The 138,563-nt window shown below is 57.4% G+C and overlaps 5 protein-coding genes and 1 non-coding gene across 6 annotated transcripts in view; 4 read left to right on the forward strand and 2 right to left on the reverse strand.

Annotated features, from left to right (window-relative positions):
- Positions 1-2,584: 2,584 nt before the first annotated feature.
- Positions 2,585-27,511, reverse strand: LOC101556515 (cytochrome b5). Its single transcript, XM_004604237.2, has 5 exons — positions 27,250-27,511; positions 8,814-8,942; positions 7,168-7,197; positions 4,010-4,044; positions 2,585-2,907 (listed from the first exon to the last, which is right to left on the reverse strand). Exons 1-5 carry the CDS (start codon positions 27,376-27,378, stop codon positions 2,826-2,828), a joined length of 405 nt encoding a protein of 134 aa, XP_004604294.1. The 5' UTR covers positions 27,379-27,511; the 3' UTR covers positions 2,585-2,825.
- Positions 27,512-35,731: 8,220 nt separating this feature from the next.
- LOC129403105 (U1 spliceosomal RNA) lies at positions 35,732-35,894 on the forward strand. Its single transcript, XR_008629078.1, has one exon. It is a non-coding gene; the product is annotated as a U1 spliceosomal RNA (small nuclear RNA).
- Positions 35,895-37,662: 1,768 nt separating this feature from the next.
- C2H18orf63 (chromosome 2 C18orf63 homolog) lies at positions 37,663-72,654 on the forward strand. Its single transcript, XM_055124879.1, has 13 exons — positions 37,663-37,796; positions 40,180-40,258; positions 42,638-42,694; positions 43,654-43,765; positions 45,940-45,981; positions 47,718-47,794; positions 52,873-52,982; positions 55,074-55,170; positions 55,280-55,371; positions 56,895-57,078; positions 69,143-70,087; positions 70,270-70,361; positions 72,562-72,654. The coding sequence occupies exons 1-12, from the start codon at positions 37,663-37,665 to the stop codon at positions 70,321-70,323; spliced, it is 1,983 nt and encodes a 660-aa protein (XP_054980854.1). The 3' UTR covers positions 70,324-70,361; positions 72,562-72,654.
- A 14,267-nt stretch (positions 72,655-86,921) lies between these two features.
- DIPK1C (divergent protein kinase domain 1C) lies at positions 86,922-100,942 on the reverse strand. The gene is made up of 4 exons (XM_055128542.1): positions 100,757-100,942; positions 94,267-94,890; positions 90,309-90,473; positions 86,922-88,208 (listed from the first exon to the last, which is right to left on the reverse strand). Exons 1-4 carry the CDS (start codon positions 100,940-100,942, stop codon positions 87,990-87,992), a joined length of 1,194 nt encoding a protein of 397 aa, XP_054984517.1. The 3' UTR covers positions 86,922-87,989.
- Positions 100,943-111,234: 10,292 nt separating this feature from the next.
- On the forward strand, positions 111,235-122,856 carry CNDP2 (carnosine dipeptidase 2). Its single transcript, XM_055126605.1, has 12 exons — positions 111,235-111,307; positions 113,152-113,235; positions 114,292-114,435; positions 115,880-116,042; positions 117,083-117,171; positions 117,969-118,169; positions 119,752-119,836; positions 120,308-120,468; positions 120,699-120,863; positions 121,795-121,936; positions 122,310-122,457; positions 122,586-122,856. The coding sequence occupies exons 2-12, from the start codon at positions 113,176-113,178 to the stop codon at positions 122,653-122,655; spliced, it is 1,428 nt and encodes a 475-aa protein (XP_054982580.1). The 5' UTR covers positions 111,235-111,307; positions 113,152-113,175; the 3' UTR covers positions 122,656-122,856.
- Positions 122,857-130,092: 7,236 nt separating this feature from the next.
- CNDP1 (carnosine dipeptidase 1) overlaps positions 130,093-138,563 on the forward strand; it is a 9,734-nt gene continuing 1,263 nt past the window's right edge. The window contains exons 1-9 of the mRNA XM_004604473.2: positions 130,093-130,197; positions 130,384-130,533; positions 130,733-130,895; positions 131,300-131,388; positions 133,915-134,115; positions 134,876-134,960; positions 135,797-135,957; positions 136,265-136,429; positions 137,284-137,425. Of these exons, the coding sequence (XP_004604530.2) occupies positions 130,111-130,197; positions 130,384-130,533; positions 130,733-130,895; positions 131,300-131,388; positions 133,915-134,115; positions 134,876-134,960; positions 135,797-135,957; positions 136,265-136,429; positions 137,284-137,425 (1,243 nt within the window). The 5' untranslated portion in view covers positions 130,093-130,110. The remainder of the gene's footprint in view (positions 130,198-130,383; positions 130,534-130,732; positions 130,896-131,299; positions 131,389-133,914; positions 134,116-134,875; positions 134,961-135,796; positions 135,958-136,264; positions 136,430-137,283; positions 137,426-138,563) is intronic.

Genomic DNA, 138,563 nt, shown 5'->3' on the forward strand with positions numbered 1-138,563 from the left:
CGGGGTGGGGGCGTGGCTGTCCCTCTCCCCGTCCTCCCAGGGTGCTGATAGGCACCGGCCGACAGGTGCGAGCAGATAAGGCGGGGGGGGGGGCGGGCACGGGGCCGCTCTCCGCACCTCACATTCCCCAGGCCCAGGTCTCCCCACTCAATGCCGCACCCCCGGGGAGCACGGGCCCTCCTGGACGGGCTCCTCCAACGTGACTCAGGCAGGTGCAGAGAGGCGGCAGCTGGAAGGGGGCCCTGTGGGGGCCGGGGCGGGCGGGGGGGGGGGCGGCAGCTGGAAGGGGGCCCTGCGGGGGCCGGGGGCGGGCCCGGAGGGGCAGGCCGGGCAGCTGCGCCGGACAGACCTCGTGTCCCACCAGCCCCACGAGGCGGCCGTCGAGCACACTGTCCTGCGCGGGGACGGTCCCCGAGTCCCCGGGGGGTGAGCCCTGAGTGTGTCCCCGGGGTGCCCTGAGCCCGCCTGGGCCGGGAGTCTCTGCGGGAGTCGGGAGTCGGCCCTCGACCCGGCCCGGACCCCCCAGGCCTGTTGCTGCGGTCGCCCGCGGGGGAGAGCCGGGGGGGGGGGGGTGAGGTGGGGGGTGACTGGGAAGGGCGGGGCTGCAGGGGCTCTCGCTGCCCTGGGGGAGCCGAGTGTGCGGAGAGGGCGGAGATGCGTGTCCAAGCCACGAGTGTTCACGTCCCCACCAGGGCCGCGGCCACCGTCCAAGGGGGCGGGGTGCGCCCTGCCCGAGCCAGCGAGTGTGGCCGCGGCTCCACGCTGCCCGCCAGGCCGTGGCGGGGGCTGCGAGGACGGAGCTGGGCTGCCCGTGGTCAGTGTGGCCCTGCAGCCAGGGGCCCGGCCTGGGACTCTGCCTCGCGCAGGCGCCGGTGCGGGCCCAGGCCCGTCTCTGCCTGCAGAGCTGGGGGTCACTGGTGGGGCTGGGCAGGCCTGCTGGCCCCCCGAGGGCTCTCCTGTCCTCCTTCCCCTCTTGTTTCGGGGGCCACACCCGGTGCTGCCCGGGGCCACTCCTGGTGGGGCTCGGAGACCACAGGGGCTGCGCAGCTGCAGGCAGGCAAGGGCCTTCCGGACCCCCGGTCCTGTCTCGCCGACGCCCCGTTTCAGAATCAGGCCCCTCCCCCACCTGGAGAGCCAAGTCCGTCTGGAGCCGCCCCTGGCCCAGCCGCTGGCCGCCTTCCCGGCTCTCTCCCCAGGGGCGGGGCCAGGACAGGCCTGCTCCTAGGCAGAAGGGGCTGGGGAGTGGACACGGTGGGCCGCAGTGGCCCCGGGCCTGTTGTAGAGGGTATCCTGGCGTGAGCGTGCCACAGAAGGTTCTGGAAAGAGATGCCGGCTGTGACTGGAGCATGTATGACTGGCCCCCGGTCAGGGCCAGGGCGGCTTCTTTGACAGACAGATCAGAGACTGGACTCCTGGACCTGAGCACTCGGGCGCTGCCCTCCGGGGCAACGCCACGGCCCGTCTCGTCCCAGACTTCTCTCGGGGGAGCCGTCACGCTCACACGTCTCTCCCCGGGGCCCGCACAGAGGGGGGACACGCGAGCAGGAGCACCTGCCCAGAGCCGGGAAGACAGGGCGCGGCTGGGGGCCCTGCCCGGCCCTCGGGAAGCTGCTGGACGGGCCCCGTCACAGGGCAGCGTGGTGGGACGCGGGGACGGTGCCCGGGCTCCCGAGAATGTGCTTGTGGCTCTGAAGAAGGGGACATCTGGTCACGGACGGTGGGGGAGCCGGGCGGGGCCCCTGGATGGTCCGAGTCCTGCCCACTGGCCTCCAGCAGACCGTCACCCCAGCTTGCACAAAGCAACGCTCACCACTGCCCTTCCAGAACCTTCCTCCAGAGGCCCTCCTCCGCCCGCTTCACTTTCCTTTCCCCTGACGGCGTTTCTGAGTCCGGCCATGCGGCCTCAGCCCTTGCTGTCCCTCTTGACCGCTCTGAGGGCCAGTAGCGGAGTGACCACCCCCTACAACCCTTCCTGCTGACGGAAAGTGGGGTCTCTCTCCAGCTGAGACCCTGTGGGGTTTCCCAGCACCCCGAGGGGCAGAGTGCTCCTCGAACAGCTCCCGGGAGCACTCACCCACCCCACTCCTCACCAAACAATTCCAGGCCTCTCACCTAGATCCCCAACACCCCTCCCTCTCAGACTGAGTTCTGAGCACCCAGGGATGCGATTCCCAGGAGCGGGGAGAGGGGGCAGTAGTGAGCCTGTCACAGTATTGGACAGGTTGCTGCTGCTGTACTCTGCAAACTGGACAGACCGTCCAGGGGCAGGGCGCTCGCCTCGCACCTGGCCGACCCTGGTTCAATCCCCGGCCTGGCCGCATCCCCCAGGGAACCAACAGAGAAGAGGCGGGGTCCCCCGGGTGCTCTGGCTCTTATCTGCTCAGTGCCCTCTCCGGGGCACTGCTCTAGAGTCCACCTCGATTTCCTGAACTGGCAGATGCACGGGAGGGGTTCTCCGCCCCAGCGGAGCCAGCACAATGGGGGCCACGGACCCCCGGACCCAGGGCCGGGCACCCGGGGAGGAAGGATCAGAGCAGGCGACACAGAGCGGCAGGCGCGGAACAGAGACCACCCGAGACCGGCGCGGCACAGGGGGCTACTGGACAGCCAGGTGTATTCTTTCCACAGGCCACCCTACGGAAGTGGGGCGTGACAAGGCACTCGGCAACGCTCAGGGGACGGGCGGGGGCAGCTCTTCGGGCCGGCTGGCTGCAGCGCGGGGCGGGGGGCGCGGCGTCGTCACTCGGGGAGGCTCCGTGCGTGCGCGGGCGGCTCACACGGGCGCCCCGCCCGGGGCAGTCTTGGCGCTCGGGCCCGGGAGGCTGCTACTCCTCAGACAGGTACACGCGATACAGCAGGGCGACGGCCAGCGCCGACACGGCCGGGATGACCCAGTTGGACCACCAGCTGCGGGAGACACCAGGGCCGGTGAGGGGCGGCCACCCCGCAGCCTGTGTGCGCCCGCTCGGAGCTGCAGAGGGGCCGGGGTGGGCAGGGGCCGAGGGCAGGCTGGTGCCTGTCTCCGGAGCCTTCGAGAAAACGCAGGAGCACGCGGGGCCCTGGGTGCCGCCTTCCCCACCCCCAGCCAGCGTCTCCAGGCCAGGGGCACCGGCCACAGCCCAGGCCGCTTGGACCCACGCCAGTCATTCCGTGCAGCACAGAATCACAAGGTCTCAGGGATGGGACGCGGCTCTGCAGGGCCAGCGAGTGCAGGGACACACACGAGGGTCTGGGCCACGCAGGGGTGCAGCTGGCGAGGGCGTCCTGCAGAGCCCGCCCCTCACTTCTAAGGTCACGGAAATGGACGTTCCAGGGCTTGGAGCGTGAACGAGGCCAGGCCTGCTCACGGCACTCACATACTTTATCAGGAACCTCTGATCCTTTAAGACCTGCCTGGACACACCTGCCCCATTCAAAGATCAAGTTCAACGGGAGGGTTTAAGCCGCAAAAGGATCACGGGTGTCATTTTCATCTTAGGGTTCTCAGTTTCCGCACAGGAGCACAGATAAAACACTGTGGGGGCGGGGCGGTGCCGTGTACAGGCCGGGGGGCAGAAAAATCTGAAGGTGAAGGAAAATCAGAGAAGACGTGTGGGTCCGAAAAACAAAAATAAATGTGATGGCAACTATACAAATCCACCTACGGCAGCGGTGCCAAGAGGGCAACGTGATCCTGAACTCTGGTGAAGAAATCTGGAAACCAGGTACATCTAATTACTGGGTTCGACTTCAGGGCCAACGTGCAGAAGGCACGAAGGAAAAGTGAGCCACGCTCGGGGAGGCCACGGCGGGGCGTCACACGGGGACGCTGGCGGAAGGCGGGCGGAGGTGACAGCGGGGGACGGGCGGCCCTCTGGGAGCACCCACAGTGGCTCGGGGTGGGGCAGAGAGGACCCCGAGGGTGTCACTCCCAGGGTGTCACTCCACACCTGCGAGGCGCCATCCTAGGGAAGAGGCCCCGTCCCACCTCACCCTGTGGCCCTCCGCCCTCCGAGAAAGCCCCGCGTACCTGGAGCTCGAGTCCACAGTCGTGATGAGAGATTCCTGGAACAGAGAAAGTGGCCCCGTTAGTGGGGGTGCTGAGCTCGGCGCCTGCTCGCCACCTCGGACACGGCGAGAGGGAGAAGCTCACGGAAAATGTCTCTTCACTGAAACGCCTGGTCAGGGCCGGGGACACCGCACTGCAGGCAACGGGCCGGCCCATCCCCACAGGGCCCCCTCAGCGGCACCGGGCGAGGTAAGCCGCCGGGTACGACCCAAGCACAAAAATAAACTTAGAAAAAAAATTAAATAATATGTTCTGAGAGAGGGGAAAAAAGGCTTGTCTATATTTAAATCACGTGTGACATAACCATGTGGAGACCCCAGGGAAGGGCCGTAGGTGCGTACAACACCCGCAAGGTCACTCGGGCCTCGCCACGGAGAAAGGACCTCGCTGCTGAGTCGGGGCAGCTGTTCCCCGAAGGCCGCGACCGATGTTCACTAAAGGTCGGTTATCCCCGTCACTGGCAGCCGTGTCAGCCCAACAGAGAGAAGGGAGAACCGCCCCCGGGCACTCGGGGCTGCCCTCTGCCGCCCAGCTGGCAGGACAGTTCTGGAAGAGGCTGACCGTCCACACCGTCACCCCCAGGAGACTTCCAGGGAGGCTGAGCAGAGGCCCTTCCGTGGCGAGAGCAGGCTTTTCCTTCCAGAACTTTCTAGGTCTCCTTGTCAGTTTGGGGGGAAAAAAAAACGGTTTGAAAAATTTAGTCTAGAGAGAGAACAGAGGTCGGCTCTGGGGAAATCCAAGCTTCCCTTAATGTCCAGAGCCTCATCAATCACAAGCGCTGGAAGCCAACACTGTGTTAAGAAGCTTTTCTTTTAGTATTCACACCAGCCAAAGTATTAGTGTGTCAAGGAAGCCATAAATAAGCCGGTTTCATCAGAATCCACTTCTGGAACCCCCAAGGGCATCAGAAAATAAAGGCATCAGCAAAACCCCCGGCAATGGGCAGGCAGGGGGAGAAACTCCCAGGAAAAAGGCAGAAGTCTCAGCGGAAAGGGCAGAAACCTCAGCGGAAAGGGCAGAAATCTCAGCGCAAAGGGCAAGCAACACAGTGAAGAGACCCACCAACCTTTAAAACATGGCCTTTAAGATTCCTGACACAGTAGGGGGGAAAAACAAATTATTTTCCAAAGAAAAACACTGCACATTTTTTAAAGCAATTTAAGTAAACACTTTGAAAGCAACACATGGCACGTGATCTTATGTTAAATCTTAGGAACCCACAACATGTGCTCCGAGCACGGCAGCCTTTGTTCTCGGATTTTGCATACTGAATAAAATTAACGAGGTTAGCGGGAATATCTGGGCATGCAACAGAGACAGAGAGCGAGGAGCGGGAGACACGGGTTCTGAGCGTGCAGACGCCGCCCCGGGGCCGTGGACCATGCCGTCGTGCTGCAGGGCCAGCGGCCCGCGGCGAGCAGAGCCAACAGGACCCACACGTGTGCGGGCCTTCGACCAAACGCTGGCAGCACCCCAGGGAAACAGCCCCGGCGCCGTGAGCACTCACGTGAAACCACCAGCAGCGCCTCACACCCGTGACCTCCCAGGGAACCGGGCCGTAAGACAGATGCGTGCACACACCCACACACACAATCTTTAAGTGCTCCTTGTCTGAAGCTCTTAATTCAGAGACGTTTGAGGTGAAGCCAGTCGGAGCTACCACTCTGAGGTGGAAGAACACGCCCTGCGGGGTCCGAGCTGGCTTCAGCACCAGCTCCCCAGGGCCAGGGGGAGCAGGGGGCCAGGGCGCTGGCCTGGACGCTAGCCTCCCTCCCGGCACCACGTAAGGTCCGGTCCCCAGAGCCCTGAGAGCAGAGCCAGGAGTAAGCGCCGAGTCCCACGGGGTGCGGCCCCCAGAAAGCCAGAATGGAGAGGGGACAGCTTTCTCTCGGTGTAAGGGAGACGTCCCTGAGGTCCCTTCTTCAGGCTGGGACCCAGGAGGAGCTCTGAACACTGCCTACAGTGCTTACTCCGCAATCATACCCAAGCCAAGCAAGCTGATCAGCTCGGAGAGAAGGGCTGGGAACCGGCATAAAATTCATATTCCTAGGAACAGTCTCCCTTCCTAGGAAGGAAAGTCTCGAAAATTATCTCACTTCATTAAAATTAAAATTAAATTTCACCTCAAAACAATATAGCATATCTAAGTCCCAGAGCTGACAAACTGCTGAGGAAGGCCTGGGTGTGTTGGAGCAGACTTTTGGTTCTTTAAAAATAAGGTCTCAACTTAGTTACTTAAATACTAAAATACAGAAATCCAAAACTGTGCGGCTACCAGTGCGGCCACTCAACCTCATACCTCTTCATTCTCAGCAATGGAAAACAAATTATCAAATGCTTCCTTTTCAGCAGGTCTGACTTTAGGGGGGAGAAACGCCAAACAATAATAGTGAGTTTTTTGTTGAAATATTGAATGTAACCAAAGTAAAGTGAAGTGTAACTTATCAGTTACACAGGCAGGGTGGGGGTCTGGGGAGGTAGGGGGGAGGGAGGAGGTTTACTGTGATTCTTGGTGGTGGAATATGTGCACTGGTGAAGGGATGGGTGTTCGAGCATTGTATAACTGAAACTTAAACCTGAAAGCTTTGTAACTTTCCACATGGTGACTCAATAAAAGAATAAATTAATTTAAAAAATAAATAAATAAGGTCTCAAGGCTGGAGCGATAGCACAATGGGTAGTGTGTTTGCCTTGCACACGGCCGACACGGGTTTGAGTCCCAGCATCCCATAGGGTCCCCTGAGCACCACCAGGAGTAGCTCCTGAGTGCAGAGCCAGGAGTAACCCCTGTGCATCGCAGGATGCGACCCAAAAAGCAAATAAATAAATAAGGTCTCTGCCAAGGCCAAACCCTTCAGACAGGGAAGCACAGGGCGAAGTCCACAGAGAAGTGCTCCCGAGTTGCTAATGAGGGTAAGGAATCACACTGTCGGCCGCAGCCCCCCGAGAAGACCCCGGGCACCCTGGAGAGAACACCACGGCGGGTGGGCAGGCAAACTCGAGCCTGCCGACCCGCACGGCCGCCTCACCCGGGCGTGGGAGCCCGCTCAGGAGCGCAGTGGACGTGGCTGTCCAGCCAAGAGCACAGGAGAACAGGAGGCACGGAGCTGCACACTTACCGTGGGCTTGGCTATCTTGGACCTGTCGTCCTGCAAGACAGAAAGTCAGCACGTCACCAGTGAAAACCCCCGAGCAAGTAACCCACCGCCCCTCTGACCAAAAGTTCCCCAAAGCGTTCCTACGAGGAACCAGCACTGGCGGGGCTGGGGGCGCGCTGGGGGGTCTACAACAAGGAGCTTGATCCAGCCGCCTTGACTGCGACCCTTAGTGGCTGGCGATATTCCAAAGGTCACAGTCACAGGCCAGGGTATGTACTTGTGGCCCTCGAGCTGAGGCCCTCCCTCAGGAAGCTGCCACCATCCATGCATGCTCCGCCCTCCCTCTGGGGGCCTGCGTCTATCCACGGGTTTCATACATATGTAGGTGTGACACGCAGTATACAAAGGGATGGGGGGGGGGTGTCTCTGTACATATATACATGCCTGCATTCTGTACAGACAAACATGCATATTTCATAAATGGCACGTACATCATTTTGAGGTTCTTGTACACACAGATACACATTGCCCCATGAGGCTCACCAGGGCAGGCCTCAGACAGCCCGGAGCACTTCAGGGAGAGCCAGGAAGAAGAATTTGGGGCCCAACTCTCTCTCGAGGCACCACCTTCACCTAAACACCTCTCCGTGCCGTGCAAATGGGTGCAGACCGGGCGGCCCCCTCCAGGCCTGGCACAGAGCCCCCGCGAGCTTGGACCGGGGCTTGGCTTCCCACTGGCTTCGGGGTTTTACGGGGTCGAGCTGCCCAGTTCCCCTGTCACTGAGTCTGTTTCTGGGACCGTCACCGCCCTTCCAGCCGGCTGCTGGGGAGGGGCCAGCAGGAGGTGCCGGGAGCAAGGACAGCCCAGGCCCCGGGGTGAAGGCAAGGGACGAGTGCCCGCAGCTGCAAGAACGCTGTGTCCTCTGACCTGGGTGGACAGGCAGAGCAGCGGACAGTCACGCAGCCACAGGAAGGCCCAGATTCATACGCAGACCTGAGTGTCTGTGAAAGGCTCAACGCAGCCTGTGTTTGCTGAGGGTCAGCGCATGGACCGGGGTCGAGAGAGGTATTCTCAGGGCGGGCAAGGAACTCGGAGAACGTGTGGGTTTGCGGAGGCAGAATGGAGGCTTTGAACATTGCCGACTCTTTGACCTGAGTCAACTTTCAGAACGAAAACAGCCTCAAAGGAACGGAAGGAGAAGGCAAGTGAAGAAACTCCTTCTGGTGCAAACAAGGGAAAAATACACCAAAACCTACGCTGGCTGAAGTACCCCTCCCCCCACATATACACACACACACACACACACACATACACACACACACACATACACAAACACACACACATACACATAACACACACACACACACACACACACACACACACACACACACCCCTTTACCTTCCAGAACCTGCTGCTCCATGAAACGTGACTAAAATACTTTGCACCCAGGGCATGACCACGGGCTCAGGACCCTGAGGGTCTGACAACACCCCCGCCCCCGCCCCCACCCCCACGAGGGAAATGCAAAGACACTGCGGCCATCTGTGTCTGAGCACGGGGCCTTCTAGGGAAGCATGAGAAACACTTCCTGAACGACCAGGTCCAGAGAGCGGAGTGCGGCCATCCGTGGCCACCCAGGACGCAGGAGGGGCGCCCAGCACCTACCGGGTGCAGCTCCCCGATGATGTACGTCTTGGACAGCTCTCGAGCGTCTGTTGAGTGTCCGACATCCTCAAAGTTCTCAGTGGCGTCGCCGCCAGCCTGTTCCCGTAAGACTTCTTCCCCACCGGGATGCTGCTCAAAAGGAAACAGGGGAAAATCAGAGAGAGAGAAAGGTGTCTGGGGTCCCGTCCGCGCCCAGGATCAGCGTCCTCGAGCCACTCGAGTCCAGCCTAACTGTCCCGCAGGGTCTGTCTCCAGAGTTTAGACGCCCATTTCCCGGCTCTGTAACTCGGATGCCCGAGGCAGGTTTCTCCCCGACGGTGGCAGAGCAGAGGAAGGGCAGCCCAGTGAGAGGCGCCCCGAGTCCCGCGCGCCAGCCTCCTGGGAAGGAAGCGTGGGGGGGGTGCGGGAAGGACCCCTCAACCCTCTCCTCAGCCGGGGTCCCTCGGCCTCGGAGGCAGCCGCTCGGCCCTGTGCTGCCCGCCGTGTCTCCTTGGTCCACTCTCCAGGTCCACCCACAGGCAGGACGCGGCTGACCGCAGACGCACCAGCTCTCGGGCCGGGGGACGAAGTCTCAGGCGAGTGAAAACGAAAGACTTGGTTTTCCCAGGAATTTTTATCGGGGAGAGAAAGAAACGGTTCTTAACCGGAGCAGCTGCTTCAGCCTGCTCCGAGCCTGAGCGGAACCGAGCCAGGGCCGGCTGCGGCGTCAGGGGGCCCCACCTGGGCGCAGGGAGGGGACCCCCAGGATTCTCGGGAACACGCAGGTTCTGTGACGGGCGGGATGAAGCTCGGTCTCGCGCGTGCGGGCGACAGCTCTAGGACTGGGCCCCACTGCTGGCGTCTCCTGCTCTCCGTCCCTCCCCGGGACTCGGAGGCGAGAAGCACACAGCATGGAGAAAGGGGGACCCCGCCCCGTGCTGAAACCCACCTCGGCCCCGCCTCAGTGTAACCGGCGCTGGGCCGAAACAAATCTATTGACTTTTTCTCGATGATTGGTGCAGGTTACCCTTTCACGTTCATGGGAAGGAGGAGGAATAAATCAAGCTGCCCACAATCTGCCTCTAGCAAGAGCTGGACACAAGTGCATGCGGGTGATTTTTCAGAGCACTTTCCCTGAGCACACGGGATGTACATGTGTGTACGTGTGTGGGGGGTGACTTTTCAGAGCGCCTTCCCTGAGCACACGGGATGTACATGTGTGTACATGTGTGTGGGGTGACTTTTCAGAGTGCCTTCCCTGAGCACACGGGATGTACATGTGTGTACATGTGTGGGGGTGACTTTTCAGAGCGCCTTCCCTAAGCACACGGGATGTACATGTGTGTACATGTGTGTGGGGTGACTTTTCAGAGTGCCTTCCCTGAGCACACGGGATGTACATGTGTGTACATGTGTGGGGGTGATTTTTCCGAGCACTTTCCCTGAGCACACGGGATGTACATATGTGTACATGTGTGGGGTGACTTTTCAGAGTGCCTTCCCTGAGCACACGGGATGTACATGTGTGTACATGTGTGTGGGGTGACTTTTCAGAGTGCCTTCCCTGAGCACACGGGATGTACATGTGTGTACATGTGTGTGGGGTGACTTTTCAGAGTGCCTTCCCTGAGCACACGGGATGTACATGTGTGTACATGTGTGGGGGTGATTTTTCCGAGCACTTTCCCTGAGCACACGGGATGTACATATGTGTACATGTGGGGGGTGACTTTTCAGAGTGCCTTCCCTGAGCACACGGGATGTACATGTGTGTACATGTGTGTGGGGTGACTTTTCAGCACGCTGTCCCCGCTCACCACCCTCGGGAGGGAAAGCAGTCCGCCCTGTGTGGGACAGTGATCGCTCACGGCGCCGCAGGCTCCGAGAACTCAGCAGCCGCCTGAGTTTGAACTCGGGACTCGCTCGTGGGCGACGGCCGTGTTTGGCACCTGGCTTCAGGCCTGTACATGTTCCTGGCATGTCCATGAAATACGGTCCAGCTTCAGGGCCGGAACCGGCCCACACACAGCCCCACCCGGCGCCGGGCCCCCAGGGAGGCAGAGCCCAGAGGGAGAGCGGGGGCCAGTTCGACCCTTGGCAGCACACTGGCCCCTGAGATTGGCCAGGTGTGGCCCTGCAGGCTCCTGAGCACTGTAGGGGGAGGACCTGGGACCCCGCACTGCAGAGCCTCAGCTGCAGCTACTAGTAACCGTCTGATGGCCCAAATCACCGGGAGCAGCTCCAAGGCCCCAAGTATGTGGGACCCCCGAGGACGTGGGACCCCCGAGGACGCGGGACCCTGCACCAAAGTTTCAGTGTCCTGAGGAACCTTCCTCTGTGTGACTCTGTCCGGCTCCACTTTCAGCCAACACAGTGCCCAGGCAGACCCTCCTGCCCCACCTCTAGGCCCACCACTGCCACTCGGGGACACCCCGCTCACTCCCGGGGAGAACCTGGGGGCTGCAAGGGACGGACTGACCCGGCCCCCAACGCCAGGTTGGGGCGAGGCCTTCGCGCCAACAGCCAGGGAGGGCCGGAGAGCTCAGAGCGGCCGGGGACGCCGCTGGCTCGGCGGGAAGCACCCTGGCCTCCCAGCGTCACGGCGCCGGGCCATGGGGCTCTCCTAAGGGCTCGGGAGAGTCTGTGACCGAGCCCGAGGCTGCGGCTGCTGGGAGCCCCCTGGCCCCTCGGGGGAGAAACAGCTCAACAATTAGTGGGAAACACACCGAGGAAACGCCGACTTGGAGAACAACCCCATCACGGTGGTGCTGAAGACGTGATGCGATGCCCGGTTTCTCCCGGGGACAGGGGCGGAGCCGCAGAGCCAAGGGAGGCTGGCACTGGCCACTCCGCGGCCACTCTCCTCGCCCCACTCGCAGGGCCGGCCACGCCGCAGCGGACACGGGAGAGGCCACGGCGGAAAACACCAGCCAGTGGCCAAGAGCCCGGGCCCGGCGGGGGCTTCTGCCAGGGCTCGGAACGCGCCCCCCCACCCCCCGAGGGTTCCAGATGCGAGATCACCCACAGGAAGTGACCGGCTCCGGGAAAAAGGGGCGGAACAAATAATCTCATGACTTCCTTTCCTACTTTCTTTCTTGTTTTGGGGCCACACCCGGCCGTGCTTAGGGGTCACTCCTGGCTCTGCACTCAGGAATTACTCCTGGCGGTGCTCAGGGGACCATATGGGATGCCGGGGACGGTACGGGGTGCCAGGGATCGAACCGGGCAGACTGCATGCAAGGCATGCGCCCTGCCTGCTGCTCTCCTGTGTGGTTTCCTGTCGGATGCAGGAAGAGCAGCAGGTCCGGGGGCAAGAGGCCGGAGAACAGCAACTGACCGCAGCCGAGCCCAGGGCCACACACAGCACTCGCCCCTCGCGCCCAGCCGGGGGCACGGGGGAGGACTCGGGCACAGGGACGGGGGCTGGGAGGGCCTGAGCGGACGCTGCAGGTGGGGGCGCTGGAAGGTCCGGGGCTCTTCCCGCGTGCTCGCTGAGAGAAGGTGGATTCTGGGGGTCCCCGAGTACACTTTTTTTTTCCTGAAAAGGCGCTAGTAGGTCAAAGTTTGGGAACTTCTGCTCTAACCTAATCGAAACCCACTTTCTAACCCACCTGGACGGTGGAGGGTCATGGCGGCTTCTGGAACATTCTGCGTGCTTCTCTGGCACAGGCTGTCAGGACGGACAGCTGAGGGGGCCATGGCAGAGCTGCCCTCTGTGCGGATGGCGAGACGTTGGGAGGGCTTGGCATGGGAGTGGACAGCAGGAGCCAGCAGCGGCCAGCGGAGGGGCTGGTGACCAGGAGTGCCCACTCTATGCCCTCAGAGCGGGCAGGGGACGAGCGGGGGGAGGGGCAGGTGCAGGCAGCAAGCAGCAGCCTCGGGCCTGGGGTGCCGGGAGGGGCGGGGTGGACGTGCCCGCCAGATGGGGTCGAGAGCTGACGCCTCCTGGACGCAGGCCAGAAGTTTGCACAAGTGGCCAGGTCCGATGGAGACAGGCCTCAGGGCAAGACGGGTGGGCGGAGCGTGCGTCCCCCTCACCGAGACCCCCCCACCCCACCCCGCCCCCGCCCCCGCCCCCGCCTCGGCCAAGCTGGGCTACGGTTAGGCCAAATCATGTGTGAGTGGAGGGTTCGAGAGAGAACCCAGAGCTGTGACGAGTCAGCAGCAGGACCAAACACGCAGCCGCCATTCGCGGGAGGCGTGATGAGTCACGCGGCCGTGCTCACACGGCACACCCGAGACAGCTGGGGCGCGCGGGGAAGCACGTCGTCCGCAGGGCCGGGAGCTGCAGGGACCAGGGGGCCCGAGACAGCCCCGCTGGGCGCGCAGGCAGGCCGGAGGGCGTGCAAGAGGGGAATGCAGGCCGGTGTGGCCCACACGCGTGTGAGAAGTAGCACGGGAGGGTGTGCCTTTGCGGGGGCCGTGTAAAGCAGTGGGGGCGGCAGGGACCCCGGCAGGGGCCGCATGTTCACCCTGCCAGGTCACAGACTCCCATGCGGGCCACGGGCGGGCGCGAGAGCCTGGCACAAGCTTCCCTACATTGGCAGAAGAGCTTCTGTCGGGGGCCGCTAGCCGGGACCTCGTTTGGGATCAGGTCTGACCGGTTCCACACCTGCCACTGCTGGGACTCAGGGGAAGGACGGAATCTCCCGCGGTGACGCTGCACAGTGCCCGCGGCCCCATCGCCTGGTCCATCTCAGCCGACTTAGTGACGCGAGTCAGTGTAATCGTCTCCCGGCGCGAGCCCCCACGCCAAGGACAGCCAGAGCCTAAACGCTCTCAAGCTCTGCAGCTGCCCTGTGCTGACGGGGAGGGAAACCGCTGAACTGCACTGGGGGTGTGGGGTTTATCGTCCACTAGGGCACGGACGAGGGAGGAAAGGAAGTGTCCAGTGAGCGTCACGAGAGGCGGGGCCAGCAGCGCCCAGGCCTGGAGGAAGGCGGGACCCCTCCCCACTGCCTGTGACTGGCCAGTGCTCCGAGATTACAAAGGGCTGTCACAGCCTGGTCAGTGACTCCTCCCTGGACACCGACTACCCACGGAGAAGGACGGAACAGACTCAGTCATTTGGCCAACGCTAACTCAGAGAACGCACAGCAGTCTCCCCTCATCCTCAAATTATTTATTATTATTATCATTATCATTATTATTATTATTGGAGCGAGCAGATACCATTGGGCTGCACTAGCACGCAACAGGGAGACGTTACTGGCGCCTGCTCGAGAAAAATCAAAGGTCAACGGGATGACAAGTGATACAAGTGATAATTATTACTATATTTTAGGGCTGGAGCGATAGCACAGTGGGTAGGGCACGCACCCGACCTGGGTTCAATTCCTCCGCCCTTCTGGGGAGCCCAGCAAGCTACCGAGAGTATCCCGCCCGCATGGCAGAGCCTGGCAAGCTCCCTGTGGCGTATTTGATATGCCAAAAACAGTAACAACAAGTCTCACAATGGAGACGCGACTGGTGCTCTCTCGAGCAAATCAATAAAACAACGGGATGACAGTGCTCCAGTGCTACAGTGCTACCACTATATTTTGAGGCTGGGGCTACACCCGGCAGTGTTTGCTTTATTATTATAAACCTGTATAATATTATAAACGTGTATAATAATACATTTTATTATTTATTTATTTATTTATTTATTGCTTTTTGGTGACATCCGGCGATGCACAGGGGTTCCTCCTGGCTCATGCACTCAGGAATCACTCCTGGCAGTGCTCGGGGGACCCTATGGGATGCTGGGACTCGAACCCGGGCTGGCCACGTGCAAGGCAAACGCCCTCCCCGCTGTGGTATGGCTCCAGCCCCTAACAATACACTTTAAAGGTGAAGGGAAACCCTGACCCCTGTCCCCTCAGCAGCGCCGGGGGGCCGTGAGGCGCTGGGGGTCAAGCCCAGGCGTCCCCCCCCTTGCAAAGCCCAAGCGCCAGCCCCCCGCTGCTCCCCAGCGCCCCTCCCCTCTAGCAAGGGCACTGCCACCGAGTTCTCAGGCCGGCCCCCCGCGCTATCTGCTCGGAGGCACCTGTTCCCTCCCGAGGCCAGCACTGGCCTCCACTGGCCGGGCCTCGAGCCAGGACCCCCCATCCTTCCTGCCCACACACATGACCCCACCCGCTCTTCCTGACCACACACACACAGCCTAGCGGGAAGAAGCAGCTTGAACCTGAACCAGTGTGTGTGTGTGTGTGTGTGTGTGTGTGTGTGTGTGTGTGTGTGTGTGTGTGTGTGTGTGTGTGTGTGTGTGTGTGTGTGCATGCGTGCCTGTGTACTCTTGGGATTGCTTTGTAATTTTCTTTTCAAACTTTTTATTGAAGCACCATGAGTTACAAAGTTATTCCCAGTCGGGTTTCTGCCATCACCGCTCCCGCACCAGCGTCAAGCTCCCTTGGTTGGGGTCACTTTCTGGCGTAGAGGAGCCCAGTGGCTGCTGGGCCCGCACCCGAGGGGCAAGCGAACGTCCTAACCAAAGGTCCAGGAAGTCCTGCAGAAGACGTGCCTACACAGCACAACCACACGCCCCGCGCCGTCACAACCCCGCCAGGCGCACGACCCGAGCTGATGGCGGCGGTCACAGTACTCGAGGCCAGGCGGGCGGCCCGGAGCTGGTAGGCCTGGCTTCCCCGACTCCCGAGGGCCCGTCTCGCAGACTGGTCGGGGGCAGCGCCCCACGCAGCGTGCGAGTCCGCACGCAGAAAGACAATAACTGGGTGGAGGGACGAAGGGCAGGAGAGCTCGGGTACGAGTCGAGGCCAAGCACAGGGTGAGCACTAAGTGAACCGTGGTGGCTTACAAGGCCAAGGACGCAGAGGCTCGGGTCCCGTTGGACCGAGAAGAGCAATGCTGAATGAATGAATGAATGCAGTGGGAGAGTTTTCTCTTTTCTTTTCTTTTCTTTCTTTCTTTTTTTTTTTTTTTTTACTTTTTGGGTCACACGCAGCGATGCACAGGAATTACTCCTGGCGCTGCTCAGGGGACCATATGGGATGCTGAGACTCGAACCCGGGTCAGCTGCGTGCAAGGCAAACGCCCTCCCGCCGTGCTGTCTCTCCAGCCCCTGCAGCGGGAGTTTTCACCACAGTAAGGATGTTCTACAATTTCACGCAAAAGAGCGTTAAATAACAGTAGCGAACGGCCACCAGGCACTACCCCGGTGCTGGAGGAACTGGGAAGAGAGAAGGACAAGCTGGGGTGCCACTCGACACATGTCACTCCACCCTGAAGTCGGGGTGAAGGCGACCACCTTCACAGGCCTGGGAGTCAAACCGGAGTCACTCAAACTCACCAGCGCACAGTGTGGCTTCAGCAGCGCGCTGCCAGCGGGATGCTCCCCTGAGGCTGCTCCCACCGGCCTGGGGCTCTCTGCCCGGAAAACAAAAGCCGGCGGTGGACACTGTCGTGGCCCGCTGGGGCCTCTCTGATACGCCTCTGGTGCTCTGTTGGGTCCCCGCTGGCCTGCTAGGACCCTGCCTTCCAGCAGCTCAGAGTAACAGGGAGCAACTTCCCAAAGCCACGCCAGTCCCGGGAAGTGCAAGGAGGGTCCCGGCAGGCTCCTGGCCCCGACACCGAGCCCGGCTCCCCTCCCCGCGCCCCCCCGCAACATTCCATCCCACGCACTGCTGGCAGAACATTCCCGAACTCCACCCCGAATCCCCGCCCCTCTACCGGAGGTGCCTCAGCCGGGCCACCAGTGTCAGCCACCAGCACAACTTGTCCTGCTCCGAGGCGCACCTAAAGGAGCCGCGCTGAAGCTCTCAGAGCACTTTTCTCTGAGCCCGTGTCTGTTGCATTCCCCTGACTGTGTCAGGGGGTGCTCAGCCACACCCCTGCCACACCCGCCTTGCTCTCCAGCTGGGGGCCGCCCCAACAGGAAAGAGCTCCCAGGCTCCTGGGCAGCTGAGCTGCATGACCAGACTCTGGCTCTGTGACTGTAAGAGGGGGACGATAAGAGGCCAGAGAAGCTTCTAGAAGCATCTAGAACCTTCTAGAAGTTCTGCTTTATGTGACTGGATGCCCCTTGGCCTTTCTCCACCCTGTCATGTCATGTGATCCGAGGAGGCTGCCAACGGACCGAGGATGAGGGACAAGCTCTGGCGGGGGGGGGGGGGCAGCTCTCCGGGACCACTGGCACCCGCACCTGACCGCAGCTCGCTCCTACAACAAAGACCCAACAACGATGCCTTGGAGCACTGCTCTGGGGGCTCATCCGGGCCCATTTCTAATCATCAACCAAGGACTGGAGTCCAGGGGGGCAGCCGCCAGGGCACACGGGGACGCTGTGGACACACGCAGGACCAGGCCTCGGGAGCTCCAGAGCGGAACCAGGGTCCTCACCTCCCGGAACCCGCCAGAGGAATGCTGAGAGCCCACCTCCCTCTCGGACAAAGCACAGCCCGCGACTAGGGAGTGACGGGCGCGTCGTCTCGGTTCCCCTCGGGGCCTCAGACGTGGAGATTTCAGGAAACACGAGCAGCTGGCGGGCACCAGGCCTGGCTGCGGGTCGACCCCTGGATCAATGAAGGATGGGAAGAGGGGGAAGGGGAGGGGGAGGCTGTCTGTCCTGTGCCAGCTCAAAGTCCCCAGGGTCAGCCGGTGACAGCGGCCAGGGCCCTTTCCCCTGAGACGGAAGGCCGGGAGGACAAAAGTCCACGTTTCAACAGGCCCTTCCCATCCAAACAGTGGCGGTGCCAAAAAGGGTGGGACACACGGGCGAGCATCAACAATGACTCGGCAGAAAGGAGGGGGCCCTCCGCGATCACGGCCAGAGCCAGGCCAACGGCGAAAACAATCCAAAGGGCTTTGGAGAGCAAACAGTTGACACGGCTTGGGAAAGAAACCGGCCAGAGAGCCAGACACAAGAGCACCATCACCCAGAGACTGTTCTAGAAGGCCCGAGACTAGAGTTCCGGGAAGGGAAGGAGCTGCCCCTCGGGGCCCGGAGCTCAGAGCTGTGGGGCGGCCCAGGGCAGCCGCTGTCTGCAGCCCTGCAGGTACAGGCCAGGCCAGGCCGCAGGGGGAGACCCACACAGGCTGGGTGTCCCGTCCACACACACTGAGACACTGCGGAGCAGGGCGGCAGGCAGAGCCTGGGTGAGGACTGGACAGTGGACACTGGGGACCCTGCAGGAAGGGAGATCCCACAGTGCCCCATGGGGGTTCTGCGGGGGGGCGAGAATCAAGCTCATGTCTGGGTCACCATCCCCCCCCCCGGTCGGGGAGCCCCACCGCCCGCCTCAGTTCCCTGCAGGCTGTGTCCTCCCCATGGCGTGGCCGGCGCCCGCGCCAGAGAGGGAAGCTGCCCAGGAGCTGCCCGGGGTGCTGAGTGGCCAAGAACGTGCTGGACCTTCTGGGCTTTCGGGTTTTGTTGGTTCTGGGTCGCGCCCAGAGACGCTCAGGGGTTACTCCAGGCTCTGCACGCAGGAGTCTCTCCTGGCGGTGCTCGGGGCCGTGTGCAGAGCTGGGGACTGAACTCGGGCCAGCCGCACGCTGGACCGTCTCTCGGCCGTCCGGATCCTCCTGCAGAGGCTTCCCGGGCCGACGGCACGGAGGGCGCAGGTCCCAGACGGGCCGGGAGCTTCTCTCCCAGGGTGTGACCTCGAAGGCACGGCCGAGTCCTGCACGGCCCCACCAGACACAGCCCGCCCACCCCTCGCCTGGACAGAGGCGGGTCGTCTGCGGGGCCCAGGGACAGCACCCCCCCGCCTGGAACAGTCTCCCGACACCCAGGCCAGGCCCTCCTGAGGGGGCCGGGCAGGGGGGCCGAGGCCCACAAGGATGGCAGGGACGGCCAGAGGCGGGAGGCACGGCCCTGATGTCCTCGCCCGCCCGCACCGCAGAGCTCGAGGGACGGCAGGGAACAGGGTGTGCAAGAAGGGCCTGTGCTACAAGGGGGCAAAGCAGGTGTAAGAGAGTGTGCACCCAACACACACACACACACACAGTCACACACACACTTGCACAAACACAGTCACACACACTCACACCCTTACACACATGCCATACGCTCACTCACATACCCACACCCTCACACACACACTCATACACACTCACCCTCACATATTCTTACAAACATACTCATACGCCCACACACATACCCCCACACCCTCACACACATTCATACATACACACCCATTCACACCCTCACAAACACTCACATACACCCGAACAGTCACACGCACCTTCACACACCCACACCCTTACACACATACTCATACATCCACAGACGTACCCCCACACCCTCACACACTCACATACACACTCGAAGTCACACACACACCCTTGCACACATACTCATACACCCACAGACGTACCCCCACACCCTCACACACTCATGTACACACTCGCACAGTCACACACACACACCCTTACACACATACTCATACACCCAGACGTACCCCCACACCCCCACACCCTCACATACACACTCGCACAAACACAGTCACACACACCCTTACACACATACTCATACACCCACAGATGTACCCCCACACCCCCACACCCTCACATACACACTCGCACAAACACAGTCACACACACACCCTTACACACATACTCATACACCCACTCACACGCTCACACACACACACTCACACTCACACACCCCATGCTGTAGGGCCGGGGCAGGATGGCTGCTGCTCATGTGGTCACGACAGGGCTGAGGTCCAGAGCTGAGGACAAACTGGAGGACAGAGGTGGGTGACCCAGGAAGGGAGACAGGTGGCAGGGCACAGACGTGGCCATCCACCACGGCTGCCGGGCCTGTGGATGTGGCTTGCCGAGACTCACACCGAAACAACCGCAGAAGGCCGAGGGGCTAGCGAGGGGGCAGGGGAGCACCGAGACAGCCTCCTCCCGGGCTGCCTCCTGGGGGCTGGGGTTTGCCACAGAGGGAGAAGGAAAGGGAGCCAGAGTCATGAGAGGGCGTGTGTGTGTGTGTGTGTGTGTGCGTGCGCGTGTGTGAGAGCAAGTGTGACTCTAAGTGTGTGTGAGCCTGTGTGAAGTGTCTGAGTGTACGTGTAACTGTGTGACTGAATAATGTGAGTGTGAGCACGTGTGTAAGTGTACGTGTGTGAGCGAGCGTGCGCTGAGTGTGCATGAGCATGTGAGCAGAGCTGTGTGGGTGGATGAGTGTGTGACTGTGAGCATGCCGTGTGAATGTGCGTTAGTGTGAGTGACTGAATGAGCTGGCCCGTGTGAACGTGTGAGTGTGCAGCTGTGAATGTGTGTTGTGTGTGTGCTCACGAGTGCGGACGCCCAACGCCCGGTCTCCCAGCGGCGAGCCTGCCCGGATGCTACACTCAGCAAGGCACGGAGGGGTGCGGGCAGAGGGGAGGGGGCCCTGCTAGGGGCGTCACACTCGTGTGCCTGGAAGCGGCCCCTGAGCAGCAGGCAGAGTCCTGCTGTCCGGGGGGAGCAAGGCTGCCAAGGGGTGATCAGGGACACGAACGGGGAGCGGGGACAGACGCCCCTTCCGGGCAAGGCAGGGGAGGCACTGGGGTACACACGGTGGGCGCAGAGGTGAGTGGAAAGGGGTCAGGGCAGAAACGAGCCTGACTGCCTGGGCCGGGCAGGGGTGGGGTGGGGAGGGGGTCCAGTTGGAAGTGTGCAGGGCCAGTTCCCACGACGTCCAGGGGTCGGGCGCCAGGGGCAGGGACATCCTGTCCCCACCGGGTGGCCTGCTCTGGTTTTCCTCTGCGCAGACATTCCTGAAAGGACTCGCGCCAAAGGCGTCCCAAAGCCAGCGCCAAGGGGCGGGAGGGAGCACCACTGGGGGGAGGGAGCACCAGGAGAGGCTCTGGGGGAGGGAGAAGAGGCCTCTAGACAGGAAGGGAGGAGGGAGAGGGAGCCAGGGGAGGGAGCAGAACCAAGGGAGAAGGAGGAAGAGGAAGAGGAGGAGGAGGAAGAAGAGGAGGAAGACGAGGAAGAGGAAGAGAAGGAAGAAGAGGAGGAAGAGAGAAATGAAGAAGAGGAGGAGGAAGAGAGGAAGAGGAAGGAGAGAGGAGGAAGAGGAGAAGGGAGGCGGCAGAGGGAGGAGCAGCGGGAAGGGTGTGTCCTGCTCCGTGCTCCGGCGGTTACCTAAGGGCCTCTCCAGGCAGCCTCCCGCGGTGACGCCCTTCCTGGAACAGAGCGGTGCTCAGCCCCACTCAACAGCTCTCCCAGATGTTGCCAGAGGACACTCGAGAAGAATCCACGCTGCCCCCGGAGCTCCCCCGAGAACAGGCTTTTGCTTGTTCCTCTGCTTCAGCTCCCGGGGGGAGAAGGGGGCTGTGCGGGGAGGGGCCACACGGACCCCACGGAGGGCCGTGGCTCCTGCAGGCGTCCCTGAGGCTCTCTGAGGCCCCAGCGGCCAGGAGGCAGCTCGCACAGTGAAACGGTTCTGCCTTCTAGCTCGAGGCGTCCGTGTTCACCCGTTTCCATGCCGACTCCGATTTCCCCCCCCCCCCGCCGTCCCACGGCTGCTGGGTGGGGTCAGTTCTACAAGGGGGCTGGGGGTGCCTGAGCAGCAGAGGGGGGTGATGCCACGTCCCTGGGGGGGCCATAAGGACCACACGGGAGTCGCGGTTGGTGTCCAGTCACTAGTGTCGCACCCACCATTGGGACCTGGCGTGCGGTGGGTAGGGTCTGCCGGCGGGAAGCGGAGGCCGGGGGTCCCTCCAGGAATCTGCAGCAGCCAGGCCTGGGGCCGGGCAGGGCCAGCACGCAGGGACCAGCCGCGGGTCGCGCCCGGCAGTGCCCAGGGACGTGTGCCAGGTCGGCCGCAGGCAGGACAGGCGCCCGGGCAACCGTCAGGCCCCTCCAGCCCCTCGGGGTTTCTCTCTGGGATGACCCGGGAGGGCGGCACGTCACAGGGCACATCTCGGCAGGGAAGCGCCGAGGAGCACCGAGCAGCCGGTGGCCGGCGGGGAGAGAGTGGCACTTCCTGAGGAAGGCGGCGGGCAAGCAGGTGGGCACAGCGTCCAGCCCGAGATGGGCCGGGGAGCGGGAAGGCCCCTCTGGCCAGGCCCCCCAGTCTTCCTGTGGGTGACAGAAAGGGATTGCCGCGGGCACAAGGCCAGGTTCCTGCGCCGTCAGCCCCAGAGTGACCTGAGACTCTGTCCCTGCAACTCTCCTGACCCACGGCCTCGCGTCAGACACGGCAGCACGTGCAAAGGTCCAGGGACAAAGGCCGTGCAGAGACGGGCTCTGTCCCTCCCTGAGCACTCAGGGGCTCCCTCTAGGAGCAGCTGCACATCCCTCTCACCACCCCCTTAGCGGCCAGGCTCTCCGCTACCCCAGAGACCAGGCCCGCGGGTGTGAGCCAGGGGGCTCTGGGGACCCTCTCACCCATTTCTCTTCTGAAGACTCCCGCCAAGACAAGACCACCGGCAGGAAGTTCAAGAGCACACAGGCTGAGCCCAGAGTCTTTCCTAGCACGAGCACAGAGAGGGGGGCAGGGCAGGGGCAGCCGGGCCCCGTGGGACACTGGCACAGGCGAGGGGGCGGAGGGCACTCCCCGGCAGGGGGTTCCCCTGGGCCACTCACAGTGCCCACCCACTGACCAAAACCACAGTCTTCCTCCCACACAAGGAAGCTGTGGATTATTACACTGCCAGGACTCGAAGCTCACACATGCAAAAGTTGTGCTTTAGAAGGTTCCAGAAAAGGGATTACACTCTGAAATGAACACTTAGTTCTGAAAATGTGTATTTACTGTGACTGTTTGTGTTTCACTTTTTTGTTTGTTTGGTTCATTTACTAGCTAACGTAACTTCTGAGTTGTGTGTGTTTTCTGTAAAATAAACGTTGGGCCTATCACCTACCTCATGACTCACACCGTTAGAAATAATACTGTCCAAATACTGGCGTGTATTTCCAAGGGCCTTTACACAGTTTATTCCTCTAGCCAAATTCACCAAACTGAAGTAGATATCTAGGCCAGAATATTTCCATTTTAGAACCAGACGTGTCCATAGTCACCTCAAGAACAGGTCTGAGGCTACATCTAGTTTTCCCAGTCGCATTCCAATACTTTCCCACAGACGTCTACTGACCAGGCTGTTAAGGTACCATTTTATGCAAAGATACTTATTATCTTTTATGGTTTCTGAAGGCCTAATAGAACAATAAAAAGTTGCATTAAGCAGAAGTAAGTGCTATGTCTTCCTTGATTTACCCAAACTGGCTTGCATAACTGTTCTCTTTCCCTTCCTCACTAGGATTTTCGCCCACCTTTACAAAGGTTGACAATCCGCAGTGGGTTGGGGTTTTGTCGTTGTTACTGCCATGCTCTTACTGCTTCAAAACAAACCAGGTTCTTACAACCACTTCTCAGTAGTTGAGAGAGTCAGCAAACTGGGCCAGGGAGAGGCGCGTGGTGGCCGAGCATCCTGACCCTAACCCCCACAGGGCGCCTACACACCCCCTCTTGTGGGATGCTGAGTGAACGTGTGATCCTTCTTCCCTTACACTCGGCAGCAACAGGTGGGCAGTTACAGCCCTTGACAGATTCAGCATCTCACGAAACTTCCTCGAAAACTGCAAAGGGATGTGGAGTTTTTTTTTAATTTATTTAAAGAAGTGTGATTGACAACGCAATTGGCGGCTGAGTTTTAGGCATATGAGTTGGGATTTTGCCTCTAAGGTGGCAGTCCTCCCAGGCGTAAAGATGCCCCTTCCTGGAGTCTTCAGAGGCAAAGGCGCTGAGCTCCGAGCTCACGGCCGCTCCCCCTCTGCAAGGAGCCAGAACCCTGAGAGTGAATCCCTCCATCATCCCTCGAATGGCTCCCGGAGCAGAGCTGAGCGTGGAGCCTGAGCTCTGTGGGACGGGCGTGACAGAGAGCACTGGAGTCCCGGGCGGAAGCGAAGACTCCAACTCCGGGACGCTCAGGGCCCTGCGGAAGGGTGGGCCCCGCGCAGTCTGCTCCCTGGGGTTCTCCCGAAGACCCCGAGGCTTCGACTCGCTACTGACTCGAACGGAGGCAATTTGCTGACACTGTCACCATGGCTGCGATTTCCTGTCTTCTAACACACGGAATCCACGTGGCCGCCCAGGTCACGGCAGAGGCACGAGCACTTCACGCCACCACCCCTCACGGCTGCAGATCCACCCGCACGCTTAGTGACACCGTCAGACACAGCCACACTCAATAAAATATGCATTCAAAGGCTACAGCGTATTCCTACAGGGCTAGGGACATGCATTCAAAAACTAGTTTATTCCTACAGGGCTAGGAATTAAAAAAAAAAAAAAAACTTCAAAACTTCGACCCACATACGTAGGCAGCTAAGCTGTAAATCTCGGTAGGTCAAAAGGCAGAGGAAAAAAAAAAAAACACCTGTCGCTGCTAGCGATTCCAGTCGGTCCACCTCGCCTGGGTCCCACGCCCAGAACGCTGCACGGCTTGGGAAGCTGTGATTTCAGCAGAGGCTGCGCGTTGCACAACGGGGAAAGCTCACCAGAGTCCCGGGGGAAGGATGTCGCTTTTAAATACCCCCTTGGCCTCACTCGCTAGTTGACATCTTGCTCCCGTCTCTGGAGCGCGGGCAGGGGAGAGGACACAGCCATGACCCTGGGGGGGGCGGGCGGGCCACATCCCTCCTCCCTGCAAGAGCCGGGAGTGTCACCAGCACTTTGCAGTCCTCACGCTGTGGCTAGCAGTGCTCTCCTCCCCTCCTGCCCTCAAAGGCCCCGGCCCAGGGAGCACAGGGGTACTCCGGGACCCCTTTGGCCCATCACTGAGCGGCCATCCCCGCCCACGCCAATACAGGCATGCAGAGACGCCCTGCCCCGTGGGTGAATGCCCCCTCCGGGCACAGCCAAAATGACTGGAAACTCACTAACGAGGCAGGAAGAAAAACCAGAAAGAAAGCTTCTCTGTTCGCGGTTAGGTAAGTCGGGGCAAGGAGAACATCTTGCCGGACAGGGGAAGCGCCGAGAGTTTCTAGAGCTCTTCTAGGAAGGAGGAGAGGAAAAGGCAGGGGCGTGGGGAGCGAGCCAGAGTTTGTGGGTTCCTTCCTCTGGCGAGAAAACAGTCCGTGCCACTAAATTCCCAGGGGGGCTCTGACAAGAACACCGCAGCCCACACCCGTGCCCCAGCATCTTGGAACGAGGCAAGTCTCGAAGACGTGGGGACCACCTGCAGGAAATCCTCAGACACATCTAGACCCCAGAGGCAGTCGAGGTGGGAGGCAAAACGGGGGTCTGCCCGGGAAGCAGGCCCCCGGGAACAGCTCTGTTCCCTACGCTCCCGCTTCCTCCACAGGAAGGAAGCGGAGATAGAGCCCAGAGGGCTTCCTTAGTTCCCGTCCAGGGAAATGGCTCAGCAGACGCAGATGGGCTGAGCAGAAGGGCCACTGGCCCAGAGCGGATGGGGGACAATAAGGATCCTCTCACCAGGAACCCCGGGAGCAGACTTTGATTTCTCGCCACTGGTTTGCATGAGTTAAGGGCTGGTAACGACTCTGAGGAACTCCCGGGAATCTCTCTGCATTTGAAAGGCATCTGCCCCGACCCTCTCAGAGGGAACGTTTTCAAACTGGGCCAGAAAGAAAGTAGGACCGTGTTGATTGTCTGCTCATTTACCCCTTTTGCCTATCTCCGGAAGTCAGAACAGACTTCAGAAGAATGAAACCGAACCAGCATTTCTGCGCCGGGAAAGTTGCCCTCAAGCTCGGTGTGGGGAGAGGCCAGGATTCACCTCCCAGTGACTCTGACCCCCCGGGGACCTTGAGCAATATCTGGAGGCTTTTTTTTTTTTTTTATTGCCCGGGTGGAGGAGGGGGTGCTGACATCTGGTGGAAGGAAGGCAGAGAACAGCTGCAGGGCACACTTGCTGTCCCTAAGACCTGGTGACGGCGCGGCACGGTTTATAGAAACTCTAATGGCAAAGAAGCTGGTACTTAGCAGAGAGCCAGCACAGTCACCCCTACCACACTGCACGCCTCAGTAAGCCGGGACACTTCAATCTTCACCCGAAGACAACAGCACCCTGCTTCACAAATAAACATGAATGCCAACTATTTTGCAACAGGTTTCAAAAATAAAAAGCAAACTCCAAAGCCCCCCCCCCCAACTTGAAGTGGGGTCCAGCTAAGACCAGGCGCCTGTGTCCATTTTCCTCTCCCACCACCTGGAGGATCCCGGCGGATCAAGGAGGGTGAAGTATTGCGGTCAGGTTTATGATTACAGCTCCCCCAGCGCGAGTTACACAACTCACGGAGACAAGCCCGAGGTGCTAAAGAAAAGGCCTCTAACAAAGTGTAGAAGGGTCTGGAAGGCAGCTCGGCAGGCTGGGGCACAGAGCAAATCCCAGCCCTGCGCGGCCAGGAACCCCTGGGTGTGGCCCATCCCCCCCAGAAGGGGGCTGGGCCTTGGCATTCATTCCCTGCAAAGACGCAGGAAAGGATCAAACTTCCCACTGAAGTTCAGCTGACAAAACTTCCGAAATTACCGACGGATTTTTTTTTCCCACTCCTGGCAGTGTGGACTCCTCAGTCCTTCTGTCCTCCTAAAGACTCACACTTGGTCCCAGGGACCCCGAGGCGGATCCCGGGCTGCGCGAACCACGGAGCACTGTGTCGGGGAGGTGTGGGATGGGTAGCCTGGACCGTGGGCGGAGGCAAAGCGGGCGCCAAGCGCAGCCCCTGAACTCGCAGCTCCAGACCCCTCTGCTGGAGCCCTCGGTACTCGGGGCCGGGCTGGCTCTTAGCAAGCACTCGCTCTGGGCAATCGGGAGGGAGACCCGCCTCTCCTGCGCCAACCCAGACCCCCAGGGCTGCCCTCTCTGTGCCGCCGAGGGCTGGAGCGCGCCCTCCCGCACACGGAGTCCCGCAGGAGCCCCCGGAACAGCGCCTGCCCGCCGGGCAGGTGGGTGGGTGGGCCGCAGGTGTAAGAGTGTGCAGGTGTGTAGGTGTGCAGGTGTGTAGGTGTGCGGGTGTGTGGGTGTGCAGGTGCGCATGTGTGCAGGGACGCGCGCTCACACAGGGGTGCAGGGGTGCGGGGGTGCGGGTGCACAGGTGTGCAAGTGTGCAGGTGTCCGGGTGCGCGGATGAGCGGGTGCGCAGGTGACTGTCCGAGTGCGCGGGTGCGCAGGTGTCTGGGTGTGCGGGTGTGCAGGTGTGCGGGTGTGCGGATGTGCAGGTGTACGGGTGTCCGAGTGCGCGGGTGCGCAGGTGACCGTCCGAGTGCGCGGGTGCGCAGGTGTCTGGGTGTGCGGGTGCGCAGGTGTGCGGGTGCGCGGATGTGCAGGTGTGCGGGTGTCCGAGTGCGCGGGTGCGCAGGTGACCGTCCGAGTGCGCAGGTGCGCAGGTGTGCGGGTGCGCGGATGTGCAGGTGTGCGGGTGCGCGGACGTGCAGGTGCACAGGTGTCCGGGTGTCCGGGCGCGCGGGTGCGCAGGTGTGCGGGGACGCGCGCTCGCGCACAGGTGCCTTCCTGCAGAGGGCCGGGCAGCCCTGGGCCCCGCGGCGCCCGCTCACCTCCTCCAGGAACTTGGTGAGGTCGTACACCTTGTGGTGCAGGATCAGCCAGGTGCTCTTGCTGTGGTTGTGCTTCTGGATCTCCTCCAGCCGGTAGTACGTAACGCCCTTGTCCGACTTCTCGGCCATCTCGCAGCGCAGCGAGCCGAGGCCCCGCACACAGAGCAGCCGAGCCGGGCGAAGTGGAGCGCGCGTCGGAGCCGCAGACAGGGAACCTGCCCAGGCGCGCGGGGCCGCCGAGCCCGGACGGGGCGTCCCGGCGCACGGCCGCCGGGGATTGGCCAGAAGCCGTGTCACTCCGAGGTCCCGCCCCGGGCTGTCAGCCTCCGCCAGTCCCCGAGCGCCCCGCCCCGCGGACGCGTGCTGATTGGGTCCTGAGAAGGCCCGTCAGAACCCCTTGGGCCAGTGGGGCGGGGCGGGGCGGGGCTTCGCTGACGTCGGCCCGCGAGGGAGGTGCGTGGGGTTCAGGGCAGGGTCCGGCGTGCGCGGGGCTATCGCCCCGATTTCACAATCAGATCGGCCAGACCTGGACGGGGTTGTGTAACCGAGCAGCTGGGCTGCGAGTCTCAGGCATACTCAGAAGGGGCCGGTGGCTCTCGGCCCCGAGAGGCGGTTGCTCCGGGTCTCCTGGACCTGGGCTGGACACCCGCGGGCGCGCCGCACCCCACCCCAGCACACAGCCAGGGCATAGGCAGTAGGGGAAAGTGGCTGCATAAAAGGCAAAAGCGCCTTATTGCTCCTGCTGACCACTGATCGGGTGCGTCTTGATAGTATTGTGTGTTTTGTGTAGGAGGGGGGTCCACCCAGTGATGCTCGGGAGTTACTCCTGGCGGTGCTTGGGGGACATATGGGATGCCGGGGATCGAACCCAGATGGGCGACATGCAAGGCAGACGCTCCTCTTTTATGTGTTAACAGTATCGTGTCTCGATAGTGCTGTCGTTAGGATACACCCTGCTCGGTTGGTCGGTAGCACGCTCGGCGGAGCACTTCCACGGCTGGGCCCTTCTGGGAAATTTGGCAAATTTGAGAAGGGGAGGGCTAAGGTAAAACCAGCATGTAAGAAAGGCATCTAATGTTTGCTGTGTTCTCTTCTGTTCTGGCAATTCATTCCAAAAAGAATTACACAATATGTTACACAGGCAGGTCACCGTGGGTGCAGAAGGCTCCTAGAGGAGGTGCCCTGTGGACCTCACTTTCCCTCTCCCTGATTACAGCCTCCACGGGAACGGGAAATCGGAGCCAGCAAGAAACTGTTTCCCCAAGCATTCCAGCTCTAGCTCTTTCTCTTTTCCATGTCAAGCAAGCATGGTTTGGAAGTCCTAACCACAGATATTGTCAACAAAAAAAAAATTAAAGGGGATCCACATTGGAATAGAAGTTAAACTGTCACCATTTGCAGATGACATGGTAATAAGCATATAATACTCTAAAAAATAATCTAAGGAATAACACCAGTACAGAGAAAGAGCAGGAGACAAAATAAATACACAAATATCTGTTGTATTTCTATATAAAAACAACAAATTAGAAAAGAAAAAAATTTAAAAAGCCATCCCCATTTAAAATAGTGTCCAAATGCCTGGGAACCAATTTTAAAAAGCATGCAAAAGACTTATATATCAAAAACTACAGGTCTTTATTGACAGAAATACAAGGTACACGAAGGAATGGGGGAAATACCCACATTTATGGATTAAAAGAATTAATATTGTCCAGAATGACCATCCTACTCAAAGCAGTATACAGATTCAATTTTTAATTCCCACCAAAATTCTGATGACACTCCTAAAATAATTAGAACAAACTTTTCTAAACATTGTATAAAATTATAAAACTTCCTGTATGCCAAAGCTACTTTGAGAAAAGAGATGGGAGATATTGCATTTTCTAACTTTAAAAATTGCTACAAAACTACAGCAATCAAAACTGTGTGGTACTGAAGTAAAGACATACTCGCAGACCTGGCACAGAATTGAGAACCCAGAACCCAGAGATAAACCAAAATTGAGAGCCCAGAGATAATTGGTCATAAATATTTTTGACCAATTTATTTATGAGATGTTTGCTAGATTCATGAAGTTGCTCAAGAAAAAACTTGAATAAATGATGGTGGGAAAATTGATCATATATATGAAAAATAAGAAAAGAGAAGAAGTTGGATCTGTACATCATATCATACACAAAGTTTAATTAAAATGGAACTTTAAACATCAATATTAGACCTGAATGAATAACACACATGAGGAAAATATAGGTAAAAGTCTCCATCATCTGGATTTCAGAGGTGTCATTGGTGATCTGACTTCATTGGCAAGATTAACAAATAAATAAATGATCAAAATAACAAGTTCAAAATCTCTAACATGGCATTAAAAAAAACCCAGGCTAAAATTAAATGACACTATACTAAATGGGAGAAAATATTTGCATTCAGGCATCAGATACGGAGTTAATATCCAAAATATATAATGCAGTCATAAAGCTCTGTATAAAAAAAGCTAGTAATTCCATAAAAATAATAAAAATGGGTAGAGGAGATCACCTAAAGAGGCCATATGGTTGGCTAGTAAGCACATGAAAAATGGTTCATTACTTGTTCTTAGGGAAACTCGTCAAGATGAGGAGATCATCTCACACCAGTGGAAATGTCTTGTATCACAGAGTGGAAACAGCCAGTATGCCAGAGGTATTGTGAGAAAGGAAACCTCACTCACTGCTGCTAGTAATGAACTCCTCAGAAAAGTAAGAACAGAGCTTTCATAGGACCCAACGATCCCAAGTCTTGGTATCTATCCCTCAAACACAAAAACATTGACTGAAAATAAATGTGACTGTATTTTTCATTGCAGCTCTTAGAACAACCAATAGATGGAGTATGAAGACACCCCAAATGTCCCAGAGAAGATGAGTGGGTAAAGATGTCATATTATATATAGTTATATATAACATATGAATTTGTGTAGCTATCAGAAAAAATGAAATCCTGGAGTTCATTCACTGCAATGTGGATGAAACATGAGGGCAAAATGCTGAGTATTCTGTAAATAAAAAAAGAAATAATTTACTTTCAGAAAGAAAGTAAATAAGTAAAGAGAGAACGACAAATATCAGATGATTTCACTTATCTTAGTATATAGTGAGACAAAGCAAGGGAATAGATAATATTGAACGATGACAGACTTTACTTTGGCTCACCTTTTATTAAAAACAGATTACCAAAGAGGCTGTGGTGATACGGAGGTAATATGAAGACAGCTGATGGGGAGTCTTGGGGCATTCTTCTGGTGGTGTGGTGCAGTGACTATGAACACCAAAACCACAAACGTTAGATATATAAAACAAGTTATCTTAAGTATAATTTAAATTTTTTTAAATTGAAATAAAACTAGCACTTCAAGAACAAAAATGACAGAACTAGAAAAACTGACAATGGAAAAGAAAAAGCATTATTTACTAATATTGGAAATGGAACAGAAACTACCATCACTGATCCGGCGTATCAATAAGCTGGCCAGGAGCCCTTACAAAATACTCCACACATATATTTGACAAAGACTCATGAAACGAACCAATTCTCCAAAGAGACAAACTACCACAAATCAATGTGAAATAAAAAATCAGAGCAGTTCTACAACTACTGCAGGAATTATAAACACCTTTTTTTAAAAAACGTCCGGAAAGGGGCTGGAGCAACAGCACAGCGGGGAGGGCGTTTGCCTTGCACGCAGCTGACCCGGGTTCGATTCCCAGCATCCTATAGGGTCCGCTGAGCACCGCCAGGGGTAATTCCTGAGTGCAGAGCCAGGTCTGACCTAAAAAGCAAAAAATTAAATAGGAAAAAAAAATTTAAAAAACGTCCCGAAAAACAGTCGCTGTCCCGACAGTGGCACGAGTTACTCCAAGGTCGGCAGGAACGCGCCGGGTCCCGCAGGCGCCTTGAGCAGCAGCAGGAGACGCACCTCGCTGCCGTCCGCTGGGCAAACTGGAGACCCGGAAAGGGACCCCCACACCGGCACCTCACGCAGGTCGGAAAACGCCCCCAACAGAGAGCACCTAGCAGTGGGCGGCGCTGCGGCTGGGCGCGCTCAGGGCGCGGTGCTGAGGCTCGGTGCGCGCGGGGTGCGGGGGCAGGGCCCGGCCTGGTGCGGCCCGTGTGCGCGGGCGCAGGAGCACTGGGCGCGGCGCTGCCGGAGAGTGCTGGGGGCCCAGTCAGGACCAGCCGGGCACGCTGAGGTGTGTACGAGGGCGACGGACAACCGAGGGCGTGCGGGCCGTGCGGGCCGGGACCGGGGAGGTGACGGTGCTCACGTGGGCCGGCAGCCAGGGCACGCTGTCCGCAAGGCTGCGGGAGGCGCAGCGCATGCTGGGAGCGCAGCCTGCACGTGGTGAGCGATGCGTGCTGGGAGCAGCGTATGCCTGGAGAGGGGGGCGGGGAGAGCATCACACGTGGCACTGCGGTGCATGCTGGGAGCACGGGCTCGCACGTGGCGCTGGGGGTTATGCTGGGAGAACAGTATGCTGGGAGCAGAGGGGACCCGGTCGGGAGAATCGCACATGGCGCTGCAGTGCATGCTGGGAGCACAGTGTATGCTGGGAGCGGGGGATGGGTGGAGAATCGCACGTGGCACTGCGGTGCATGCTGGGAGCACAGGCTTGCACGTGGCCGCTGCGGTGTGTGCTGGGAGCACGTGTATGCTGGGAGCGGGATGGGGTGGGGTGGGAGAATCTCATGTGGAGCTACGTGCATGCTGGGAGCAGAGGGGGGAAACTACATATAGTGTGGTGCATGTTGGGAGTGCGGGCTTGCACGTGGCACTGCAGTGCATGCTGGGAGCTGGGGCTCGCATGTGGCTGTGATGCATGCTGGGAGCGTGGGTTCGCACGTGATGCGGTGGTGCATGCTGGGAGTGCCGGCTCGCAAATGGCGCTGTAGCACGTGCTGGGTTTGCGGACTATGGTGGGGCTGGCTCGCACGTGACCGTGCGGTGAGTGCTGGGAGCAGGCTCGCACGTGGCGCTGCGGTGCATGCTGGGAGCGGGAGGGGGAGCCTACATATAGTGCGGAGCATGCTGGGAGCGCAGCGAGAAGCCGAGAGCCGGCGGAGGGGGCGCCGCGCAGGCCGGCAGCAGGGCCCGGAGGCCGCGATCCCGCAGAGGCAGGTGGGGGCGGCCGGGTCCGTGTCTCCCTTAGGACAGCCGGGGGCGCCCCGGGCCTCCCTGTGAGGATGGGTCGGAACCGGGCCTTCTGCGAGCCCTCAGGCTCAGGCCGTGCGTTTGGGCCCAGGGCGCGGTGGGAGCAGGGGAGCCCCCGCAGGCCCCGTCTCGCCTCCCAGCCGAGCCCGGCTGGGTCCCGTGCGAGCGGGGCGCCCCTGAGGGGTCGGAACCGGGCCTCGGAGAACCGGGCGGCTCACGGGCCGCACGAGTTTGAGCGCCGGGGCTCCGTGGAGCGGGGGAGCCGCAGTAGGCCCCGTCTCGCCCGCCGGCCGGGACCGAGCCAGGGCGCCCCCGGGCCTTGCGGGTGGGGTTGGGTCGGAACCGGGCCATGGGAGAACTCTCCGGCTCTCGGGTCACGCGTGATTGAGTGGCAGGGCTCCGTGGAGTAGGGGGAGCCCCCGCTAGAACCCCCCCCAGTTCAGCCCCACCCGGGACACGCCGACTGCGCCATTTCTAGACATTCGCGCCGAGAGTTCTGGGGGATTCTAGAATGATCCACGGTTCGGCCTTGCTCAGTTGGGCGCGGGGATCTCGCGTGGCTTCATGGGGTGGTGATTGGTGGAGAGGTGAGGCGCCGCCCCCGAGCCTGGTGATTGGCGGAGAGGCCAGGCACCACCCCCGAGCCTGGTGATTGGTGGAGCGGTGAGGCGCCGCCCCCGGGCCTGGTGATTGGCGGAGAGGTCAGGCACCACCCCCGAGCCTGGTGATTGGCGGAGAGGCCATGTGCCTCCCCCGAGCCTGGTGATTGGTGGAGCGGAGAGGCCAGGTGCCGCCCCGAGTCCGAGCATGGCTGGCCCGAGAGCGCCCCGCCCGGCCTCGTGCCAGAGGGGTGGGGGGGTGCTGGCCGGGTGGAGGGCCCCCTGCGGTGCCTGCCCCTGCGCCCCGGGGTCGCTCCGCCCCACTGCTCTGGGGGGTGGGGGGGGCCTGGTCTTGCCCGGTCCCCGCCCTGGGCGGGCCCAGTGAGGCGGCCCCAGGGCCGCGGGCACGGCCTCTTGGCCCGAGGGCAGCTCCCGCTCGGGACCCCTCTGGGGGGCCTTCGGACATCAGAAACTCCAGAGGGGGACCCTGGCGCCCAGAGGGCTGGGGGAGCACATGCATTTCCGCCGTCAGACTTCCGGTTCCGTGCCAAAGCCTGAAGTCCCGGTTGAGATCGTGATTGGCATCTCCCGGCGAGGGTCCAGTCCAAGCCGCAGCGCGTGGGTGCTCGGCGCGGTTCCCCGGTCTGTTCTGATCGGGGGAGAGGCGCCTGCGAGTGGCCCCAGGTTCCCGTTTGGGAAGTGTGCCCCAAAGAGAGGCTGCAAAGCCAGATAGTCCAGTGGGAGAGGAAGTCATGGAACTAGGCACCTCTAAATATTTTCTTTTCTATACCAACATTTATGGTTTTTTATATTTTATTTGCCTTTTATACCTCTATATAAACACCGTGTTTTACAAAGTTGGTCGTGACTGCTCCTTACAGGTATTCAGCATACCAACACAAGTTCCACCACCTCGCACCTTCCCACCACCATTGTCTCCAGTTTTGCCAACCACCCCTTAAGCCTGCCTCTGTAGCAGGACATGAATAATTTGTTTTATATTGCTTGTTAGAATTTGCTCAAGAACATCAAATATTTTCTTGGAAGAAAGTGAAGATTATGTATCTCACCATGGAACTGTTAAGCCTTTGTATAACAGATTAAGATGTTATGGGTTAAGCCTTCTGTGTTGATATTTTGTTAATCGAGATTGGATGCATTCTACATTACATCCCATCCAATCTGATGTACTCCTGGTTTGTCAGTATTGTAGAGATTGAGGAGTCAGGTGACCGCAAATGCGGTACATGCTCCAGGAATTCCAAAATTTTTAACTGGATGGCATTTGGGGTCATGTGCATGACTGCCAAGGCTTCCAGAAATACAGGGAGGTGGAGGGAGGTAGCCCAACCCCAGCTTAGTGAAAGCCTGGAGATGTCATCCCGCTTACTTGAGTTTTCCAACCGTTTAATTTCTGGATGAGGCTCGTCCTGAGCAATGGAGTTCATCTGGCAGCATGGTGGCAATGTGGAGGATTTCCGCTGCTGAGGCTCTGTTTGGGCAGGTGCTGGGCTCACCACCCCACCCCCCTTCAGGGTATCTGGGATGACTCAGCCTTGTGTGGTCCAGGAGAATCTCTGCATCTTGTTGATCTCTTGTACTTTATGAGTCTCTGGATCATGGCGTGTGAAAGAGTTTACATGGTACCAGAATGGTAAACATTTTCTTTCAAAAAAAATTTTAACTTTGAAGCGCTTTAACAGGGATATTCTAAGAGCAGAAGATAATTTCTGTATATTTTGACTTTTATTGTCGTGGGGGCTGGAGTGATAGCACAGTGGGTAGGGTGTTTGCTTCGCACACAGCCAACCTAGTTTCGATTCCCAGCATCCTGTAGGGTCCCTCAGCATTGCAAGGAGTAATTCCCAAGTGCAGAGCCAAGAAAACCCCCTGTGCATCATCGGGTGTGATCCGTAAAGCAGAAAAAAAAAATTTTTTTTACTGTCATGAGAAACACTTTTGTTTTTCCAGAAATAAAATGAAATCAATGAATGGCCAGGAACCTTAGACACTATTTTTAAATACAAAATGATAAATCCCAGTGCTCAGATTAGGCACACACACACATATATGGTTGTCTATAAACTGGTTACAAATTTTGTGTACTGAATGTATTGTTATGACAGTATAACATATATTGTGCTACATAATGTGTACTGAAATTATTTGTAGCATAAAACTGCAATTTTTAGTTAGTCACACAAAAAAAGAATGAACTCAGACCCCTACCTCACACCGTACACAAAGTTCAATTCAAAATGGATTAAAGATCATGTACTCTAGGAAGAGAAAGAGCATCACAGAATGATAGGCCATAAATATGCCTCTGGACCTTAAAGGCACCATCCAGGTTTTTAAAAAAATTAACCTCAGCTCAGCTGTATATTTAAAATTTTAGAATTTCTGGAAGTGCGCAGCCACATATGTAGTCACATGACATCTCATTCTTATCTGAGGACTTAATGGCTCCAGGGTGAAAAAACAATCTTTACATACTTTAAGGAAATTTTTCGGATCATTTGTAAAAAGCAATATAAAATTATTTAGGTCCTGCTTTGGGGGCAGGGTTTGGGGGTTGTGGAGGAAATATTTGAAATATGATGGTGGGAAGGTGTAATGGTGGTGGATTGGTGTTGGAATATTAAATGTGACAAATTATTGTGAACAGCTTTATAAAAATAAAGATGACATTCTTACTGGAAGGGGAGATACCATGGTCACGTAGGCGGTCTTCCCAGGGCAAGGCTTATCCATTGTACTGCAGATGTGCTGACCCCTGCAATTTCCCCAAAGGTGGGAAATTCGTTTGCATAATTTGTGGTAGTTGGGGACTGTGTTCATGCTCTCCCTTGGGGGGAGGAGAGGGAACCAAAATGATTTAAAATCACATTATCAAAGCAGAATCCATAAATTATATTGAGAAAAAGTAGTCAGAGCTCTTTGTGACATTGACTCCAGAGGCATCTTTAAATGATTTAGTGCCATTCACCACAAAAATGAAAGCAAAGATAATTAGGATTACATTACATTGTTTCTGCATCACAAAATAAATAAGATAAAAAGATATAATAAATAAGATTTTTTAAAAAAACCTGTTTCTTCTCAAACAGGAAGAAAATGTTTTACCACCACTTGCTCTGACACAGGGTTAATATCCAAAGTATATAATTTTTTAGTGAAACTTAACAAAAATATGCCCATAAAAAATGGAAAGAAGCTATGAGCACTTAGTAATTTTTTTGTTTATTGATTGAGGTTTTGTGATTTGCAATACCGTTAATGGTTTCTTAATTCAAATACAACACGCATCACCAGTTCCCTTCCCTGAGGACTCCTACCTTTCACTCCCCCCTCCCACACACACACACACATCCTACCTAGACAGACACTTTTGAAAGAAGACATACAGGGAAAGATAGCAGGTAAAGGACTCACCTTGCAACAGACCTGGAGGTTTGATCCCTGGCCCCCCTGTGGTCCCCAAAACACCTCAGAAAGTGATCTTTGAGAACAAAGCCAGTAATGACCTTGAGCAGTGCCAGGTATGGCAAAGAAAATGAAGACAGATAAAAAATATAAATATGAAAAAATAGGGAAACACATCAAGACAAAAATGAAATATTATCTCACACCACTAACACTTTTTTATAAAAGGAACAACCAGTGCTTCTGTGAATATGGGGAAAAAGAAACCCTCATTCTCTGTTTGTGGGAATGTCAGCTGGTTGAGCCCCTTTGGGAAATAGTATGAACACCTCAAAAAAATAAAACTTGTGTGTGATCTAAAAATTCCACTTCTTACCATCTTCCCCAAGGACCCCAAAATACTATTTCAAAAAGATTCTTGTGCTCCAGTGGTTATTGCTGTTATTTTCACAATAGCCAAAGTCTGGAAACTGAGTGTCCAAGAGCAGTAGAGTAGAAAAAGAAATTGGTATATATGCACAATGGAATATTACTCAGAAGAAAAGATAAAATTGCTGCTATATTGATGAAACTGGAGTGTCATCTCAAGTGACCTCAGAAGAAAAGGGACACATGGCACATGGCAGAATGATACTGTCATACAGGAGTAGAAAGAAACAAAAGATGGCCAAAGGCAACAGAATTGGCAAGTTGGTCTATAGAACTGAGCTTAGCAGAGGGAAGAGAATGAATTGGAGGGATCTCTGGACTTTCGTGGAGAATAGCAAGCATGTATGCATGAAATTATCCTTAACATTATTGTAAATCATAGTACCTTAGTCAAAATGGAAAACAACCCTGAAGTTCTAAAAACATTTGGGGGATGTTATGAAAATGTTCTGAACTATATAGTGATGGCTTCATAAGTCTATGAATATAGCAAAAGGAAATACTGAACTCACACTGGGTATTATATATTTTGTATGAATTGTATTTTTTAAAAATGCGTGCCAAAAGTTGTTATTAGCATTTCTCGAAGATGAACTATCAATGACTTTCAACTGCTGAGTTTCATCAAGTAATCGGCTCTTACTATCCAGTTGTGACACAATAGCAAATATTTTACAATAGGTTAATATACCCTAATACTTTCTTGCTACTTTATTCCTGTTTGTTTTCAAAGGTCCGAGTGCCCAGGCACCCACCAGCAGGAAAATGAATGTTCCCAAGCAGCAGTCCTTGTTCTTCATCACCGTTCCAGAATTACACAAACTCTGTGCCACCAGGATAACACTGAAGAATGGCATAGGAGAGCCTGAGGTTTGGAGTAAAGTGCTAAAGCTGTGCAGGTAAATTTTTTGTTTTGAGAGATAAGCTATTATAGGAATATCTTCTTTAAAACAAGCGTCTGTATGTAATTTTAAAATAAAGTTCAGTTTTATTCTAGCTGCACGTACTGAATTACATATATGAAAGGATTTAAATACTCAGTAAAACCAGGGACTGGAGGGGTATTACAGTGGGCTGGGCACATACCTTGCGTGTGACCCCTGGGGACAGAGCCAGGACTACGCTCTGAGCGTTGCTAGCATTTCTAAGAAATGCAGTTTGGGACACACATTAGGTTTGTCCCCAAAACAAACAAAAAATCCTCACTAGAATGAGTATAGTTTCTTAAGTCTCAAGTTAACACTGAAGAGCATTTCTCCAAGAAATATTTCAAAATAACTGAATCCTATGATATAACTTCAGGATTATTTGGAACCCACCACGTATTAGTCTTTAAATCATTTGAGTCACTTGAAAGGAGTTTCGGAATAGCTGACACTCTCTGTGCCTGATTTTCTTGGCGACTCCTCGGGGTCAGAATAAAAGGAAGACACTCTCAAGGAGGTTCCATTTCTCTCCTATTTGGAAAATGTGCCTTCTTCCCTTTCTGTATTTTCCCACCCAAATCCATGCCGGAGTCTGTCCTTCAGGCAGTGTCTTCTGATAGCCATTCGAGCATCTGCCTGTGCCCCTTAGGGAAACAAGTAGGTAGAGAACTTGAAGCAAGATTTTCATCTGTTTGCCCTCAAATTGAAGATGGCAGTGCCCAGAGCAGTTACCTTAACTTGCCCTTCTAGGAACTGCCGGAGAGAGGTGGGAACAGAGGGAGCAGAGAACTGGCTGTCCAAGACCACGACAGGCCTGCTGCTCGTAAGAGAGCACGTGGAATCCGCCAGCCTTCTCTGGAGATAACTGACGTGTGCAGGCTCTGACGTGTTAAAGTTTTCCTTGACAACTCCCTTCTGTGTTTCCCCCATCGCTTCCTTGACTTTGAAACAAAATTGTTGGTAATTTAAATTATAATGAATTTTTTTTGAAGTTCATTTTCTCAGAGAAAGCCCTAGCCATTTCATTCCAGCTTGGAAAGAATTATTTTTGAAGGAAATTTCACTGTATCACTGCCATCCGGTTGTTCATTGATTTGCTTGAGCGGGTGTCATTAACGTCTTCATTTGTCCCTGTCATGTGCTAGTGTAGTCCAGTGGCATCTGCTTGCTCCAGGAACATGAAGAGCACATTGTTGTTACTGTCTTTAGCATATCAAATACATCACGGGTAGCTTGCCAGGCTCTGCCATGTGGGGAAATAAATAAATAAATAAAATAAAGAGGTCGTATTCGAGGCCACACGCTTTAGGAAAAAATGCGTCACTCTCTTCCGGGAGCTTTGTTTTATAGTCTCTGGATCTTGGCGGCTGATGAGATTACATGGTGTGTGTACACTTGGCGGGGGGGGGGGGGGGGGGGGGGAGGAACACACCACAGGGACCGTGACACACACTTTGTGGGTGTGACTGCCAAGCTACTGAAAAACTATGGATTTGGGTGGAAGATCCAAGCAGGCTTGGAGATCTCAGCCATGGGTCCTGCACTCCCTTGGGTTCCTCTGTCGGTTCCTTCATGGGTAAGGCTTGTCCGAGCATGTGGAGAGTGGCTTTGAGCATGGCTGTGGCTGGGTTCCGGAGGCTTTGGGCTGCCGGGGCTCTGCTTGGGGCAGGGAGGGAAGCTCAACAGAATCTCCTGCCCCCGAGCCAGGCTGTGTTCACTGGGGCCCCCTCGGAGGGGAAGGAAATTTAGTCAGTTATAATATTGAAGTCCTTGGTAGCATCACTGTTGAGCCTTGGACTCTTAAATCCAGTGTTTCCTGGCTACCTCCCTCTTTAAAAGTTACAGCCAGTAAGGCACTTACCTTATACGAAACTGGCATTGCCTATGATCCCCTGAGCACAGAGCTGGGAGTAAGCCCTGAGTACAGGTTTTTGTTGATTCCCCAAACAAGAAACCGTGTTGAAACAGAAATGTAAGAAACAGTCAAAAGAATTGAATTCTTTACAGTACTTAAGATTTCTGTATGCCTACACTTCAGACTTAAATACTGTTTATATTTTTCTATTTTGCTGCTCTTTATATTTGAAATGATTTTTTTTTCTTTTTGGGTCATACCCGGCGATGCATAGGGATTACTCCTGGCTCATGCACTCAGGAATTACCCCTGGCGGTGCTTGGGGGACCATATGAAGTGTGCATGTCCAACATACTATGCTAAGCTTAGGGAGAGAGATGGAAGTCAGTCTTTGACTAAAGGAAACAATTTTTTGATCTGAATTAACTACACTTTTAAATATAACAATAAAGTAAAAATAGTATGCAAGTGTACTTAAATGAATGCATTTCTTCCCCACAGGCAGTTGCTGTTTTTGTACCAAGATATTTTGATAGCCCCTGTGCCTGGAATATTAAGTGAAATTTGGATAGTGATGGCGGTTAGTATATAATATAAGCTTTTTATTAAGTAAAATTATTATTGGAGTTAGTATTAATAAGGAATTCCATTATTATAGCAAACAAGATTATTTATAAAAGATAAGTCATACTAAATTGTGGGGTTTTGTTGGGTGTTGTGGTGTCCGGGATCCAACGCAGGACCTCCTGCGAGGCAGGAGCTCTGAGGCTGCTGTGACCCTGGGTGGCCCTGTGGTATAGTTTGATTGAATCATGTACAGTTCATTTTTATCGACCTGCTACTTAAAATCAGTATTTGTGTTTCTGATGTTTAGTGTCCTAAAAACATCACAGGTACTAAGGGAAAGACTGTTAATGAACTAAATGCAGCATAGTTTGTTAATCGAGGCAGGACTATGCTAGAGGTAGTTCTGGTTAAAGCGCTTCCTGGGCGTGTTGGTGAGCCTGGGTTCGAGTCCCAGTACCACGTGTGGTCCCTGAGCATTGCCAGGAGTGATCCCTCATTGCAGAGCTCGAAGCACAGTGGGTGTGGCCCCCCCAGAAGGTTTTTTTTTTTAATAGCAAGTAATGGCTAATTTTTTTCTTAAAGTCTTTAAAATTGTATTTAATTAAAGAAAGAAATTTGTCGTTCCAACATCTTCCCATTGTTTTCAAAAACCTACATCAGCATTTTTCAATTTGGAGATTTTATTTACAATTTTTTCTATTCACAGCACTAATATGATGTCAAAAATTTTTATTCTTTCAGACTATATGATTATGTGTTCATCTTTTATCTTCTTCTGAATATAGTTTATTTCGAATGGTTGTGGTTGTGGGGCCACTCCCAGTCCCTCCGGCTGTGCTTAGCTTGAAGGAGTTGGGGCTCACCAGACCCATACTTGAAGGCACTTGGGGCGATGTTCCAGGTATCTCGCCTGGGTCCTCACTGAGAAGGAAATGGCTCTACTACTGGAGCCATACGGCCATCCCTCCGAAATAGTTTTTTCTAAAGAAGTGGTTAGTAAACATCTAGACAACTATAACTTGTATTACTTTTGACCCCAAAATCTTGAGGAACAAAAAAGATACTGTTTTAAAGTTCTCATAAATTCAAGTATTCTAATCTTGGCAAGAGCGAAAAGCAGGGTGACCATTTAGAAATGTTTTCTTACAAAGATATTTCATGCTTTCAAATTTTTTTTATAAAATTTATGCATAGTAGACACTTGGATATTTACTGTCTGACTTGAAATGAAACTGACCCTTCATTTTTCCTTCTCAGTATCGTGGATATTGTTATATGTCAACACTTAAATGTATCTTACCCATTTTTAAGACTAAAATATTTCATTGTATGGAATATAATAATTGAACATTTTCTAATGAATATCTGAGTTTCTATTTGTATTAGTAATGCTTCAGAAAAATCTTCATTTCTGCTTTTGTTATAGTGCTTCAGAAGACCATTGAAATTATATTATTTTCTCTAATAGTTTATTTGGGTTAATTTCTTAGATATGGAATTGTAGTACATTTTAAACTAGAATCTAGTGGCTGCTAAGTTTCTCTGAAAGTCTTGTAAATAGTATGTGGGAAATTCTTTATTTCCATGTTCTTATGAGCTTCACATTTGCTGCCTCTACCCGACAACCTGTGACATTAAAAAAAATTAAAAAGTAATTACTTTCATGGTTAGAACCCCTTGGCCTGTGAATTTTCTCCTTATTTTCTGCTTGAATCCATTTTTCTTTCTCTTTTTTTTTTTTTAAAGCGGGGGCGGAGGGGGGGTTAGGGTGGAGGGTGTAGTTTTTCCGGCCACATCAGGCTGAGCTCAGGGATTACCTTTCACTCTGTCCTCAGTAATCACTCTTGGTGGTTTTTGGGCAGTGCCTGGAATTGAATTAACCTCCCTGTACTACCTCTCTGGCCCAAGTCGACTCTTGGGGGAGGGGGTGCATATCACATCCAGCAATACACAGGGGTTACTCCTGGCTCTGCACTTAGAAATCACTCTTGGTGGTGCTCAGGGGACCCTATGGGATGCTGGGAATCGAACCCGTGTTGATCACGTGCAAGGCAAATGCCCTACCGCTGTACTATCACTCCAGCCTACAAGTCCATTTTTATTACTAATTTAAAGGACTTGTATATTAAGAAAACTTAAATATGAGAAATTAATTGTTCTCTTTTGGGTTCATGTGACCCTCAGAAAGATTTGTCACTTTCAGAATATACCCACAGATTGTATTTCTGTGAGCAATGATCATTACATGCTCCTCCACTTAAAAGCTGTTTGATGGACCTGATTCTGTACACTCTGCCATTGACATATGGTTTTAAATTGTTTTTGTTTTACCTTATTTAGTAACATATTTGTATTCAGTAAGTCATTTTTAATGTGATTTTTTTTGTTACAGATTTCATTTTATAAATCTGGAAAACTTGATGCCTATTTTGAAAAATACGAAGCTAAGGTAACTTTTATAATGGACTAATTCCAGATGCTATTTATATCTTTTTGTTCAATGTCTTTTGTCATTGAATAATGATTAGAATATATTTTATATAGGTTATTGCTATGCATATTAAAAATCCAGTAGTGTTCTCCCAAACAGCACCTTTAGTTGAGAAAGAGGGGAAGGGGCTTAGTTTTTGTTGAGTCCTTTTTTGCAATTATTTATTGGCAGGTATAATCTTATTTACCACATATATTTCAAAAATACAATTAATAATATACTTTCTACTATAAACTTATGGTAAGGTGGCATGTGGCACGTGAGTCTGCAGAGACTAGCAGGCAGGGTGCTTGCCGTCCATACAGCCAAGCTGGTTTATTCCTCGGCACCCTTTGTGGGCCCCAGAGCCTTGCCAGGAATAAGCCTGAGTACCACTGATTGGCCCAAAAAGAAAAAAATAGTATCCCTGACACTGCGTGTGTTCCCGGAGCACTATCAGAGTAATAAAGTATGTAAGTATTTACTAGAGTAAGCGGGAGAAATATAGTATAGGTCTGGCTTCTTACGTGTGGAGCAGAATCCAAAGTTAAGTTTAATATTTAATGTAGGAGTTGTAATCGTCTTGTTGGGCCCAGGTAAGCATACGTTTTGAAGTTTAAATTATGAATAATCAGGTAGAATTTGACCATTACAACATGACAGAAGTCCAATTCAAAGTAACCATCTTTTGAACATTTAAGTTTAGAATTAGATAGGGTTAGCTATAATGATCGCCCAGATACTAGATTGATACACAGAGTAATCAGGTTCTTGGGTTGTAATTTTTTGGGAGAAGCCACACCCAGCTGTGCTCAGAGCTTATTCCTGGCTCAGTGCTCAGGTCTGGGATTGAACCCAGGTTGGTCACATGCAACACAAGTGCCTTGCCTGCTGTACTTGCTACAAATTTGTTTATAGTTACCTCTTACTGTTTTCAGATGGAGACTACACAGACGGTACTTCCCGTGGTACTTCAGAATTGCCTTTCATTTACTCTCACCGCGAAGCTTGCTCCGTCCTGGAATAGAGCTGGCCATCTCTTGGTGCAAGGTGATGTTTGGCCTTTAGTCTTTGGGACCTGTTGAAATACACTAAAGTCTACAACTGTTTTTATTTCGAATTACGTCGTCTTTAGAGGATAGGTTTTATTTCATTTTCGGAGTGGAGAGCGGGTTTGTTCTGTACTTGGCCATGTTGGGGGCTTCCTCCTGCCTTTGTGCTCAGGGAAACTCGGGAAACCATGCAGTTCCAGGGCTCAAACCTAGGCCTCCCCCATGCAAAGCCTGCACTCAGCCTCTTGAGAGGTTTTTCCAGTACTGGAGGAAAGTATTTACTTTTTCAGTCTAAAGCTTTCATTTTTTTTTAAGATTTTTATGAAAGAACTAGGATTTAAAAGTTACTAATAGTTGGGTTTTAGGCATATAATGTTTCAGCACCAGTCCCTTCGCCAGCGTCCATTCCCTGCACTAGTGTTCCCATATTTCCTCCCCATCCGGACCTGGCACCTTGACACGCCCGTTACAGAGTGTCAGTGGTTGCAGCCGAGATGGCATCTTTTCAGTATTGTGGACTCTGTTTTGGGGATATTACTACACCACTCACTCATATCAATGGTATAGCTGAAGCGTTGATGTCTGCTCATTGCTTCTCATTCTCTCCTTCCCCACTTGATTTCTTTTCTGCCCTTCTCTCTAAACACTGAGGTCAAGGGTGATGCAGGCCTCCTGCTTTGACAACATTTCCTCATCTTGTATTCTATATATCACAGGTGCATGAGGTCATCCTGTGTTTGCCTTTCTCTTCTGGTTTACTTCACTCGACACTGTCTCTTCCAGTTTCAGCCATACTGCAGCAAGTGGCCTGATTTTATCATCCTGCAGCTGCATGGTATCTCATTGTGTAGAAGTACCATATTCCATTCATCTGCTGCTGGGCACCTCGGCTGATTCCATATCTCAGCTATTGTACTGACTGCATAATGGTGTGCATGTGTCCTTTGGAGAGTGTGTTTTATGTCCTGGAGGTAGATGCCCCAACATGGAAGTGCTGGGACTCAATGGCGTTTCAATTCTGAGTTTATTGAGGACTCTTCATACTGTTTTCTGCAGGGATTATACCAGGCAACATTATACATTCAGCATGAGTGGATGAGAGTTCCTTTTTCACCACATCCCGCCAAAACATTGTTCCTGCTCTTTCTGATATGTGCCATTCACACTGGTGCGAGATGGTGTTTCACTGTCATTTTGACTTGTCATATCTCTGACGATAAGGGATGCTTTTGCCATCCGCCTGTTTTCCTCTGAGAAGTGTCTGTTCATTTCTAGAGGACGGTTTTTAAGGCATGGCTTTGGCAAGCTCATAACCTCACAGTCTGCTCCTTACTTGGGGACAGTATCCAGAGGCCTGCTGGTGGATTTTAAAAATTTTATTCATTCCCCATAAAATTACAAAGTCATAAATTATAAAATTGCAAATTCATGGTTGGGTTGCCCTTCTGTTTTCTTCCCACACACCAGTCTGCCTCTGAGCTGATGGTTTATGAAAAAATATTAGCTAATACTTGGTATTTCAAAAAGAACAAATATGGGGCTGAGGCGATAGTTCGGCGGTGTGAGCTTGGCTTGCACCTGCGACCCCATTCATTTCCTGGCATCTCATATGGTCCCCAAGTACCGCCAGGAAGTTAATTCCTGAGTACACCGACAGGACTGACCCCTGAGCATTCCTGGGTGTGACACACAGACACACAAAAAGGAAGGAATAAATATGTTACTAAGCATATATTATCGGAACCAAAAGGCTACCCTAAAATTTCATATTGAGACATGATTACTTTCTAAATTTTTGTTTTATGGGTAGATAGAGTTATTCGTGATTGTGCTTTAGGCATACAATGTCCCAACACTAATCCTACCTCACCAGTGCTCCAGTCTTTTCCATGACAGGTACTTTTTAGTGACTTCTGGCACTGTGGTTTATTTCCTCGATGCTTTATGCCAGGAAATATTCATGGGAGAACCTAGCTATATGTGAATGATACTTCATAAATCTTCTAATTGATAAGATACTTCAAAATATTTTTAAAACATTTTTCTTAGCTTTGGTAATTTCACATACAAAAAGCTATTTGTTAAGCATGATTTGTACGTTTTATTATAACTTATATATGTCCTATAACTTGCATAACTTGTAATTTATGGTATATCCTCTGAATTTTTTAGGGAAAGAATTTCTTTCTCAGATGGGCAAGCTGAATGCTATTGGTAAGTACATAAAAATGAATTAGTCGGTAGTAGATAAAACATTACCATCAGGGGCAGAAGAGATAGTACACAGATTATGGCACTTGCCTTACATGTGACCAATCCCTGTTCTATCCCCAGCACCACACGCAGTCTCCTGAGCCCTCCAGGATTGATGCCTGAGCACAGAGCCAGCAAAAGCTCTGACACTGCTGATTTAGGCTCCCAAAAGAAAAATATTAATAACTGATTAAAAAAACATTGCCCATAAAACAAATGTTTTCATTGGATGTATTATCACATAAAATTTTGGTTCAAGAAACCACCTATCATTTCAAATGTTACTGTTATCTATAAAAGTAAAACCCCCTTTCTTTTAATTGGAACAAAAGCTATACTTTTACTTCTTTATTTAAAGATAATTATGGCTATTAAGGACTTTGATTCTTCAGGAATTTACTGCTTATAGTTTCCAAATAATACTATAAAAAAACTTTTTAGTACTCTTGTTAATGAAATGTTTCTTCTGAGAACAAGATATTTTTCTTTTAAAAATCGAAGGCTATCTAAAAAGACACACATGATCTAAAGTACGCAGCATGTTACATAATCAAATCATTCCATTGATACATGTGGCTGCATTGCTGGTAGGCCCATTCCACAGCAGACAGGTGAAGTCTGGGCCCTCAGTAGACATTATTGGTGTCAGTCTCGGTAGCTTCCAGTGACAGTCTTGGTGACTTCACTATTTGAGTAGAGACTTAAAACTCTGGGCTCATGTCTAGAATCCACGATTCCTCCTGAGCTGACTTGAGAGCTGCGCCCTCTGCACTCCTTATGCTAGGTTTTATTTTTAAGTTGGACGGTGGTAATCACTGCAGTCAAGCTCTGGACCAGTGGGTTGATTGCCTGAACTTGGTTTCATCTCCAAGCTACTGCGAAAAGACAGCTTTTAGTCTTTTAAGGAAGCAGTTTGGGGGCTGGAGAGATAACACAGCAAGTAAGGCACTTGCCGAGCATGTATCTGACCTGAGCTCAGAGCCTGGAGTAATTCCTGAGCAGCAAAAGGTGTGGCTCACAGCAAATAAAAAGTAGTAGTTCAGAGGGGAAATAAAATGTTTTTACTCTATTTAACATTCTACAGTAAAACTGATAAATTATGATAGCTCATTAGATTTTCACAGATAACATACAGCCTAGTAACTAGTTCTCAGAGCAGGGACCCAAACATTACCAATATACTTGATGCATCATATTGGGTTTTGCTGGTACCCTTTTCCCAAGATAACCACTAATCATTTTAATAGGATTTAAACTGGGAGGTGTGGGCTGAACTGTATTTCCAGTATATTGGAGCACACTTGCTTATAAAAAACAGCTGAATTCATAAACATGATGTACAACCTCTTCCCAGGATGTGAAGGTGGTTTCCACTTTTTTATGTGTCAGTAATTTCAAACTCGTAGAGGCATTTGTTGAATTTCCTCCCAAGTGAGGGTTAACTTGTTCTGCTACTGTAACCCTCACCCAACCACATACACACATACTGTTTAAGTGTCTCAGTGTCACCTGTTCAGACTGTCAAAGGTTTATGGTGATTATTTTATTTTTATCAACTTGTGAAAAGATTTTCCATTCTTAATTGTGTTCTAATATGAGTAAATTGTTAGTGCTGTTTTTTCTGTTATGAAAATACTTCATTTTATAGCATGGAATGATAATTTCAGAAAGTTTACAATTAAATATTTTATTTTTAGCATTAGACATCAATGTTGCAGAAAGTCAAATTTGTTTAAGTGTAGAAGCTTACATGATCAGACTACCACCACCTCAGGTACCACATATTTTTATTTCTAATTAGCATTACTATATTGCCATATGTTTAATGTGTTTGTTATTATATGTAACTTAATAAGATTTCATCATAAAAATTCTTACGTGTTTGATATACTGCTGTTGTTCAAACTCTGTTTACCCAAAGTAGGACTGATCTAATTCTATTATCCTGCCCCCAAATCGCTGTGGGTAACATTCAACACACAAGACCTGTTCCCGCAGCAGCGCTCACTCACTGCCCATCTCTCACCCCGGACACTAACACTAATCCTTTCAGCTCTGATGAAATGTAATATTCTGCCATTGTAACCTACTAGCATTTTTTACCCATTTTTAAAATACGGAATACTTAGCAGACTTTTTAATAGACTGATCTTTTATTTTGCCTTTTCTTGTAGCGACCAGTTTGCATACTAAATACTTACACACTAATGTAACCTTATCTACTAATAGTCACTCAGTAGAGTCATATTTCCTTCCTCTAGACCTGGTGGTTCATCGGTACACATGGGGTGGAGAGAGACTCAGTTGTTTTGCTCTACATGCCACATTTGGTCACCTCTGTGTCAAGAGGGAAGATCTATTCCTCTGGCAGCTAGTGGATCAAGACTGGGCTTGCTGCTAGATTCTCTAGTACCGAGGACCATGACCCACCCCTGCCAGAGATTGTCTGGCCCAGGTTGTCGGTGGAGTCCAGGCAGAGAGTGCCTGGACATTGTCCATACAGCTTTCTCTCTGCCTAGAGAGGGCCCGCTGCATGGCTCCACAACCTGCTGGTCTTTCAGGGCCGACCTAAATGCTACTCTTTCTATAGTTTGTTTCAGTTTGGGGGTGGTCTGTCATGAGCCACAGAAGTTATATAAACTAGCAGAAAGATGACCTGGCTTTCTATTGCTAGCATGGGTCAGGGCCATGAATTGCTTGGGAATTCCTTCCCCTGGAGCATGGACGCCTTCCCAAGGGCCCAGGTACATGATCACGTCTCACCGCCTGTGAAACCTAGGCTTGTGTTGTCGAGTTAGACTCACCTTTATGCCCCTGCTCATCACAAAGTATTGCATGTTCCTTCTGTATTTTCTAGACTTGCTACTGCAGTTTTGAACCAGCTTAGACATTGACAGAAGAATGAAAGAGTTCATAGTACTCCCAGATTTATGCTAGGAAAAGATAATTCATCATCTCAAATGAGCACTTTTTGTCAGTAAAAGACACAATAGCATAAATAAGATAATGGCCCATTGGGTATAACTGGATTAAGTTAAAAATTAAGTAAACATTCTGGGTGTTAAGATTCTCAAAGCAGAACAATTCTTGGGCCAGGAGTCTTCAATCCAACAGTGGAATGAAGCTCGGGTGTTGTGGTAGAATATCTCATATAGGGAAAACGTAAGTGCTACTTAATTCTTAGTTATAGAAGGGGTTTTCAGGTGACTGGGATTTGGCTACTAGTGATTATCTGGTGGTATTTTAGAAAATTTGTAAGCAATAACCTAAAATGTTTCTCTTGCTTTTCAAAATAGTTTTATTTACAGGGCTTAAGTGGTTTTTGTTTGTTTAGGAAATTTTCGAGTTTAGTCTCCGTTAAGTAGAAGTATGGTGGTATCATTTATTACTAAAAAAAAAAAAGTAGGACATATTAAGTGAGGTGTGAATCGCTGAACCCTACGATTAGAGAGTTTGACTTTATGGCAATGAAACTCGGAAGATTAGGGACCATTTCCCCAAATAACAGAAAATGCAGAACACCACTTACAGCCTGTAGTTTAAGAAGAAATGGAAAGAACCAGGTAAGTTAATCCTTTGTCCTGGTGAAAATTGAATTAAAGATGAAAATTGAATTTTGAGCAGCGCAGCACCAGAATATATACTTCTCAACCAGGCAGCAGAAATGGGTAAAATGTAATCTATCTTCAACTCTGTATTATACCCTTAGTACATAGCTGTTTGATTAAATTGATTTACTAAATTATAATTAATCATAAGCTCCTGAATATCATGTCTCTTTTTTGATAGAGTATTTTTCCATTGTGACTGCTTTCAAAGTTAGTTTCATACATGCCTATGTTCCTACTTAAAATGTTTGAGTCTGCATTCTGCCCTATTTATCTTTGTTCCCCATAATTACTGAAAGATAATTTAATTCTGCTTTAGTAAAAAGTTAGTACTTTTATAGGTCAGTGAGGGAAAAGACAAGGAGGAAAATTTGTGCTGTTTCTCACCTCTCCATTTATCTTACACACTCATTCCCCTTACTAAGATTTGGTTTTCATGATCTTGTAGATAACATTTCAGCTCTTTAGTATGATATGCAAGGCCTTCAGCAGATCAATTCAGATCAATCTGATATATAGCACGTCTCCCCTCTACACTTCCCAAGTAGCCAAACTACCCTTTTTTCAAAGTTAAAGCTGTGTTCCATGCTAAACCTGTTGTCTAAACTGGCTAAGCATCTTCCCACTCTTGGAGGCTTAACTCACTTCATCTCCCCTCCCCAGGACTCCCATCTTATTTCTTGTACCTACACAAAGTCCCTTGACACAGATTTGGAGGTCTCCGTGCCCTACAGGAGTAGATATCTTAATATATAAACTTAAAAATAGGTAATAAATTAATATAACTAGTTATTAAGGAAGTATAGCACCACAGTAAGTACTATAGGAACTGCATCACTTTAGGAGTTCAGAGAAAAAGGAGATGCCTACTGACATCTCTGAAACTTACACTATCTTCTCCCCTTTCCTCTTTGAGCCTGTCTCCTTTGCCGATTCCCTAGAAACATCAGAACCTCCTACTTTTTCTTTTTTTTTTTTTATTGAATCATCATGTGACAGAGCATTACAAAATTTTTCATGGTTGCTTTTGTCATACAATGTTCTGAAACCAGTCCCTCCACCAGTGTCATTTCCCAGCGGTAGCATTACCACTTTTCTTCCCACCCCTTCAGGCCACCCCCACCCCAGCCTGCCTGCTCATGGCTCTTCCTTCTCTGATGGCCACTGTGCCCCAGGCTTTTTATTTTCACCCTCTTTCCCTCCCCCAGTCCAGGTGTGAGACTGTCACATAGGTCCATGCCGGCCCTGGAACCGAAACTGCTTGCTTATCAGACTCACCAGTCCCAGCCTGCCTTGGCTTTGCATTGCCTTTCCGTTCTAGTCTAAGTCAGTTGAGTCCTCGACTCGCTTCTCATTTATACCAGGAGAAGAGGGAGGGAGAATAGGAAGTTCCTCTTTTATTTTGTGCCAGGATAGAACCGGGGCCTCACACATGCAAGGCCTGGCCCTGCCACTGAGCTACACTTCTGGTCCCTGGCGCTGACTCCAGCTCCACCGTCTCCGACAGCCCGCCTGGAGCGCTGAAATCCATTGCTTGTTGCCGCCATCACCATCGCTCGGTTCTTCCTGCCATCTCGGGCCCTGGTTGTTAAAATAGTCTCGATATAGGCCATCTGCTTTTCAGTTCTTACCCTTCTGATTTATACTCAAATTCTTCCTCAGAGTCTACAGTTCCATTTCTAAAGCAAAGGCCCCCAAATTAAATATCTCTACTGTTTTAACTGACGAAATAAGCCCAAGTTCTCTTGCTATCATAAGAAAGAAGTGAGATGTTTATCAGTATGGGTCTGTTCACATAACAAATATTTATTAAATAACTGAGGCTGGCAGTCTCTGGGTAAATGGGAACGGTTAGGTACAATGTAAATGTTCAGATAATGTTGAGAAAAACCAAAATAAACATTTAGGGCCAATACCGTGGAGATCCTGCATCAGTTGACATGATTGTCTAAACAGTGTAGGAAATTCCTAGAGGATGTAAAATCAAGCTGGAAAAGCAGATGTCAGTGAGGGCCCAAACTTTGACTGTTGGACCTGAAACGTGCCCCTCCGTTTAATTTTGGTTCTGTCTTCCCTCCAGGAGTCTGTCCACCCACCTGTAGCCTGCCTCCATCCTAGCCGTATCTGCACGCAGCTTTCTTTCCTTATCAGGGAGCTTGTCTCGGCCCAGCTGGGGCCGCTTGTCTCTCCAGCACAGGGCTGGCGGGTCAGCGCTTATCTCGGGACGCAGGGCAATCTGTATCCTTCTCGGGACGTGGTGTCCTTGCTCACTTCACTCCTTATCTCCCTCTGCTTGGATTCTTCCCAGCAGGGTGAAAAGTACTGTAGGAATTCAGAGGAAGATCAGTCACCGAAGTTACAGGAAACTGGTCCAGATCCAGGCGGCCCAGGCTTTCATGTGCAACTCGGTCGATCCGAACAGGGGGGCAGGATTTAAAGAACACACACTGCTAAAATGCCCAGGATGAATTAAGGCAATGAAAAAATCCGACCGGTTTAGCTGGAGTTGCTTGGAAAGCAGTCAGCAGTGAAATTAGACACTGCTTTGTTGAAGGGCGGGTGGGGCTCCGAACCCTTCTTTCTCACCTTCATACACCGTTTTTTCACTAATACCTTATTTTTCTCCTCACTTGCGGTGATGATGAAGAGGGTTTCCCTGTATCTTTGACTTACTATAAGGAAATGCCCACAAGACTTCTTCCTAGGTTGAGAAAAGTCTTTTAAGTTGCAAATTAATATTTTTTAGCTAAAAGCTCAAATATTCTGTAGATTGAGTCCTTGAAGTCAGTGAAGAGCATTCCTGGAGACGGAATTTGAATAGAAAAGAATGAGGGTAGCTGGTATCCCCACCCTCCCGGGTCCAGAGTAAAGTCCCCTCACTGATCCTTCACTTGGAAAAAAGACATTCAGAGATTTAGACTGTAGCAGTTTCCTTACAAAACGTTAATACTTTCATTTAGAAGAAATGATGTTTTCTACTAACAACCAAAAAAACAAAACGAGTTGAAATAAGTATAAAATAGAGGAGTTTGAGTTTGGGACCAGGTGAGGGAATATTTGCGACGCTGTTTGCTGGAGAAGTGGCGTGAGCGTCAACACAGGACACGGAGTGGTTTGCAGGGCGCAGAGGGACGCCAGCTGTTTTCCAACGGCTCAGTGCAGAATAAATGTGTATGTGCTCAGTGTTTCTCTTTGTCAAATGATCTTGAAAACTTATGCATTGAAATTTTATTTCTGTTAAAAGATAGAAGACTTTGCTGTTCCTCAGAATGTTATAACGGAGTTTTATAATGATAAGAACGCCGTCATTGAGGGACATTCAATTTTAAACAACTGGTGCTACGTTTTACCAAGGTGAGATTTCAATTTGTAATCAATAGAATGAGGGTCCGGATTTACTAGGTTTTTTTTTCTCATTTGCTCTAGCATTAATAATGTGCAAAGCCATTTTTGTGACTTCCTAAAACTAAATTTGAATTTTGAAAAGATACTATCACATAAAAGCCATCAATTTATTTTCTTAAACTACTACCATTATACACTTAGCCTTTTTTAAGATCTGGTTTTCAAAGTATTAAATTTTGTAGATATCTCACTTGACATGACAACCATCATAATAATGTAAATAAAACCTTATAAACATGTTCATCAGTTAATGGTCATTGATATGAGCTAAGTATAATGCATACTACCTAAGAGGTAGTTTATAGTACGATATATACTACCTCCAGGGGCAGTCTTACTAACAAGATAGTAAAAGATAAACCCTAAAATTAAAGATTAAATTTCAGGATTGAGGGATAGTGGGGGGCCAAGGCACTTACCTTGCAGGGGTCTGGCCCTCAGCTGATCCTCACACCTGGTGCCCTGGTCACACTGCCAGTAGTGACCCTGCCCCTGGGCACCTCTAGGAAATACCCAAGATCTCCCCTCTTCACCTCAAGAAGAAGATATTTGGCCTCATTAAGAACAACTTTTATGTATTTTGACATACTCTTACGTTTTCATTCTAATCATCCCAGTAGCCCTAATGTGCTAATACTAATACTGTATTAGTATTCTCATTTTACAAATGAGGATGTTCCCACCAAGATAGAAAAGCGGAATAAATAAACTAGCGACCTATGCAGAACATAAGCATCGAGGCAGGTGTTCTGCAGCGCTCTGGTGATCTCTGTGGAATGGGGAGGGGACGGGTGGCAGCCTCGGGAAGGAAGCCTGCTGCTGCCCAGTCGTCACCCAGGAGGTGACTGAGAGAGAAGTGGCCTGAGTCTGGTATGAGCACCTGCACAGCTCGCCTCAGATCTCACCAGTGTCACACGGTGTCACACCACCCCTGGGGGCCCCATGCTGCCTGCCCAGGTGGGAAATGAGGGAAATGATTCCTGCCACTGAATACTCAGCTGCGCCCGCCTCCCCCCCCCCGCCCCCCCCCCCCCCCCCCCCCCCCCCCGTCCGGAGTGGGGAAGGAGCGGGAGAGGAAAGTCAGTCCTGCGAGGCTGCCGCCTTTCTGTCGCAGAGGAGAACTTCAGGAGGAAATGGATGGTGAAGTAAAACATCTGTGGGGGAAATAAAGGGAGAGAAGGAGTCAGAGATTCCGTACTTAGAAGAGAATGTGGATTTCACCAGAATGAGAAACAAAAGCAGCCAAAAGTCCACATCCTCAGCGGATACTAGAAAGGGCACCTTGACGCAGGCAAGTCCTCTGCAGGAGGCTGCGAGCCTTTCCTTTCCTCTGCCAGGTTAGTCTAGACACACTCTTCCCAAACTGCACGCCCTCTCCTGCCCCCGGCTCCCAGGGCATTGCTCGGGGAGTTGTCCCCGGGGAGAGCTTGGGCCTGTTGATCTCCTGAGCATCTTCATGCGCCGGCCAGTGTGGAGCCTCTCCCAGGGCGTCGAGTCCCCTCTCCCCTCAGGGCCCAGCCCTGACCCTGGGCTGACTGCAGTGCAGTGCAGTGCTGGGCTCCTGACGTGGGCCCTGTGTGTCAGGCCCTCGGGCTTCAGGTGGCCTAGCTACAGTGTTTTCCCACCCCCTCTCTTCCTGCCTGCAACCCAGGGAAGCTGCGTAGGGAGCATGCCCGACTTCTGACTCTTCCTCGGGGGTGGGGGAGGAGAGGAGGCCTGGGGCCTTGCAGCAAGCGCTCAGGTCATTCCCAGCCACCCAGGTGGTGAGGTCAGTAGCTTGCCAGACCCTTTCCTGAAGTCTAACAGTTCCTCACACACTGACATGGCAGCATTTCATTAGTCATCTCTTGGTTTATTGTGTAACTCAGTGTGGTGGTCCCAAACAATTCCTGTTGGTAAGATTTAATTTGATATATATTTGGAGCTAGAGTAAACAGCTGATTCTACGCCTATAGATGACCGCAACGTTTTTTTGAACTTTCCCTGAATCACACTGGTAATTTATCAGTCTCACAATACTTTACGACTCTTCACTTTCAGTATGAAAATGGGACAGATAAGAAGTGTTCTTCACATGGCACCTCCCAACTGTCCTTTCCATTCGTTTGAAGATTTCCAGAAGCACTGGAACCACCTGGTAAGGAATAAACATCTATGAAGTGGTATCAGTGGCCTGCTTTTACTTTGTGTAATTTAATAGTAAGTGAGCTTTCTCTCGAGGATTTCACTTTGTTCTTAAATTTTAGTATGGCTATAAACTTCCAGAAGAGTATGGAGATATAAATACTCAAGTGTACTGCAGCGTGCACTTCAAAATGATGGGCGGAAGGACCTTCACATATCCTTCACACCTCTGCGAACAGTGCTCCAGCTCTCAGCCCGCCTTGCTCCTGCCTCTAACGAATCGTCAGGTTCTTCTTTCTCTAGGTCGGATGAAACTTTTTCTCCAAACTTTTTTTCTTCTTTTTCAAATGTGAGTGTTTTTTATTTTTCTTAGAATTTTTCTATTCTTAATCCTTCACTAAGTTTCTCTCCTGTTGGGTTATTTTTTTCCTTTCTCTTCCACTTTCCAGTAAAAAATAAAAACCTTTCTATTTTTAAAAAAAAAAAAGTTTTTTTTTTTCGTGTTCTATCTTATTTGAGTATGAGCTTAAGACTATTGTCCCGTTGCTCATCGATTTGCTCAAGTGGGCACCAGTAACAAGTCTCCATTGTGAGACTTGTTACTGTTTTTGGCACTCCCAGAGAGTATGAGCTTAATAATGATAATTTATTCCTTAAGCACTATAGCCACAATTCAGATTGCAAAACAAGTTTTAGAGTAGATAGGGTTAAAAATGTTTACAGGCTTGGCTGGATAAAGGAAGGAAGGAATCATGGGATCCCCTTAGCCGAGTGCTCCTCCCAGTGGCAGCTTGGGCTCAGCGAGAGTCTGGGATTCAGAGACTTCTTTTGAGAAGAGTGTTTAATTTTACAGGTGAAGACTAGAGGATTGGGCTTGTACCTAACGTATATTTAGTTAAGGAAATATTTTATCTTATTTACAAATCTATACACAGAAAGATCATTAGTGCTCAAGTGAAATTCTTCACGTTTAACTCGCCATCTTTGTCACTGTAAATTGGAATTTCAAAATGAAACAGCCAGGATGTTCATTCTCTTTCTATACTCGGCAGTTCTTAACCCAAATTATAATATAAAACTGAGTAAGAAAGGTAATCAGTTACTTCCTTTCATTAGATTCCAGAATTTTCAGAATATTTGCTTTTTTTAATTGTTCTTCAAAATTAATTTTATTTTTTTGGATGAGGGACCCTACGTGGCCGTGCTTGGAGGGAGACCTGCTCTAGAGACCCTCACCAGGGCCCGGGCCAGGCCTCCAGCACCGAAAGATGCCCCCAGCTCACTGAGCTGACCTTCTGGGGCAGCAGAGTATTTCTTCAACAGAAAAAGTAATTGGATTTTTGGAAGAATTTCCTTTGAGATTCAGATGAATCTGAATCTATTTGAGTTGCTTCTCTAGACAAAATATTTTGTTCCTTTTGGAGAGGCAGCCTGTTATTGTTTACAGCAGACATTTGTTTTTATAATCTGTGAGACTTAGAGCGTTGCTTTCTGATGATGGCAATACCTGGACTATCCTGGCCTGAAGTTTATGTGCAAATACAGCTGAGCTGCTCTATTTGTGAGCGTTAAAGTAGGTGTAAGTTAGTGTGAGAAAGCAAGCTTTTAGCTCTGTTTCGTGTGATGTTAATCCATGCTATGGTAGTTCGGGTTGACATCATTACTTTTCACGGAGTGGTTGCGTGTGCTGTGTTCTGTCTGTCCAGTGAGCATTGCGTTCTTCCTTAACCTGGTCACGTACCCTCTCAGTTGCATCAGAAGTCAGCCTGTGCAGTTCTTCCCAAGAGTAGACATGGAAGACGTGTTAAAAAGCTTTTTTTCAGATTTAAAAACTAATCTGCCTCATATATGTGGATTTCCCATCAAGATCACGTCTCAGCCTTGCTACTACACAGTGGAACTGACTAGGCCTCAGATACAGGTAAGCGCTTGTTTGTCCCCAGTTGAGTAAGTGTCCCACCACCTCCGCCTGGGCCCACCGGCCTTCTGTGCTGGACAGCAGTCTTTTCTCCTTAGTGCAGTATTTCCATGATGCAGTCTGTTGCACTTCACTGCTCTTTATTACTGCTGTTGATGTCCACGTGGATTAGAGAAGCTGTTGTTGATTGATTTATTGATTCTGATTTGCATGAGCTCATGGAGGGAAAGAGCATATATTCACTTTGTAATATCAAATACTTGGCACATAATAGATATTTAAATTTAATAAAACCATTTGATTTTTCAATTAATAACCAAATAAATTACCTCAGAGGATTGTTCGGAAACGTTTTCCTTCTACATAGCCAAGTTTACTTTGAACTTCTGCCACTTTACTTGAGTCTGATTGAAGTCTTTGAATAATACCATTTCTAGAAATTTAGCATTTTTATTACAAGATGATACACTAAATCAAAGTTTGCTTTATGTGTATAAAAGAACAAGTAATAAGCAATGCTTATAAATTATAATTTCATTTATAACCACTATATTTATAATAATCAATAGAGTAAGATTTTCTTAAAAAATAGAGAGGCCTGGGAGAGAGTACCTAAGGTGTTTACCCTGGTTTGATCCTGGGCACGGGTGTGGTCCATGAAGTACCACCAGGAATGAACCCCTGAGCAGAGTGAGATAGCCCCTGAGCACTGCCAGGTGAGGCACAACACCCTCCCCAAATAAAATCACAAAATTGGCAGATTTTTAAATGAAAAATTTAAGGATATTTCAATAGTTGTCTTCCTCTTTTCTGACACTTGGTTTTAGATATTTCAACCAAATTCATAGACTAACAGATTGGCAAATAGAAATGTTCCTATTACATTAAAAGTATTTGAAATAGGGGCTGGAGAGATAGCACAGCGGGTAGGGCGTTTGCCTTGCACACGGCCGACCCGGGTTCAAATCCCAGCATCCCATATGGTCCCCTGAGCACGGCCAGGGGTAATTCCTGAGTGCAGAGCCAGGAGTAACCCCTGTGCATCGCCAGGTGTGACCCAAAAAGCAAAAAAAAAGCAAAAAAAAAAAGTATTTGAAATAAATTGTTAGAAAATGAGATTATATACCATAACTTGATGAGTAGCAACTGTCACTGTCATCTCGTTGCTCATCGATTTGCTCAAGCGGGCACCAGTAACATCTCCATTGTGAGACTTGTTACTATTTTGGATATATCGAATATGCCATGGGTAGCTTACAAGGATCTACCGTGCGGGCGAGACACTCTAGGTAGCTTGCCGGGCTCTCTGAGAAGGGCTGAGGAATCCTACCTAGGTCGGCTGCGTGCAAGGCGAATGCCCTACCCACTGCACTATCACTCCAGCCCATGAGTAACAACAAAATGTAAAATCCTATGTAGGTAACCTTCTTAAAAAGATTGCTAAACACAGGGCTGGAGCAATAGCACAGCAGGTAGGGCTTTTGCCTTGTACGCGGCCGACCTGGGTTCGATCCCCGGCATCCCATATGGTCCCCCAAGCACTGCCAGGAGTAATTCCTGAGTGCAAAGCCAGGAGTAACCCCTGAGCATCGCTGGGTGTGACCCAAAAAGAAAAAAAAAAGAATATATCCTTAAGCACTATAGTTTTGTTTGACCCACTATTAAGCTTTGTATGAAGAAACCATAGAAAACTATTGTTTTGCGTTGACTTCTCTTTTGCTCAACTTCAAAGTCATCCTTGTTCTGCTTACGTATCGTGGACTGGTTTCATTTCTGTATATTATGTTATCATTTGACAGTTGTTCTCTCAAAACAGCTGATGGCTCTGCGGGTTCTCCTTGGGGGCTGTTACAAATCAGATGCCTTGAGCAGGGGCGCAGGGGCACTTCTACAAAAGTCCTCTTAGAAGTGGAACTGTTACAGATTTTAAACTTCAGCAGTTACGCTAAACATTTTTCCAAAGTGGCTGTAAAAGTGTGCACCCCTACCCCAAGCCATTACGGAGCTTGCTCCAAATTTGGTGACAATTGGTCCTTCTAGATCCAACTGTTCTTCTGTATTTAGTATCTTGTGTTTCTATCATTAATGAAGTTGAACATCTTTTTGTGTGTATGTTGGCTATTTGGATACCTTTTTAAAGAAATTAAGTCAATTTTACTTTTCCCCATTGTTTGTGATTTTTGTTATTTGTTTGAAAGTATTCTTAAAAGTTAGTTGTTTGGGGGCCAGATCGATAGCACTTCGGGTAGGGCGTTTGCCTTGCACACAGCCGACCTGGGTTTGATCCCCAGCATCCCGTATGTCCCCCGAGCACCGCCAGGAGTAACCCCTGTGCATCTCCGTGTGTGACCCCCCCAAAAAAAGTTATTTCAGTTGATCACAGTTGTTTTCTACCATTTTCCCATTTTTTTCTGAATACTGCCTTTCTGTTGACCAAGAATCTGTACTATTACTCTGATTTTTTTTGATGGTTGCTGTTTTCTGTGCCTATTTAAAAATTTCTTTGGTTCTTCAGTTTCATGGAAATGTTTTCCTATACTATCTGATAAAGGATTTATTTTTGTCCATTCATATTTGGATCCACAATCCATTTGAACTTAATTTGATAATGTAGTCTGATATGGGGGTAGTCTGATATGGGGAATCAGATTTCTTTGTTAATCTGTATAGTCAGTCATCCAGCCAGTAATTATTAAAGAATTGATCTTTCTCCAATACTGCTCAGTGCTCCCTTTGTCGTGGAGCAAGTGTTCTTTGTGTGGTATTATTTCTGGCTCTTAGTTCTCTCCCTCTTGTCTGTTTCTTCATACACTAATTCACATTTTCAGAGTTATAACTGATCTTAAACATTGTGTTTATAATTAATAATATTATGAAATATTAAATCTTACAGACATTTTGAAAATGGAGAAAGCATCTTGACTTTCTTGATTATTTCATTTACATACTGAATTTGACTGGGTTTTATAATTCATAAATATTTTATGTGTCTCCAAGATGCCTTCTTTAATAATTTATAGCTTTACATGTGGGGAATTGTGTACTTTTACTTTTCATGAAATTTATTACTGGTGGTGATATACTTGAACATTACTTAAATATCTTTAATAATTCTGTATATGTGTACAAGTTAAAATTCTTTTTACCTTTTAACTAGAATTATTCTCTTGGCTTTCAGTTTACTTTCATGTTTGAAACCTTGTTTGAAGACCATGATTTACAAAGTAGTTCATAATGCATTCATTTCGGGTATTTGATGCCCCAACACCCCTCCCTCCATCAGCGTGATCTTCCCTCAGTTAGTACCCCTGTCTCCCACTTGCTTCCTTAACAAGCACAAAATAATTTACTTTAGATTCACTGTATCACTGTCATCCCGTTGGCTCAAGCAGGCGCCAATAACATCTCCATTTGTCCCTGTCGCGTGCTAGTGTAGCCCAGTGGCGTATTTGGGGACTCTTCCAGGGTCAGGGGAATGAGGACCGTCGTTGTTAGTGCTTTTGGCATATCAAGTCAGCCACGGGTAGCTTGCCAGGGTCTGTAATCAAATGCTTTAGATCACTTCTCACAGTGGTGTAAGTAGACATCACATGAGGGTTCACTGAGCTGTTTGGTGCCAGTTGAGCATTCTGTGTCACTAGTTTTGCTGATTGGGCTTAGTGACTTTGACACATCAGTTGGCTGTGTTCCTACAGAACTGCCAGCATAGTCAGACCTGTCGGGAGGTGTCACATGGCCACATATGTGGCTGCGCCTTCCAGGACTGTGGAGCTGGGATATTTAGCAGCTTGGCATCTCTCTGAGATCAGTCAGCTGTGAAGTTGGGCTGTTTATACACCATTGGGCCTCTGCGCAGGCCAGGGTGTTGGCCCCCCATCCAAACAAGGCTCCCGGAGACTGGCCTTGCATGATTCACCTGTCATTTGATTTAGAAAGGTGTGTTTCTGTCTCCCGCTCTGTTGGTGGATTTGTCTGTTTCTCCTACATCGAGCTTTGTTTTCTGTCTTCTAAAATCTCACAGTATTAGAGACATGTATGTCTAAGTTTAGAATCACCATCCTGGTGAATCCAAATCATTGTGCATGTCCACACTCAGCTGCAGTTATATCTGTGCCTTAAATTGATTGTAAGCTCTTCTTCACTTAAAAGTGGTAGGAGGTTGGGGCCGAAGCGATAGTACAGCGGGTAGGGTGTTTGCTTGCATGTGGCCAGTCTGGGTTCGATTCCCCCGGTATCCCATGTGGTTCCCTGAGCACCGCCAGGAGCAACTCCTGACCATCGCTGGATGTGACCCCCAAAAGAAAAAGCAGTAGAAAGAATTGTAGTCCCGCCTGGCTTTGCGTGAAGACAGAGCATGGCAAACTGAAAAGGACAGTAGGGTCCTAGTGTTCTCGCCCCTGTTCCTGCAAGCCGTACTTGAAGTTTCCTCTAGAGAAGCGCTTCCAAAGATGCCCTCTGCCCCTCTGTTGCTGGACAGACAGTGGGAGAGTCTCTGCTTGCAGGCACGGGAGCGACTGTCTCGTGGGAAGCAATCTGGATCTCCGATTAGAAATGGGGGAGTCTAGACACCCTCAAGGGTCACGCCGTCTCGCCCAGCAGTGGTCACTCTGCACGGCCTCGTTTCTTTCTGGGGGCCGCTCTGGGTTGCCGTCCAGCCACTCCGTGGTTGCTGCTTTCACCTGGCGTTCACTCGCTGTGGTCCAGACCCTCCTGTGGGTCAGAAGCAAATCACTAGCTTGTGCTGCTTGTGCCGCCATGCCAGTTGCTTCATTCTCTGCCATCCTCGGCGCCCACACAGACCCTGTCCGGCTGCACCAGCTGAGCTCGGCCAGCACTCGCCCAGCTGTCGGTGAGACGGGCAGCTTAGAAGGCTTGGCAGCTGCTTCTCCCAGAGCCGTTTCTCTGCAGGCGCGGCTGTTGCTTGGAGGGGGAGTAGAGAGAAAATTATCAGTTATCACAAAACACCTTTGTGGTCATGAGTTTCAGATTTTTCTTCTATACGTTATTTTAAGTGTAGTGGATGCCGAAGTCTTCGCCTGAAGAGTTTGTGAAAGCTATTGCAGTGTCCATTATTATTGGCTATATTTATTGATAGTGAATATTTTCACCCCATGTCTATTCAAGAAATAGTGAACCTGACTGTATACTCGTGAGATTTGCATTTTAAATGTAAAAAATCCGATACTTTATTGGAAATTCTGTTGGTAACATTGCTGCAGACAGTGGGAAGCTGACAAGGCTGCGTCCTGCGTGAGTGAGTGAGTGAGTGAGTGAGTGAGTGAGTGAGTGAGTGAGTGAGTGAGTGAGTGAGTGAGTGAGTGAGTGAGGAGTGCGTGAGTGCGTGCCGTCTGTGGCGCAGCACTTCTCTGTGTGGGACACTAATCGTTAATTGTTGGCAGGGCTCCCAAGCTCAGGGGACCCTGCGGCCATTCTCTGACACTGGTGCTGGAGGCCACCTGGGCCACTCTGGCAGGGGTCAGGGGTCGTACGAGGCCAGGGTCAGAGGAGTCCAGTCCTCCTTAACACCAAGCATATGCCCTGACCCCTGAGCTTTCTTCCTGGCCTAAAAATATGTTCTTTTTATTAGCATGTTGTTGTTCTTTGGGCTACCCCCAGCTGCTGTGCTCAGGGGTCACTGCATAGCCGCGTTCAGGGAGCGGGGTATGGCGCTGGAGGTTGGACCCAGGTCAGCTCCATGCAAAGAAAGCACCATATCCACCGTGCGGTCTCTGCAGTCCCCCAAATAAATTCTTCCGATAGAGAGTTGTTCTCTGAATTTTTCAGAAGGGCAAACTAACAAGTAAGTTAACCAAAATCACACAGTTAAGTAATCGAGAGTCAAAACTGAAACTAGAGAGCCAGATTCTTTGTCCCCAAGTTGGAAAACAGTGAAATGTGTGGGTGTGAGCAAGTCTTCACGGGCCGCCGGGAGCTCACCCCGTTGCGTCTTGTATGTTGGGCTGATTCCTTGCAGCTCTGTGCCTCTGTGGGAGCATGGGCTTGGGGAGCCCCACTGTGCCTGGCATGGCGGGGCACATTTACTGGACGGGCTACAGACGCTGGGGAGGGAGGAGGCAGGACCGAGTGCAGGGAGCATCAGGCTAAGCGGCGCCAGCCAGCCGTGGCCCACTGCTGGGCCCGGTGTATGCCCCAGTTCCAGGTGGTTTGGGCCGCCCCGACAAGTGTGTCCTGAGACTTGGAGTGGTGAGGGTCTCGGCGCCTCATTGGAGGGGATCTTGGCGCTTCTTCATGTCCTTCAGGACTTCTTCGGGTTTTGACTTCGGAGTTCAGGATTCGTATTACCTAGAACAGTTCCTTGTGCTTAGTACATGTCAGTTACTGATAATGCTGGCCCACATACTTGTCAGCCTCGAGATCCATGCAGTGTTGAAGAAAGAGAACAAGAGTAGGGGAGGGAGAGAGAGAAGAAAAGCACCAGGGAGGGGGGACGGTGTCAGGTATGAGACTGTGCACTGTGAAGGGGTGAAGGGATGGGTTTTGGAACATTGTGTGGCTACAACTCAGTCATGAGCAACTTTTTAACTATCTCACAACGATTCATTTTTGAAAATTACTTTTAATTTAAAAAACTTTAGAAGTGTGAGAAGTGGAGCTGGGGAAATAGCTCGAGAGTTTTAGTACGACCCGGCATGTGAACTGCCCTGAGCACCGTCCCTCATGCCTGCGGTCCCCTGAGCACCATAGAGTGTCTGGAGTGTCGTTCTGGTTGTGTCCTGTCAGCTCCGCTGGGTCCCAGCACCGAACTGTCACTTTGCTACCTGTGCACCGAGTGTTGCCTCTACCCCCAACAAGTGCAAAGTGATGAGGGGCGGGAGAGGTGCGAGGTGGGCTGCAGTGTGCTCTGCTGGGCGGGCCCGGGGCCAGCCGCACACCACAGGGCTTCGGCTGACCCGCTCTGGCTTCAGCCCCGACCACTTGATAAAGCTCAGCTGACTGTCGGTTGGGCCCCTCAACTGACTTTTAAAAGTTGAAGTAACGAGCCGTTAACTAAACTGGTCTTTTGTTTGACTCACCAAAATTCTTAAAGATGCATAAAAAGTTCAGTGAGCCCAGTGAACTTCCACAGGCCTACAGTGTAGCTCTCTTTGGAGGGGAGCAGTTAAAACGGAGTAGTTTCAGCACATCTAACATATGATCTTATTTCATCTCTGAAGACTCCAGTGCACAGGTCTGTCTTACACCAGCTTTAAAAGAACTGACTTGACTTACTTTCCTGTTCTCTAATAACAGATCAGAGTTATTTTTAGCACTTTTGTTTCATGCAGACTCCAAGCAAGGTCCACATAATTTCCTTTGGTTGTCATAGCTCTTTATGCCTCATTTACTCTATGGCATTTCAAACCCACTTCCTTTTAATTATGCCAGTTGTTTGCTGGAAAAACGATCCTGTGTCCTGGGGAATATCCAGTATTGTGGATTTGACTGATTCTTTCTTTGTATCATGTCATTTAAAGTTAACATATTCTTCTAACCGCCACGTTTCCTACAGCCCTGTGGTTAGGGCTCAGCTGTGCTGAATTTGGGTCAGCTTTAATCAGGAGATGCTGAGGGAGGGGCGGGCACAGAGCCAGACTCCCAGATACCACACGTCTGACCCGCCACTTTCGACAGCTCTCAGGTTCCAGTTGACCGTAGCCTCCCTTAATTTCAGACTTCCATTTGATACCCATTTCTAGCTAAATATTTGTTAAAGCTTTTTATTTTCTCTATAACTATGTTAATATGCAAATTTGCATGTATTATATGTAATGTTCTAGAAATTAAGAGTCAACCAAGCCAGTGTTTCCTTAGGCCGCATTTGCCAGTGATGCCGGTCGTATGATGACAGTGACATAGTAAGGCATATGGTTTTTGTTGGTTGTGACTTCACTGCACATTCTTTTGGCCATTTAAAGTATCTTAAATTCTGTGAATTATTTATGATCTCATCTGTTGTCTACAGAGAACCTTTATATAGTCCTTTTTTAATATAGATTTTGAATATTAACCTAGATGTTTCTCCCTGTGGGATATTTACTCTGTTTTAGAAATTGAAAGAATGCATAAATAATAACCAGCGAAGGGGGCAAAACAAGACCCTAGAAATGATTTTCAGACCATGTGTTTTCTTTTTTGTTTGTTTTTGCCTTTCTTTGGGGGCCACACCCTTTTATGTTTAGGGCTTACTCCTGGCTGTGCGTGTGTGGGACCAGGGATTGGACCAGTTCAGACGTGTGCATGCAAGCCCCCTACTGTGGACTGCTGCCCGCGCCCTGCCGCGTGTACCCTGAGAGACGAAGATGAATTGGTTTGTGAGCAAACATACTCGGACCAATATTACAGAGAACTTTTTTGTACCCAAATAGGGTGCAAAATGTTCTCTTTTTTCAAACTACCTGAGTCACTTTCAGTTGTTTTGTTTTGAGTCTGCTTTTAAAATTGCACTCGTAAGAGAGGGCGGGTTTGGCTCTCATCCGGAGGGCTCAGGGATCAATCCCGGTGATGCTCGGTTCACCGATGGGGTGCTAGCCATTGGACCCACGTCAGCCACGTGCAAGGCAAGGGCCCTCCCTGCTGTACTATCCCTCCAGTACGTTTTATTTTAATGACCTCGCACGCAAGGTCATTAGGAGAGCTGCTGCTGGGGCTGGAGAAATAGTACGGTGGGCAGGACACTTGCCTTGCATGTAGCTGACCCTGCTTCGATCCCCCGGCCACATGCTCCCAAGCACCACCAGGAGTAATCTCTCATCACAGATCTAGGAATAAACCTGCTGGGTGTGGCCCAATGAAACAACCTCCCCCCCCCCGGGGGCCTCAAAAAAAAACCTCAAGAGAAAGACTGCTTGCACCCAGCTTTCCTTCATACACTGGCTCTGGGCACCAGGCTGCCACTGTGAGGAACCCAGCACGAAGAGGCTGCCGGAAAGGCCAACAGCCATGGCAGCACCAACATGCACACACACGTGAGGGCCCGTGGGCGCCTCGAGCCCTCTGACCCAGTGTCCTGAGACTCCTGGGCTCTTGAGAGATTATCTCGGGGTCAAACCAGTCTCATGACCAGTGGTTCTCTCTGCTCACTTACAGTCTTACCTTTCAAGTCTCCCTCCCACTCTTCCTTGCTCCACTCAGGCAACTGAATGTTGGGGAATGGAGAGATAAACCAGTTCTTTCGATTTGCAAATTATTATTTGCAGTGCTTAATTTTTTATTTCAGGTAAGCATTGTGGCTGAGTGGCAAACATTATGCTTTGCATTCTAAGACCTGGATCTGATCCCTAGCACAGCAAGATAACAAAAACGCTTCAAGCTACGAGGCTATGTTTTTGATGTAGGAAGAGAAGAATTTGGTTTAGCATTTCAAACTTGACACCTGGCAGTCTTTTATAGATACTGAAACTTGATGAAGATGTGTTTTGTTAATTATGAATACTTCATATCAACAAATGCTTAAACAAGCTATATGTACAGGCAGTGCAATATTATTCACAAAAAGGAAAATATTGATGTGGGTGACCAAATGAATCACCCCTAAACACATTGTACGGGAAGACAGTCCCTAAGGGTGGGCTATAGGAGTCCCCTTGCAGGAGACCAGGAGAGTTCCCATGGCAGAAAGGCGAGGGACGTTCTCAGCTGCACAGAGGAAGACAGGTGTTACTGCTAGAGACCACGGTGTTCGTCTGAGATGAAGGAAAGATTTGGGAGATAGTCGTGATGGTCATGAAGTAGAAATACATTGGAGAAGATACTTCCTGCCACTGAATTGTATCCTTTATTTTAATTTTATAAAGTAGTCTACAATATGTGATTACATTTAATATTTGAACACCAGTCCCACCACCATTACACCTCCCCACCACCATATTTTGGATGTTTCCATCCTGAACCCCAACCCCTGCCCCAGAGCAGAACCGAAATTATTTTGTACTGTTTGTTAGGAAAAACCACTGAAAATACTACAAAAAAGTTTCCTTAGAGGAAACAGTGTGAAGATTGTTGTATTTCACCCAGCGGCCGTTACGTTCTTCTGTAGGAGATGATAACATGTCGTTGAAGGTTGAGCTTTGTGTACTTGTGTGTGTGTATATCTGTAAACATATATACATATATATGTATATATATACATATTTCCCTGTAAGATTGGTTGCCTCCTAAAGCCCATCAGATGTGGCACAGTGCTCTTGGAGGATGGGTGGTGTGAGGTATGAGTTGTTTCAAGTCCAGGAATAGGTTCACTCTTGGGTGAGGCTCAGCCCAAGTACGTGGAGAGCAACCTTGAGCATGGCGGCGGTTGTGTTCTGGAGGTTTTGTCTGCCAGGGCTGGGTGCCTTAGGGCGGGGAGGGGTCTCACCTGCTCCCCTCGGGGTTCCTTGTGTGAAACAGCCTGGTCCAGAGTTCGGCAGGCAGCATGGTTATGGTATGTGTCGTGTTACGCTCCCTTCCGGGGGAGAAGGAGACTTGTGACTCGGGATCATGGTGATGACGAGATTACCTGGTATCAGCCAGCGGTGGCTTATGGGCATGACTGCTGAGTTGCTGGAAGCAGGGGATTCAGACAGAGGGTCCCTGTCCTTGTTTCCATTGAACCCAGAGTTTTCAATCACAAAGTCCTGCGTACCTGGGTTTTCTGCAGATTCACTCATGGGCGAAGCACCCAAGCGTGTGGAGAGCAGCTGTGAGCAGGGCAGCAGTTGATTTCTGGAGGTTTTCAGCTGCTGGCGCTGGGTGAATTGTATCTTTTTAGATAATTTCAATGGCAAAATAGACATCCACACTTTATAACCACTACATGTATGAATATTCTTTTCTAAAGAGACCATAGACACGTGGGTCCTGGTCTGTCCACCATAGCCGACCCTCACTGAGTTGCTACCAGGTTGTGGACAATGAGAAAAGACTGGGGGGTGGGGGAGGGAAAGACTGGATAAAGAAAGATGTATCTATATCTACACAGTGGAATACTACTCGGCCATAAGAAAAGATAGTCACACAGTTCGCTGCTACGTGGAGGGACCTGAAGAGCAGTATCATGCCAGTTAACACTAGCCAGAGAGAGACCGACAACGACCTCTCTCCTGTGTGGGGTCTGAGGATAATAGTGGGATAGTGGATGCCTAGAGACACTGGGAATAGAGAACATGAGAGCTGGTACTCGGTAGGAAACGGTGCCACTCCCGGGGATGGGATGTGGGGCAGCAGCAGGGGTGGAGGCGGTGCTGGAAGGTGGTGAAATGTTATGCATGAAACCCTGCAGCATGTTGTGAGTCAGCACCACGGTGTGAACCACATATCTAGCACCTCTCATGGGAGCAGGGTGGGGGGAAGGCAGATGGGGGGGCTATTGGTGCAGGCAAGTGGGACACTGGTGAAGGGAGCAGTGTGGAAACATCTTATGTCAGAGACCCAATCGCTACTGAAACAGTGACTAAATTTTTTAAAAAGTCGGCAACTACTGCCCTTAGTCAAGATCCTACTTGTCCCTAAAATCCTGATGTGGATGTGCCAACCTCTTCCATCTATTTTGTGTCTTCCAACAACTAGTTGTAGCAGTGAAGAATGTGGAGAGTGACGTAAGTGAGCTTCTCTCCGAGAATGCAGTATCTGGTTGGAGAGACACAGGCTGCGGGCTGAAGGGGACTGTGCTGTTTGGATAGTGACAGAAACGAGCCCTACTTGCTTCCCTCTTGAGAATGCAGCATCTGCTTGCGGAGATGGAGGCTGCGGGCTGAAGGACTGTGTGCTGTTTCCTCTGTGACATAAGTACCAGCTGACAGCAGAGCCTTGGGGCGTTGTGTTGGGGTGAGGACTGTTGAGAGAACGTGGTTGGGGCTGGGTTCTAGGTTTGTTTCAGGTGGACGTTAGAGGGTAGCCACTTACTCCCTTGGCAGAGTTGTGTTACAGGAGCAGACAAACCTAAAGAAAGTTGGGTGGTTCCTCCCGAAAGCAAATTCATTTGTCTTCACTGTGTCCTGTATTGCTTTATTCTGTTTTCATGTTTTGTATCTTAAGTTTTCTGTTAAGGACATTACTGCACTGTAAAACTTTCTAATCTCTGTCCTTACAGGAAAACAAAGTCAAGCCACCTAATTTGACCACTAACAGAATGCTCGGGCCTTCTGTGACTCAGGTCACACCCACCTTGGCTCCAAGTCTGGTGCAGTGCTCAATAGCTAAGGGCCACCAGGTGGAGCTTTTGGCCGGCCAGCCAAAGCCCCCGGAGCCCGCAGCTCCGCCTGCTCAGAGAGAAGGGCTGGCGCCCGGCAGAGCGGACCCTGCAGGGCCAGGGAACACACAGCCCAGCCCCTTAAGTAATACCTCCCCGAAATTTGTGCCAATTTTCAAAAATCAATTGTTGCAGGTGAACGCTAGTGTTTTAGAACCTGGCAACCAGAAGAGAAAGCAGCAGGTTGTGACAGAGTCTAGCTTGTCGTCACCGACAGCCAGCACTGTCCAGGGTGACGTGCTGAATTTACATCCCGCTATTAAAAAAATAGCCACTTACACAATAGAGATGAATGCTAGAAGTGTAAGTCACAGGGCTTCCGTGCCGCAGCAAGAGAACAACGCCTGTGGGAAGAGAGGTCAGCACCTCCCTTCTAACGGAAGGCTCTCGGCTGTGGGTGTCGCTGAAGGTAGCCAGCCACCTCAGGGCACGGTGCCAAGTCAGAGCGTAGATGGAAAGAAATGTGCTGCTAATCCCCAAGTGAATGAGAAGAGAAATTTCACTAGCAAGTACATCACACAGGTTTTAGGGGAAGACCACATGTCACTAAAAATAAAAAGACGCCCTCACATTTTTGAGTCAGACACAGAGCCCGAAGAACCCCAGCCACTGCCACCGCAACCAGTAGCCCAAGTTAACCAGGTTGATAGAAGCGAGCACAGGTCGATGGAGAGCCAGGCAGCCCACCGATCTAAGCGAAAGCTAGGTCAGGAACCTTCGAGAGCTTCGAAGAAGCCCCATCCCCGTCCCACCCTCTGTGCCCAATGCAGAATCTCCAAGAGACAGGTAAGAAAAGTTTATTCTGGGGATGTGTATCAGATGATGGACGTTTAAAACCTATAAATAGAGTCATGAGTTATATGCCCCAGATTACCTAGAAACATCAGCTAAGAAACAGTACTCTGATGTAACGCTGTAAACATACGGACTTAGTTTATTACAAAATGCGTTCCTTTAATCCGATACAGGGTCTTCATTCAGAGCAGACAAAATCTAAGAAACCTGTCACTCCTAAAACTTAAAACAGGGATTTTGAAGAAGGAAAGATCTGCCAGGTAACGTAAGTGACATGTTTTGATTTATTTTCTTCACATGGACTGAATTGAGATTTTCACGTTTAGATTTCCTTAGCCTCTTGGTCAGAAAGTTATATGTAAGTTCCTTGCAGCTTTGAAAGCAGTAAGGAGGCGGGAAGTTGGAAAGACGTTGCCTGAGCACGGGTCCGAGAGCTAGTCCCGAAGGTACAGCGCCCGCCTTGCACGAGGCCAGCCCCGCTTCCTTCCCCACCTCGCATGGTCTCACGAGCCAGGAATAGCTTTCAAGCACCATAGGGTGTGTCCCCCCAAATATGAAAGAGTGGGGGCTTTCTACATGACTGGGTGTGCTGTAAGGCCCCCAGGGCGGGCGGCTCTGCCTGGGGTCTCTGGACACTGGCAGCCGCACCAGCGGCTTGAAGCTGTGAGGTTCCACAGTCACTGGAAAGCGCGCCCTTGGGGACTCTTGCCCAGAAAAGTAAACTTAAATGACATTCCCTAGCTTACTCATTGAACTAAAATTTACTCCCCCAAATTTTCATAGCAAACAGAAGTCTTGGCTAAAGATAAACTTGAGATTCAGCAGCTCGTGCTAAGCCCATGGCACTTCGCTTACAAAACTGTCCGTCTGGAGATCAGATTCATTCCACTGGGCCATCTGCTCTAGTCTGAGAGCAAACTTATACTTCTAAAGGATCGCGTAAAACTGTTGGAATACTTTCCAAAAAATTCATAAACAAATGAGAAAACACTTTTTTCTCTCCCAAATGCTGTTTATTTCTAGAATTAATAGAATGTTCAGCCTGCTGTGAATAAACAGAAAGATGCTCAAGTCTATTCCCAGTTATTTTATAATGTGTCTCACGTGAAGTTTGACATCTTACATTCTAGTGCATTCATAGTGATTGACGCGCCGTGCCTCAAAGTTTTCCACTTCGGTGGTTTTTTTTTTTTAATTTAATGAAATCTAGTCCAGGTTTCACATTTTGAGAAGTAAGGTGACTCTGACTTGGGGAGTGCAGGGCTGAGGAGGGGCCCTGCCCCCCGTCTGACTCCCTCCCTCACGCCTGTCAGTGCCTGAGTCTGTGAGTGAAAGACCTGCAGAGGAGGATTTCCCCAGAGACATATTCTCGAATAATGCTTAGAATTGGAAACTTATTCCACCACCCAGAAAGAAAAACAATGAGAAAATTTATAGGATCTCATTTCCCCTGAAAGTAAAATGAATACATTTTACTTTCTGTAAAAAAAAAGAAATTTTTACCTCTGTAAGAAATTCTGAATGGCACAAAGCAGTTGAAGAAAAAGGTGAAAGGTTGCCTGCAATCTCTCTTGGCGGCAGTTAATGACTGACTGCCTTCAGTGTTCCTGTTTCCCAGGCCTGTCATTTTCCCTTCTTCAGAGGGGAGCAGCTACTTCAAAGCCCACTTTGAATGTTCTCTTCTCCTTCTCTAACGAATGTGTTAGCAGTGAAGGCCAGGAGTCACTGCGTGGGAAAGCGCTGTCGTAAGTCTGTCAAGAGTCAGCTCCCCCAAAGCCCACTTGCCGTCGGAGAGAGCACAGTGGTTATGGTGCTTGCCTTGCACACGGCCAACCTGGGTTCGATCCTTGGCACTGCATGCAGTCCTTGAGCATCACCATGAGTGATCCCTGAGCACGGAAACATGGGTACACACTTGCCAGGTGTGACCAAGAACTGAACAGAAACTTCACTGCCCTGCGGCTCACTTCCCGTGTACCCAGCCTGCTCCTGCTCTGTGTCTGCGGTGTCGCAGGAGCCCGCGTTAGTCACCCCTGCAGAGACAAGTGCAGAGTCAGTGCGTGCCGGCGGCTTCCGATGACTCTGCAGTCGGTCTCCCGTTTCTAGGATGTTCGCCTGCCTGTCCACTAGTGTCCAGAGCAGGGCTTCAGTGCCGTCTACATACACATGGATGCCCAGGGACTGTTTCCAGCCCCATGCCCAGGGCTCACTCCCACTGGTGCTCGGGGACCATGCAGTGCTGGGAATCGAACCAAGAACCTCGCACACGGAAAGCAAGTGCTCTACCACTCAGCCACGTCTGTGCCTCCAGAGTACGGCAGTACTTTCAAAGACTGATCTTTCTGACAAAACCTGCTTATGTGAGGATCATTTCACATAGGTTTCGTTTTCATTTTATAATATCCTAAGAACTTAAAAGCTTTGTGCAATGCTAATGTGTGTCTCTCGTGTGGGATTCACTGCAGATGCAGGCACTGATGGACTGTTTACGTCTTCGTGCTGAAAGAAGTCATCACAGGCCATCTCGCTGTGTTCATCCGCCAAGGCCACTAGCGGAGATGGCAGTTCATGTGAAAGACTGTGACTTAGAACGCTTGGACGATTCCAGATCTAATTAGGAGACGCTAAGCTGAATTTCTGTAAGTTACTGATGACCGATAAGGAATATGGACACAAACACCTGTACGCTGGGCTGAAATTACTCGTCGTATCCCAGCTGTATGTTAGCTTTCATTTGCTTATTACATAATCTTAAAAAGATCAATATTTGCATTTAAGAACAACTATATATTGCTAAATTTTTACCAAATCATCTTCATAAAAGTGGAATAATGTTTCTCATGTACTGTTTAATCTTTAACAGCACTTACTGCTTATATTTTTCTTCAGTTTTGCTTATATTATTTTATATATGAATATGTAGCTTTGTTGCTGCTATAACAAGTAGGTTTAAAACTGAATTTGTCAGTGATTAGCTTTTACCTGAGAAGTTCCCTAAGCAGTTTTGTTCTCTTTGACGATATACTGGATCTTTATTGGTAATTCAGAATGGCCAGTATTTGAGTGTCTGATGATGTCACAATTATTATTTGTTGATGCTTAAACTGTTTGTTGTTGTATCCTACATTTTGTCTTAAATAAAAATTGAGGTACTACAAACAGGTGCTTGTCATGTCAGCGATTGACTCGGGATGGGAGAGTTTAAATGACAGGTTCTCTGCCTCTGTCCAGTTTGGAATGTGTGTTTGCTCTCGGGCGTGGAGAAACTCGAGGCTCCTTTCGGCACGTCTGTTCCTGGAAGCCCCGCTCGCCCTCGGCAGCCTCAGTGTTTTCCCTGCCGAGTAGTGCTCGGCCCCGTCAGTGAGCAGGAGCTGCTGCCAGGGCTGTGCGAGGACCAGGCACGGAGGCCTGGAGCAGGGGGGTGGGGGGGGGTGCAGCGGGGCTGTGTGAGGGCGGCAGCTCTGCTGCGGGGACAGCAGGCGCTGTGGAGAGCGCCGGGGAGGACCCGGGAGCTCACCCGGTGACGGTCTCGTCACCTAGTGGCTGTTCACCCTCAGCTCAGGTTCTGCCCTCCTGCCCCTCGCGCTCGGGTCCTTCCTCATGGCCGCCGGGAGTGAAGGTGGCAGGTGAGGGCAGGGGTGCAGGAGCTCTACAGCCGAAAGCGCCTGGGAAGCTCGTGTCCACGGAGCACTGTGGCCACCGCTGCCTGGAGCGGCCTGTGAACAGGGGCTCGCGCCCCCCCCCCCTCCCCTGGGGCTGTGCCACCTCGGCCTACCGCAGCCCGGCCCTGCCACCACTGGGACCCTCCCCCTAAGCTCAGGGCACCCTCCTGACCCCAGTATGGGCGCAAGAAGATGTTTACGACCTACCTGGAGGACAAATCACTTCGATAAGCTCTGAAATGGAGCTCGCCGTGCTCCCCAGAGCAATAAACACAGCCTGCTTTTTTCCTCTTAAGAACTAGTTTCAGTCTTTTGTAAACTGAAGCTACAGTCTACGCAGGGCTGAGGAGATGAAACGGAGGAATGTATTTTCAGTCATATTTCTCTCTAACCAGATTTACCACATTTCATTACTCCGCTGCTCTGCTGTCCGTAAGGAAATAAATAGATGAAATTGAGAGTGAAAGCAACATAAAGTGCGATATTCAATCCCCGGGCTGCTCGTGCCCGCTGGGTCACCCGTGATTGCATTGAGCTCCAGTTAACCTAATTTCAAGGGCAGCTCGCTTGTGGGGCGCCGAGGGATGGAATGCGCTTTCTAGATCGGCAAATGTTTATGCTGAAACATATGGCTCGGCGTTTCCCTGCCGCGGAGGAACGTTAGCACCCAGCGGCAGGCCCTTCTCTGAGAAACTGCTGCTGTCAGCTTCATACCCACCCTGGGGCCACCTCTGCCCCGTACAGTCTCGGGCCCTCCGTGCGGGACTGTCCCTGCAGACCGCAGCAGCCGGCGGGCAGCGCCTGGCCTACTGGAGGCCTTGCCAGTGTGTGTGGAATGGAGGCCGGAAGATGCCGCATCTGGAGAGGCCAGAGGGAGAATCTGCGACATCAAACACTAACCGCACAAGATGGTGTCATTTCTTGTGCGTGATGAGGGCAGGCGGGGGGGTGGGGGCTGGTGGTCCCACATAGACGGGGTTCCCTTTTGCCCAGCTGGCTTGGGTTAAGCGGCTTCATTAATTCCGCAGGGCCGTGGGTGACGGCCGCAGCCCCTCGCAGCTCTTCCAGCCTGCCCGCTTCTGTGGAAGGACGGCGAAGAACGGAAAGGGAGGCAGCTCACAGCTGCTCCCCGGACGGGGCCCAGACGGGAGGAGGGCGGCTGCAGGACAGGGCTCGCCGTCCCGCACGCGCCAGCCGCGAAGCCTGCAGTGGGGAGGGACGTCAGCCGTGTGAGACAGGGCCGGCCACCTTGAGCTGGCCAGACCCCCCCCCACCCACCCACCGCAGCTCTGGTTCTCTCTGCCCCCCGGAGGGAGCCAGTGGGCTGGCTGGTCACGTCCTCTAAGAGTTCTGACGCATGTCAGGGAAAGACCTAACTGGAGATTCGGTTCCGGGCCCCCCACACCACGCGCTCCCCGCAGGTGGGCCCCCCAGAGCTGCTTTCCGAGTCCTCGTTGGCTGCTGTGCAGTCTCCCTGCCGTCCTGCCCGCGGGGTTGGGTCACTGCAGCGCGACTGGGGCAGCTGGAGTTCTCCGCTCCCTGCCTGCCGCTGCGCCAGGGTCTCTCCTCTCTCCCGCCTTGCTGGGGCTCATTGTTAGGATTTGGCCTCACTGCTGTTACAGTGAATACCGGTTTGACATAAACCATGCATGGAGGTTGCGGTAGGGCCTGCCGTGTGCGTTTTTAAACTTACATTCTACCTTTGCAAATGAGCCAGGGGGTATACTCCTGTTTGTGTGGTCTGGTTTGCTTTCGTTGTCCTGCAGCTTGCTCCCACAGCAGAGACACCACAGCACATACATGGAGACTGTACAAAGTCTAAAGGAGATTTAAACTGAAAATAAAGCTTCTTTGTATTTATCAGCACGTATCCATGTCTGATGCCTTCCATTATTTGAATTTTTGATTTAAGATCATACCAGCAATGCTCCAGGCTAATTTTAGTGCAGTGCTCGGGGTAACTCACACCGGAGACTAACCCTGAGGTCCCACATGCAGCATATGTGCCCCTGGCCTTTGGGCCACCTCCTTGGCCCCTAACAAATTTTATTTCACATCTATTGTAGTTTACAAAAAATCAGGTTTTTGTGCCTCTAAGAAGATCTCTCTCTCTCTCTCTCTCTCTCTCTGTCTCTCTCTCTCTCTCTCTCTCTCTCTCTCTCTCTCCTCTCTCTCCCTCCCTTTCTCCCGCTCCCCCTCTCCCCTCTTCCTGGGAATTAGGAGTAAAATCTGCTAAACTATGGTTTAATTTCTCCTAGGGTTTGCGGTAAAGGTACTACAAGACTAAAGGTTATCATGTATGCCTTCTCTTTTTGAAGGTACACTTTCTGGGTATAAAATTCTAAGTTGACACATTATTTTTCTTTCAGTCCTTTAAAAATGCTGCTTTATTTTCTAAGTTGGAAGAGAGAAATCTGTTCTCGCTGCTCCCTTTGCTTGTCTAAATATGATGCCTCTGTTTCCTTCTTGCTATTTTTATCAAGGTAATCCTCAATTTGATTGTAAGACACCATGCATGGTTTTCTTTACAGTAATTTTGTTTGGAGAATATTGAGCCTGGGTTCTTTGATTTAGGTATTTTATCCAGTTTAACTTTTTCTAATGAGTGCCTACCACAGAGCGGGCTGCAGGGGCAGAAGGGAAACGGCGGTGGCGGGGGGGCATTGGTGAGGCGACGTGGGCAGGTGTGAAGCGGATTGATGTTGGAACGTCAAATGCCTGAAATTCCAACATAGATATCTTTGTCATTCATGGTGATTCTATTAAAAAATGTTTTTATGACGTCATTTCTTCATTAATATAGTTCTGGGTCTCTTCCCTCTTGCTGCGGCTTCGGTAAGGTATGTGATATTCTTTGACCTTTTTCAGTCTTTCTCACGCTTTGTCTTCAATGCACAGATCTTTCTTGGCACAGTCTGCCGTTAGTCCCAATCCAGCGCGTTTTCATTTCCAGTTGTATCTTAACTCCAGACCATCCATTTAGTCTTTTATTGCTTTTATTTTCCCTTCCTGCTTCCTTTAAATATTTGAATATGTTTATAATAGCTGCTTAAATGCTAAATTCATCATTTCTTTGAGTTATTTTATTTCCCTCTAAGTTGGTTTAGCAGATTTTTCTCCTATATAGGCCACAGCTTCTTCCTCTTTGTCTTGCTAAAGTGGCAGTTTCTCAGGAGCCAGGAGCAGGCCTGTGACAAGAGGACCTGTGGGATTTGGTCACGTGGAAACTCAGACACAGACACAGCCTTCCTGGGGCGGTCGGGAGAGTCGGGCGTCTGGCACGCTTGGGCGGGCTCACGGTGAGGGCAGGAGCCTGGGCACTCGGGCACGAGCCGCCTGTGATGTAGTGTCAGTCGGCACATGGCAGCTTCCCCCCACCGCTGCTCCGTAGATGGGACTGAAGGCAGGAGTGACTTAGGGAGTGTGGGGCTTGGAGAGACACGAGACACGGCGTTGCCGCGGGCTCGTGTTCCAGAGAACGTCCTGGGAGCAGAAGGGCCGAGAGAGAAGCTGTGTCGGGGCCCTTCGCGGCACCCACGACTGTACGACTTGCGGAGGGGACACGCTGGGCCGGGACAAGAAAGGCACCGGGGACTGCCCGAGTCTGCGGAGCACAGACACAGAGCAGGGCCCGCAGAGCCCCAGTGTCACGCCTGACACGGGCACCGGGGACTGACCCGGCCCTGCTGAGAATCGCCCCCTGCCCAGTGCCCAGGACGCGCCTGCCCCGACGCTCCCGGGAATCGGCGCGTCTGCACAGCCCCAGAACCCACGCACGGCTGCAGTTTTAAGACCCCCAGGACTGGGCAGTCCCACCTGATAGGGTGAGGCGCGGGTCAGAGCCCTGAGGAGCCGAGCTGCTGCCCCAGGCGCCTCTGCCCTTTCCTCTGGAAAGGCCGGGAAGTTTCTCTGGCCCTGGGAAACGGGAAAATGTTGAGGTGGGGGCAGAGGAGCGAGCCAAGGGCGGCGGAGAGGGAGAAGCCGGGACAGCTCCAGCCGCGGCCTGAGCCTGCCTGTGTCGGGGGTGGGGGGGGGCGCCCCAGGGGCCACAGAGGGCACGCTGGGGCCACAGTCCTGGTCTCCAGCTCCTGACCCTCCCGGCCCTGGCCAGGGGGAATTCGGGGCGCCTGAGGCAGGAGCACTGTCTGCAGTCTGGGCCCAGAGCCCTTGGAGGGGAGAGTCCGGGCGTGGGCTGGCCGAGAAGCCGAGGTGAGGCCCCTCCCCAGAGCCCGGGCCTCGAGGGGCCTGCAGGCTGCAGGGGGGCTCTCGGTGCTCCGAGCAGCCTGGGGCTCGCCTGGGCCTCACTCCGGGGTGACGACAGCACTAGCTACCGCCCTGCGCTCTGCAGCTGCCACCACTGACTCCTTCCAGAACCTTCTGTCACTTGGGCACCAACCCCTGCATCCGTCCCTGCGGCCACCGGCTCCACTTCTGTCCCTGGGGTGTCCACGCGCCGGGAGGCCCCAGGGGGCTTCCGGGTCAGCCCGAGGCCTTTGAGGGTCCCAGGGGACAGACTGTCCCTCCCCGGTGGGCCCAGCGCTGCAGGGCGGGCTCGGGTCTGTCAGGCAGGGCCCGGGACGCCTGGTCTCCCTCCCTGGCTCAGGATGGTCCCCACACGTGGCCTGCATCCGCACCCCAGACCCGTGCGGGCTCTCCCCTCGCCCCCTCCCCGACAGTCCCTGTGTCGGTGACGTGCCCGGGCACTCGGCAGCGTCTCTCAGTGGCCCGCAAGTAAGGCACCGAGGTAGCAGTGCCTGGTGGCTGTTTGGTGGCTGCGCCCTGAGCGTCACCTGTTCCCTGGGTCCCGGCACGAGCACCGCGCTGCCCCCCCGATCCTCTGCCCCCAGAGCGAAGCCCCGTGCTCGGGACCTTCCGGCAGGCGTGTGGCTCTCAGTGTGACGCCAGCCTCTGGGATTCCCCAGAGGACCCTGGACCTGCCATCTGTGAGCACTGTGTAAGGAGGGGCTCATTCCTCTCCATGGCACACGCCGGGCCTCCCACGCGGTCAGCACCCAGGGCGCTTCCCTTGCAGGGACCACCTCAGGAGAGTGGTCTCGGGCGTGACCTCGGGGAGTGACCTCAGGGGAGTGGTCTCAGGGGAGTGACCTCAGGGGAGTGACCTCGGGAGTGGTCTCAGGGGGAGTAACCTCAGGGGAGTAACCTCAGGGGAGTGACCTCAGGGGCATGACCTCAGGGGAGTGGTCTCGGGGAGTAACCTCAGGGGAGTGGTCTCAGGGGAGTGACCTCAGGGGAGTGTCTCAGACAGGGGAGTGGTCTCAGGGGAGTGTCTCAGGGGAGTGACCTCAGGGGAGTGACCTCAGGGGGAGTGGTCTCGGGGAGTGGTCTCAGGGGAGTGTCTCAGAGGAGTGTCTCAGGGGAGTGATCTTAGCTCTCCGCCCCTTGTCACAGAGCCCACAGCAGTGGGAGTTGGGTTTGTTCGGAGCCTTCCTCAGAGGCATCATTTCTGTGAGGGCGGGGCGCCCCTGATGGGGGGCTGGAGCAGGGCTGGGCCCGGGCAGCCCCGTGGCCCTTCAGCCGCTCTCTCCTGTCCCCAGACCCTGCGGCCTGCCAAGCCCAGCGCCCGGGCTGCCCGCCCACTGCCCTTCGCTGCCTCCTTAGTGCCGGGCGGCCGGACGTTCCCACGCCCCCACGCTCCAGGGCTCCGCTCATGGGGTCTAACCCCAGCACCACCCCCAGGGAGGGGTCCTGCTCAGACCCCTTACTTGGTGCCAGAGACAACGCCATTAGTCACTGGTTGATTGAAAGCCAAGACCGTCTCCCTGCGGCTTCGAGTGCAGAGATGCTCCGTTCATCCTCTGGGTGCCTTTGAAGCCCACTCCCTGGCTCAGGCCCCGCACGGAGCCCCCGCGGAGCGGTCTGGGACCGGGAGGCCGGCCGCATGCCCTGGGCTCCCCCCACCCCCCGCCCCCCCAGGTCCCCTCTGAAATTGGCCTTCACAGAGGAACAGTTCTCCGAGCGTCCCTGGCCGCTGGCATTAGGCTACGGCGGGCTGGGGCAGGAGGGGACCCAGGGACACTGGCGGAGCCAAGTGGACAGTGCTGGTGGGACTCGTGCTGGGACATTGTACATTTGAAATTCAACCATGAAAACCAAGGTAAATCGCTGTGCTTTGGCATTTCAAAGCCATTTTAGTGTAAAAATATTTAACTTTTTCTAAAAAAAAAAAAAAAAAACAGCGTTTCCCTTGGACAGGGAAGGCTGAGGACAGGACAGGGATTAGGCTCTTGCCCTTCAGGGAGGAAGGGGGCCGGAGGCGCAGGGAAGGGCTCTCCGCGGCTCAGGGCAGTAGCCCCCGCGCCCCCCGCCTGACGCCTGCCCAGAGCGAGGGGCCGGCAGGGCACGGCATGAGTCTGAGCTCCCCGAGAGTGGCCAGACCCACTCTGCAGAGGGGGAGAGAAGTCTGTGGGAGCCCCCACAGTGGGGCGCTGGTCGGAGCCACACGTGTGCCCGGGCGGGGACCGGCAGGGGCGGGCGTCACTCGTGCCCATGTGGGCACTAGCAGGGCGTCACCCTAAAGGAAGGGCCTTCTGTTTGGAGCCCCAGACTCCGGGGAGTGAGTGAGAGTGGAGCGACCGTCTGGCCACTCAGGGTTCCCCACGCGCCCACACGGCGGCTGCTGCGCCTGGGCCTCGCCAGCAGACTCGAAAAACAGCCCTGCCATGGCCTCCGCCAGGACATTCCTCGCCCACCCTGGGAGAGCGCGCCTAGTCACCCCTGTGCTTCCTGCACATGGTCCCCCTGGAGGCGGCGTCGTCCCGGGAAGCTGTGGAGAGCAGTGCCCAGGGAGTCCGTGGGCAGGCAGTCACGCCCAGAGGCAGGCGTGTGCGCACGGTTCCTGGGTGTGGCCCCGGGATGGGGGCGCTAGACTCAGCGTCGCCTGGCCCAAGGGAACCTGACCAGCACAGCGGGCCTCACGGGCTCAGGAGCAAATAAAGTTTCCCAGGCAGGAAAAGAAAAAGCAAAATAAAGCAAAAAGAGAGAGAAGGGAGGGAGGGAGGGAGGGAAAAGGGAAGGGAGGGGGGGGAGGGGGAGGAAGGGAGGGAGGAAGGGAGGGAGGGAGGGAGAGAAAGAGGGAGGGAGGGGGGGAGGCCTGAGATACTTCTGGCGAATTGCCTTAATCCTGCAAACCTGCTTCCCCTGCTGACACTCCTGCCTGTATGAAACATCTCACTGTCTGGATCAGTGACACGGAACGGCAGCCAATAGGTACCGCTTCTTCGTAGGAGAGATAGGGGACCACGGGTTGGGCAAAGTGCTTCGCCAACTTAAACACAGAACCTACTCATCACCATCCTAAAGAAAACAGTTTCAGAAGATTATTTTAGAAAATTGCAGAACATAAGGCAATGTCAGAAATACAATGGCAGGAAAGCGGCTGGAATCTTAAAGCAGCCAAGAAGGAGGATGCTTCACATGCGGCTATTACCTTCTCGGACTGATCACAGCCTACCAGAGAAGCTGCATTTTCAAGGGTCTGATTTTCAAAAACATTTCAGAAAACATAAAGTCAAGCGACAGCATTGGAAAAAAAAATCACTGTATCTGAGCCTGTTCAGACATAGATAGCACCTATTTTGAGCCTGAGAGAAATGCTTAACTTTCTAACAGTCCCATACGAAGGATGAGTAAAAATAACTTGATTTTTATAGACTTGTATTTTTTCCAAGACCTTGGCCTAAAATCTTATTAAATTTAACAGTTCAAAATAGGTTTCCCTGGGAAGCTTTGAACATTGACTCTTGGAAGACTGACTTTTAAAAAAACACATGCCGTTATTAACTGTCATCACCAGAAAGGATTATTACAAAACAACCCAAATTATGCACCGTGGGAAAAATCTAATCTGTGACCTTACATATGCTCCCTTCCCTAAGGATCCACAGTGCAAGGAGAGGCTTGAGGTAAACAGTTTGGCTTTAGCCCACAACCAGCATCACTTCACTTTCTGGCAGACCTGAAATTCACAAGGCTACATGCTGCCTTCATGTTTCCGAATGGGTGGCAATGTGCCGTTTCTGCTGCTGCTCACAGCGCCCCCTGGTGGAGGGAGGGGCAGCACTCTCAGTGCAGGTAAGTGCCTGGCCCCCAGCCCCAGCCAGCAGCCCCACGCTCACCCCCTCCCTCTTCTGACTCCAGAGACCACCAGGGCCACCCTCATCTCCGGGTCACGGAGGGTCTGGCAGAAGCTCATGGGCTGATGGTCCAGAGGAAACAGAAAAGGAGCCAGGGAGGGGCCGGAGTGATAGCACAGCGGGTAGGGCGTTTGCCTTGCACACGGCCGACCCGGCTTCGATTCCCAGCATCCCATACGGTCCCCCAAGCACGGCCAGGAGATTCCTGAGTGCAGAGCCAGGAGGAACCCCTGAGCATCGCCGGGTGTGACCCTCCCCCAAAAAGAGAAAAGGAAAGGAGGCAGGGAAGAGTATGTGCGGTTCATTTGCTCAGGGTCACCGGTGGCAGCAACTTGCGGGGGTCGCAAGATTATCAGGAGCCTCAGCACCCTCGTGGCACCCCGGGTTCATGCCCAGCCTGCCAAGGCACGGCAGGCAGAAAGCCGGGAAATGGGTGAAGAGGAGGGAGGTGGCCCAGTGCGGGGAGACGGCAGTGCTGAGTCTGGAGGGCTTGGGCAGGGGGGCGGGGACATCCGGAAGCCAGCGGGCAGTGCCGAGGGGCATAGCGCTCCAGCCCCGGGGGCTGCCTTGGAGCAGCAGGAGCGCGGGGCGGCCGTGGGACAGCAGGCCCCCCCAGACCACAGTCGCAGGGCTCCCGCGCCCACGGCCGCGCCCACCAGCCGCTGCTCGGTTCAGCGACGCCCTCCCCTGGGTATTGGCCCGGCTCACGATGATGCGAGGAAGACCCAGAGCCGCGTGGCCCGTGGGGACAGCTTCCAGGGCAGGGCGCACCGAGGGGCCCCAGGGCCAGTCTGGAGTCCACTCTGGGCAGCCGCCTACCCGTGTCTGTACCCACCCCCGGCCTCGTGCCTGTCCCCTCCAGCAGCCTCTGCCCTAACTTGCTGTCACGGTGGCCTGTAGCGGGCGTAGGACAGACCCGCAGTCGCCACCAGCGCATGTCCCGGGGCAGCCACCAAAGAAGGCGTCTGCCCAGAGGAAGCAGCTAACAGCCGAGTCAAGTTTAAAGCCGAGGTCGAAATGCATCCGGCCCCTCCCGGTGGCCCCGTCCCAGCCTCTGGGAGCCCCATCAGCGGCCTGGGTGCCCGTGTGGGTTTGAATGCTCGTGTTGGGCAGAGGCTGGTCCACGGCGGAAGCTCGCCGAGAGTGAAGGTCGGGGGAGGGGCCGCTGTGGTCACTCCGGACAGGAGCTGAAAGCAGGTAAAGGGGTGTGGGTGATGGCCTCTCAGTGCCTGCGCTGCAAACCACAGCGCCCAGAGGAGAGGGAAAGTGAGAGAGGCCGTAGGGCTGGTAGGAGGGAAACTGGGCCCCTTGGTGGTAGAAAACACACTTGGGAGGGGCAGGGGTTGGGACATCGCATGACTGAAACCCAATCAACTTTGTAACTGTATCTGTGAGTCAATAAAAAATAAAATTGAAATTTATCAGCACACACACAAAAAGGAGGCCAAATAAAATTATTTTTTTTTTTTGTAAATGTGCATCTCCTGGTGATTCAGTTAAAAAAAAAACACCTTAAAACAAGAAAAGATAAATAAATGAACAAATAAATGCCCGGACGCTAATCCCACACTCGGTTCCGGACAGACCCGCTCCGTGCCCTGCGGAAGGTCCCCGTCGCCGGCCCACAGCAGAGTGAGCCTTCGGCCAGGCCCCCGGCGGGGGTTCTGCAGAGGCGGGTGCACGGCTGACGTGCAGAGCTGGTCACGGTGCGGAGGGATGGGTGTAGCCAGGGGGGGCGGCACCCGAAGGCTCGAGGACGTCCCCCAGGGGCACTGCCCGGGCCGAGCTGCTGGGAGCACTGGGAGCACGCGCACGGGTCCTGCGGGAGGGTCCCGGACCTACCCCCAGGGGTCACGGCCTCCCGGCTCACTCTTTTCCAGAGGTGGCCCCGGGCCTCTCGCAACCCTGGTCTCCTGCACGGACAGCCCGAGTGCTGAACTGTGTGCATCTCCGCTTAGCCCAGAGGCCGCCGCGCTGGGCCTGTGCGGTCGCTGTGCCCAGAGTGTCCCGTCCTTCCGGAGTTCTCACAGGACGACGTACAGGAAAAGAGACAAGAGCCAGGGCCCCGGCACACCCAGGAACCCCCCCGGCGGGCTGTCTCTACCCCCGCCTCCTGTCTCCCCCACCCACTCACACAGGCCAGTGGCTGCCTCTGTGGGGCATTAGAGCTCAGGGCACAAAGGCCCAGCTCAGGGGTGAGGAGGTCCCAGCCCCAGGGGTGGGGGTGTCCCAGCTGTGGGGTGGGGGTGTCCCAGCTGTGGGGTGATGGTGTCCCAGCTGTGGGGTGGGGGTGTCCCAGCTGTGGGTGGGGGTGTCCCAGCTGTGGGGTGGGGGTGTCCAGCTGTGGGGTGGGGGTGTCCCAACTGTGGGGTGGGGGTGTCCCAGCTGCGGGGTGAGGTTGTCCCAGCTGTGGGGTGGGGGTGGCCCAGCTGTGGGGTGGGGGTGTCCCAGCTGTGGGTGGGGGTGGCCCAGCTGTGGGGTGGGGGTGTCCCAGCTGTGGGGTGGGGTTGTCCACCTGTGGGGTAGGGGTATCTCCAGCTGTGGGGTAGGGTATCCCAGCTGCGGGGTGGGGGTGTCCCAGCTGTGGGGTGGGGGTGTCTCAGCTGTGGGTGGGGGTGTCCCAGCTGTGGGGTGGGGGTGTCTCCAGCTGTGGGGTGGGGGTGTCCCAGCTGTGAGGTGGGGGTGTCCCAGCTGTGGGGTGGGGTATCTCCAGCTGTGAGATGGGGGTGTCCCAGCTGTGTGGTGGGGGTGTCCCAGCTGTGGGGTGGGGTGTCCCAGCTGTGGGGTGGGGTGTCCCAGCTGTGGGTGGGGGTGTCCCAGCTGTGGGGTGGGGGTGTCCAGCTGTGGGGTGGGGGTGTCCAACTGTGGGGTGGGGGTGTCCCAGGTGGTCCCAGCTGTGGGGTGGGGTGTCCCAGCTGTGGGGTGGGGGTGTCCAGCTGTGGGGTGGGGGTGTCCCAGGTGGTCCCAGCTGTGGGGTGGGGTGTCCCAGCTGTGGGTGGGGGTGTCCAGCTGTGGGGTGGGGGTGTCCAGCTGTGGGTGGGGGTGTCCCAGCTGTGGGGTGGGGTGTCCCAGCTGTGGGTGGGGGTGTCCCAGCTGTGGGGTGGGGGTGTCCAGCTGTGGGTGGGGGTGTCCCAGCTGTGGGGTGGGGGTGTCCAGCTGTGGGGTGGGGGTGTCCCAGGTGGTCCCATCTGTGGGGTGGGGTGTCCCAGCTGTGGGTGGGGGTGTCCAGCTGTGGGGTGGGGGTGGCCCAGCTGTGGGTGGGGGTGTCCAGCTCCAGGGCAGGGTGGCCCAGCTGTGGGGTGGGGGTGTCTCCAGCTGTGGGTGGGGGTGTCCCAGCTGTGGGGTGGGGTGACCCATCTGTGGGGTGGGGTGTCCCAGCTGTGGGTGGGGGTGTCCAGCTGTGGGGTGGGGGTGGCCCAGCTGTGGGTGGAGGTGGCCCAGCTGTGGGGTGGGGGTGTCCAGCTGTGGGGTGGGGGTGTCCCAGCTGTGGGGTGGGGGTGTCCCAGCTGTGGGTGGGGGTGTCCAGCTCCAGGGCAGGGTGGCCGTGTGCTGTCCCCAGCACTGGGGGGCGTGGCAGGCCCAGCACCAGGGGCTCCCGGGCAGTGAGGCCGGGGGCGTGAGGGCAGTGAGCTGGCCGTGTCCTCTGCCCGGACCCTCCCGTGCAGGGTCCAGCGAAGCTGCTCTCCATGGGCGCCCTGGGGGAGGGGACCTGGGCTGCCGGTGGGCAGCTGGCCGGACGTTTCCTCCTCACCACGTGAGGGGCGGGAGCGGCGAGGGCGGGTGGGCAGGGTTAGGTGCCCTCCCCCACCCCGTCCTCCCGGGATGGGGACACACGGGCGCCGGTCAGAGCAGCCAGTGGACACGGCGTGGGAGGTGCCAGCCAGAGCATCTGCTGCCCAGCTGTGCGTGCCCGAGCCGTCCCTTGGTTTCCGGAATCTCCAGCCAGACTCCGCGGACGCTCGGAGAACAGCTTCCGGATAAGTGCCCGGAGGAGCCGCCATCCCCGGGGCATCAGGGCAGCTGGGCAGCACCACGCCGGGCAACCCTGGGGCCGCCTGGAGCCTTTGCCACTCGCCCCGAGGGCTGGGAAAGGCGTCTGGCTCAGGACCTCGTGACATCCAGCCCTGGGCTGGCCAGAGCAGGGCGGTGGCCAGTCCGCGGGGGAGTGAAATGGTGTCTGTGGAGGCCGGACTCGGCCAGCGGCCCTGGAGACCTGACCGCAGAGGGGACAGAGCAGGAGGCCTCCTCTGAAGCCGGACCCCCGGGGAAGCTGGGCCGGCCGAGCCCCTGGGACTGCAAAGCGGGCCCCAACCTCACACGGGGTCAAAGGGCCACTCTGCAGGCGTCTGTAACCGGTTTGAAGGCTCCCTGGAGCGCAGAGCCCAGACCCCGAGGGCGGGTTCCGGGAGGGGGAACAGGCCCGCCCGAATTGCAGGCCGGACCGCCCAAGCCAGAAGGAAAAGGAGCTTTTCCCCTTGGGGAGGGGCCGGCTCGGAGCCAAAGCTAAGGGCCTCGGCCCACTGACCCGCCCCGGCCCACTGACCCGCCCCAGCCCCATCTCAGGGGAGCTCAGGGCTCCTGCAGGACACTAACGGACAGTGGGGCCAGCAGGTCTCCGTGCGGGGTGGGGGGGGGGGGGCGGGTAGGGGCAGGGAGGCCGCGGGGCAGGGCGGGGCGCAGGGCAGGGGCCGAGGGCGGGGGCTAGAGAACAGAAGGAGCCTCGGATGCCCTCGGCCCCCGCAGGGCTGGAGAGACCCCCAGCTGGCCACCCTGTGGGCAGCCTCAGGACGGGGGCGGCCCAGCCATCACCCCCTGCCCAGCCCTCTCCACAGCCCGGGGGGCTCCCAGGGGCGACCCGCCACCTGAACCCCCCACTTGGGACCTGCCGGAACGTGGCTCCTGCTTTGCCCCCCGGAGAAGCCCCAGGGGAGCCACGGAAGGGCTGGGACAGGCTCTGAGCCGCCCGGGCCTACACCTCCCCCGGGGAGCCCCAAAATATCATTCAGAAACTGAGGATTCCTCCATGTGCAGAGCGTGTCCCAACACACGCTCCCGGCCACAGAAAGGCGGCCCCTGCTTTATTGCTTCCAAGGGAGAGAAGGGCACAGACTCACACACGTGTGCCTGATTCCACACGTGTTCACACTCCTTTACACATGTGTATAATCCCACGTGTTCACGCTCCCACACATGTGTGCATGATCCCTCACATGTTCACATTCCTGCACACATCTGTATAAACCCACACGTGTTCATACCCCCACATATGTGTGCATGATCCCACATGTGTTCACACTTCTGCACATATGTGCATGATCCCACACATGGCCACAGTCCTGCACACATGTGTGCTGGTCCCACGTGTTCACATTCCCGCACAAGTGTGTGCATAATCCCACACAAGCATTCATACTCCTGCACACATGTGCATGATCCCACACATGTCCACACTCCCACACACATGTGTGCTTGACCCCACACATGCTCACAATCCAGCACACATGCATTATTCCACACGTGTACATGATCGATCCCACACGTGTGTATGATCCCACATACATGTTCACACATGCATGTATGATCCCATGTGTGTATGATCTCAATGTCCTCACACTCCCGCATGTATGCATGATTCCACACATGTGTTTACATTCCCACATGTCTGCATTTTTCACATGTGTATATGATCCTATACATGTGCACAGTCCCACATACCCCACACGTGTCACACTCCTACATGTGTGCATACTCCACACACATGCACAATCCCACACACACAGCTACCCGGAGACACACACGTGACTGTGGTAAGGGGGGGCTGGGCGCAGGGGTGCCTGTGCCTGGACAGTGCCCCCCACAGGTCACTTGGCAGAGGGACAAGCCAGCAGCGAGGGTGGCACTTCCGTCCGGAGCAGCCCGGCCCAGGGGGAGGGTGCAGCATGACTGTCCCTCTTCCGGGCAAAGGGCCCGGGAGTCTCTCGTGGAACCATCTGCCGCAGAGCTGGGACTAAGGCCACCGGCTGGGTAAGCACTGGGCTGAGGCCCGCGGCCCTGGGAGCACCGAGGCTTCGGGAAAGACTACTCGGGCTCCTCCTGCAGTTCCTGGAGCGTGGCCTGGAGGAGGCGCTGAAGCTTCCAGAACACACCCGGCACGGCGCTCTGGGGGCTGCCGGCCGGAGCCCCAGGGGCCGCACATTCCTGCACCGCCTCGAGGATCTGCTGCTGCCGCCGCTCGGACACGGCGGCGCCCCGGAGCACGGAGGGGAACCAGCGGCGGAATATCTTGTCGCAGACGACCTGGGGAGAGAAGCGAGCGGGGGCGTGGGCTCCCGCGCCCCAGAGGGAAGGGAGACGCCTCTGAGCAGAGGGGAAGGGTCTGGAAGGCGACGGGAAGGTGTTTCTGAGGACAAGTGGCAGGGTCACAGCCACTGCCCTCCTCCCCACCACACACACACAGCCACACGCACACACACCCCCCACACACACACATACACACACAGCCACACACACACACACACACACACACAGCCACAGCTACACACACACACAGCTACACACACACAGCCATAGCTACACACACACACAGCCACAGCTACACACACACACACAGCCACACACACAGCCACACACACACACAGCCACAGCTACACACACACACAGCCACACACACACACACACACATACACACACAGCCACAGCTACACACACACAAAGCCACAGCTACACACACACACCCACACACCCACATACACACAGACACAGCTACACACACACACAGCCACAACTACACACACACACAGCCACAGCTACACACACACACACACAGCCACAGCTACACACACACACACACACCCACATACACACACAGCCACAGCTACACACACACACAGCCACAGCTACACACACACACACACACATACACACACACACACACACACACACACAGCCGCCCGAGTCTGGGCCCCCTCAGCTGCCACCAGCCGTGGGGCCCAGGCGGAAGGTCCGTCTCTGCTGGCCAGGGTGGCAGCGTGTGGCGGAGGCTGGGACGCCCGTTCCTGTGGCGGCCCGTGTGATGTGTCCACTGGCGGAGCCTGCCCGCAGCTGGCTTTCTGCTCCCTAACGAGCGCGTCACTTCCCCTCGTACCCTTCAAACATCGTTTCATTCCCAGGGCCTCGTCCAAGAGCAACATCAGCTGCGCGTGGTGGAATTTCTCGAGTACAGAGGAATCATTTCCAACACCCACAGATGCTCCCTCGAGACCATCGTCCGCGTCCGTGTTGTGGATCTTCATGGAAGCAGGAACAAGCTGCCCCAGGCCCCGCGCGCTGGTCACCTCCTAGTAACCCTCACAGCAGCCTGAGAGAGCACACATCTCTGGGGGCTGCACGTTGGTCAGCCACAGGCCGGGTTTCTGGGCACCGGAGCTGTGTCTGAGGGCTGGCGGCGTGCCCTGGCCTTGGCTCGCCCCGTGTCCCTTCTGCCTCGCGTGGCCACAGCAGCCTGACCCTCAGGGCGCTGTGAGGGAGGAGCTATCACAGGAAAGGTCACGGTGGCTGATGGTGGTGACGAGCTCACTGAACGACCCCGAGGGCAATGCCCACCTGCAGCCACAGTGGCTGGACAGCGAGGCCTCCTCAGCTAATCTCACGGCACACCCGGCCGGGCTCTCATCCGGAACACCATGGCAGCCACCCTCCGAGTTGTCCCATTGGAGCCCAGAGCCCAGCCCCGGTCACAGGGACCCTGACCGGGTCACAGGGATCCAGAGCTAGTCGCGGGAACCCTGACCCAAACACAGAGGCCCAAATTCTGCCTTTCGTTCAGGCTCTGGATCCCAGATCAGGATCCCCGTGACCCAGTGGATCCCTGTGACCTGGTAGATTCCCGTGACTTGGTGGGTCCCTCTGACCAGGTCTGTGTGAGGCTGTGCTGGTCTCTGGCAGAGGAGGAAGGGCCGGGGGAGCTGGTCCGAGCAGGGAGCAGAATCTCAGGCGAATGTGAGGCAGAGCAGAGACGGGCCTCTCCCAGAGACAAGCCGAGGGTGTTGGGGCAGGGGCGGGCAGGGGCGGGCAGGGGCGGGCAGGGGGCCTACAGGGCCCGGGGCTGTCCACTCCACGAGGGCCCCAGCCAGGGCGAGAACAGAGGGGACAGCCACCAGAGAGAGTCGAAGCCCGCCCGCACGGTCCCCGACTCCAGCGGGGCCAGGAGGGAGGGGGCTTCTGGGAGCCTGAGCGGGGGGTTGGGGGAAGCCACGGCGAGCTCTGCGGGGGCCGTGGACCCCTCAGGGACCCTCAGGGACCCACGGGGACCTCATTTTCCCGTTTGTCCAGTAAGATCGAGTGAGCCCTTGGCCCTCTGTCCCTCCCGCACGGCCCGGTGCGGGGGGCCGCGCTCACCTGCAGGTTGCTGTTGGCCCGCTGCGCCCCACACCTGTGCACACGCAGGTCACACTCGGAGAAGCAGTCGAAGAAGTTGCAGTCCTCGTGGCCCGTGCAGTTCTGCTCCAGAATCTCCCTCATCTTCGGCTCGAAAAAGGCCATGTCCACATCGATGGCCACGACCTGGAACGCGGGGACACAGGGGCTCGGCTCTGCCCTGCGGCCAGAGCTCAGGGCCTGGGGGCTCCGCTGAGCGAGGCGCCCGGTCACCCGGGAGTGCCCGTCGCCGGCCCGACTGTGGCCACGCTGACCGCAGAGGCCCCATGGGGGCAGCCGGCGGGGGGGGCAGCCTCCACGCGTCTCCCGGGCTCTGCCCGCCGCATCTCTGCAGTGCCTGGGAAGGAACCCGGCCCCTGAGCACCCGGCGTCCGACCTTCCGTCAAGCTGCACCCACAGGGGTTCCTCCCAGGAGGGCAGGGTCCGAGCTGGGCCGGCCAGTGGTCTGCACGGGGCGTCCCCGAGGACGGCCCTTCATGGGGCTGGCCCCTCGGCCCACAGGCTTGAGAGTGTCAGCAGAATTGTGGGCGGCCCTGGCCAGACCTAGTGGTCAGACTCGGGGGCTACGAGGGGTCGCCCTGGCGGCGGCAGCTCCATCCCCATCAAGGGACCTGGAATTCCACACGCCGTTCCCGGCTCCGGACCAGACAGGCTGCAGACCCAGGGGGAGAATCACGCCTCCTGAATGCGGGGCCTGGGGGCCTGGAGCCCCCCCGCCGAGCCAGGGCTCCGAGCTGCCGGGCAGGAAGAGGCTCGGGGCCTGTGGCAGGTGCAGCCCCTCGCCAGGCCCCACGCAAGCCGACACAGGCCGCGCAGGCCCCGCCTGGCTTTGGAAGCAGCTCAAACGGAGCCTCTCCGGGCCCAGGGCCCCCAGCAGCAGCCAGGTGGAGGCGCCCCCCGCTGTGACGCGAGGCTCCCTCCAGGGAGAAGGCAGAGACTCTTAGGAAATCAATCAGGAGAGGACGCTGGATGGGCCTGACTACAGCGGGTGGGGGTGGGGCTGGAGCAACGGCACAGCCGCAGGGAGGTATCTGCCCCGCACCTGGCCGACTGGGGTTCCACCCCAGCACCCCATAGGGTCCCCAAGCCCCACCAAGAGTGAGCACTGAGTGCAGAGCCAGGAGTAAGCCCTGAGCACTGCTGGGTGCAGTCCAAAAGGAAAAATAAAAAGTGGATGGGGGCTGGACGTAGAGGGCAGGGTATGCGCTTTGCATATGGCTGACCCAGGTTCAATCCCTAGCTCCACCAGGAGTGAGCCTGAGCACAGAGCCAGGAGTCAGGCCTGAGCACAGAGCCGGGAGTGCTCCCTGAGCACAGAGCCAGGAGTCAGGCCTGAGCACAGAGCCGGGAGTGCTCCCTGAGCACAGAGCCAGGAGTCAGGCCTGAGCACAGAGCCGGGAGTGTTCCCTGAGCACAGAGCCAGGAGTGTTCCCTGAGCACAGATCCAGGAGTGTTCCCTGAGCACAGAGCCAGGAGTCAGGCATGAGCACAGAGCCAGGAGTGTTCCCTGAGCACAGAGCCAGGAGTCAGGCCTGAGCACAGAGCCAGGAGTGAGCCTGAGCACAGTGTCAGTAGTGAACCCTGAGCACAGAGCCGGGAGTGAGCCCTGAGCACAGAGCCAGGAGTGTTCCCTGAGCACAGAGCCGGGAGTGAGCCCTGAGCACACAGCCAGGAGTGTTCCCTGAGCACAGAGCCGGGAGTGAGCCCTGAGCACCACTGCGTGTGTCCACCCCACAATAAGAGATGAAGAAGAGTGAAAATAAAGAGGAGATGCAACCAAAGACCCTCCCCTGGTGCTGCCTGGGTCCCCGTGACCCGGCACGCCGGCAGCCAGCCCGGGCACGGCCAGCCCAGTGTCCCCTCCCTGCCAGCCCACTTTCCCACTGACTTGCTGTCTGGCGATCCAACCCGTGAGCACATGTGGTGGGCCAATACGTGGTACTGGTTGATAAGGTGCTGCCTTAACAGTATAGATTGGGGTAGGAGACGGAGACGGAGAGAAACGTCCCAGGCAGCAGGAGCGCTGGCGGGCTGGTTCCCTTTGCTAATCAGCCGTTTCCGTTTAGACGATTTTCTTTAGGATTTTTTTCTTTGCTTGTAATTTTAAAGAAACATTGTTGATGTGTTTTAATATCACCAATAAATGCTGAGACTGGTTTCGTAGAAGAAGGGGGAAATTTTCCTTACTTAAGAACGTTGCCTCGCTGCCAGTTCTGGCGCGGGAGAGGAATTGCACTTCAGTCTGTCTTTCCTCCCATTGCTAGGCCCAGAGAAATGCCGGGTTCATCATTCTCCCAGCGCGCACAGCAGGGCGTCTGCTCACGAGCCTGCCGCCCACCGGAGAGCGTGGGGCCGCAGGGGACAGTGTCGGGGTGAGGCAGCCTGAGGGTTCGGACCCCGGCCTGCCCCAGCCGTGCGAGGGTCAAGGCCAGGTCCCACACCTGCACCCTGGGCCCTGCACCCGCACCCCTAGGCCTGAGCCGAGCCCTGAGCCCAGCCCTGAGCCCTGAGCCCTGAGCCCTGAGCTGAGCACTGAGCCCTGAGCCCTGAGCCCTGAGCCCTGAGCTGAGCACTGAGCCCTGAGCTGAGCACTGAGCCCTGAGCCCTGAGCCCTGAGCTGAGCACTGAGCCCTGAGCTGAGCACTGAGCCCTGAGCCCTGAGCCCTGAGCTGAGCCCTGAGCACTGAGCCCTGAGCCCTGAGCTGAGCCCTGAGCCCTGAGCTGAGCACTGAGCCCTGAGCTGAGCACTGAGCCCTGAGCCCTGAGCCCTGAGCTGAGCACTGAGCCCTGAGCTGAGCACTGAGCCCTGAGCCCTCAGCCCTGAGCTGAGCCCTGAGCACTGAGCCCTGAGCCCTGAGCTGAGCCCTGAGCCCTGAGCTGAGCACTGAGCCCTGAGCCCTGAGCCCTGAGCCCTGAGCTGAGCCCTGAGCACTGAGCCCTGAGCCCTGAGCTGAGCCCTGAGCCCTGAGCTGAGCACTGAGCCCTGAGCCCTGAGCCCTGAGCCCTGAGCACTCCAGCCCGAGCTGGCCGAGGGCTTGTCTCTGGGTCACATGCCCCTCGGCCTCCCTAAGCACCATCACAGGAGACTGCAGGGCCGGGCTGCACCCCCACCCCCCCCGTCCCCTCCCCCAGCGCCTCACGGTGAGAGGGCCGGTGGTCGGGCTGAGCAGATGCTCCCTCCTGATGCCGGGGCCTCCAGGCCCTGCAGGGCACTGTCCGCACACTGACCACCCCCGTGGAGACCCCATCACACTGCCCGCTCCCGTGGAGACCCCATCACACTGCCCGCTCCCGTGGAGACCCCACCACACTGCCCGCTCCCGTGGAGACCCCATCACACTGCCCGCTCCCGTGGACACCCCACCACACTGCCCGCTCCCGTGGACACCCCACCACACTGCCCGCTCCCGTGGACACCCCTTCTCTTGCCTTTCTGTTGAGCCAGTCCTGGGACCCACTCACTGACCTCTCTGAACCCAGAGGACCCGCAACAGGCAGGACAGGCAGTGCCCAGTCACCCCCCCCCCACTGGCCCTGCACGACCCCCACCCCGACGCCTCTCCCTCAGCTCCCCTGGGGGGTCTTTTTCTTTTTGGTTTTTGGGTCACACCCGGCGATGCACAGGGGTTACTCCTGGCTCCGCACTCAGGAATTACCCCTGGCCATGCTCAGGGGACCATATGGGATGCTGGGATTAGAACCCGGGTCGGCCGCATGCAAGGCAAACGCCCTCCCCACTGTGCTACCGCTCCAGCCCCCTGGGGGATCTTTTTCACTCCCCGCCCCCAGCTACACCCCAGGAGTCCCCGCCCCGGGGGTGACGCTGCACAGTCCCTCCTCAGGCAGAGCCACAGCCCGGGCCCCCAGGCCACGGGGCCGGGACGTCCCAGTCCCAGAGCGGGGCTCTCCCGTCACTCACCGTCAGGTCAGCCCGGATGGCAAAGTTCTCGGGCTTGACGTCGCAGAGGTGGAGGCGGTGGGCGAAGTCCCTGTCGAAGTGGCTCACCATGTCCAGGAAGCTGAGGGCCATGCCGGCCACGGCCACGGCCCGCGCCCGGTGGCTCCCGGCCGCCGCCGCCAGCGGGAACAGGGCCTGGAGCTGCGCGCGGCCGGCTGGCAGGTACTCGACGGCGTAGAAGTGGCCGCAGGAGCCGAGCAGGGGCAGCGTGTGGCGGCTGAGGGCCTGCAGCAGGCCCAGGAGCAGGAACTCCTCCTGCTGGCACAGCGCCCACAGGCTGGCGCGCTGCCCCGGCCGCCCCGCCGCCCACCGCGGGCCCAGCCCGCCGGGCGCCAGCTCCAGGCCCAGGGCGCTGCGCAGCTGCCCGGCCAGCAGCAGCGGCAGCTCGGCGTCGGGGGGCGGGCGCGGGAAGCTGGAGAAGGCGGCCTCCTTGGCCTTGAGCACCACGGGCCGCCCGCGCCACTCCGCCCGCAGCACCGTCTTGCCGCGCTCCCAGTACAGGCAGCTCTGGTAGCGCAGGCGGCCGGCCACGCACAGGTCCTCGCACAGGCTCCCGGCCAGCGCGCCGCCCCGGTAGTCTCGGCACTGCAAGGAAGGAAGGGACAGCGGACGGCGGTCAGCGCCTGCCCGGGGAGCGCCGGGGCAGACAGGCGCCAGACCCTGCAGGCCGGAGGCCGCCACCACCGTCCAGCCGTGGGAGGGACGGACGGGCAGAGACCTTCCTCCGCTGGCCTCACAGGCGTCCGGGGTCTCCCCGCGGCTCCCAGCCTGGCCACCCGGGAGGGCCAGCACGGTGCCCCTCAGATCCAGACCCCCTTCCACAGAGAGGACCACCACGACAGCGAGTGGCCCCTCCCGTGACCACAGTCAGCACCTCGCAGCGATCGCAGAATGACCGCTGAAGTGACCACGGTAAAGATCCCTACAGTGACCATGGTGATGACCCCGAAATGGTTCCTGCAGTGACCCCTGAGATTTCCACAGTCATGGCCACAGTAATGACCAGAGCAGCAAACACTGGACTGTCCACAGGACTGGGCACTGTGAACATCATGGTAGTGACCCCTGCCCACTGCAACAGTAACGACCACAAATAGTGACCACATGGCTGACCACTGCCGTGCCCAGGGTGAACACACATAGTGGCCACTGGGGTGCCCACAGTGGAGACGGCAGCGATGTCCACAGTGATGGCCAGCACCGTGGCCAGCCTAGTGACCACAGCGATGAGGCGGTGATGGCCACAGAACCGACCCCTGGAGGTACCTCTGGACAGCAGGTCTGGGCCAGTGTCACCCATTGCTGCAGGGGGACCAGCCTGGAGCCCCCAGAGGCGGGACTGAGGGCAGGGCCTTGTCCAGGAGCTCTGGGGCACAGTCCAGAAGCCCGACCCCGAGGCCCCCTGGGTGGGCCCCGGGCCCTGGTGTGGCAGGGGTGAGGGGGTGGGTGCTCTCTCTTGTGCTCGACCCCCAGCAGGACTGGACCGGGTTTCGCTGCCCCCCACCAAGGCGTCTTCCTTCCATGGGTGGGCGGGCCCGTTCCCGGGGAAGCACCGGTCACCCGGGAAGGCCCCCGCAGCTCCCCACGCCGCCTCGGACGGGGCTGGACCCGGCACACGGCCAGCGGGCAGCGCACGTCCAGAGCCTGGACAGGTCACCCGGTGCAGGAAGGACTGGGCCTGGCCACGGTGGACCTCAAACCCCTCCCCGGGCCGCCGAGGCCCCCGCCGTGCCACCACGCCCAGTGGGAAAGCCTTGATTGATCGTCCGCACTGGCAGCCACTTGCTGCCGGTGATTGATCTGTTTAATCAAGGGGGAGCCGCCCCACCTGCCAAATACGTGCTCCTTCCTGCCCCCGGAGGCGCCCGAAATGTGAACCCTGGGACACGCTGCAAAGCACTAGGTGAGGGGCCGGGCCTTTCCCTGGCCTTCCTGCTCGGGGCTCGGGGCCCAGAGCACTGATTTCAAAGAACGCTGTCCAGGTCCTGCAGCGTGAGTCTGCGGGTAGCCACTGGCCAGCTGCCAGCAAGCCCAGCAGTGCACCTCACCTCACCCCTGCGCCTTCTAAGGAGCCCTCCCCACGTTGCCCCCTCTCCATCCTGGGGGGCTGGGGCCCGGGGTGAAGGGGTCTGGGTTTGCACACACATACATGCCAGCCGTGAGCCCCCTTTGAAGCCCACCGGCCTGGGCGTGAGAGCCAACACCGCAGATAGCTGTCCCTGCACGCCCACGGGGGCTTCAGCCCCTTCCTGCTGCAGGCCAAGCCACCGTCCCCGGCTTTGGCTTCAGCCCCTTCCTGCTGCAGGCCAAGCCAGCGTCCCCGGCTCCCAGCCAAAGGCCGTTCTCGCACGGGATGCCCCGTCCCCTCTCTCCAGGCTCGGGGAGGGTCTAGCCTTGGCCTCCATCGCCCACACCCGATGAGATGCTTCTTCCCACCTGTCAGCCCCGCTCCAGGGCGGCTGACCCCGCCCCCTGCACGTGTGGGCTCGAGTCTCCCTCCCGAGCACTCGGTCCTGCCAGAGGTGGAGTTGGCGGCCCCGTGCCCTCAGCCTGGGCTCTCCCAGCGCCTGGCCGGCAGGTTTCGGAGGCGTCAGCACGAGAGGCTGCAGGCGTTTGAGCAACGGTACAATCACGGCATTTGGCACAAGCCTATTGATTTGGGAGCTGGCATTAATTTTGGCTGTTTTTCTGCAGATCAGCACATTGAAGCGTGTCTCTCCCAGACCCGCAGCCGGCAGGGGTGCCGCCATGTGCACGGGGAAGCAGGGCTTGGGCCCGCCTGCCCAGCGCCCCCCGCCCCCGCAGGACCACCACCCAGCAGTGGCGGTGTGGTTCATGCCCTCATGTCAAAGGAGCTGGATCAAGACGGCCAAACCAAGAAAACGGTCAAAGCACCCCTGGGCCGCGTCCCACGTCTCCACTCTTCCTTGTCCTCGGGGCTAATGTGTTTCTGGCACCTCACTCTCCACCCTCCTGCAGGACACAACGCCCACACGGGCACGCCGCTCACCCGCGTCTGGAGAACGTTGCGGACCCTTCCTGCAAGTGTCGTCCAGGAGCCAGAGACTGAACCTAGGACGGCAGTGAAGCACGGGGACAAACGGGCACGTTTCTACGGCCATTAACTGCCATCGTGTCAGACACAACAGTCAGACTATCCTCTTAGCAGCGCTTTTGTCTGCAGAGGAAGCTGTGTTGTTCTTTTTAACTCGGTAGTTTATTGGCTTTGGTTTTAAGACCAGACTTTTCACTGAGCGGAGGCCCGCCAGCGCACACACAGCACACGTCAGACAAGCTCCACCGGCACCAGCTTCCACACGAACCGAGACGCTCAGCACGGTGGCCTCCTGTCGCCCGCCGATGCTTTTAATTCACTCCACTCGCCGAGGGACTGCGCTTTATGGACACACATTCCTGCACCCCGGTTCTTCCAGGAAGTATTCTTAGGGGCTTGCCTTTCTTTTTCTTTTTCTTTTTCTTTTTTTTTTTTTTTGCTTTTTGGGTCATACCCGGCGATGCACAGGGGTTACTCCTGGCTCTTCACTCAGGAATTACTACTGGCGGTGCTCAGGGGACCATATGGGATGCTGGGATTCGAACCCGGGTCGGCCGCGTGCAAGGGCAATGTCCTACCCGCTGTGCTATCGTTCCAGCCCCAGGGGCTTGCCTTTTCCTGCTGGTGAAAGCAAAACATCCACTCCAGTCTCAGAAAGGACGGGGCTCCCCGGGGTCGGACTAAGGTCCGGGCCTCCCGCTGGGAGTTTGCTTTTGTTTTTCCAAGGGCTATTCAGTTCCCCGGCCCCATTCAGCGCCCTGGGGAGTGACCCTCAGTCCCCAGGCAGCCACTGGACGCTGAGGTTCCCAGAGCCCGGGGCCAAGGCATTGGCTGGCGCCTGAGCCCAGGGACTCAGAGGCTGTTCTGAGGGGAAGCCGCGCCACTGCTCTCTGGGGGGGCTGGGGCACGGGCACCCCTGGACCTGTCCCACATGAAGCACTGGCCTCGACTCCTGGCGCTGCAAACCCAGGAAGACGCTGCTCTGCAGCCCGTCCGGGCCTGGGTCCCCGTCTCAGCAGGATGAGATGACCCGGTGCCCTGATCTGGACTCCAAGACTCAGTCAGCCGAATCAAGCCCCAGCACACCTCCCCAGCGGGAGGAACCATCTGTGAGACACTCGGGCCACGAGGGGCTAGGGATAGCTAAGGACCAGCCCCCCACTCAGAGCTCCGCGTCTCCAGGAGCTCCTGTTCCCCAGCTTCCCCTCAGAGACGCCAGCGGGCATCCGCGAGCCACTGTGCCTCTTCTGTGGCTCACCTTGGCCATCTGTGCAATGGACCCACAGTGACAGCACAGGCCCCAGACACGGCCGGGGCCTCAGGGACAGGCTGCAGGGAGAGCCACTTGGGCCATGCCTGGGTGCGGGGAGCATCATGGGCACGGCCCCTGCGCAGCCGCAGAGGGGCCAGACAGCCTGGCTCAGAAATCAGGGCCTGGGGCTGGAGCGATAGGACATCGGGGAGGGCGTTTGCCTTGCACGCCGCCGACCTGGGTTCAGCCAACACCGCCAGCAGCATCCCTGAGTGCAGAGCCAGGAGGAACCCCTGAGTATTGCTGGGTGCGGCCCCAAAACAAAACAGAAAACAAGGCCGGGGCTAGCTGGGGAGATGCGGCCCCCTGCCCCCGCCCTCACGGGCTGCCCTGCCACTGGGCGCCCGCCCAGACCCGGCTGGCAGGAGTCCTCTGCGGAGAGAAAGGCTCAGGAGCAGGGCTCGGAGAGAAAGCTAATGAGCTGGAGCCCAGGGAACCAGCCGCCCCTTTCATTCCCGAGGAGAAAAGCCGGGCCGGGTGAAGGGAGGCCGGGGGGCGGCGGGGAGACAGAGGCACCATTCAGCGCCGCCCTGAGCTGCAGCACAGCCGGCGGGTTCCCAGCCCACCCCCTGGGCCAGAGCGTCTGAGGCCAAAACCTGGGGCGCCCAGAGGCTGTGCGGCCGCCACCAACTGCAGCCCAGGACGGGGAGAGGGAGAGACCGCGGAGCCGTGGGGTCTTAGTCCGCTCCCCATCACAGGGTCCCTGGGCCACGTGAGACCCTCAGACAGACAGACAGACAGACACAGACAGACACAGACACACACACACACACACACACACCCGGGTGAGACCCTCAGACAGACAGACACACACACACACACACACACAGAGACATACAGACACACAGACACACACACACAGACACACACAGACACAGAGACATACAGACACACAGACACACACACACACACACAGAGACACAGAGACATACAGACACACAGACACACAGACACACGCCTCCGGGTGAGACCCTCAGACAGACAGACAGACAGACAGACACAGAGACACAGAGACATACACACACACACACACACACACACACACACACACACTCGGCATCCGGAGAGGTCGGCCGCAGAACCAGACTCTCCCAGGGTGAGCCCGGGATGCTGCGGGTGTCTTCACAGCGATGACAGAGATTGACTTTGGCTACTTAACTTCAGCTACTAAGTCCCTTCCCACTTATCCAAGGATAAGGGGGAGCTGCGGGCTGCCGCCTGCCACAGCGGAGGGCCGGCTGTGGTCACTGCACACAGATCCATCCTGACTAAACTGTTCCTTTTCATTCACCGCAATTTGCTCAGGGACGAGAACCCTTTGGAAGTGAGAGCAGTTTCCCGGAGAAAATGAGCCACTTGTGCAAACTTGGAGGAAATGTGATGGAACCACAGTGTGACTCACTGGCCCGACAGGTGACAGGCAGCTGGACCAGGGGACCTGGGAAGCGGGGACACTTCCTCCAGGTGATGGACCACCCGCCCCCTGCCCCGCCCCGCCCGGGGGAGTGATCTGGTCCAGTTTTACCGGTCAGCAGCACATTTTTTCCAAACTCACTTAAAAAAAAAAAAAACTTACTTAAAAACCTCTGTGCGACCACGCTGTGAAAAGCGTCCGCGAATTTCTCAGGAGCCGGGCCCACCCGGGCGCGCGGGACCGCTGCCTGGGGGGACAGTGCCGAGTCGCCGCGCCCCCGGCCCGGTCTTGTCTTAGGGGTCCCACCCTGACTCCAGGCTGCTTACGCTCTTCCCAAGCAGACAAAGTGGATTTCGGCTTGCGGATCAGTCAAGGAGGCGGTGGGCGCAGAGCCTGCCCACCCGGGCGGACCCCCGGGCCAGCCCACCGCGCCTCTCAGGACCGCGCGCCCCGCGTCCCCGCCGCGCCCCGGCTCCCGCCCCGGGGCGCAGCCGGGGACCCCCAGGGGCGGACAGGGTCGCCCTCCCCCTCCCGGCCTGGACACCAGGGGCTGCAAACTTTGCGCGGGGCGCAGGCTCGGGCGGCGGGGTGGGGGGACAGAGAAGAATCCGGGCGACACGGGGAGCGGCCACACCGTCGGGGTCCCGCCCGCAGCCCCCCGCGGACCTACCAGCGCGGCCAGGATGCGGCGGCTCTTCTCGTCCGTGCAGCGCCCGGAGGGAGCGCCCGGGGGCGCGCGGAGCAGCAGCAGCAGCAGCGCCAGCGCCCAGCCCAGCGCCAACGCCGCGCACAGCACCCGCGCCCGCGGCCCGCAGCGCCCGCCGCGCCCGCAGCGCGCCCGCCCGGCCCGCACCATGGCCCGCGCGCGCCCCGCGCCCCGCGCCCACCCTGCGCCCCGCGCTCGCCCTGCGCCCCGCGCCCGCCCCGCGCGCCCGCCCCGCGTCCCGCGCCGGCCCCGCGCCCACCCTGGGCCCCCGCGCCCCGCGCCCGCCCCGCGCCCCCGCCCCGCGCCCCACGCCCGCCGCGCGCTCCGCAGTCCGCTCAGCTCGGCCGCAGGGGGAGGGGGCGCGGGCGGCTGCGCGCAGGGGTGTCGGGGTGCGCCGAGGAGTGTCCGCGCGCGCGGGGCTGGAACCCTTTTCCACTTTTCGTTTTGCGCCTTTCCCAGCCAACGCCCACCCACGTGGGCCCCTCGCCCCTCTCTCGGGACGCAGCCTTAGTTGGGACTGGAGCCTCGCCCCTCCCGGGTTCACCGCGCCGTGCCCCGCGCTCAGGCATCGCCACTGTCCGCCCCTGACCTCCCGGCGGATGCGCCCTCCCCCACCGTGTCAACTCCCATGTGAGTTCCCGGCACCCTCCCAACACACACACAGAGAGAGAGAGAGAGAGAGAGAGAGAGAGAGAGAGAGAGAGAGAGAGAGAGAGAGAGAGAGAGAGAGAGAGAGAGAGAGAGAGAGAGGCTGGGGACAGCGCTGGGGGCCTCCCCCCACCTGAAGTTCCGAACCATGCGTAGTTATGCAGGGAGGGGGAGGGGCAGGGTCTCTAGGGCCAGGCCAGGTGGGCGCTCAGACCCTGGGGTTTCCAGCTCAGCAGATCCTGCTCCCTGAAAGCGCTCGGCAAGGGCAGGATTGAGCTTCCCAGGCACACCCTCCCCACAGAGCTGATGCCCCCGCTGCAGATTAGGCTGGAGGCCCGGACCCCTCCTGCCAGCCTCAGGAAGTGATGACAGGGTGGAGGTGGGTAAGGAGGCATCCTGCCTGCCCTGGAAACCGGCTTCTGAGCCGCAGCTGTAGTTCTGCCCCTGCAGCTGCAGTTGAAACCCGGCTTCCCAGTGCAGGGGAGGAACGCTCAGCCCTCAGGGTGGGCCCAGGGTCACATGTCCCCTGGGGTCGGGGAACCCCTGCACAGGGTAGCCCCCATCCCCCGCTACACCCCACCCAGGAGCTGGTGCCGGCTGCCAGGGGACTCTGGTCCTGGTGTGGTGCCTGCCCTCTCACCTCAGCACCCACCGCGTCATCGGCCCGACCGTCCTCTCGCAGGACTTTTATCTGGAGGGGCGCCGGGGCAGCAGGTAAGAAGCACCCATGTTTCTCCCTCCAAACCGCGGGATGGACCGAGAGAACCGGCTACGGCTCACGCCTTGGGCACGCGGCAGGCTTCAGCCCCGTCACCGCGTGGACCCCCGCTCCCTGGGTGTGGACCCAGATCTCCCCAGCACTGCAGGGCCTAGGCTGGGCCGCATCCCGGGTTCTTGCATTGAACCATGACCTCAGTTGGCCAAGACTTGTGGGAAGGGACCCCAGATGCCTGAGCCTCGCTTGGCAGACCCCCCCCCCAGCCCCTCACCAAAAACAAGTAAGAGGAAGGCTGAGAGGGAAGTCTGGGTTGGGGAGCGCAGAACATGAAGTCCAAAGGGTGTAGAATTGCAGAATAAGGCTTTCATTGGTGTTGCCCCTGACAGCTCTGCTCCGGGCGTTTCCTCAGGAACCGTCCCCGGAGACACGGCGGTCACAAGCCAGCAGCGCTTTCCCAGCCGGGCGCTTGCTCTCACCCTCAGCGTCCCGAGGCCTCGCCTTGGGGTTGTGGGGGACACATGCCCGCAGGAGACTCCTTTTTTCTTCTTTTGGGTCACACCTGCGATGCACAGGGGTTATTCCTGGCTCTGTACTCAGGAATTACTCCTGGTGGTGCTCGGGGGACCAGAGGGGATGCTGGGAATCGAACCCGGGTCGGCCATGTGCAAGGCAAACGCCCTACCCACTGTGCAATCGCTCCAGCCCCAGGAGGCTCCTTTTTAAGTGACCTTTCCGGGGCCGTGGACAGGACAGTGGGCAGGGCACGGCCGGGCACACACCTGACCCAGGCACATACACACAAGGCCCCCTGAGCCTGTGGGCGCCTGACCCTGAGCACCTCAGAGGCAGCCCCGGGGGTCGGCAGCACCGCGAGCACTGAGAGCCATCACAGCCTCGCTGGCTCAGCTGGCCGGGGACCCTCAGGAGCCGTCTCTGAGCCCCTCTGAGCCACTTTGGGCCCCGCCAAGGTCCCTGTCTCCAGGGGCTGGTGCCTGGTGCAGGTGCCTTCCCGGGCAGCTGTCTTAAGTGTCAGTAAACGCGTGAACGAGGGAGTGGGAGGGCAGTCAGTGGCACCCAGTCCCTCTGGAGCCGTGTGGCCGGCACCACCTCTCAGCCTGGGGGGCCCTGGGGGCCCCTCTCACCCAGAGCCCTGCCCCCAGCACCCACCCCGCCAGCAGCACCTGGCCTGTGTCTGGGGCATTGTTTGCTCCGGCGTCCCATGGACCCCGGTCCTGCAATCGCTGTGTCTGCCCGTCCGGCTTCCCCGACGGGCTGCGGTGGGCGCCACACGGGGTGAGAAGCAGCCCGCAGGGTGGTGGTCACCGGGTGACCCTGAACCCCGGGTTCTGAGCATCATGCTCGAGTCTTCCTGTGGACACGAGCGTCTGTGCTCCCGTCTTCCGGTGGGCATGTGGACGGTCCACTCCCCCTCCTCCCTGGGGACACTGGACCGTCCACGCCCCTCTCCCTGGGGACACTGGACCGTCCACGCCCCCCTCCATGGGGACACTGGACCATCCACGCCCCCCTCCCTGGGGACACTGGACCGTCCACGCCCCTCTCCCTGGGGACACTGGACCATCCACGCCCCTCTCCCTGGGGACACTGGACCGTCCACGCCCCTCTCCCTGGGGACACTGGACCGTCCACGCCCCTCTCCCTGGGGACACTGGACCGTCCACGCCCCTCTCCCTGGGGACACTGGACCGTCCACGCCCCTCTCCCTGGGGACACTGGACCGTCCACGCCCCTCTCCCTGGGGACACTGGACCGTCCACGCCCCTCTCCCTGGGGACACTGGACCGTCCACGCCCCTCTCCCTGGGGACACTGGACCGTCCACGCCCCTCTCCCTGGGGACACTGGACCGTCCACGCCCCCCTCCCTGGGGACACTGGACCATCCACGCCCCTCTCCCTGGGGACACTGGACCGTCCACGCCCCTCTCCGTGAGGACGTGTGTTTTCTCTTCTCGGGTCCCTGGTATCGGGACCTCTGGGTTCTTCGGTGCGTTTCTGTTTAGCTCCGTGAGCAGCTGCCAAGCTCTTCTCCGATGGGGCTGCCCGCTCCCGTGGCCGGGCAGGCGAGGGCAGCTGAGGGCAGCCGAGGGCGTCTGTGGGGGGTCACCCAGAGGGCGCTGCCACGTCACCGGGCCCGGGAGTGGCTCGGTCACCGCTGACCGTCCTCTGCTTGCCCTGCGAGTCTGCTTTCTGTTCCACCTCGGGTTCAGACGCCAGCCGGGGTCTGCCCTGCGGGGCGGGGACGCAGGCTGAGGCCACAGAGCCGTCCGCTCCGTCCTCGGGCTCTGCTGCGCCCTGGCCCGGCCGGGCGGGCCGGGGTCTCAGCACTCGGTTCCTCCCGGGCCCACAGGTCCGATCACCACACGCCCACACTGGCCAGACGGGCTGCTCCCCACAGCCCTGCACCCCCTCTCCTGGCCCCTGACCCCTGACCCCGTGCCCCTGGCAGCAGAGTGCAGGGGCTGGACCCTGCGTGTGGCGCCGCTGCCCTCGAGACTCTTCCCAGGGTCCGTGAAGTGACCATCTGAGCCTGTGACCCTTGGTGACGGCCTGTGCCCCTCGGCCTCTGGGGTGAGTGCTGGGGGGTCGCGCAGGGCCCCCCTCGAGGCTTCCTCCTCCCCAGCCCCGCCCCCTCCCCTGTCACAGGGACTCACATGGCCTCTCTGTTCTGTGTCCCTCGTCTCTGCACTGTCCTCATGGCTCCCCGAGGCTGGCCCTCATGTGGGAGTGGACTTCCGGGCAGCGGGTTGGCGTCCAGGCTCGCACACGGCCAAGCCGGCACCATATATGCTCCCCTGAGCCCCCAGGAGTGACCCCTGAGAGTGTCCACTGTGCCCCAGGAACAAAGGAACAGAACGCGCTTCCTGTTCACGGCCGAGTAATGCTCCATTACAGGAACAAGCCCCTTCGTGCTTACACTCCTCTCTTGTGGGACCCTGGTTTCCTCCTGCTTTGAGCAGGGGGCGCACCCGTGTCTGCTCCAAACGGTGCTTCTCACAGAAGGGCCTCCCGGGGCAGGACGCCGCAGCAAGGCCTGGGAAGGCCGTCGGCCTCAGCGCGACCCGTCAGTCTGGTTCAGAGGGAGCGGAGCTCGGCGGCCTCGACTGCCCTGTCCGCCAGGCGCGGTGTGTGCTCAGGAGACGAGCTCTGGCCGCAAGGGCTCCCCGGGGCAAGCCAGCAGGTAGCTCTGGCTGGAAAATTCCATTTGTCTTTCAGAGCACGGCAGGAACCACACCCGGGGGCGGGGGGGCAGGCTGAGAGCGGGGGGCGCTGGGGTCCTTGCGGCGGGGGGGGGGGGGGGCACCGTGCAGGGTTGCGGCTGGAATTAGGTGCAGGAGGAACCGTCAGCTACAGTCTTGTAAATCGCAGAGCCTAGTCCAAAGAGCAGTGAAAGCTGAAGTTGCCGTTCAGTCCTGCAACCAATTAGCGTCCCCGCCCGCCCCCACCCACCCCTGCCAGCACCCTCCGTGACGTTGTGGCTCTAATGCCGCCCCCCGCTGCCAAGGGTGCTCACGAATGCCCGGCCCTGAGGTGCAGGCGGCGAGAGGTCTCCAGTGGGAGCAGGGAAGTGGCAGGGTGTGGACGTGTGGATGTGACTGAGGGAGCCTCGAGCTCTCCCTGCTCCCGGGGGCCACCCCCCTCCCCCCCGCCCGCCGTGGATGGGTCGGGGCATCTGGTCCAGGGGCGGACGCAGCTCCCGGGCGTGGCTCCCCGCGCCTGGCGTGCTTTGGTCTTCCTGGCTCCCAGCGGTTCTTGGCAGGCCCCTGGCTTAGTCACCGGCCCCCCCGGGGAGCAAGGCCTCTTCTCTAGAGAGAGGAAACTGGGCCCGCTCCGGAGGGAGCCCGGCCCCTTGCCCCTTCTCAGGCCCACGCAGCCCGCCGAGGGGGCCGGGCGGTCTTCTCTCCTCGCTGGCCTCTCTCCTGCCCTGCCGCCAAGGACCAGGCTCTGGTCTCCTGCTCGCGGCTGCGGGTCTGGCGGGAGCAGCCTCCAGCCTGGCTCCTGTGTTACCCTTTCGGAGACAAAGTCACACATTGCTTTGGCTGTCAGAGGAGAAGGGGCTTGGGGCCCGTGTGGCACTCCCGGCGTCTCCGCGGCCCCTCCCTGTGCAGGTGCGCCGTGCCCAAGTGCATGCTGGGTCCGCCAGAGCTTGCCCAGTCTCTGTCCTCCAACTGGCTGCAGCACTGGGACGACTCTCACTGGCCTCTCTGTCCCTCAGTTTCCCCTCTCACCGCTGCTTCTGTTTGTCCTGTCTCTCTTCCTGTGGTTGGACCGGCGGCTTTGAATGTCCAGCTCAGTGGCTGGCCCCTGTCCACGGGGTGGAGCCGCCGGGCACCCGCGGTCGTGCCCTGCAGGGAGAGAAGGCATATCCGAGCCACCGTGGGACCCTGTCATCTGGCACTTCCTGTCACCGAGTGGCCACCAAAAGCTCAGCTTGCTGGGTTTTGTCAGAAGCCCACCAAACCACGCAGGAAGGGGCAGCGTCTGCGGTCCGGACTGAAGTTCATATGTTCTTTGGAAGCACGAAGGAAGGAGGGCATTGCGGCGTCGGCTCTGAGAGACGACAGGGGCTGACTCAGACCCGGGTTTGTTTCCACAGTTGTGGGCACGGCATTGCCCCAAACCCGGACTTTATTCCTTCTAGCTAATCTGCCAGATGTGGGATGCGGGTGCTGCCGTGGCCGACTTCTTAACCACCGAAACAATCTCAGAGACGTGGGCTGGAAACTCCCAGTGGCAGCCTCGCCTCTGCCACAGACAGCCGCACCCCTGCGCAGGGCAGGATGGACACAGAGGCAGGACACGTGGCTGAGGGGGCGCCAAGCCCGAGGGTCTGGCCCTGCATGACCACCCCCTCCTCCAGCCTCGGGAGAGCCAGCTCGTCCCCACTGCAGAGCCCTGGGCTGCAGGTCATGCTCCCTGAGCATCTCAAGAACATTCTAGAAACTCGTGCTGGGCCTGTGAGCCCAAGTCAGGGGTGCATCCCCGGGGCTGTGCTCACCGCAGGCAGAAGGAAACTTCCTGAGTGTCGCCGCCGTGAACTTTCTCGACTGAGACTCGTGCGTTATTCTCTGCCCCGCTCACAAACGCACAAGTCTCTCCGCCTGGGTGGGTCCAGCGGCTCTGCCCCCGCCGGGCACAGAAGCCATCCCCGGAGGCCATCCGGGCACCCGAGCTCAGTGCAGGCGCGGGTGACACTGAGGGAACAAGTGGGGCCCTGTGTTCTGGGGGCTCAAGGACAAACGCGTCTCCCCCGGGTGCAGGTCCCACCTCGCCTGGTGCTACCGGACCGAGCAAGAGCCCAGCGAGGAAGTTCAGCGGTTCCGCTTCAGACAAATCTAGAGGCCCGAAGGCCAGTGGGGAGATGTCTCGGGGTCACGGTGCTCACCGTGCACGCGGCCCACCCTGAGCTGCCCGCCATCACCTGGTCCCCTGAGCATCACGGGGTGACGCCCACCCCACCCCGCTCGGCTGGGCCCCCTGCTCTCTGGGGCGCCCACAGCACCCGCAGGAGGATCCATTCGTGGGTTCCTGCAAACGGGTGCTTGGCGGCTGTTGGCACAGTGGTTACTGCCAGGCTCAGGTCCTGTGCAGGAGCTGGGGAGTGGGTCGCCCTCTCTGCGAGGGCTGATAGAGTCGGTGATGGGGGGGGGGGGGGCAGCTGTGTTTCGCCTCAGCCGGAGTTCAAGTGCATCCTGTTGCCTGAGGGTGTTTCTGAATCCCAGAAGCCAGATACTGGGGGCTCGGGGGGATATGTTTTCAGGTTCTGGGCTATACCTGGTGATGCTCAAGAGTTACTCCTGGGGCTGGAGCGATAGCACGGTGGGGAGGGCATTTGCCTTGCACGCGGCCGACCCGGGTTCAATTCCCAGCATCCCATATGGTCCCCCGAGCACTGCCAGGAGTAATTGCTGTGCATTGGGTGTAATCCCAAAACCAAAAAACAAAACAAAAAAAGCAAGAAAAAAGAGTTACTCCTGACTCCGCGCTCAGAATTCCTCCTCGTGGTGCTCTGGAGACCCTGTGGGCTGCCGGGGGCTGGACCAAGGTCGGCTGCGTGCAAAGCAAACACCCTCCAGACTATTGCTCTGGCCCGAATCGGGCATTTCTGAGCCACCCATCCTCACTGAGCGCCAGTGAGGGCCGAGTCTCCCGCCTCAGAGCATGGCTTGCGTGTGTAATTCGGAGCTACAGCTTCCCCGAGGGTGTCAGAAGAGCCTTGACTTTCCGTCCCAAACCACCGGGACTTTATCTACGGGGGGGGGGGGAGAAACTTCACACCCCCAGACGACTCCTTTTCCTTCTGGCCCAGCCGAGGGCTGAGGAGCTGCTCTCTCCGTCCTCTCAGTCCTGTCAGCTTTGTGTGGACATGCCACAAGCGTGGCTTCCAGAACATTCTTCCCCCGAAGTCTCCAATTCCCACGGCCCCTCCAACTCATCAGCAGAAATGTATGTCTCAAAAGTTACATGTCGGTGCAAAGAAAATCCAGTACGTGTTCCTGTCTTCGTAGCCACGTTGTTCATGGTCACTGGGCGTGGGTCCAACCTGGACCCACCTCAGCAGGTACTACCTGAGGCTGAGCGGCGGCTGTGAATTGGACGCTGAGGCCGCAGCGCCACCTGCTGGCGGCTCTCACCTCATGCTCGCGTTCTGGACCGGCGGAACCGCAGCCCTCTGGGGAGACGTGGAGTCTTCAGAGGGATGCTGGGGACACAGGACGTCTCCCGGGGCTCACAGATGCTGCAGTCACCTACACAGCCCCTCTCCCAGGGCTCAGGGCTGCGGGACAGGCGGGCCCTGCCAAGAGTCACTGCTCAACACTTTTCTTCACAGCAGAATAACTACATCGAGGGGGAAGACTAAGGAGAACATAGGATGAGGGGGGAGAGAGAGAGAGGGAGAGAGGGAGAGAGAGAGAGAGAGAGAGAGAAAGAGGGAGACAGAGAGAGACGGAGACAGAGACAGAGAGACAGAGGCAGAGACAGAGATAGAGGCAGAGACAGGGACAGAGATAGAGGCAGAGACAGAGACAGAGGCAGAGACAGAGACAGAGCTGGGGGGATCAAGGAAGAGGGGGGAGAGGGAAAGAGAAAGAGGGAAAGGAGAGTGAGAGATGAGAAGAGATGGAAACATTTGTCTTCTAAGTGAAGACAAATGGCCTGAAAGAAGGTCACGGGACCGGGGCTGGAGCAATAGCACAGCAGGTAGGGCATTTGCCTTGCACGCAGTCGACCCGGGTTCGATTCCCAGCATCCCATATGGTGCCCTGAGCACGGCCAGGGGTAATTCCTGAATGCAGAGCTAGGAGTGACCCCTGTGCATTGCCGGGTGTGACCCAAAAAGCAAAAAAATAAGAAAAAAAAGAAGGTCACGGAACCCCAGAGTTGGGATGCTTAGGGACCTCAGAGAGGAGACTTGGTACCTGCATGGCAGTGCTGTGTCCCCAAACTCACGCTGAAACTAACCTCCAGAGTAGAAAGCTTCAGCGCAGAGCCTAAACCATCGGGAGCCAAGAACACAGCACCTCCCGGGGGACATGCAAACTGACCCCTGGTCTGGGGCTTCCGGCCAGGACTGTGATGGGGTCAGTGTGCCAGCCCACTACACATTGACACAACTGGACAGTGGCACCGGCCCTGCTCTGTGCCATCAAGCCTCAGGGGGCGGAAGAGAGAGGAGAGGGGCGAGGCTCTGGCCTCAGAGGGGCGGAAGAGGACAGGGAAAGGCACTTGCCTTGCACGTGGCTGGCACAGGTTCAACCCCTGGTACCACGTTCGGTCCCCGAGCATTACCAGACGTGATCCCTGACCACGCCTTAGTGTGGCCCCAAAACAAAAACAGCACATTGAGGCCCCAAGGAGGGAGGGCAGGAAATCCCACAGGGCCTGTCAGGGGACCCTCCTCGAGGATGGTTGCCACTGGGCCCTGGGGAGTACTTCATGGGTGGAGGGAGTTCACCTTTCCTCAGGTAACCCTGGATTTCTTCGTGTGTTGAATTCTCTTATGTGTATTTCTTTATCTGTTGTATTTTGTTCAGGAGTCACAGGAGAAAAGCTTCAAAGGCTAAGTAGGTCTGGGCTGGAGCAATGGTACACTTGCCATGCACACAACCGACCTGGGTTCGAATCTCGACATCCATATGGTTCCCTAAGCACCCCCAGGAGTGATTCCCTAGTGCAGAGCCAGGAGTAACCCCTGAGCATTGCCGGGCATAGCCCAAAGGAAAAGGAAACCAAAAAATAAAATAAAAGGATATTGGGTAAGCAAGTTTGGATCCAGAAGATACATTGTACCTGGCTCAAGCTTTTTTAGAACTTTCTAGTTACAATACAGTTAAACATATTTTAAACCTTCACATATATTCTTGAAGGGAAAAATGATACCTTCATCCACAAAAGACTATAGACATTAAAACTTTGCAATTTGACAAACTCCTGCCAAGAGCATGGATGATAAAAATTCCTAAAAGAAAATAAACCGTGTATACTTTAAGGGAGAGCTCATTTTATCTTGAAATACGAAAAAGCATACGCGTTGCAAGTATTAAACGTGCTGCCTTTCTAAAGCCAAGTTAAAGGACGTGGGAGGGGTGCAGGTTTGCCAAAGCCTCTCCTGGGACAGGACTGTTCCTCCACTGCACGATGGAGGGCGCAAGACCCCTGCAGCGACCGCCTTCCTGCGTTCCCGGGGGAAACAACGGATTCGAACGCTGATGTGCGCGCACAGCTTAAGCAGCCTGGAGACACAAAAGCCGCCAGTTCGGAGTGTAGGTCCAAGCCCCGCCCCCGATCCTCAGCCCCGCCCCCAGGATCTAGCTCCGCCCCCAACCTCGCGCCTCTGCGCGAGCAGAGCTTCACTCCCGCCCCGCCTGAGCCCCACGCCCCGCCCCGCCCCGCCTCAGGCTCCGCCCCCACGCCCTCCCCTGGTCCCGCCCCATCTTCTCCCCGCTCACCGCCCCGCCCCGCCGTAGGCTCCGCCCTCACGCCCTCCCCGAGTCCCGTCCCCGCCCTCCCTGGGCCGCCGAGAGGCGGGCCGACGCCGGCCTCGAACGCGGCCGGGGATTGGCTGCGGGCGCGCGCCGGGGGCGTGGTCTAGGCACATGGTGCGGAACCGGCTCGGCGCGGCCGGCGGGTGAGCAGGAGGCCGTGGGGCGGGCCGGGGCCGCGGGCGCGGGGCGCGGGCGCCGGGGCGGGCCGGGGCGGGTCGGGGCGGCGTCCCCGGGCCGGTTGCTTCGGCTCCGGGCGGCGGCCCGGCGGGCTCCGAGGGGCGGGCGTCGCCGGGGGCGGCCCCGCCGCGAGCCCCTCCTCCGGGCCCGCGCCCCGCGCCTCCGCCCGGGGCCAGGAGATTGGAGATCGGGGTCAGGGGCCCGAGGTCAGGGCGTCTCTCGGGACCCCGGGCCAAGGGTTCACTCAGGGACCCCAGGTCAGGGGGTCTGAGGTCAGGGGCGCGAGGTCAGGGCGTCTCTCTGGGGCCCCGGGCCAGGGGTTCTATCAGGGACCCCGAGTCAGCGGACCGGAACCAGAGACCCGGGTCAGGAGGACCGGGTCAGAGGCCCGGGGTCATGAGATCCTGGAGACAGAGGCCCCGGGTCATGGGATCCTGGGGTCTGAGGCCCCAGGTCTTGGGATCCTGGGGTCAGAGGCCCTGGGTCATGGGGCCAGGACCAGAGGCCCTGGGTCAGGGGCACCCGGATCAGAGGTCCCCGGTCACGGAGTGCAGAGTCAGAGGTCCTGGGTCCCGGTACCGAGGTCAGAAGCCTGGGGCAGAGGGACTGGGGTCAGAAGCCCTGGGTCGGGATGTCTGGGGTCGGGGTTGGTGGGAGGCTGGGACTGACAGGTGCAGCAGGCTTTGGTCGAGTGGCCTTGTCCCTTGAGACCGTGGGACACGGGGACAGGCCCCTGGGAGAGCCGGGGAGGTGTAGACCCCCAAGACCCCGCAGGAGCGCCTGTTTGCTGTCAGGCTGTGGGACGGACGTTGGCGCTCCCGGGGCTTGATCCGGCTCTGAGGCGCCCGTCAGGGTTTGTGCTCACGCGGGACAAGCACTCAGACTGTCTGCGGACTTGGACAAGCTTCCAGGCGTCTCTGTCTGCTCAGGGTTCAGTGCTTCCAGCCGTTCCCCTGGAGGGGAGCGAGACTGGTACTTGTCTCCAGGGTGCACTTGCTCCGTCCCCACGCACACACTTACACCTTAGTCACCGGGCTGCTCCCGGGCCTGGGCAGGGTCCGAGTGGGCGGGAGGGGGTGGCCGCTCTCTGGCTCCTGCAGGCCGGGGCACGCCTTAGTGCCTGGAACTGGAGCGCCTTTGATGGGCTTCTGGGAGCCTGGGACTCGCGGGACTGGGCCCCACCCCTCCCCCGGTGGGTCCGGCTGGTGAAGTGGGCGACCTGCTCGATGGGGCTTCTGGGTGTTTAGGCCAGGGATGAATGGGCATTTGTCTCACCCGCCTTCAGGGGCTCTGCCTCTGCGACCTGGCTGGAGGCTGCCCTTTGCCCCCTGCTGGGACTGGATCCTGGCCACGGCACCCCCCACCCGCACCCCCCACCTGCCAGGTCACACCTCTCCCACCCGCCAGGTCACACCTCCCCGTTCCGCTTCACTGCATGCTCCACCTGTGAGGCAGCAGAACCTGCTGGTCCTCCAGACAAGCTGGGGGTGTGGGGGGTGCGCCCCAGGGGGCTGCCGGGGTGACAGGGTCTTCAGGTGGGTGTTGTCCGAGGGGCCGCCCACCTGCTCCTCGAGGGGCCACAGGCCTGCTGCGTGCCTGCGGGGAAGGCCCCGCTGCGTGTTGTCATCGCCTCCTTGCCCCTGGTCAAACTCTAAGGACGGTCACCGCTTCCTGGAGCCATCTGCCCCCTGTCACTTCCTGGAGTCCTCGGGCCGGTGGGCGGGGCAGGCGGGGCAGGGCTGCATTTACGTCCCCGCAGCCTTCCAGGCCCTTCACTCGGCGCTGGCCTCCCTGCCCCTGGTCCTTCCAGGAATCAGCCTCTCCTGCCCGCAAGATGTCGGCCCTCACCGCACTCTTCAAGTATGTGGACGACAACCAGGATCGCTACATTAAGGTGGGAGCCCTGGGCTGTACCCGAGATGCAGGGGAGCGCGGGGCCGGGCTCTGCGTGCTGGGGGCTGAGGCACTGTGTCTAGGCGGTGGCTAGCAGTGCTGTGCTGCGGGTTGGAAGTGGCCCCGCTTGGGCTGAAGTGCCCTTCGGGGGAGGGAATAGTCGCTTCACAGAGAGGGAGCACAGAGGAGGCGCTGGGCGGCCGCCCGGCTCCCTCTGGGCTCTGGGCAGGAAGTGTGGGAATACGGCATGCTCCCCCTCTCTCTAGAGTGCAGTTCTCCATGTGCAGTTCCTGCAGTGCTGGGAAGTGCTGGGTGTCAGGTGCTCCCCCTCTCTCTAGAGTGCAGTTCTCCGTGTGCACTTCTCCGTGTGCAGTTCCTGCGGTGCTGGGGGGTGCTGGGTGTTAGGTGCTCCCCCTCTCTCTAGAGTGCAGTTCCTGCAGTGCTGGGGAGTGCTGGGTGTCAGGTGCTCCCTCTCTCTCTAGAGTGCAGTTCTCCATGTGCAGTTCCTGCAGTGCTGGGTGGGTGTTGGGTGTTAGGTGCTCCCCCTCTCTCTAGAGTGCAGTTCTCCATGTGCAGTTCCTGCAGTGCTGGGGAGTGCTGGGTGTCAGGTGCTCCCCCTCTCTCTAGAGTGCAGTTCTCCATGTGCAGTTCCTGCAGTGCTGGGGGATGCTGGGTGTTAGGTGCTCCCCCTCTCTCTAGAGTGCAGTTCTCTGTGTGCACTTCTCTGTGTGCAGTTCCTGCGGTGCTGGGGGGTGCTGGGTGTCAAGTGCTCCCAACTCAGGTCAGGTGGAACCTTCGGAGTTTCAGATTCTGAAGATGATGCTCCCGGGGACCGGGTTGTTGTCAGGGCGACCCCCAGGCCCCTGAGCTCAGACGCTGAGTGTATCCTGGCTCTTCCTGCCGTAGTCTTGTGGCCCCAGACACGCTCCTTGCCGGCGCTCTGTGCACTGGGCGTCGCCTCGTGCTCACGTCTGCTTGGCTTTTCCTGCCAAGCGGCGGCTGGCAGTGAGCTCCCGCGGGCAGCGCCCTCCAGACCCGGCCCCGCTCCCGTCCACAGAAACTGGCCGACTGGGTGGCCATCCAGAGCGTGTCTGCGTGGCCCGAGAAGAGGGGTGAGATCAAGAGGATGATGGAGGTGGCGGCGGCCGACATCCGGCAGCTGGGCGGCTCCGTGGAACTGGTCGACATCGGGAAGCAGACGGTAGGACCTTCCGCGTGCCGGCCGTGGCCCCACGGGCACTGGACTCTGGCCCCTGCGGGCGCCGGACCCTGGCCCTGCTCCTCTGGCCGGGCGGGCGCTTCTCGACACCCCACCCTGTCCCCACCGAGGGTTGAGGGTTGCCCAAGGAGCTCGAGTGACAGCCGAGTCCCCCGGCCCCGCAGAGTCCTGACAGGCGCCTGCAGGGCCCCTGCCGCACGCAGTGGGAGACCCCTTTGCAGGGTTCGGTTGCAGGTGCTCTGGCAGGAGCCGGGTTCCCCCCAGGCCTGCGCTGTACTGAGGGGGGCCCGGCCGTGCCCCCTTTGCTCTCGCTGGGCATGCTGGGCCGGCTCTGGGCCGGGCCCCCGCCCTCAGGCCCGACCCGGCCTCTGCCTGCCCCCGGGACAGCGGGCCCCTGGGAGGACAGCCCCGTCTGGGGAGAGCCCGGCCCGCCGCCGGCCGTGAGTGCCGTGAGCGGCCGAGGCTTGTGGCTGGAGGGCTGCGCCCCGCCCCTTCCACAGCGGGTCTTACGCAATCCTGCCGCTGGCGCCCTGCCGAGCCTCACGGGACTTCCCACACGGATTTGCTGACCGTGGCAGGCAGTGGCAGCGGGACAGGGCGTCACGTGCACACTGCTGGCTGTCCCTGGGCGTGTCCCGAGGGAAGCTGACCTTGGGGTCCTGGTGGAGGTGTCCGTGCGGGGCATGGCTTCTGGCCCCAGAGGTGGCCTGGGGACGCAGTGGGCCCGAGTCCAGGAGCTAGAGAGCGCGAGAGGCCGGCGAGAGGACACAGTGGCCGTGGCCAGTGCCTCTTAGAGAACAGCTCCGGGGCCCCGGGGGGCCACACCCACTGCTGCCGGCGATCGGAGCACAGCTGGCCTGCGGGCGGCTCTGGCCTCTGCCATGGCGTCCTGCGAGAGGGAGCGAGGACAGGGCCGCTCACAGGCCACGCAGGGTCTCCACGGCCTCTGGGGCATCCCTGGGCCCACCTGGTCCCCGCAGACGCAGCTGTGGCCTGGAAGCTGCCCCCCTCGGCCCCCAGCCGCATCCCGGCATGCCCAGGGACGAGGGGGTCTCTTCTGCCAAGAGAGATGCCAGGCCGGGGCCCCGGGAGGCTGCCGTGGGGACCCCCCCCGCTCCCAGCTCAGGTGACCCTCCCCTCGGGGAGAGGTGCGGTTTGGGAAGCCGTAGCGTTTGTTCACACTGGAAATCGTTCCGAGTGTTCCTGGACCCCCGGGTGAAACCTCTTCCAGAGGCAGGTTTCTCTCTGGGGCGGGGGAGCCGAACGCGGAGCTCAGGGGCCCCTGGACGGGCCCAAGGCCCCCCTCGCCTCGCCCCTCTGCCAGCTGCCCCCGTGGGGGCGGTGGCGTCCAGGAGAGTCTCGTGTTGGTCCCGGCTTGCGAGGCCGCCTGGCGCGGGGTCAGCACGGGGGTCCCGTCTCCCTGCAGCTCCCCGACGGCTCCGAGATCCCCCTGCCTCCCATCCTGCTCGGCAAGCTGGGCTCGGACCCCACGAAGAAGACCGTGTGCATCTACGGGCACCTGGACGTGCAGCCGGCCGCGCTGGAGGACGGCTGGGACAGCGAGCCCTTCACGCTGGTGGAGCGTGACGGTAGGGCCCCGCCGCCCCGCCCGCTGCAGTGTTGCAGCCACAGAGCCCTGGGGTCACGGGGCCTGGTGCCACCGCACAGTGACGGCCCGAGGGCCCGTGGGTCCAAAGGCCCCGCTTCGTCCTCCCACCGTGCGTGGCTAGCGCGACCTGCCCGCAGGACCTTGTTCCCGGGCCGTGTCCACACCCTGCGGAGCTGCTGCGCTCAGGCCCCTCCACGTCCCGGGAGGGTGCGGCTCTGGGGACAGCGTCCATGAGTCCTGTCTCCTGGCCCAGAGTCCCCTTCCTGCCCCGCGGGCCCCACTCCGCCCCGCCCTTGCAGCGCTGTCACCTCTGTGTGGCCTCTCGGGGACAGGGAGGCTGAGGCCGGGGGCCCTGCAGGCCTGTGTCCATCCTTGGCGTCCTGGGCCAGGCGCACGGGGCAGGGTGACAGAGGGAGGGACAGCTGCTCTCCACACGTGGCTCCCGCGCCCTCCAGCCCGGGGTCTCTCCTGTGCCCCCACCAAAGCGATGCCCCCGGGAGCCCCAGCGACGTGGGGGAGCTGCGGTGACCATCCCCTCTCCCAGGGGCAGCCCCATGTCATCACGCCTCCTCCCTGCAGCCCTGGTCGCCCCGGCCTGTGTGGGAACAGGGCAGTCAGGGGGGTTTGGGCAGAGCGAGAAGTGGGTGTCCTTCCGCCGAGGAGATCATGGCCCTGGATGGACGGCCGGGCCCCCCTGACGGGCAGCCGCCCAGAATGGCTGTGGAGAGGGGCGGTGGGGGGGTGAGGCCCCCAGGACAGGGCGGGGAGGGGCTGGCCTGAGAGAGGCGCGTCCCCCTGGATTTCAGTGCCCGCCCAGAGGACGCCCCGGGGGTCTGCGTCCTGCTCTGTCACCCTGAGCGGGCGTTCAGTGGCCCTTGGGGACGGCCTGTCACAGCCCCTGCCCACTGGGTGGGAGTCGGCCTGAGCACTCGCGCTCAGGGGTCCCCATGGCATGCACAGCGTTGGGGTTCGGCGGAGCCTGTCGCTGCGCCCCAGCCACCTGACTCTTGGCTCCTCCAGGCAAGCTGTACGGCAGGGGCTCCACGGACGACAAGGGCCCGGTGGTCGGCTGGCTGAACGCCCTGGAAGCCTTCCAGAAGACAAATCAGGTACCACCTGCGGACCCTCCCCGGGGCCATCGGGAGAGCGGGCGGAGGACAGAGGTCAGGGCGTGGCGGGCGCTGCCCCTCACCTGTCAGCACATTGTGGAAACGCGCGGGTGTGGCCGTCCTGGGGCGTCAAAGTCCCATCCGGCAGCCTACGGGGCTGAGCTCGTGCCTGGCCGTGTTAGCGGCGGACAGTGAAAGTTATTTTAAAAGCTTCTTTCCTGGGGCTGACCCGGGTTTGACCCCGGTGAGCCGAGAACCTGAGCACTGAGCACTGCTTGGGAGATGCCCACGTTAAAACTTACTTTCTGACCTCACCGGGGATTTGTAAGAGGCCGAGAGCAGCACACACACGTGCATACATGTATATACAGATGTGCATGTGTATGCACATGCATGCACACACGCACACGCACACGCACGTGTGCATTTGACCCTTACTCATTCTCGTTGGTCTGAACCAGTGGCTATCCTAGCGTCGGCCGTTGTGTCTTCTGTCCTGTGTCGTGCTTTTGTCTCTGGTTTGTGTCGAGCCCCATCTCCGCCCTTGTGGGGTCCCCAAGAGGCCCCCGGGGACGGGGAGGCTGAGGCCGGGCGGTGCGGGGGGCCTGCAGACCTGTGTCCATCCTTGGCGTCCTGGGCCAGGGAGCACGGGTCAGGGTGACGGAGAGGGAGGGACAGCTGCTCTCCACACGTGGCTCCCGCACCCTCCAGCCCAGGGTCGCGTGGCCTCCAGAGCGTGTGGAGCGCGAGGCCTGGGGACAGCAGGGTCCTCACGCGGCGGCGCTGTCCCCACACAGGAGGTTCCCGTCAACATCCGCTTCTGCCTGGAGGGCATGGAGGAGTCGGGCTCCGAGGGCCTGGACGAGCTGATCTTCTCGCAGAAGGACACGTTCTTCAGAGACGTGGATTACGTGTGCATCTCCGACAACTACTGGCTGGGGAAGAAGAAGCCCTGCATCACCTACGGCCTGCGGGGCATCTGCTACTTCTTCATCGAGGTAGCGTGCGTGCGTGTGCGTGTGAGTGCATGTCTGCATGCACGAGTACAGGCAGTGCGTCATGTGTGCGTATGTGTGCGGGTGCGTACGCATGCTTGAGTATGTGTTGGTATATATGTGCATGCATGAGTACAGGCAAGTGCGTTGTGTGTACATATGTGTGCGGGTGCATATGCATGCATGAGTACTGCCGGCATATGTGTGCATGCACGGGGCCGTGCCTGCGGAGGCCTGGGAAAGGCCTGCTCACTGCCTGCCCCAGCAGCACCAGGGCTTGCGTTTGCTCCCTCTGCTCGTCCCCTGACTGGTGTCCCCGAGAGACTGAGCAGGCTCCTGTCCGGGAGGGGCAGAAGGTGCTGGAATCTGGCTGCGGCCAGCCCTGCCTGCCTCACCCTGCCCACAGCTATGCCCAGAGGTCAGCCCAGGCTGCTGACTCCAGGTCCTGCTGGAGGTCCCCGTGGTAGGGCCCCCCTACGACTTTCACCAGGATGGGGGTCCGTGGCCCTCCTGTGTGTGCTTCTGCATTCGCCTTCAGTGGGGTATTTGGTTCACTCTGGCAGCATATTCTGTCCGAGTGGCTGTCACGTTCAGTTCACCAGCTTCTAACAGACCCAGCTCACCTGTGCTCAGATGCTCAGTCAAACAGGGTTAGCATGTCCAGCTCCCCTGGGTTAGCGTGTGCAAATCCCCTGGGCTAGCATGTCCAGTTCCCTGGGTTAGCGTGTGCAAATCCCCTGGGCTAGCATGTCCAGTTCCCCTGGGTTAGCGTGTGCAAATCCCCTGGGGTTTGCATGTTCAGTTCCCCTGGGCTAGCATGTCCAGTTCCCCTGGGTTAGCGTGTGCAAATCCCCTGGGGTTTGCATGTTCAGTTCCCCTGGGCTAGCATGTCCAGTTCCCTGGGTTAGTGTGTGCAAATCCCCTGGGCTAGCATGTCCAGTTCCCCTGGGTTAGCATGTTCAGTTCCCCTGGGCTAGCATGTCCAGTTCCCCTGGGCTAGCGTGTGCAGATCCCCTGGGGTTAGCATGTTCAGTTCCCCTGGGCTAGCATGTCCAGTTCCCCTGGGCTAGCATGTTCAGTTCCCCTGGGCTAGCATGTCCAGTTCCCCTGGGTTAGCGTGTGCAGATCCCCTGGGCTAGCATGTCCAGTTCCCCTGGGTTAGCATGTTCAGTTCCCCTGGGGTTAGCATGTTCAGTTCCCCTGGGCTAGCATGTCCAGTTCCCCTGGGCTAGCGTGTGCAAATCCCCTGGGGTTAGCATGTCCAGTTCCCCTGGGTTAGCATGTCCAGTTCCCCTGGGTTAGCGTGTGCAGATCCCCTGCAGCCTGCATGTGTTGCCCTGCAGTTTTCATGTCCAGCTGCCTGCGGTCGGCACGTCTGGCCCCGTCCTGAGTGTGTCTTCCTCCCGTGCGCTGAGACCAGGTTTTCTGGCCTTTGGTGGTTCTTTGTGTTTGGGATCACTGCCAAAGTTCTGTCCCCCACAGCTGCCTGGCAGCACGTCTCAGAAACGGGGTGTGTGACTGCTTTGTTGAGTTCTCACCTGAGACGGCTCAGCAGTGGCTGCAGTGGCTCTGTCCCCCCCCCCAGGTGGAGTGCAGCGACAAAGACCTCCATTCTGGGGTGTACGGCGGCTCGGTGCACGAGGCCATGACCGACCTCATTGCTCTCATGGGTGAGCGGGGCCGGGCCGGGGGTCTGCGGACTCTCGGGCACCGTCGGCTCTTCAGGAACCCGCCCCCCTCCCCGCTCCCGCAACAGCCCCTCGTCTCTTCACTTCTGCCTCATCCGCCCGTTCCCCCGTCCCACCCTGCGCCCGAGACTCGCCGGTCTCTCCCCTGGGCCGTGGCCATCCTGCCTGGGATGCTGGCCCCGCGGGTCCCTGTTGGCCGGGCTCCCATTGTCCCTGCTCCCGTCTGCCCCTGCTGGGGACGCGGCCGGCACTGGGGCGGGTGGGAGTGCAGGGGTGAGAGGTGCTCCCAGCAGAGGCCTCTGCACCCCACTTTGCTGTCGGGGTCCCTGTCTCGGAGGGCCCCAGGGGGCTCGGGACTTCCTGGGCTACATGCAGAAAGTTCAGGAGCCTGCCAAGCTCAGAGCCCAGAGCCCATACTCGCCCTGCAGTGCTCACCAGGCCGTGTGCTCGCAGGCTGCCTGGTGGACAAGAAGGGGAAGTTGCTCATCCCCGGCATCAACGAGGCGGTGGCCCCGGTGACGGACGAGGAGCTGCAGCTGTACGAGCAGATCGACTTTGACCTGCAGGAGTACGCCCAGGACGTGGGCGCCGACACCCTCCTGCACGGCTCCAAGGTGGGTGCTCACGGCTTCTGGGGGCCGTCTCCGTGTGGCCCTACCAGCAGCTTAGCTTAACCACTGGGGGGCGCTGGGGTTCCCTATTTCCTCCTGCCCCACCCCCACCTGTCCTGCCAGGAGGGGCGGGGGGGGGCGGGGGGGCGGCCCTGTGGGGACAGTGGGAGCCCACGGCCCGGGGAGCGGGTGCAGACGGCCTGTGTCCCAGCTCTGCCCTCCTGCTCTCACAGACGGACATCCTGATGCACCGCTGGCGCTACCCGTCCCTGTCGCTCCACGGCATCGAGGGCGCCTTCTCGGGCTCGGGCGCCAAGACCGTGATCCCGCGCAAGGTGGTCGGCAAGTTCTCCATCAGGCTGGTGCCCAACATGACCCCCGAGGTGGTCAGCGAGCAGGCACGTGAACGGGGCGCAGGGGGCGGGCGCGGGTGGGGCTGTCCTGACGGGCGCTGAGCCCCGACGGTCCCGGGGCACAGACGGGGCCTGGCCCTGACAGTCCCGGGGCAGAGACAGGGCCTGGCCCTGACACAGTCCCGGGGCAGAGACGGGGCCTGGCCCCGACAGTCCCGGGGCAGAGACGGGGCCTGGCCCTGACAGTCCCGGGGCAGAGACGGGGCCTGGCCCTGATGGTCCCGGGGCAGAGATGGGGCCTGGCCCTGATGGTCCCGGGGCAGAGACGGGGCCTGGCCCTGACGGTCCCGGGGCAGAGATGGGGCCTGGCCCTGACACAGTCTCGGAGCAGAGACGGGGCCTGGCCCCAACGGTCCCGGGGCAGAGATGGGGCCTGGCCCCGACGGTCCCGGGGCAAAGGGGGGGCCTGGGAACCCGCCCTCCCCCGCTGCCAGGCTGGAATCTGACCCTGGCCCTGGACTAAGGCGGCTGAGACGTTGCTTTGGGCCACATGGGCTGAGTCCAGAGGGCAAATTCCAGGAGCAGAGAGTCGGCCAGGCCTGCAGAGCAGGGGGCGGGGGTGGGCTGGGACCCCCAGAGGGGGAGCACCCACCTGCCGGGTTGGAAGTGACTTACAGCGCAGGAAACGCTACAGAAGCGAGGGCTTCTTTTCTGTTTCCAAAGCTCCCTTGTACCCGAATAACCGGTGTTGTTCGCCGCTGGCCTTGTCACCCCAGTCACAGGCGGCCTCGGCGCTGAAAGCCGGTCCCCGCGGGGAACCGCCAGCCCTGTGCCTCCTGGCACCTTCCCGGTCCCGGGAGCCACTGCAGAGCCGTGTGACTGGGCGTGGGTCCTGGGGCTCCGTGTCCACTGAGCACTGGGTGGGCGCTGAGGGGCGAGCCCCACCCTGCTCACGCGCACATCTCCCTCGGTTCAGGTCACGAGCTACCTGACTAAGAAGTTTGCCGAGCTGGGCAGCCCCAACAAGTTCAAGGTGTACATGGGCCACGGCGGGAAGCCCTGGGTGTCCGACTTCAACCACCCCCACTACATGGCCGGGAGGAGAGCCCTGAAGACAGGTCAGCCAGGGACAGCCTCCGGGGACTGGGGGTGTGGGCAGTCAGCCCTTGGGGGACCCAGGGGGCGGGCGGTCAGCCCTTAGGGGGGCCCTGGGGGCGGGCGGTCAGCCCTTAGGGGGGCCCTCAGGGTGGGCAGTCAGCCAGCCCTTGGGGGGCCCTGGGGGCGGGCAGTCAGCCCTTGGGGGGCCCAGGGGGCGGGCAGTCAGCCCTTGGGGGGCCCTGGGGGCGGGCGGTCAGCCCTTGGGGCCCAGGGGGTGGGCAGTCAGCCCTTGGGGGGCCCAGGGGGCGGGCGGTCAGCTGCCAGGCTCCTGTCAGGAGGAGGGCACACGGGCTGGGCTGCCCGGCCCGGCTCAGCTCTGCCCTGCCCTTCCAGTGTTCGGAGTGGAGCCCGACCTGACCCGGGAGGGCGGCAGCATCCCTGTGACCCTGACCTTCCAGGAGGCCACGGGCAAGAACGTCATGCTGCTGCCCGTGGGCTCGGCCGACGACGGCGCCCACTCCCAGAACGAGAAGCTCAACAGGTGAGGCCGGGCAGCTCGCGCCCACGCGGGGTGTGCCCGGCAGGGGAGAGCTTGCCCAGCCTCCAGGCGGGCCCAGGGCCGGGGGTCCCCTGCCGCCTGACCGCCCTGCCCTCGGTCTCGTCCCCCAGGCACAACTACATCGAGGGCACCAAGATGCTGGCCGCCTACCTGCACGAGGTGTCCCTGCTGAAGTGCTGAGGCCTGGCCCGAAGCTTCTGGCTGTTGCCGCGGGCTTGCCCGGCCCGCCGCCCTCGGCCCGTCTGACCCCGTGGGGGTCGGCCGCAGCAGGTGCTGCGGCTCCACGGCCCTCCCTGCCCCCCCCCCCCGACACACACACAGCTGAGCCCAGCTGGAAGGACCTTGTCTCTGGCGCTGCTCAATAAAGCAGGACTGACTGACCGTGCGGCCGGCCCGGCCTGACTCTGGACCCTCCGTCCCCGTCCCTGTCCCTAGTCACACAGCCCGGTGGGCAGTGAGAACGTGCGGGCGCGGCCGGGCACAGCTGCCGAGAGCTGGTCTCCGTCCACACCGCGGCCAGGCCGGGGCGCGGCTCTCTTGGTCTCGCCCTCCCGGGGCCGGCACCGTCCCTCCAGCCCAGCGGCTCCTGCCGGACGCTCAGGCCTCTGTGAAGGCCGCGCACAGGCCCGTGTTCCCGGTGCAGGGGGAGCCGAGGGCCCTTCAGCCCGCACACGGCAGGCTCCACTACAGTGGGACCCATCGGGTGCCCGGCCCTCTGTTCTGCGCTGCTGCACCCCTGCTTGCCTCTCCGGCTTCAGCACCCCTCGCTTCAGCCTGGGGGAGGGGCCAAGGGAGCACTAGCTCCGACCTGCAGGACAGGCCGGCCACGGGCCCGACCACGGGGCAGGGCGTCCACGGGGCAGAGTGTTCACGGGCCCAACCGCGGGGCAGGGTGTCCACGGGCCCGACCTCGGGGCAGGGTGTCCACGGGCCCGACCTCGGGGCAGGGTGTCCACGGGCCCGACCTCGGGGCAGGGTGTCCACGGGCCCGACTGCGGGGCAGGGTGTCCACGGGCTTGACCGCGGGACAGGGTGTCCGCCTATGGCTGGGTGCATGGCACCCACTGCCCGCCGCTTGTCTGGAGATCCAGACTCTTCCCCTCGGGCTGTTCGTTGCTCAGGCCCCCGGGGCAGGAGGAGCCCCCGTTTGTGACAGGGTCCTGTGTGCCCCCCGCCCTGCTCCAAGGCCTCGGACTCGTGACCCCTTCCCGAGGGCCAGCGGCAGCCTGGCCCAGGGCAGCTCCTGGTGGGCCCTGGACATGCTCGCCCCTCAGTGCTCGGGGCTGCTCTGTCAGAAGCGTCCCTGTGTCCCTGTGAGTGGCCCACTGTCCGGCTGGGTGGACCGGGCTGGGGGGTGACCTGCTGCTCTGCGGGGGTCGGGCCTCCCCAGGCCCCGCCCCACGGACCCCGCGGGGCGGACAGCAGCTGTGGGCCGGCGGCAGCCTTGGAGCCAGGCCCCGGGTCTTCTGTCTCCTCCGGACGCGATCTCGGGAACACGGGCTGTGCCCGCATGGCCCCGATGGCCACGTGCTTGGTGCCCACTGTCCAGCTGGGGCAGGAGGCCAGGCCAGAGGCGGGAGGCGCGTGCAGGGGGCAAGGCTCAGGGCCCATGCGCCCCTCCCTTGTGCTCCCCGGGCCCCAGTGCCGCACAGAGACAGTCCGTGACCTTTAGTCCCCAGTTGCAGGAGTTCCGCGTCTCGAATAGGAACCCTGCAGCCTTCACGTCCCTCATCGCCCAGCGGGGCCCGAGCAGCCCGCAGCCCCCCTGCTGCAGCCCGCAGCCCCCCTGCTGCTTGGCCGCATCCCTCCAGCTCGGGCTGGAAGCTCTGGGCAGCCCCGAAGGTCCTGCTCCGGGGGTCTACAGGGCAGGAGTGGGAACGGGGCGGCCAGGTGGGGTGAGGTCAGTGTCCTGGTGCCTCGGCTCTGGGGGGACACACAGGGGTGCCGAGCCCCTGCACAGCCCCCCGGTCTGGGTTCCTGCCCAGAGAGGCACCTTCTGAGGTTCCGCGGCCTCGTGGGCAGGGGCTGGGGCGGGGCGGCCAGGGAGCAGAGTGTTTTCAGACACAGGTCAAGAAAGATCTCTTACAGCAGTCTGAGAAATCTTTGTCCTTTTAACAGAGAATATTAAAATCTGCTTGGCATCGTCACAGAGTTGGCGTGCGACACTCTTAAAGGAAGTGCTCGGGTATGACCCTCTTCACCTTCAAGCAGAGACTTTCAATTCTTCGTACCCCCTCTCGCCAACTTTTTATATCCAGCTTTTCTTTGGAATTTCCTTAAACAACCTCTGTCATCCCTAAACTAGACTAAACTGTTCTTTCCTGAGTAAATTATGTCCTCGCAGCCTCTGGCTCTGTCCCAGATGATCTCTCACCCCTGCCTGTTCAGACATTCCTTTGCCCTGTGGGACCTTCCTGGCAGCCGCGCCCATTTGGGATGGCGCCCCGAGGCCCCCAGCCCGCTCTGGGGAGCAGCGCGGCCCTGTCACACGAGGTCCTGCCGGGAGCCCCGGGCCTGCCCGCAGCCCAGGCCACCCCCACCCGTGGCAAAGACAGACCCACGGGCAGGCGAACACCTCGTCTTTTCAGGGAAGGCTAAGAGAAGCGCCCGTGAGCGTCGCTGCTGGGTGCTGGGGGGCAGCCCGGGGGGTGACCGCTTTCAGAGGGGCTCGGTGTGACCTGGACAGCCAGAGTCCTGCCTGCAGGGACCTGGCGCAGGGTCGGCGTGAGAAGAAAAGCTGCGGCAGGGAACTGAGCGGGGACAATGGCCCCACGCCGGGCAGGATGTGGGTGTCTGTCCCCGAGCCCTCTCCGCGGCCACCACCCCGCCCTCTCTCCAGAACACAGACACCACTCGGACGTGCTCTGGCTGGGACAGACGCACTTCTCGGGCCAGGGCGACCCCGAACAGGGGTCGGCAGCCAGACAACGGAGTGGCAGGTGCTGGTCACTAGCTGTCCCTGGCCCTGCAGGAACGGGGCTCCGAGTAGCCCGGAGGGACAGGGACGCTGTGAAGGAGCAGGGTCCATAGGGGAGATGCACAGAGGCTCCCCCGCTCCTGGAACACGGGGGCGCTGCAGAGACGGGACCTGAAGGGGTGGGGGGGGGGTGGCCAGCACTGCAGCTTTTCTCTGCCAGGCACCTGGTACCTACCCACAGCTGGAGCTAACCACACACCTGGTACCTACCCGCACCTGGCACCTACCCGCACCTGGCACCTACCCGCACCTGGTACCTACACACACCTGATACCTACCTGCACACCTGGTACCTACCCACGCCTGGTACCTACCCACACCTGGTACCTACCTGCACATCTGGTACCTATCCACAGCTGGTTCCTACACACACCTGGTACCTACCTATCCTGGTACCTACACACACCTGGTACCTACACACACCTGGTACCTACCCACGCCTGATACCTACACACACCTGGTACCTACCTATCCTGGTACCTACCCACACCTGGTACCTACACACACCTGGTACCTACCCACGCCTGATACCTACACACACCTGGTACCTACCTGCACACCTAGTACCTACCCGCACACCTGTCACCTATCCGTGCACCTGTCCCCTCTCTGTGTGCCCTGCTCCTTAAGCCAGTGGTCTGGCCGTGCTGGCCCGGAGGTCGTGGAGCAGTGACCCTGCCATGGCCAGCTTTCCTGGGCATGGACCCTGAGCTCAGGGTCCCGGGGCTGTGGTCAGCTCCCCCGGCTCTGGCCCCGGGCTTCAGGCCTCTGAGCATTTCATCTTTGGTGCTGGTCCTGACCCCGCCGCAGCCCTCACCTGCCCTGGGCCGCCAAGTTTGCTCCGAGGGGAGGCCGGCGCCAGCTGGCGGACTCTGGCTTCCCGGAGGTCCCTGTGGGGACTGGGAATCGCGTGCCCACTCCCCACTTCAGACAAGCCTCTGCCGACCCAAGACCTCTGAGCAGACACAGTCCCCGCAGGCACGGAGAAGCCCGGGCAGCTCGAGGGGCCGTGGCCTGGCAGGGGTGAGGCCAGAGCTGACCCCAGCACCGGCCCTCGGGCCTCAGCCCCCTCCCGCCTCCCGTGGCCCTTGTGCGACCTCAGGAGCCGGAGCAGCCGCGGGATCTCCCTCAGTCGGCCCCTCCACTGCCCCTCCGGCCTGTGGCCGTCCAGGCGGGGACGGACCTGTCTGCGGGGAGGCCCCGGGAGCAGGCAGGGCAGCAGGGGCCACACCCTAGGCCCCGGGGCCCTGGCCGTGCTCCAGGAGGTCCCTCAGTCTCTCCCCGTCCTCGTCCTGGTCCCCGCACTCACTGTCCCCCAGCCCCTGTCACTCCTGTGGGTGTGATTGGGATGGGGAGGGGCCTGGCAGACCCCGGGACAGGGCTGGGCTCTGGGCTAAGGGAGCACCTTCTCCTGAGCACAGTGGTCGCGCCTGAGCAGGGGCTGGGCTGTGGACAGGTCGCTGGGTGGGGTCCGCACTGTCAGGCTCTGACCTCACCGGTGCTGCCCACGGGGTCCAGTCCACGGAAGGTTCCGGAAGGGTGCGATGCCGGGCTCTCCGTTTCTCCCTAGACGCCTGCAGAGGCCAGACTTGTCAGACTGGAGGGACCGGAGGTCGCGGGAATCCTGAGGGCCAGCCCCGGCAGACAATGCCCGCTTTCTTCTGCCCCCGCCCGCGGGGCGGGCCCTCTGCCGTGGGTGCTCTGAGCAGCGTCCGATTAGGCGTCTGCTCCTGGATGGCTCAGCTCCGCGGCAGCCGCACCCACCCCTGCAGGGGCACCCACAGGGCACACACACATTCACACACACACACACACACACAGGTCCACTCACACGTGAACTCGCAGTCACACTCAGTCACATAAATCACACACACATACCCCCGCAGTACACACACACATACACACACTCTCACTCACTTACCCAGTTCTCACTCACAAACACACTTACTCACACAGCCAATCACACATGCATTCACCCACACTCACAGTCACATCCACGCACATTCACATAGAACCACACATAAAAGATTCACACATATATATGCATACACAATCACACACTCATTCACAACATATTCACATATACACAACATACTCACATATACACACATCCACACACATTCAAGATGCACAGTCACACAATGCACTCATACACTCACACAAACACACACATACACAGTCACATTCACACACATGATTACACACTTCCACCCACACAGACATGCATACTCACCCTTGCACACATTCACATACTTGCGCACACACACACACACACACGCATGCACACACGCACACACACACACACACACGCGCGCGCACGCACACACACAGCTCCTGGTGCCCCGCAGCTGTGCAGGGACCCCTCCGTGTCCCCGGGCAGGGCTGTGCGTGGGTGGGAGCTGCCGGGCGAGGCCAGCAGTCCAGACCCGACTAGAAGATGCTGGAGAAAAGGACAGTTTGGCCTCTGGGGAATTCTCCCTGCCCTGTGCCCTGCAGGCCGCCACGCCCGCCTCCCCGCCCGGTCCACCCGAGCGTGCAGGAAGTCCAGCCCGGGTTCGGGGTGTGTGTGCAGCGTCAGGGCACGGAGCTCGCCAGCGGGCCCTGAAGAGCTGTTTCCCGGGGGAGCTCAGCGGACTCACGCGGCGTCTCCCCGTCCTGAGCCCGTTCCCGCACGGCCGGCCAGTAAGTGGCTTCCCCGGGGCGGGAGGCAGACACTGTCGGGGGGCCGTTGGTTCCACGCGTGCATCCCGGCCCTCGGAGGCTGCCCACCAGACTCGGGCGAGGGCTGAGTGGCCTGCGGGAGCTCTGAGGAGTTGGCCCCGGCCCAGGCCTCACCGCTGTGGAGGAGAGCCTGGAGGAAGAGGAGGGAGCCGGGGGCGGAGGGGGGGGCGGCCCTGGGAGGGGCCCTGACCCAGACTCCCGCAGAGCTCAGCGGCACACGGCAAAGCCCTGCTCCTGGGACTTCTCCGAACAGCGTGCCGCACCTGGGGACGGGGCTCCCCCAAGGTGGGGGACACTCGTGTGGGTGCCCTGCCCCCCCGCCCCCCTCTCCTCCACAGAGACGGGGCAGGGGAGTCGGACGGGGGAGAAGGGCCCAAGGCCGAGCTTGAGCCCAGCACGAGCAAGCAGCAGAGGAGGGAAGGACGTGGACACGTGGGGCAGGGGAGCAGGGGCACAGCCCCTCTCGGGGGCCGGGGTGGGCGGGCAGGTGTGCCCGGCCCAGGTGGACGCCCGAGTGGACGCAGAAGCGGGCTTGCCGCTGCTCCCGGCATTTCTCAGGGGCGCCGGGTGGCCGGGAAAGCCCACAGGCAACAAGCGGCCTCCAGGGGCTCGGGGACAAGGCTCCTGTCCACACGGGCCTCTCGGCCCGGCCGCCTTCCATCGGGGGAATCGGTTCCCTGCGGGCGGCTCTGTCCTGGGCTCTCGGGCCGGAAGCCGGGGAAGCAGTGAACGTAACGGATCACACCACAGTCTCGCCCGGTGGGGTCTCCTCCCAGGCCCCTCCGCGCCTTTGCCCCCACCGCCCCGTCCTCTCTCCACCCTCGTCCAACCAGACTTTCCTACCTTCAACTATTTGTATTGAAGTAACATTGTGGTAGAGCCGGGACCTGGTGTAGCGCTAGCGCCCCCTGGTGTCCAGCTCCCGGGGCGCGCGGTGGGGAGGCAGGGCCTGTGGGTGGGAGGTGGGGGCAGCTCTCCCCGCTCCTGGGTGGGGGTCCGGAAGGGTGGGGTGGGCAGAGACAGGCAGGGGTGGAGAGGGAGAGGTGGTAGATGGAGGTGGTGGGAGAGAGGGGAGGGAGAGAGGTAGGTGGGGGAGAGAGGAGGGGAGGGAGGGAGGTGGGTGGGGGAGAGGGGAGGGGAGGGAGAGAGGTGGGTGGGGGGAGGGAAGGGGAGGGAGAGAGGTGGGGGGAGAGGGGAGGGGAGGGAGAGAGGTCGGGGGGAGAGGGGAAGGGAGGGAGAGAGGTGAGGTGGATGGGGGGAGGGGAGGGGAGGGGAGGGGAGGGGAGGGAGGGAGGTGGGGGGAGTTGGAGGGGAGGGGAGGGAGAGAGGTGGGGGGAGGTGGGGGGAGCTCGTGGGGGGGAAGGGCTTCAGAGGGAAGGAAGCTGCAAATGGGTTTTGGGTGGGCAGGTCAGGGGCCGGAGGCCCTGGGTGTGGGGATAGCAGCGTCGCGAAGACCCTTTGGAAGGTTTTATCCCAGCTCCGTTGATTGTCTTCTTTCCTCTGTTTAAAGTGCTCGGACCCCGGGGCCCAGGGAAAGACGCCCCCATGGGGGGAATCAGACGGTACCCCCTTTCCCAGAGGTTCTGTTCTTTACAAATGTGGCCCGCCTGGGGGCAGGGGCGTCTCACCTGCAGAGAACGAGACCGCGAGGCTGACGGGACCCCGGGCCTTCTCTGGCTCCCCGTGCCACGCGGGGGGCTGGAGTCGGCTCTGGGCTGGCCCTGCAGGGCCCCCAGCACCTCTGGGACCCGAGCACGGACGGCTCAGGCACCCAAACGGACACAAAACCCAAACGCCTGAAGCGCAGAGTTTGTGGGAGAAGGAGCCGAGGGGTCTGCTTGGTGCTGGGCGGGGGAGTCGCGTCCCCAGGGCCCCGGCCCGGGCTCAGGGGCCTCTCGCCGTCACCCCCGCAGGCGTCCCCGCCTGGCTCTGCGCGAATGGACGGTCCCGCGCTGTCCCCGGCCGCGGGGCTGCTGGCGCAGGTCAGCCAGTACATTGACCGGCAGCAGGAGGCGTTCGTGCAGGTAGGCAGAGGCCCAGCCTCTCGCTGTGCGGGCTCGGGTCCGACCCTAGCACCCTTGGGCCCCCCGCACGGCTGGACGCGTGTCCCCGATTAGCAGGTGGGCAGAAGGCAGGGGCTCCCGTGGGCGCGCGCAGGCCGGGGGGCGTGCCTAGGCCGGGGGCGTGGCCTCAGCCCCGCTCTCGCGCAGACCCTGCGGGAGTGGGTGGCCGTGGAGAGCGACTCGGTGCAGCCCGTGCCCCGGCTGCGGCGGGAGGTGACGCGGATGATGGAGCTGGCGGCAGAGCACCTGCGGCGCCTGGGGGCCGGCGTGGAGCTGGTGGACGTGGGCACCCAGCAGGTGTGGTCACCCTGGACGGGGGAGGGGCGCCTGCGGGACCCCCGCCCCTGCCCCCAGCCGGGGCAGTGGACTGAGTCCTGGGACTGAGTGGACTGAGGAGCCTGCAGGGCTGGGAGGGGGCAGGGCTTGCGGACGGGACCCCCCCCCACGAGGCGTCTGGGCTTCGCGCGAGGACTCCGCCCTCTGTGTGTGTGTGCAGCTGCCCGGTGGCCAGAGCCTCCCGCTGCCGCCCATCATCCTGGCAGCGCTGGGCACAGACCCCGAGAAGGCCACCGTCTGCTTCTACGGACACCTGGACGTGCAGCCGGCCAGCCGGGAGGACGGGTGGCTCACGGCCCCCTACTCACTCACCGAGGTGGACGGTCAGTGACGGGGCGTGGCCTGTTGTGCCCAAGGGCCTCGCCAAGAGGGGCCCTTAGCGCGAGCCCGGGCGGGAGGGGCTTGACTTTTGTCCCTCCCCCTGCCCGAGCCGGGACCCTGCACGGCTCCCACAAGTCCCACTCCCAGGTCACGAGGAAAGACGATGGTTGGCCGCGGGCCAGGTCCTCCCTGGGTACGAGTAGGACCGTGTCTCCTGGGTGGAGGAAGGCCGTGCAGATGTGCTCGGACCCGGGGGCTCGCTCCGTGGCATGGCGCCTCCCTGGGGAGAACCCGGGTGGGGGGTGGGGGCGGCGGCAGCTGTCAGTGCATTTCCACGGCCCAGCTGGCTCCGGGCCCCCAGGCGCTGGCCGAGTGTCCCTCCCTCTCAGCCGCCCCATCTTTGCAGGCAAGCTGTATGGGCGCGGGGCCACGGACAACAAAGGCCCGGTGCTGGCCTGGCTGAACGCTGTGAGCGCCTTCGGGGCCCTGGGCCAGGTGAGTGAGCCGGGTGATGGCTGACAGTGACCCTGACTCGGAGACGATGAAGGGGACGGGGTGCCCGGCCGTAAGCTCTCTGTGCCCCCTCTTCCCCGAGACCCGGAGCCGGGCACCACAGCCGCTTTACTGCAGAGGACGGTGAGGCTCGGGGAGATTCCGGAACTTACCAGAGACACCCTCCCCCCTCCCCCCCCAGTCTGGTGACTGTGGCAAGAAAGAGTCACAGCAAGCGCTCGCAGGGGGCTGTGTGCCGGGCAAGGCGCTGCCCCCTGGAATATCTCTGCATCCTTGAACTCTTTTTTATTTTTTAAATGTTATTAATTTTAATTGAATCACAGTGAAACATAGTTACAAAGTTGCTCATGGTTGGGTTTCAGTTATACAATGTTCCAGTTCCCTTCAGAAGTGTACAGTTCCCCCGGAACCACCCCCCAGTTTCCCTCCCTCACCCGGGGCCCCTATGGCAGGCACCTCTCTCTCCCTCCCTCTCTCTCTGCCCCCTCCCTCTCCCTTTCCTCTCTCTCCCTCTCCCTCCCTCCCTCTCTCCCTCTCTCTCCCTCTCCATATCTTCTCTTTCCCTCTCCCTCTCTTCTCTCTTCCTCTCTTCTCTCTCCCTCTCTCCCTCCTCTCTCCCTCTATCTCTTCTCTCTTCTCTCTCCCTCTCTCCCTCTCTCTCCCCCCTCTCTCTCTCCCTCTCTCTCTTCTCTCTCTCTCTGTCTCTCTGTCTCTCTCTCTCTCCCCCCCTTCCCACTTTCAACACTCAGTTCTTGTCCAAAGTGGGTGTTTCCAACTATTAATGCCATACTGGCCCTTCTCTATCCTAACTGCTCTCCCTCCTTCCTGTCCCCCGCTCCCCACCACATACAACACTATAAAAATTACTTGCCACTGTTTGCAAGGAACTGGAGCAATAGCACAGTGGGTAGGGTGTTTGCCTTGCACAAAGCTGACCTGGGTTTGATTCCTCCGCCCCTCTCGGAGAGCCCGGCAAGCTACCGAGAGTGTCCCGCCGCACAGCAGAGCCTGGCAAGCTCCCCGTGGCATATTCGATATGCCAAAAACAGTAACAACAAGTCTCACAATGGAGACGTTACTGGTGCCCGCTTGAGTAAATTGATGAACAACAGATGACATTGCTACAGTGCAGTGCTACTGTTTACAAGTCACAAGCATGGCACAGTGGGTACGTGATGGTCTGAGTGAGTCTCCCAGCCCCTTTCTGCACCTGTGGAAAGTAGTCTTTATTCGGGTCCCTATTAGGGTTTTTTTGAGAAGTGAGGGTTGACATTGAGGAGGAGCCTCCACCCACCCTACTTAGTACTATATTCATTTTCTAATCATCACTGTATCATTGTATCACTGTCATCCCATTGTTCGTTGATTTACTCGAGTGGGCACCAGTAATGCCTTCATTCGTCCCAGCCCTGAGATTTTAGCAGCCTCTCCTTACTCGTTTTTCCCAACTATTGGAGGCTCTTTTCAGGGTCAGGGGAATGAGACCTGCTATTGTTACTATTTTTGACATATCAATATGCCACAGGGAGCTTGCCAGGCTCTGCCACATGGTCAGGATACTCTCGACAGCTTGCCGGGCTCTCTGAGAGGCACATATACATATATATATATATATATATATATATCAGAGGGAAATATATATATATTTCCCTCTATGATTTTGTGGAAAATGGTTAGGGAGTGTCTTTTGATATGTGCATGTGTATGTATGTGTATGTGTATATGTGTGTGTATGTGTGTATGTGTTGTATGTGCATGTGTGTGCATGTGTGTATGTGCAAAATATATACAAAATATATATTCTAATCCTCAGCTTACAGCCACATGTGAGCTAGTTCAGTGTTTAGAAAGTTTCTCAGTACGAAGCTCTAGAACTTGAGTTCAGCTCCTGGAAACTTCTGGAGCGTCTGAAGGAGCCCCTCACCTGCCCGTCTCAGGCCTGGCCCGTGCAGCGTCTGTCTGTGTGACTCCCTCCGTGTGGAGGAGCGTGTCACGACTCCTGGGAGTTTCTGCTGTCCCTCATCACCTGCCTCTTACAGACCCCAACTTGCAAGTTACAAAGACCCAGAAATCAAAACCAAATGCGGGGGAAAGGCGTACTGTAAAGATTTCAGAGGGGCTGCTCCGTGCCGTGACGTTAGAGAGAAACTCCAGGCTGGGTGGAAAGACAGAGTCGGCTCCCAGCTGAGAAACGGCAGACGCAGGAGACGGGGCGACCCTGAGGCTCCGGCCTCGCAGGGGAACTCGCCTCCTCGTGCTCTGAATGGAGACCTGAGCTCAGTGAAGCTGAGGGAAGCTCCTGTGGGGGAGGAGGAGGGAGCCGCCCTCTGGGCGCGTGTTTTCTCAGGATTTCTCTGTCGCAGGCCTCGTGTGGGTGGGGAGGCTCAGACACGGCTGGGGGTGCCCACGGCCCCTGTTCCGAGGGGGCGTCCAGGCTGGATCGGGGCCGCGGGAAGTGGCCTGGAGCTGGTCTTGACCGACAGCCCTGCGGCTGGCTTGCTCTCCCAGGACCTCCCCGTGAACGTCAAGGTCATCCTGGAAGGGATGGAGGAGGCGGGCTCCGTGGGCCTGGAGGACGTGGTGCGGCGGGAGCGGCACGGCTTCTTCGCCAGCGTGGACTACATTGTGGTCTCCGACAACCTCTGGCTCAGCCGCACCAAGCCGGCGCTGACCTACGGGACGCGGGGGAACAGCTACTTCACAGTGGAGGTGCCGCGTGCAGGGCAAGGCGTTCTCCGTCCACCCTGAGCCGGGCACCCGTGGAGGGAGGGTCGGGCGGGGGGGCCCAGCTGGCAGGAAGAGGGGAAGGACCCCGAGGGGATGTGCCGCCTCCGAGACACTGGAAGCCGAGCGCTCCTGAAGGAGCAGCTCTCGGCGGGCGGGCGGCTCTGCCTCTCGGGAAACAGGCGAGGGGTCAGGCGGGAGCTTGGGGGAAGTCCTGGGCTCCGTGCTCAGTGGTGAGTTTCAGCAGCGAGGGTGCAGCGGCGCATGGAGACAGCAGGGCCTGCATGGAGGCCGTGGGGTGAGAGGGACTCTGGACAGAGGAGGAGACGTCCAAGGGGACACGGGGCCAGCGTCCAGGGAGACTGGAGGTCGTGTCCGAGGACAAGAGAAGGACAGAGAGTGAGACCGGGTCATACAGCTCGGCCAGGCCCAGTTCAAATCCTGGTACCACAGTTCCCAGCATGGCCAGGTGCGGCCCAAGCCCTCAGCCCGCTCACCCCCAGACAGCATGTGCCAGAAAGCCAGGGAGGAGACTTTGGGGGGCCGGGCAGAGACCCCGAAGCCCAAGAAGGCCGCACTGCATTGGGTGGAGAGACGAGAGCCAGACCCCAGTATCTTGGGGGACAGTTGGGGTTGAGTCGTCTCGGGTGTGAGGGGGAAGGCAGGGTGGCCTGCAGGTGGGGGGCTGGCGGCACACGGGGTGACCAGGCTGCAGTGGCCCGGGAACTGCTGGCCTGCCTTCCAGGTGAAGTGCCGAGACCAGGACTTCCACTCCGGGACCTTCGGCGGCATCCTGCACGAGCCCATGGCTGACCTGGTGGCCCTCCTGGGTAAGGCCTTCCCTCGGGAGCCTCCGAATTGGGGGGTCTGCTCTGGGGTCGCCCACAGGCATGACATAGGGAGGGAGCAGGAGAAAGGCCCCTTCTCACCTGCCTGCCCCTCACATGCTTTGGAAGCTTTGCACTGAGCCCGGCCAGTTCCTCATTCTCCCCCCTGTCACCCTATGGTTCAGTACACATAAACGCATATGTGCATGTGCACATGCACACACACATGTACACACATGCACATATACACACGCATATACACACCCACATGCATGCACACACATATACATACATACACGTACACACACACATGGGCATACACATGCACACACACACGCACGCACACACACACACACACACACACACACACACACCATGGTTCAGAAAGGCGGTTCCTCTTCCTGTGGGCAGTTCCCCAGGAGCAGAGGCTGCAGAGCCCCCACAGCTCCCGGACTCCACACCCCGGGCGGGAGAGAAGGGGGCAGGCCCAGCCGCAGGGACGGACAGCCCAGGCCCTGGGTCTGCAGAGAGCGGCGGAGGGCATGGGGGTTGCGGCCAGCATGCCCCGTGCTGCCCCTGCCGGGAAGGCGGGGTGTGGGGTTCAAGGCTGGGGGCACGGCAGTGCTGAGGAGGACCGTGCCGAGCAGAGCTCGAGGCCCCTTCCCCGTGTCCCGCACACACCGCACGGGGGCTGCCTGGCGCCGGAGTCGTCACAGGCGCACGTGTGACTGGGGGGGGAGCGAGCCGAGGTCACACAGCCGACCGACTGGCCGCGTGGCCGCTCGTGACCGCGGGAGGGCGCCGGCCTGGGGCCCCGTCCCGAGTGACCCACCTCCTAGGGAGCCTGGTGGACCCCTCGGGCCGCATCCTCGTGCCCGGGATCTACAGCCACGTGGCTCCGCCGACGGAGGAGGAGCGGCGGCTGGACGCGGCCGTGGAGCTGGACCTGGGCGAGTTCTGCCGCAGCAGCGGGGTGGCGCGCCTCCTGTTCCGCTCCAAGGTGGGCACGGCCAGCGGGGCGGGGCGGGAAAACGCTAGGTTCCCGGGTCCTGGTCCCCGAGGCAGGGCACAGGCGCTGGGCTTGTCCCCGTGCCCACCAGGCGCCCAGGCTCCGTGAGGGGCGGAGGGCCGGGCGGGGCTGAGTCCAGGTCGGGAGCCCGCCCTCTCAGCAGGGAGCGGCACCAGCGGGTGGCTGTCGCTGGGGGCAGAGGGAGCCCCGCCAGCTGGGAGCAGGGCCCGGGGGCGCGTGAGGGCTGGTGGGCAGCGGCGGGGGCGTGAGGAGGCCCAGGCTCAGGCCCGCCCCCCAGGAGGACGTCCTGCTGCACCTGTGGAGGCGCCCCGCCCTCTCCATCCACGGCGTCCAGGGCGCCTTCCACGAGCCGGGCGCCAAGACCGTCATCCCCGGCCGAGTCACCGGCAAGTTCTCCATCCGGCTGGTCCCCAACATGGACGCGGCCGTCGTGGAGAAGCAGGTACATTCCCACCCGGCCCCCGGCCCAGGGCCCCCTGTCCCGCACCAAGTGCCTCTTGCCCCACTCCCGAAGGTGCGTCTCAGGGCCTGGAGGCATGACCCAGCGGGGCCCCAGCGCACCCCCGGCCGGGACCCCCATGGGCCCGTCCCAGTGTCTCTGTCCTCGGCACAGCTGCAGAGGGGGGCTGAGGAAGCACTGGTCACCCTCGGTCTAGCTCAGGGGCAGCAGGGGGCAGCTCAGCGCAGCCCCCTCCCCACAGTGACCTGTGGGGGCTCCCGGTCTGCTGGGGGCCAAGGGGGGAGGAGCCGCTCAGCAGGGCCTAGGCCCCAGGTGCCTCACTCGGCCTGCAGTGGCTCCCACTTTACAGAACTTTCCAAACGCTGGGCCTGATTCCAGAGGGCGTGGTGCTGACAGGGTGGACCCTGCTGGGTTTGCAGTGACCCTTCACGCACCCTGGCCAGACAAACATGGGCCTCGGGGCCAGTTAGCAAGGCAGGAACGCAGGCGGACGCAGCCAGGGGAAAGGAAGCAGGACGTCTGCCCACTGCCCGCTGCCCATCCCCCCTGCCTGCTGCCCCATCCCCCCTGCCTGCTGCCCGTCCCCCTCTGCCCACTGCCCGTCCCCCCTGCCTGCTGCCCCGTCCCCCTCTGCCCACTGTCCGTCCCCCCTGCCTGTTGCCCCATCCTCCCTGCCCGCTGCCCTGCCCCCCTGCTCGCTGTCCATCCTCCCTCGCTGTCCTCCCTGCCCTCTCTGTCCCTGTCCTCCGGCTCTCCAACCTTCCTGCTCTGAGCATGCAGCCCTTCGAGGTGGCCCTGCGCCACGGCCTCAGTCCTCACTGCCGTGCCCTGCCCAGGTGAGGCAGTACCTGGAGTCCGTCTTCTCCCAGAGGAACAGCCCCAACCAGCTGACCGTCTCCATGGTGCTGGGCCTGCAGCCGTGGGTCGCTGATATCCAGGACGGCCAGTACCTCGCAGCAAGGAGAGCTATTCGCACAGGTGGGGCCGGGCGGGGCAGTGCGCGTCTGGGTTTGAGTGTTTGGGAATGCCCGGGTGTGGCCGACTGTGGGTCTGGATTGATTCTGGTTCTGGGCTGGCCCCAGGTTCGCCTGTCTGGAGTAGCCCTGGGCCCTGGGCACACCCCTCCATCCCCGGCTGCCCCAACTCTGGGCTTGGGCTGGCCCTTTGGCTCTGCGTCTCCCCTCCCCCCCACACATACGCACATGCCCGCACACACACACAAGTACACATACACACACATATGAACACACGCACATGCACACACACATGCATGCACGCAGACACTCACACAAGCATGCACACATACACACATACGCACACGTGCATACATACCTGCACACACACAGCTACTGTCCTTTGACTGAGGGGGGTGGGGCACATCTCTTTCTAGACCCCACGGTCCCCATTCGAATAGAAATCCCGAATGGAAAGCAACGAAGCATGTCTTGGGGGCAAAGGGAGTGTAACTGGGGGTAGCCAGCCTCGGGTGAGAGCCCAAATGTGCCCTGAGAAAGGGGGTTCACAAAAAAGAGGGGGTGTGAGGAGGCAAGAGAAAGCTGGAGCGGCCTTTCCGTCGGCCCTGCCGGGCTCCTGGGGGTGCTGTCTTTGGGGTCTCAGATGCGCTCTGGAAGCCAGTGCTGGGGGCCCCTGGAGACCGTCAGGTTCTCCTCGCCAGGACACTGGCTCCTGCTCACTGAGATGAATCGACAAACCCATCGCTCAGCCCAGCCCCTGGCCCAGTGGCCTTGGGTGTGCCCTGCTGGCTGCAAGGCCTTCCCGGGATGCCGGCCGGGAGAGAGCCCTGCGTCGGACCCGCTGCGCCTCTTGTGGGGCCCAGAGACTCTTGCGCACACACCGCTCGCTTCTGGCCACAACACAGTGGGGGTTTGCGAGAAACCACCAAGAACCCGCAGGCGGCCCTGCTCCTTGCCACCCCCAGGCGGCCGGAGGGAGGAAGGAGGGCCCTTCCCCAGTGTCCTGCCAGCTGCTGGACATGGCAGAGGACCCCGAGAGTGGGGGTCCCTGCAAGAGGATCAAGGACACAGAAGACAAGCGATGACCCCGGGGCGCCCCCCTCCCCCTGCAGTGCTTCCGGATGACATGGGTGGGGGAGGGG

Source organism: Sorex araneus, chromosome 2 (genome assembly GCF_027595985.1).
Source record: "Sorex araneus isolate mSorAra2 chromosome 2, mSorAra2.pri, whole genome shotgun sequence".
In the NCBI taxonomy this organism is placed as follows: domain Eukaryota; kingdom Metazoa; phylum Chordata; class Mammalia; order Eulipotyphla; family Soricidae; genus Sorex; species Sorex araneus.

Bases quoted from the DNA above. Each gene is read 5' to 3' on its own strand.
- LOC101556515 (XM_004604237.2), bottom strand. From the start codon at position 27,378: ATGGCCGAGAAGTCGGACAAGGGCGTTACGTACTACCGGCTGGAGGAG. The intron at 7,198-8,813 runs GTAGGTGCTGGG...TCTGTCTTGCAG, and splicing joins TCATCGGGGAGCTGCACCCG to GACGACAGGTCCAAGATAGC. The intron at 4,045-7,167 runs GTAAGTGTGCAG...TCTCTGTTCCAG, and splicing joins CCAAGATAGCCAAGCCCACG to GAATCTCTCATCACGACTGT.
- C2H18orf63 (XM_055124879.1), top strand. From the start codon at position 37,663: ATGAATGTTCCCAAGCAGCAGTCCTTGTTCTTCATCACCGTTCCAGAA. The intron at 40,259-42,637 runs GTTAGTATATAA...TTTTTGTTACAG, and splicing joins AAATTTGGATAGTGATGGCG to ATTTCATTTTATAAATCTGG. The intron at 47,795-52,872 runs GTACCACATATT...TTCTGTTAAAAG, and splicing joins TCAGACTACCACCACCTCAG to ATAGAAGACTTTGCTGTTCC.
- DIPK1C (XM_055128542.1), bottom strand. From the start codon at position 100,942: ATGGTGCGGGCCGGGCGGGCGCGCTGCGGGCGCGGCGGGCGCTGCGGG. The intron at 94,891-100,756 runs GTAGGTCCGCGG...CCTTCCTTGCAG, and splicing joins GCCGCATCCTGGCCGCGCTG to TGCCGAGACTACCGGGGCGG. The intron at 88,209-90,308 runs GTGAGCGCGGCC...TTCTCTCCCCAG, and splicing joins GGGCCAACAGCAACCTGCAG to GTCGTCTGCGACAAGATATT.
- CNDP2 (XM_055126605.1), top strand. From the start codon at position 113,176: ATGTCGGCCCTCACCGCACTCTTCAAGTATGTGGACGACAACCAGGAT. The intron at 119,837-120,307 runs GTGAGCGGGGCC...GTGTGCTCGCAG, and splicing joins CGACCTCATTGCTCTCATGG to GCTGCCTGGTGGACAAGAAG. The intron at 121,937-122,309 runs GTCAGCCAGGGA...CTGCCCTTCCAG, and splicing joins GAGGAGAGCCCTGAAGACAG to TGTTCGGAGTGGAGCCCGAC.